Source organism: Monodelphis domestica, chromosome 6 (assembly GCF_027887165.1).
Source record: "Monodelphis domestica isolate mMonDom1 chromosome 6, mMonDom1.pri, whole genome shotgun sequence".
Classification (NCBI taxonomy): Eukaryota; Metazoa; Chordata; class Mammalia; order Didelphimorphia; family Didelphidae; genus Monodelphis; species Monodelphis domestica.
Genome location: NC_077232.1, coordinates 79,001,483 through 79,113,419, shown reverse-complemented (window position 1 = coordinate 79,113,419; position 111,937 = coordinate 79,001,483). Strand labels below are relative to the sequence as shown.

At 39.0% G+C, this 111,937-nt stretch overlaps 1 protein-coding gene across 9 annotated transcripts; it reads left to right on the top strand.

Moving 5' to 3' along the window:
* The first annotated feature begins 2,252 nt into the window (after window positions 1-2,252).
* On the top strand, window positions 2,253-83,222 carry LETM1 (leucine zipper and EF-hand containing transmembrane protein 1). 9 transcript variants are annotated; one of them, XM_056802302.1, is made up of 15 exons: window positions 2,253-2,447; window positions 3,495-3,600; window positions 31,493-31,550; window positions 39,258-39,711; window positions 48,729-48,872; window positions 49,345-49,482; window positions 52,498-52,701; window positions 57,277-57,396; window positions 60,827-60,958; window positions 61,597-61,785; window positions 65,570-65,713; window positions 70,148-70,282; window positions 72,483-72,673; window positions 75,032-75,170; window positions 78,442-83,222. In XM_056802302.1, the coding sequence occupies exons 1-15, from the start codon at window positions 2,265-2,267 to the stop codon at window positions 78,589-78,591; spliced, it is 2,487 nt and encodes an 828-aa protein (XP_056658280.1). In that variant the 5' UTR covers window positions 2,253-2,264; the 3' UTR covers window positions 78,592-83,222. The 9 variants fall into 9 exon arrangements, with proteins under 9 accessions (XP_056658280.1, XP_056658279.1, XP_007496919.2 ...); XM_056802301.1 differs by having other exon boundaries at window positions 75,014-75,170; XM_007496857.2 differs by having other exon boundaries at window positions 2,283-2,876; window positions 75,014-75,170.
* Window positions 83,223-111,937: the final 28,715 nt, after the last annotated feature.

The window sequence follows — 111,937 nt, the reverse complement described above, 5'->3', positions numbered from 1 at the left end:
CCAATTGATGGGCATCCCCTTATTTTCCAGGTTTTGCCACCACAAAGAGCACAGCTATGAATATTCTTGTACAAGTATTTTTCCTTATTATCTCTTTGGGGTACAAACCCAGCAGTGGTATGGCTGGATCAAAGGGCAGGCAGTCTTTCAAAGCTCTTTGTGCATAATTCATAGGCCCCATATTAAGAAATCCTTTTTTAAAGGGGAATTGGTATAATGAAGTACATCAGTCTCCATTTCATATCTTTTACCTCTTTGGTGAATCAACATTATTGAGTATTAATAATAATCAACATTAATATAATTTGTGATGATTTGGGCAATCACAATGGTTTTTATTTGGCTGTTCTCAGGAAAATATGGATAGAAATTAATGAAAAGACTCATATAGGACTTCTCCATAGATCTCATCAGGTCCCTTTCCTTGGTGGTCTGTCCTCTAAAACTCTGTGGAAACTGGTGTCCATTTTGTCTTTTGGGAGTCCTGTATAGTAGCTAACCTGGCTTCCAGTGGTCCATGAACTCTTTATGTCTAAATGGGACAGAAACTTTAGTGAATGCCTTAGTCTTTGTTGGGGCTGAAGGATCCTTACTGATCAGAGTTCTGAAGTCTTTCAATGTTATTTTATTTTATAATGTTATTGTATAAATTATTGTACAATTTGCTATTCTATTATTATTGTATAAATTACTCTCCTGGTTCTGCTCACTTCACTCTGAATCCAGTTATATGTCTTCTCAGATTTCTCTGAAACTATCCTTTTGGTCATTTCTCCTGTTGTAATATTATTCCATTACATTCATATACCATAATTTGTTCAGCCATTCCTCAATTGATTGTCATCCTCTTAGCTTCCAGTTCTTAACAAAAATTACTGTTATCAACATTTATGTATTTCTGGGTCCTTTTCTTTCTTTGAATTCTTTGGGTTATAGGCTTAGTAATGGTCTTGTTGGGTCAAAGAGTATACACAATTTAGTGATTTTTCCCCCCAAATTGCTTTTTGGAATTGCTAGACTGATTCATAGCTCCACCAATGGTGCTTAGTGTAAACTGCCACATTGATTTAAATACCTGCCATTTTCCTTTATTGTCATTTTTGTCAATCTGATGTATATGAAGTAGAAACTCAGTCAGGGTCTCTTGTGAAGCACAGTTAACATGGGAATGGAGGAGCAGGTTTGAAGAAGGTACAAAAGCACTTTATTATATCCCAATTTTTATCGTTCTCTAGTTGTTCCAGAGGCAGCTAAGTGGAAGAGTGGATAGTTTACTGGGTCTGGAATCAGGAGGACTTGTCTTCCTCTTTCCAAATCTGGTCTCAGACACTTAGTATGACCCTGGGCAAGTCACTTAACCTGGTTTGTCTCAGTTTCTTCATCTGCAAAATGAAGTAGAGAAAGAATTGGCAAACCATTCCAGTGTCTTTACCAAGAAAACCCCAAATAGGGTCAAGAAGAATCTAGAGATTCAGGGGTCCCTGACAACAGTTTCCAAAGATCTATTAGGTGAAAGAGGGATTAGACTTGTTACTCTTGTTAACATGGAATCTAGGAACTCCAAACTTGTGGCCTAGTGGGATTTGGTGAACCCCAAGTTTCAGGACTTGCTTACAGGTTGGAGACCCCAAAGTTTGTACTTGTGCCCTATTCCCATGGGGGAATCTACCCTGAAGGGAATCTCAGGCTAGCAGTTTCAGACTGAGTGGGGGACCCTCAGGGGAATGACAATCCACTTCAGGTGGGAGCTAAGCCCAAGCAGAAGTCAAGTGACTCTTTGGTGCAGTAGGTAGCACATTGCATCAGTCTTGCAAGCTGAAGGTGGAAGGAGGGTGTGATATACTGAGAAAGGCTTCTATTTGTAATAGGGGTTGTGTTTTTCTTGCTTTCTCAATGTGTATTTGTGGTTGTGAAGGGAAGGAAGAAGAGGGGAAAGTGAAGGTGAGAAGGAAGACTTTTGTTTGAAAATAAAATAATTTAAAAGCCACTATGATTTGGTTATGCTGTAGCTTGCTGTAAGGCAATGAGCACTGTATTTGCAAGTCAGACTACCTGGCTTTGAATCTTGGCTCTGACAATTAGGAGCTGTGTGATCATGGGCAAGTTGCTTCATTTCTCTGAGGCTGTTTCCTCATCATTCATATGAGGATGAGAAGAGTGGGACCGGCATGATGGGAACGAAGAGGAAAGAACTCGCTTTCCCATAATCCACAGGGCTCGAGGTACAGATGTTGATTGGTGGGCGGGGCTGGAACCACTTTCCCATGATGTCTTGGGCCCAAGGTTGCCGGGAGGCCCGCCCTTTGGGGTGGGGGCGAGGAGATGTCGGGGTGCGGGGCTACAGCCAGGGTGGGACTGCTGCAGGGAGGATGCTGATCTGGCCCACGGCTGCCCAGACTAGGGGATGGAGACAGCAGGGGGAGCTGTCCGATGGATCAGATGGCAAAGTAGGCTTCTTCCACAGAGCAAAATTCCACCCCCGTTGCTGAGACTTTAAAGCATGGTCAAGTTAATTTATGTGGGGCTGGGAGCGTGGTGCCTGCGGGGGAGGAGAACGGTCCCATACTTTTCACTCCTGATGTGTAGGCGAGTCCCTCTTCCGCTTCTAAAAAATAGGTGTGGTGAACAGATGGGGACCATGAGCCCGTTACCTTCTGGGAGGCCAGTGCGGATAACCCCCAAGGAAGGGAGAGAGAGGATCGGGAAAAACTATCTAGCCAATGAAGGTGGCTCCTGAACAACGCCTGGAGAGTTCTAGGAAGCGGGGGGGGGGGGGGGGGGGGGGAAGGAGTGCTTTCCTGGCATGGAGCAGAGCTTCTGCAAAGGCGGGACGGAATGGAACCTCCAGTGGACTACTCGGCAGTCCCTCTGGAAAGGTAGGCTGGGATGGGGCGATGGTGGCTGGGATCATCCTTCCAAGTCAGAGGCAGCCGAGCCCACTCCAAGGGGGCTCATCTAGAGCCTGGATTAGAATCTTAGCTTCTGCTTCTACTGGCCTCAGTTCCCTCATCTACAAAATGGGGATAAGAATGCTTATAAGCTCTACCTCAAAGGGCTGAATGAAGTGCTTTGGCCACCTTGTTATTACTGTTGTGTGCATCCTCACTCCCAAGGCAGTGCTGAGTGGGAGACGATGTGGTGAGGGGTGACAGCGATTTAGGGTGACCTTGGGCTCGCTGCCTCTGTTTCCTCATCTGTAATAGCGGATTCACATCAATTATTTCAGAGTTTTTTTTTTTTTTAAAAGAAAGTGCCTTGTAGACTTGACATCAGCAAAGCTCTATCTCCAGAGGGTCCTGTCAAGCTGGGTGGCCTTCCAGGGTGTAGGCAACAGAATGCCTTTTTTTTTTGTCAGCTGTCCAAAGGCCTAACCTTGCTAACTGCAGAGAGATTGGTTATCCAGAGATTATTTTCTTGGCCTCAGAAGCCTAAAAAAAACTAAGGGATGAAGGGGCTGTACTTAGAATATTTAATGATGAAACTTATCTTTTCAGGTACTTAAAAAGCAGCAGCATGGTATCATGGAGAGGGCACGGGATCTATGGTCAGAAGGCATGAATTCAGACCTTGGCTCTGAGCTCCCAGGCTGTATGACCACAGGTAGTTTCCTTTACCTCTCTGGGCTACTGTTTCTTCCTCTGTAAAATGAGAGTTGGGCTAGATCTTGTCCTTCTCAACTCGTGTCCTTTGATTCTAAGAATTTGGCTCAGCATCATGTTAGGCATTGGAAGGGGTAGGAGAAATATTTATATGACATTTACAATGTGCCAGACATCGTGCTAAGCACTTTACAGTTATCTCATTGGAGCCTGTTGAAAGTAGATTTTGGGGAGAACTGACTCTCATTTTATGTTCTATTTGCTGTTAGTATATGAATGTACTGAATGTCTCCTTCAATGCCTCTAGTCACTTCATAATTACAAAAGGACTTTGAAAAATTCTAGGAACTCATCTTTATCTTCCCTTTATTCTTTATACTTTCCTTTACTCTAATTAAGGCATATAATAGGAGCTTAACAAATGTTAAGTAACTGTTAAAGATGCTGTTTTCTTTGTTTTAATGGCTGTGCTCTATGCCTTTAGAACAATTTAGGCATCCTTATTCTTTTGTTACAAATATATCTTTTCCTACCTAAGTACCCTAGCTTTTTTTTTTAATCCCCAATTGCTTTGTAATCCTGCCTATGTAGCCTAACCTCATCTTCCCCAAATTCTGGGTCATGAAACCCAGCAGAAGTGACTATAGTCATCCTATGATATCTGCAGGGCTTCACATAAGTGGTTTTGGTTATTCACAGTTTGGCTATCCATAATTAATTTTTGGAGGTGTGTGGCATACTATGGAAAATCACAGAAGATGTAGATGTATGTAAATTAAAAAAAAGTAGTATGTAACAAATGCTTAAATATTAAAATATATTTAATCATTTACTATCATAAGAATACATACATATAAAGTTAAATTTTGTTAAAAGTTTTAGTGTACTAAAGAACTATGGGCTGTGCCCTCTGGCTCTGCCATCCTCACTCAGTCATGTGATTTCCCCAGCAATGATGGTTCTATCTTGCCATTTTCACAGAAGGAAATATGTGAAGTAGTTATTGTAATTATACGGCATGGAAGAGAATTCTCTCCGGCAGAAATTGCAACTTTGGTATGGGTGCAGTGTGTGCTGTTTTACTTGTGTTAAATAGGATTAGGATGATTAAACACAGGTTTGGGGAGAGGTCTAGTTATTCACAGGTTTTTCCATCTGAGAGGGGTCCTGCATCGCTAACTGCCATGAACACTGAGGGGACTGTGTGTACACACATTCACCTATAGAGCATGCTTATCACTTACCTGATAGTGTGCGTTACACACTCCTTTTTTATTTTTGAACCCATACCTTCCATCTTAGAATCAATACTGGGTGTTGGTTTCAAGGCAAAAGAGGGGTAAGGGCTAGACTATGAGGGTGAAGTGACTTGCCCAGAGTCACCCAGCTGGGAAGTATCTGAGGTCACATTTGAACCCAGGACCTTCTGTCTCTAGGCCTGGCTCTCAATCCACTGAGCTACCCAGCTGCCCCCTCACACATTCTTGAGCGCATAAATCGACTATGATGTTCCTCTCTGTCTGTATCCTATACTAATTTATTCATGATGTGGTTAAAGTACAAGATCCTGAAAATTTGACAACAATTCTGGTGCCCCTGAAGGGACTCCTCTTTAAGAACTTCTAAAATGTGGAGAAAAGGTGATTTCACCAACTTGGTAACTTCTAGAGAAGTGGAACTGGGAGAGCCAATCAAGTTCAGGTCCAGCGCCTTTGTGCTTTCAATTGGGAAAACTACAGGAAAAGGTTAGTGATTTATGGTTCCATATTGTCTCGTCTCATCTCTTGTGCATAAGCAAGTTTGGGGTTTCTTTTTCTTGGTGAATACTTGGACAGGTCTAGAATTCTGCCAGACTTGGGGCTTCACCTCATTTTCTGCAGGCAAATAAAAAGGAGACTTGTCTGATGATTGGCAGAGGGTCATCCATTTGTGGTTATTGGCTTGACCATCCTTCCTGTATGTTTTCTGTTTGTTTTTGAAGCTGACATAAAGCTTGCATAGTTTGCAGGATTCCTTTTGATGAGATAAAGCTGACTTTATCTCATCACACTTGAGTAGCAGCCTTCATTACAGAATCCTCTACATCCCCTAGCCAAATAATGATTCTGACATCCAAAAAATGATGAACTCTTGTCTCTAGCAGAGTGTTTTTCTGGTTAAAGGTTGTCTTTCATATTCAAACGGGTATGCTCCCTTGGGTCCAAGTAAACTTCTTATCTTTGGAAGTCTCCTAATTGGGGAGATCTTATCTGACAGAATTTTTGTCCCAGGTAAGTCCTATTGTGGGAGGAGGGAGGGAAAGGGGTGACTTTGAAAGGGCATGTAAATGAATGTTTTGTGAATTCCACTGGGAGGCTAGAAATAATTAAAGAGCTACTGAGCCCCTCTCCCAATGCACAAGCAAGCCAAAGTGGCAGATTATTTAAACTTGCTTATAATCTGGAAGTGATTTATATGAATTGTCTGATTTACTTTATTTATGTAAGAATCTCCAGAATGTGAATATTTTCTTGATTTGTTATTTTTATATCAAGATGTGTTTAAATTTAAAACAATGGAAAATAAAAACATGAAGGAATGAATGCTTTTGGAAAGGTCTTGTATATATTTAATAAGGATTGAAAAATGTTTTTATTTATTGTAATTTATTTTTGCAATATGAAATCTAATGATATCTAGCTCTAAACTGTAAACAGTGAAACTTGCTCTGTGAGATGGAATATTGCAGACTGTAATATGATTTGTTCCAAGTTCTGAGATCAGGTATAATTACTTGACCATTCAAGGGAAATGCCAAGAGCTACTCAGAGACTGACTTCAGGAAAACCCTACTGGTAAGGCATAATGAGAAAGTTGATTAGATGGTCTTTCAAAGGTAATGGCAGGATTCTTTTAGCTCAGTTTCCCTACTGGGCTATTTCCTTTCTGAATAAGAAAGCTTCTCACATGGCTGCTTTAGAACCTTACTGGGAAACTATGTGGAACTCTGTCTGGCTATTCCAGAAAAGGTATCTATATCTTATACTTGTATTCAGAGCTAAAGGAATTTTCTCATGGTGTGTCAATCTGTACAGTTTAAATTGGATATTCTTCAATCACGTCCCTCATCTAGCAAATTTCTTTGATCATGGAAAGAAAACTTTAAAGGCCTAATAAGTGAATCTAATTCCTTCAATGAGGTACCAAAATGAGATGCAAATATACAAGACTTAATTGCTTTGTTTAGTTAGCTACATATTTATTAAGATTATATGTACATATCATATTTCCCTGGATGATATGAAAATTAAAAAAAAATCCTCAAAAGGGAGGATATAAAATGTGAAAATTTTAATTTTGGTGGATGGGTAAATTTCAACTTGAGAAAAATATGGTTAGACTGTCCATGCGTCTACAATTGTTCCCCATCAAGTAAAAATATACTTGCATTCTTGACAATTGTCATTGCAATAGGAACCTTAAAAATTATGTTATCAGTGCCACTGAAAACAATAACAAAAAGCCAAATAAAGAAAAAATGCTAAATTAGATATTTTAAATTTGATCCTGTAGGTAATAGATGGGAAATGGTAGAGCAAAGTATGGCAATTCTTTCCAGTCCATTTGAATATCCAGATATTTAGCTATACAAATGCCTAAATATGTGGGCTTTGAATATGGTTTAAATTGTCTATAAAGTCTCAAAGTTGGATCAAGGCTCTGTGCATGAAATTGCTTTAGTTATTTATAACTTTTTTTTTTCAGTTTGATAATATCAAAATGGATAAGGGCTTATTTTACAATTTCAGGTCCTCAAAGTTTAAAAAATTTGGGGATGTGTCCTCTGGATTACAGATAGCATCATCTCTGCAATATATAAGATTCAGGCAAAGACAGCAAGAACAAATCATATATGAAAACTGAAACGTCCAATTTCCAGATATATTATAGGTAGCTTAATTTGATGCCTTCCTCTAACCCTTATGTTCTTAAGGTTAATTCCGTAAGATTACTGTTGGCTTATACCACATGGTGGCCAAATGTAACTATGTTTTGCAAAACCTGACTAGATTATACTCTAATCAGGTTTAAGCAATTATTACCCAGGAAACCTCTACAACTAGTTTGGAACCTGGAAAGTTGAGCTACTGGAAATCTGCAGGAACAAGGTGGAAAGCCCATTCCAGGTATTGTTGATTACTGACACCCAGTTAAAGACATTGATATGCTGATTCAGGGATTCATACCTATGAGCACAAGTCCACCAATCTGTGGACATGGTTTAGGAGGGATCCCTTTGACACAAAATTTCGGAGGGAAAACTGTTTCCCAGAAGCAGATAACTTCATGCAGGAGATTAGAAGTTTTGTTCGGACTCTTCTTGAGTTGTCAAATTTATTGTGGTCTGAACATTTAATTATTTTGCAGTACTGTGAATCTTTGGATGGCACGGTGACTTAAAAAAAAGCAGAGCCAAAGGGAGAATTATTGAAAGTGAACTTTGGGGATTCTAACTCACTCCACTTTGTGCTTTATTTGCTGTTTCATGTATAAATGTCCTGAATGTCTCCTTCTGTAACTCCCTTCCCCTAATCACTGACAAAAGAAAACTTAAAGGAGCTCACCCTCTTCTCTTTAGTCCATCTAAGGCACCTAGTAGAGCCTTAACAAATGTTAAGTAACTGACAGAGAAAGAAGATACTGGTTTCTTGGGTTGGTGTAATGGCTTTGCTACTGGCCTCTGGAATAGTTTAAGCATCCTCATTCTTTTGTTAAAAATTCCCTTTCTCAGATCTAAGTACCCTAGCTCGCTTATCCAAAACTGCTTTGGAATCCTGCCCAACATCTGCTGTCTTAGGCAAACTCTGGGTCATTATGGATATGTGTATAGATAACATACACATATCACCTGTGGAACATGTCCATCTGCTGATGGTGGATGTCATGCCTTTGGGTGGATAAATCACTGTCTGTATCCTGTGCTGATTAATTTGTACAGTTGCCAAAGGCACAAGGATCCTGAAAATTCTGGCCATGTGCTTTACAATGTAATGGAATATAAGTGCTATTGTTATTCCCATTTTATAGAGAAATTGAGGCAAACCGAAGTTAAATGACCTCCCCAGGATTACAGAACTAGAAAGTATCTTAAGTTGGGATCTGAACTCGGGAACTTTCGGACTTCAGGCTGGACATTCTACCCACCTTACCACCCAGCTGTTCTTGCTGGGATATGTCTATTTTTATGGTCCATAGGCAGCTAGAAAAAGCAATGTGCTGTAGTAGAAATCGCCTGTGATGTGGAATGTGGGGATCTCACTTCTAGCATCATTATTTTTATTAGTGTGATTTTAAACATGTCCCCTATTCTCTTGGAGTCTGTTTTCTTATTTGTGAAATGGGGGCAATTACACTTTCTCTCCTTCCTAGGGTTGTTATATAATAAGTCATGGTTATCTATTATTATTATTATTATGGCAAATTTCCCCAGCTCTAAGAATACTATTCTGCCCCCCTCTCCCAACAAACAAATCCCTTAGGTTCTGACTTAGTTTCAATTGTAAGAATGGTAAGGGCTAGGCAATTGGGATTAAGTGACTTGCCCAGGGTCACTCAGCTAGTAAGTATCTGAGGCCAAATTTGAACCCAGGTCCTCCTGACTTTAGGCCTGGCAACTCTATCCACTGTGCTGCCTAGCTGCCCCAATAATATTCTTCCCAATTGACAAACCAATTTTCCAAATAAGTACCTCCCCACTGGTTTCACTGGTTTATTGGTTTTGTTTGTCCCAAGAGGCAGGTGCTTCATATTTCTATTGCTCCTCCTTTCCTTTATGCTAGTATCACTTGTACAGAATAGAGTCCAAATTCCTCAGCCTGACCCTCAAATCCACTGCTCTGCAATCTCGAGTCCATCTCTTTTTCCTGAGTTAGCACCAACTAGCCCTGCGTGGGTCTCCTCAGGTCTCTTAGACACACTTGAACATCTGCTTCTAGAGCTTTGCTCAGATATTCTCCCACTCCTTAGGCTGCCCCATCATTCAAGACTGGGCTCTCCCTGGGCTGCCCCCTCCCACTCCTTGAGCCTACACGGATGTCTTTCTCTTATGAACGAAAGAAGCTCAGAGCTGGAAGTGACATCAGGGGATACCTTTTCCAGCCCACACTTTTGACTCCTCTCAAAACATTACCTATTGGTAACAGCTCTCATTCTTATGACATTTCTCCTTCTATCAAGTTGTAATTGGCTTCCTCATGGTTCCCACTTCAGTCCTCGGGGGCAAACAGGACCAATTTGAGATTTGATCCTTCCTCCACTTAAAAAAATGGGGGGCAGATAGCTGGTGTGGTGGATAGATAAAGTCCCTGGCCTGGAGTCAGGAGGATCTGAGTTCAAGATACTTAATAGCTGTGTGACCAATCACTTAACCCCTAATTTGTCTCAGTTCCTCATTTGGAAAATGGGGATACACCAGAAAAAAGTAATTTTGTCATGAAGTCATGGAGAGTCGGATACAATTGAACAACCATATGGACAATGATTTCTTCCCAAAGTCTTCTTCACTAGACTAATTCCAGTTCTTTCAGAGATCCTTCTCTGACTTTTCTTGTGCTCATTTTTGTCTCTTCCTCATGAATGTGCTCTGCCATATGTCCTTCCTGAAATGTGGAACCTAGAAGAGAACTCAAAGTCAGATGTGTTTTGATTAGGGCAAAGGACAGCCAGACTGTCTTATCACTTTTCTCATTCTAAGCTCTTAATCCAGTCTGAATTGATTTGGCTATTTGGGTCAATTTAAACTCAAGTTGAGCTTAGAGTCTATTAAAACTCTCAAGATTTTTACATTTTATTTTTTTAAACCCATAATTCTGTATTGGAATCAATACTGTGAATTGGTTTTACGGCAGAAGAACAGTAAGGGCTAGACAGTGGGGGTTAAGTGACTTGCCCAGAGGCATACAGCTAAGAAGTGTCTGAAGCCACATTTGAACCTAAGGCCTCTTGACTCCAGGTCTGGCACTCTATCCACTGTGCTACCCCTGTGGATCTTTTTTGATGTAGGTTGTATAAATTCCCTATCATCCATCTCCCCATTTGGCTCTGAGCTTGGATAATTAGGTGTTCATCATTAGTTAAATTTTATGATATATCCCCTACTAGAGAGAAAGCTATTTTAGAGTAAAGACCATGCTTGATACTTTGTGTATTTCCCTGTGGTCCATTTAAATCTGTTACTACATAGTTAGTGCAGGGCCCCTGGTTTATTAGCCCTAGGAGGGAAGGTACATTGTAGATGCTTTGTGTAAGGCAGTTGAAAGCCTGGAAGCTTGCTGCAGGCCCCATATTTATAGTGAATCCAAGAATTGGGAATAGAGGGCTGAGCTTTGGTCAATGTCTGGTAGTGATTTTACCTGGCTTTTTGTCATAGTTATTCTTGATTTTGCCAAGTATTAGCACAGTGCCTGGCATATGGTAGGTGCTGAATAAATGCTGGTTAACTGATTGCTTTTCCCTCTTCAAATCATTTGTATGAAAGACCTAGAAGATCCTAGAGTAAGGGAAAACTGAAATGACTCAGACCCACATAGTTCTTGGGGGAGATAGTTTTTTTTTTGGGGGGGGGAAGGGGGAAGCATGACATCTCCATTAGGAGTTACATGAAAATTACAAGGAATCTGTAACCCTGGATTAGGGAGAGGTATAGAAATCAGGCTACACCTAGCTCATGAGCTATGAATAGTTATGGACTTGGAACAGAGAATCAAAGGCCATTGAATGCCTTTGGGCTCTAGTTATCTGGCAGACTGTACCTGGATTCTAGACGTTGACCTGGGGAGCAAAGAATTTCTTCAGGGAGAAAAAGGCCACACCCCGCTCCAGCTGGGAACTGGCAGCCTTTTTGCTACAGTGATACTCAATGTGGAAGGGCCTGCCTTCCTTACTAAAAGATCTCAGGCTTATGGGCTTTGAGCCATAAGTGAGGAGAAAAGCAGAAGCTCTACAACCAGTCAGTTAATAAACATTTATTAAGCACTTTCTATGAACCAGGCACTGTGCTCCACATGCTCAGCAGTCATCAGAGGACCAGCAGGGACTATATGCTGTGCACTGAAAGCTGGGGCTGCCTGACACTCAGGATGGCTAGAAGCAGCAGCATCTAATTGGAGAAGGTTAGAGGCTTTGCAATTGCCTCTCCAGTCATGTCCCTTGGCCACATCCACTCTTCAGAAAGCAGTGTCTAGGAATAATGACAACAGTCAGCATCCAGAAAGTGATTTAAAGTTTATACCTGTTTCATATTCACAATCTATGAGTTGGTCCACAAGTATTTATTAGGCAGCAGACACTGGCCAGGCACAGGAGTCTAACCAGGGACATGAAAACAATTGTTCAAACAAGATAGAAGCAGTATAAAGAAGGCATATTTCCACCTTGTGGATAAGGAAACTGAAGCTGTTTGCTCCAGGGTTACTTACTAGGCCATATTCCATTGCTTTTTTTCCCCCTATAACACTATTTGTGTGATCTTAGGCTTTACTGATTTTTTATGAGCCTCAGTTTCCTCACATGAAAATGGAGGGACTGGAAGAACTTTAAAGATCCTTCCAGCTCTAAGTCTGATCCTACTTGAATAAATGCCTTTACTTTGAACTAAAATGAATTCCTGATTTAAAAAAAAAATCTTACCTTGTCTTAGTTTCAGTTCTAAGACAGAAGAGCAGAAAGGGCTAGGCAATTAAGGCTGTGACTTGCTCAGGGTCACACCGCTAGGAAGTGTCTTAAGTCATATTTGAATTCAGGTCCTCCTCACTCCAGGCCATAAGTGTTATTCACTTGCTACTTAGCTGCCCCATTCCCCCAATTTTTAAAAGAAAGCCCAAGGGTTATGGCTTTTAATGGAGCATAGCTTTCCTCATCTGTAAAATGCATTGGGGGAGAAAATGGCAAACCACTCCAGTATCTTTTTCAAGAAAACCCTCCAATAAGATCACGAAGAGTAGGACAGGACGGAAAAACGGCTGGACAAGCTTTTCTGAGAGGCCTCATAGTTCTAGGGGAGGGTGCCCTCTGTGATCAATTTCCTTACCTGCAACTTGGCCTGTTGCAGGGAACTGGGTTCCAGCCCCTCCATGTGCGCACACTAGCAGGAGAAATTATCACCACCCCCAACAACGAAAAAGATGTTGCACACCATAAATCATAATGCTAGGTTAGGGTCTACCTGAATAAGAGGCAGCCCCTTAGCTAGAACGCCTTTGCAGGGAACCTCATTTTGCTGGAAACCCTGTCCCTACTTGGCTCAGGAAGCGCCCCACCTAAACTACAGGCCCCAGAGTTCATTGCGGCAATCCCGCGGGAACCTCTCCGCCCCTTCAACAGACCGTGGGGCTTGGCTCGTGGTCTGCCGGGACTTGTAGTCTTCCCCTCCCGCTGGCCTGCTTCCCGCCTCACCTGGCACGAAGATGGGGAGGGGGGGAAGGGCAGAGAGAAGGGGAGACTAGGGCCCGTAGCGAGACCAATCGGGTCCAATGGGAGAGGCTGGGCGGGGTGAGGGGGCGGGGATGCGGCTAGCTCCCCTCCCCTCCCCGCTTCGCCCCGCCCCGCCCTGCGCCCTACGTTAATCGCTACCGGGACTTGGCGATTGCCGGCGCCGGGGCCTCGAGCTGTGAGTCCATTGCCAACTGCCCGGAACCAACGGCTAACGTCCTACCGGGGCTGCCGCCGCCGCCGCCGGCCTGCGTGCGTGCGTGCGTGCGGGGTGCGGGCCGCGAGCCTGCGAGGCCGGACTGGGCCGGGCCGGGCCGCCACCGAGTAGCCGGGAGGAGCTAGGGAGCCCGCGACGGAGCGGAGCGAGTCAGCGCCGGGCACATGGCGTCCATCTTACTGAGGAGCTGCTGCAGGCGCGGGGCCGTCCGCCTCGCCCGGCCCCACGCCGTCCCCCCCGCCGCCGCTGCTGTCACATGGAGGGGTAAGCGCCCGCCGGTCGGCCTGAGTCAGCCGCGGGCCCCCACGGGAGGTGACCTGGGATTGCGGACGGCTCTCGGGATGCGGGCTGAGGGTAGGGTGACCTTTGTCGCTGTGGGCCTGCCCTGCCCAGAAAACCACCTCACCCCACCCTCCTCCCCACGTCCTCAACTGCCCTGGTCTGCCCTGCCCCGCCTCGCAGACCTCTTTCCATCCTTCCCTTCCCTGCTCTGCGTGATGCTTCTGTCCTCACCCTGTGCCCTCCCCCTCTGTGCCCCTTTCTCTCTCTCTTATGATTTCTGACTTCCCTCCATCTGCCCCCCAGGGCCCTCCCCTTCTGCCCCCTCCCTCGGTGTTCCCTCTGTGTTCCCTCATTTTCCTCTCTGCTTTCTCTCCCCTTCTGCCATCCCCCTGCTCTCCCTCCTCTCTGTACTCTCCTGCCCTCCCTTTTCTGCCATTTGCCCTCCCCCTCCTTCTGCTCTCTGCCCGCCCTCCCCTTTTGCCCTACCTCTCCCCTCTGCCCTCCCTCTCTAACTCCACTGCCAGTCTCTGCTCCCTTGTTTACTCCTTTTCTCTTCTCTCTCATATATGACTTCTTAGGAGAAAACTCACCTTGCCTCCTGGAGAGTCTACAGAGGTAGCCCCTCTCTGGGATTTCTGCTGCTCCCCTTGGAGAAGCTCTGCATTCTGGAAGGATCACCTCCTTCCCCGTTTCCTCTCTGGGACACTTTGTTCTCCCCTTTTTGCACCATTCCCGGGGGCTACCATGAATCCTTGGATGGATGCTTGGCAGTCCCTTCCAGAGCATAACCATTAACCACAGCTGGTCCTCTTCAACCACCAGTTCTTGGGGTGCCACATGTTGTGCCAGTTGTTGGTTGTCTTTGGCAGTTATATTCTCAGTCCTGTTGCTCTTCTGATTACTTTTCCTCACTCTTCCCCTGCCCCTCCATCTCCATTTAAACTTTTTTTGTCCCAAACTTCTGGATTCTTTTCCTTTCCCCTCAGTTCTATCCTCAGTTGGAGGCATTTTCACATTTTTTCCTTTTGCTTCACTGCTGAAGTCAGAGTGGTGGTGTTCAAATTTTAAGCTATCTTTTACTTATTGACTTCCATATTGAATGCTTCCTGAGGTTTTTGGAAATAGGTTGTGTTGATTATGAGATTTTTTCTCCCTAGACATTACTTCTTGATGCTGTCTCAAAAGAACTAGGAGCCTCAATGTAGAGTTAGAAGGGGATTTAGGCTTCATCCCATCTAACCCCCTCATTTTACAGGAGGAGAAACCTAGCCACTGAGATTAAATTATTTCCCAAGGTCATCAAGTTAAAGTGGCAAAGTCCAGATGGATTCTTTCCACTTTGTAAAAGATAAGTCTTGATACATACACTAAAAAACAAATCTTTACCTTCTGTTTTAGAATTGAAACTAAGTATCAGTTCCAAAGTAGAAGAGCTGTAAGGGCTAGGCCAGTGATGGTGAACCTTTTGAAGACAGAGTGCCGTCCCCCTCCCTTATTCTGACTGCTGGGTATACAGGGAGGGGAGAAAGTACTCCCAGTGGGCTGCTGGGCAGAGGGGTAGGGGATGTGAAAAATTGTTTCAGGCATGGTGGAGAGGGGAAGGGGAGCAGCTCTGTCCAAGTCCCTCTGCCTTTTTAGTAAGGAATGCTGGGTGGCTGTGTGCCCACAGAGAGCATGCTGCATGCCATCTTTGGCATCTGTGCCATAGGTTCGTCATCCCTGGGTTAGGCGATGGGGGTTAAGTAACCAGTCCCAGGACATAGCTAGGAAGTATCTGAAGTCACATTTGAATGCAAGACCTACTGTCTTCAGGCCTGACCCTCTATCCACTGTGCCACCTAGCTACCTAAAGAAAGTAGCAAGAACAAATCTGTATATAATAAAGCTTCCCCAGAAGTTTCTCAGAATGCTTTATCTTGCTGTTGCCTTTCCTCCATTATGTTTTACTTGGCATCATATTTGTGAAAATGCATCCCCCCTATTAATTAGATTGTAAGCTCTAAAATTGCAAAGGTCTGTCATTTTTCATCTTTTTTTTTTCATCTTTCAGAGCTCAGTAACTTTTGTTGTTTCCTGGACAGATTTAATGGTGAAAGGAAAAAGGAATTGCAGAGTGAGCTCATTTTATAACCGTTACAGCTTGATAACTAAATTTGTAGCATCCCAAGCATATTCACATCTATGAAATATAGATGACTGTATGATTACTGTGTCTCCAAGCATAAGGTTATACCAATGAGGCTTGTGAATGTAACCTTGAACTGGCCATGTGGCCCTTGGCTAAGACAAACTCATTAGCATGCTCGGAGTCAATTCCCCGGGAAAGTGGGAAAGCGCGGTTTGCAATGTACACGCCCAAAGGTGTTCCCTCTACCTTGCCACCCAATCTTAATTGTCTATACTTTGTGATGTGGTTACTACGTCCTTGGGAGTACCGCCCAAGCAGGACATGAATAAATTCAGAGGCAATCCCATGAACTTCCTCTTGGCCTTTCTCCCTTCCATGGAGCTCCACTGGGCTCCTCAATGACTATGTCTCTCTCTTCTTGACCTTCTCCTTCCCCGAGGCTGGAACCATCTCGGCCTGCATTCTCTATCTTAATCTCCTCAAACACCTTGTATTCCATTATCCTCATTTTCCGCCTTAAGGAAAATCATAGGGGTTGCCTGCCCTATCCAATCACTGATTTGTCCCTGTCTTTCATTTCCACCCTGGTTCTCGGTTCCTACCTCTCCTCGGGTCCCATCACAAAGGTGAGCCCCTTCCCTTGTGGGACCCTGCTGGTCAGGGAAGTCCATTAAGGAAAACCCCACAAAATTCATAAAAGAAATGCTGACCATAACCAAAGCAAAACACAAATATCATATTAGTAGGACACAGCAACTTTTTATGATCTGAATGTGAAAAATATAACAAAAATAATTAAAAAGATATTAAATATGTAGATATTAATTGCATATTTAGTAAGTTAGAATTGATATTCAAAAAGAATTAAATGCAGTACTTAGTAACTTAACCTTATATATATTATGTTCTCTATAAATTGAATTTCTCATAATACCAGCTGTAGTCTCATGAGAAGAAAGACTGAAATATTGCCTTCCCAGGATTATTGTGAGGTTCAAATGAAGTAAGGTGCTATGTAAAAGTCAACTTCTCTTGTGTTTCAGAAGTTAATATTGTTATTGGGCTCACTGGCTTCCTTGGTGAAAGTATGTAGTTGTTACTTTATTACTAATTATTATTACTTGTTGATTATGGAAAGAATACCAGACTTGCTTTTTAGAAGGCTTGGGTTTTGAGACCTAGTCACTTTAGTTGTTTGGTAGAAAGAGCCCTGGATTTGGAATCAGAAGACATGGCTTTACTTTTAGCTCTGCCACTTCAGAGAATCATTGTATTTGGGTTTTTAGTGCTCTGTGACCTCAGCAAAGTCATTTGACTTCTTAGACCATCATCTTCTCTGTCAGTACAAAACAGGCATGCAATACTTGTACTCTCCCCAGTAAAAAGTTATAGGAGAGAAGAATTTGGTAAATTTAAAGTGTTAGGGAAATGTGGTTTATTTTTATACTTCAGGATAGTTTTTTTTGTTTGTTGTTGTTGCATTCAGTTTGATATAAGTTTGTTAAAATTGGCCCAGATCTTTTGCTTGGCTTTCACATCATTCTGCTCCCTGTGTCGGTTCAGTCCAAGGCAGATCACAGAACCCTGGGCAGTTTTACAACTAGTGTCAGTGGCAGAGTGGGAACCCAGACCCAAGTCTCTGGCCACTGGGCCAGGCTGCTTCTGTTTGAGTGAATATGTGGTTGGAATAGTAACTCTTTCTGATTCCCAAGACCCAGAATCAACATGCCTCCATGCCACCTTTCCCCTGGATTAATTTACCTATTTAGTATAAACAGTGAATACTAGGAGATAAAACCTGGCCATACCCATGTAGCCTTGTGGCAGAGACTAGCAGCTATATCTACATGTTTATAGTGTGGCCCCTTTGTAAATGCTGGTGTTGGAGTAAGACAAGTTTTTTACAAGGCTTTTACTATATGACAACATATTGAGGCAAATTATTGGCTTATGGGCATGTCAGAGTCTGTAATGATGAATCATGCTGTAGCTGGATTTGTACATCGATGGTGTGCAGATCTTGCACTCAAAGCTGCCTCTTGTACACACTCCCTCAGGTCCTAGAGTTAGTTGGGTTTGTGCTGGCAGTGCCAAGGCAAGTGTGGGCTAGACCTAGGCCTGGGACTGGGCTGGCAGAGCTGCAGCAGCTGATTTGGATCATCAGATCCAAATGACAGGCTTTGTAGTCTGAGCATCAACCTGGCTGAGGGTGGACAGAATCTTCACCTCAGTGCCTGCAGAGTTATTGATTTTTTTTTATCACAGTGATTTTATAAGAACATCCACTAAGGCATAGAATGGTTTTTCTATAGTTTGGGGAGGGAGTAACCACACTGACAAAATCACAGGCCCTCGAAGTATTAAAAACTTTTCTCTATGAGCTTAGGCGTCAACAAAAAAGTGAACACAATTTTTCATCAGTACAAGATGAGGCCGGTTAGTTGACAGAATGCTTTTATTCTGCATTCCCTTCTGGGTTACGATCAGTGTATACCTAGTTCTGTTTCTATGGATTGTACTTTCTGAGACTTTTTCTGTCTCTCTAGCTATTTCATTTATTTATTTGTTTGTTTGTTTATTTATTTGTAGCAAAAAATAAATCCTTACTTTCTGCCTTAGAATCAAAACTAAGTGTTGTTCCAAGGCAGAACAATGGTAAGGGCTAGGGTTAAATCACTTGTCCAGGGTCTCCCAGCTAGGAAGTATCTGAGACTAGATTTGAACCCAGGATTTCTTGCCTCCAGGCCTGGCACCCAGTCCACTGAGCCACCTAGCTGCCCCCATAGTTATTTTTTAATAACACTGTAGTACTCCATAATGATAATATGCCATAGATGGACATATGCTATTAACAATTTTATTTTTTTACCATTACAAATAGACCAGCTACAGATATTTTCATACAGGTAGGGTTTTTTCCTTTTTTAAAATGATATTTTAGCACACAATTCTAACAAGAATCGTTGAATTGAGAGTTCTGAAGGTTGAAGGCACTTCTTATGTATATTTATATTTATATGTATATATAGGTGTGTATATTGCCCTGGTGAGGCAATCTGATAAATCTGAACCATCAAATACAAGGCTATTCTCATCTCATACAAGTACATGTACTTGCTATCTCCTCCCCTCCTCCCTCCCCCAGAGCAGGAAATGTATATCGGAACTCCATAATAATACCTGGCACTTGGTGATTGTTCCTTGATCAACCACTGCAAGGGCAGAGGGATTTAATGAAAGACTTTTCCTGCTTGCTATAGATTTCTTACATTTGCAATTAAACTAATAATCACAATACTTGACCTTTATGTAACACTTAAAGGTTGGCATATATATAATCTCATTTGAATCTCAACCCTATGAAGAAGGTACCTCTGGGAGCATTATTGTTTTCGATGAGGAAATTATAGTTTGCCTATGGTCACCTAAGCCAGTGTCAGGTAGGATTTGAACCCAAGGACTCCAAGCCCAGTCAGTGTTCTTTACACTGTCCCATGCTGGTGCTTTAACTTTTGACATAGTCCATTTTTTGGTTTAAGCATTAATAGCATTATATGGAGAATTATATTTAAAGTGGAAATTATACCTATAGGATTGTGTAAATATTCACATGGGTGAAGAACTCTTTCACAACTTAGATTTTTTTTTTTAATTTTAAACATTATTTTATTTGGTCATTTCCATACATTATTCACTGGAAACAAAGATCATTTTCTTTTCCTCCCCTCCCCCCTCCCACCACCTTTCCCTCTCCCATAGCCGACGCATGATTCCACTAGTTATCACATGTGTTCTTGACTCGAACCCATTTCCCTGTTGTTGGAATTTGCATTATAGTGTTCATTTAGAGTCTCTCCTCAGTCATATCCCCTTTAACCCTGTAGTCAAGCAGTTGCTTTTCATCGGTGTTTTTACTTCCACAGTTTATCCTCTGCTTGTGGATAGTATTTTTTAGATCCCTGCAGATTGTTCAGGGACACTGCATTGCCACTAATGGAGAAGTCCATCACCTTCGATTGTACCACAATGTATCAGACTCTGTGTATAATGTTTTTTTGGTTCTGCTCCTTTCGCTCTGCATCACTTCCTGGAGGTTGTTCCAGTCTCCATGGAATTCCTCCACTTTATTATTCCTTTTAGCACAATAGTATTCCATCACCAACATATACCACAATTTGTTTAGCCATTCCCCAATTGAAGGGCATCCCCTCGTTTTCCAATTTTTGGCCACCACAAAGAGTGCAACTATGAATATTCTTGTACAAGTCCACAACTTAGATTTTTAAAAGACATACATAAGAAGCAGTAGAGGATGAATCAGAAGTATGTCTGGACCTTTAAGATTAGTGTCAGGAATATAAAATTTCTTGCCTTCTCAAGGAAGAGATAACAGAGAGAGAAGGAAGGAGAAAAATTTGAATTCGAATTAAAAAAATTAAAACAAATTTACACGTAGTTGGAAAAAAACTAAAATAAAAAAGAATAGTGTCAGGAATGCTGAAGTTTAGAATGAGCTGAGGTTGGTGAATAAAGGAATAATAAAAGTTTTTAAAAGATAGGAAAAATAAATAAGAGTTTTTTGAAAAACCATCTTAGGGAAAGAAAGAAATTCTCCACTTTTAAAGAGGAAGCTAACAGAATTCACAAACCATAGGCCAGTAAGCTTGATGTTGATTCTTGGCAAAATTCTCAAATTTATTCTTAAGGAGTTGGTTAATGAACATTTCAAAGGAATAGGTGATGACTGAGCCTTTTGACACTATTAATAAACTGTTAGGTGCAAGAATGCTCTAGATGTTTTTTCTTGTACAGCTTGTGACTTAGGAACTGGTTGAATGGTCAGACTCAAAGAAGAATTATCATGCCATCTTGGAAGTAAGTCCTTAGTTGAGAGCCTTAGACATTTGTGTTTGGACTTGTGCTTTTAACATTTTTATTAACAATTTTCATAAAGGCAAAAGTGGCATGGCTATCAAATTTGTAGATGACACAAAACTAGGACAGATAGTCGATATTACTATTTGGGCAAAGGCAGGATTCAAAAAGCTCTTGACAAGTTGTAAGTGAGCCAAATCTATTAAGATGAAATGTAATGGTCATTAGTGTGAAATTTTGCCTCTGGTTTTGAAAAATTAGCCTAATAAGTACAGAGTGTGGGAGATGAGGCTAAGGGGCAGTTTATCTGGAAAAGGTGTGGTGAGTTAAATAGTGTAAAAAACTACAAGGATTTTAGGTACTGAGACATAGCATGTAGATAAGATCCCAGCTTGATAGCTAGAAGGGGGCTCAAAGGTCATATCTTCAACTACCTTATTTTATAGATAAGGGCCTGAAATGACTTGTCCAGGGTCACACAGGGAGGAAACCTCAGAGTTTCATTTGAACCCAGCCCCTCAGACTACAGTTAGTTGTTCTACTACCTTTGACATTTGATTTACCTCTGGATTCTACCTTTTAGAAAAAAAAAATATTGATGGACCAGATATTGCAGTGAAGATTCTGCAATCAGGATGCAGAAAGGGCCTGAGGTCATTCCATGAGGTTCAGTTTAAAGAACTGTGACAGATGTTCAATCTAGAAAAGAGTAAACCCAAGGAGGACTTGATAGTAGTTAGCACTCTTTAGGCATTGGATGGGCTGGAAGTAGATTTCTTTTGCTGATTCCAAAGGTGAAACTAAGAGCAAAAGGTAGAAGTTGCAAAGAGACAATTTTAGGTTTATTGTTAGGGAATACTTCTAAAGGCCTTTAATCCGAGGAATTCTTGTCCCTATATAAATTAAACTAGATAATTATGGAGGCCCCTCCCAACCTGGAAACTGGAATTCTATTTCAGGGAAGATTTATTTTATTAGAATGTTTCTTAAAATCACATTTATTTTATGCTCTAAAGCACTTTTTTTCACACAAGCCTTTTGAGAACTAGTAGGTCTAGCCTACTCTCTCTAGTTGAGAGATGTGAGGTTGAGAAGCTAAGGACATGCCTCCCAGATCATATAACTACTGAGTATTGAAGTTGGGGCTCTAATCCAAGCCTTTTGACTTATAGAATCCTAGAGGTAGAACTACCCTAAAGAGACCTCAGCCCCAGTAGTCCAGTGCCTTCCTTGTACAGATGAGGAAACTGAGACCTTGAGTCACATCATTTGATGTATAAGAAGACTCAACAAAACATTCAATATAATGTTGATATCACTCTCTTGGTGCTCAGAAGAAAAAGGAACTTAGGGAATCCATGAGCCTTTATTGAGCAGGAAGGAATGAAAGGCATCTAGGCAAGGAAGCTACATTTGAATTCCACATCTAAAAAGAATTCTAAAGTGTTATCAGAGTAAGTGCAGGGTAATGTAGCTTATTCAGGAGAGGAAAGGAGTATTTACAGTGAAGTGGGCAGAGCTCTACTTTACAGCAGGATGATGACACCTGGCCTGCCCATAGGGTATGATAACCCTTTGGCCCCCTTCCCCAGGATTTGGCTATGGTGTCCCTTTTTCTGGGACTTGCTTTTTCCTCTCCAAACTCCTTTTTGGCTAAACTAGTCTATTTTCTCTTGGCACTGAAGTCGTCCAATTGTCTTCTACCTTTGTGAGTTAACTTGGCATTGCGCTTCCTTCCCCTCGAATTGTTTTTGCCCCAGTTGAAAAAAAAATCCTACTTATACTTTTTGGGATATATGTCTCTATGGGGAATGTTGGGAAAGTTTGGTCAAAACAGAACCATAGAAGGAGAGAATCATGTTTTCTGTCAAGAGAGTAAAACACATGGCAATGGAGTTTTACTGTCTCATGGACAGGGGCTTACTATAGAACTATTTTAGCTACTGGTGCCCTGTGGGAGCACCATTAAATGAAATGATTTAGAGTTGGAAGAGAGCTGGAATCATTCATCTTGAATTAAGATCCTCTTTAGTGCCAGCCCTTTGCTAGGCACTAGGGAGACATGTACAAACAATGAAACAATCCCTGCTGGAAATTTTAGGTCATCTAGTTCTGTCCCATTATTTTTCAGAGAAAGAAATTAAAGCCCAGGACTAAGAATTGACTTAGTCCCACAGAGGTAAGATTTGAACCAAGGTCCTATATTGCTAAGTCCTGAGATCTTCACAGAATATACTGGGAAATAGGGTACAGAACTAATTTATTCAAATTCTTTGATGGGAAAAAGCTTTTTCATGACTTTGTAGTGATGATGGTGTTTATTTATTGCATGCAGTGTGCCATAAATAACACATGAGTTGTATTTTTCTGTGACCTGAGTTTCCCTGACTTCACAGCCCACAATTGACAGTGTCAGGCTATCAGCAATCCAAGAAAATTCTGACTCAGACTGTCAGTAATGGGTACAGACAAGCCAACTCCCATTCCTTTAGAATAGATTTGTTGATTTTATGAGAAGGTACAGTCTAGACTAGTTATTTCATTTCAATATAGAGAGCTCTTCCCTATAGCTGATGCACATTGGCAATTGATATCTATAATTTATAGTCTTAGAGGTAAGGAAAGCTTAAGTGTCTTGTCTGTGGTCCTAGAGCTAATATATATTAGAGGTGGAACTTGAATTTAGGACAGGTTGACTAAGACATTGCCTTTCAGGTGTAGTGACACTATGAATCAATGTTTCCCTCTGTCTGTTATTCATTCTTGTGGTACATCTCTTGCTACTACTAAATAGGGTTAACAGTTTTATAAAACTGCTGTTATTTTGTTTCCTATTGTGAAGAAAGAATCAAATTCTCTTTGTCTATCAATCAGCAACTTAATCAATCAAAAATTTAAGTACCCCTACTTAGTACCTTACCAGTCACCAAGTATGAGAGTTCACAAGTCATTTACTACAATGGGTGACAACTCCAGAGGCCACTGAGTGCTAGGCAAATTGAAAGACTGTGATTGGTTCCTGTAAAGAGGGGGAGTGACAGGAAGTGAGGTGGAGAAAACTGCTTTAAAAAGGCCAGTTCTGGTGAGATTCTTGGCAGTCTTAGACTTGTGTGCACTGAAGGGTCTCCTTGGGGTATTCTTTAGTTTCCTGGCTCTTGGGATTTTGACTTCCTATTAGGATTTTGGATTAGCATTTGGGTTCTGGAGACAATTAGGATTAAACTCAGGGTATTGGTAGCTAGGCAGTACTTTCTGTCTCTTTATCTACATTTTTTCACTTTCACTCTTTCCACCTCTTTGTAAATAAAGCTTCTAGAAGTCATTTTGACTTAAGCTGTAATATTTTTAAATCAATGACCACAATATTACTTTAGAACTTTTGTATTAGCATAAAAACCTAAATTTAAATTCTTACACTATATCATAGTTACATATAAATAATATCATTTTCCATAAAATAACCCATATGAGATCTGGTTCTCTTTTTTCTCTTACTGGATATAATGTCTTTAAAACTCTTTTTGGATCTTTTATATTTAGGTATTTTTGAGGACTCACTGTATATACTCCTCTATGCTCAGGGATATATTGACATATTAGTACTGAATCCCACTGAATTCCTAGATGTTTGGACACTTAATTTCTGTTGAAATAGTTTTCACAGATTGTTTATCAATGAGCATTTATTTAGTGTTTGCTGTATATGAGGTGGTGTGCTCCGTGCTAGAAATACAAAGAAAGGCATAAACAAACAAAAAATGACCAGGTTCTGCCCTCTAGGATCTCACAGTCTAATAGGGAGACAACATGCAAATAGCTATTTATAGATATGATGAATACAGGGTAAAGTGGAGAAAATCAACAGATTAAGGAGAACTGGGAAAGGCTTCTTCTAGAGGGTGAGATGCTGAGACTAGAAGGAAGTCGAGGTGGAATTAAGAAGGAGAGCATGCATAGCTGACAACCAGTGAAAGCATACCAAGTTGGAAGATGGATTGTCTTTTGTGAGGAAGAGTAAGGAAGCCAGGGATTTTGGATTATAGGATATGTCAAAGAGGAGGGCAGTGAAAAAGAACCTGAAAGGGAAGAAGGGACCAGGTTAAAAACTAAATAATTACTTAATCAGTAAATATTTAGTAAGTACCTATATGCCAGGTACTGGGAATACAAAAAAAGAGGCAAAGAAAAGTCCCTGCTCTCAAAGACCTTACAGTCTAATAAGAGAAATAATGTGCAAAAATATATACAAAGCAAGCTATATACAGGATAAACAGGAAATAATTCAGAGAGAAGACACTAGAATGAAGAGGGGTTGGGGAAGGCTTTCTGTAGAAGGTAGAGTTTTAACTGGGACTTAAAAAAAGCTAAAGAAGTCATTAGTCAGAGCTAAGAAGGGGGGCATTCTAGGCTTGAGACACCAGAGAAAAACATCATTTTCTATATGGGGAGCCACTGGAGTTGATTAAAAAGGAGAGTGGTATAGTCAGAACTTCACTTTGGGAAGATCAGTTTGACAGTTGAGAAAGGACACATGCTTTCATTTTGATCATGTGGCACCAATGATCTCTGTTGTATTTGATTGCCTTTTAATGTTGTCTTTGCTAAATTCAGACAACATATTTTCCTTTTTTAAAAATTAACAAATAACAGGAGTATTTCAGTATCTAATGGACAGAAAGAGAGTTGTACATGAAATTGTGAACTTCTCTTGTATAGTAGGTTAAGTACACATTGACAAGAAGATGACTTGAACTTCCACTTAGGACCAGAGAATCTGGATTTTATTTTCTGTATCACCTTCTAGTCCTAGCCTTGCAACAACTGTCAGTGTCTTGCACTGTATTGGGAGCCTTAGTGGGGAAAAATGGGAGAGACATTCAGGGCTCCACAAAGAACCCAAAGAAACTTCTCAAGGGGAACTTCTTGAGCACCCCATGAATGGGAAAAAGGAGCAACAAGGAGCTCTAGATTATTTCTTGACACATTCTCTAAACTTGAGCCCAACTCTTATCTAGTAAATAACTTTTATAAAACAAAGTTAATCAAACCTCAATGATGAATTGATGTGTACTAATACTTAGAGTAGTATGTACACAGATGGGGACTTTATGCTCCTAATAAATTATATCTATCTCTAGCTCTTAGAGAGAGAGACCAAACTCTGGGGACCTACCTCATCAGTGTGAGCATGAGAATCCCCAGAATCTAGATGTGCTGCATTTTATATATATATATATATATATATATATATATACACATATATATATATATGTAGTTATTTACATATTGTTTCCTGCATTATAATAGAAATTTCTTGCCTTTTATATCTGTTAGTATGGTGTAGGGGGTTTTCTGGGAGGACTAGCACCTGTGGTGTGAAGGCTTGCTGAGCCTTTTCAGGCTGCTTATCCATCTTTGGTGTCCACCTTTCACCCAACTCTCTCACCTGTGGCTTTAAGAATCTGTAGCATGGGCCGTGGCAGGCTAAACCTGTTAAAGATAACCCAACAGACCTCAAACCTGTTAGTGAATTAGTGAGTGCCTAAGCATGAGAAGACTTCCCCTGGTGGAAAAGGGAAGTGCGAATAATTTGTTCTAACAACATAAAGACGGCTGAAGCAGGCGCCGCCATGGAGTGCTTAGAGCTTGGACAGACATCCCTGGCTATCAGCTGTCACCCTGACTTTTATCTCACCACCAGACTTTGATGACTTTGGAATAGGGAGTGAGGCTGACGACTTTTGCAGCTTTGTTTCACTTAAATCCAGTGTAAGACATCAATATAATGCCATTGTATCCCTTAGTGTTTAGCACAGTACCTGTTAGGATTAAAAATCTTTATAGATTGTATATTAATGTATAATTATTAATTAGATAGTGAAAGTTGAAGAAAGGCAGTTTGTCACATGGCTGCACCTAGCTGATCTGCGTTTGCTGCTTACCTTGTGTTCACTAGCCAAGAGGGACGGTGCCAGTATGTGCTGCTTCCTAGCCAAAGCCAGCAGAACTGCCCCTCCAGACAAGTCTTCAAACCAAGAGTCAAGAGCCAAGACCTCTGCTGCTTCCTCAAGCCCTAATTTATAACCCTGGTGAGGTTACTCCTTTTGGATCTCTCTGGTTGGACAGACTTGACCTCAGTCCTGGGCAGAGGCCAATCTTCTTGAAGCCACAGGGTACCAGAAGCCAGCATATTCCTATATGCCAGGGAACCTTGAGGCCTCTGGTGCCCTTCCATATAGCATGCATGTATGCCTAATCAAAGGGTGGGGCTGAGACCTAACAAAATGGGTTTTTAAAACTTTCCTTTCTAAAAGGAAGAAAGGGGTGTAATTTATATTAAATTCATATATCTTGTCTATAGTAATGCTTAATTATTGTTTATTGATGACTGAGGATTATTTTCATTTTCATTTCTCTCATAAGTGATATGTAAATATTTTCTAAGTTATTTGTTGATCATTTTTTCTTTTGAAAACAAATTTGTATTCTTTTCTCACTTGTCTCTTGAAAGATAGCTCTTATGAAACATCTTTTATAAGTATCTAATACCTAGAATTTCTGGGGAGTTGCCACAAATTTATAAGACCTGACATCATTTCTCAATACCTAACTGGTCATAGGATATGTGCAACCTACAGAAATAGAAATGCAAAACAACCACATAAAAATACTTCAAATCACTAATAAAAGAAATGCAAATTAAAACATCTTTGAGGTAATGCTTCATTTCCATAAAATGAAGTAGGATTTTTTTTATTGGACCAATTGCTTTTATCAGGATAGGGAACTCCATCTGCCAATGCAGATCTGCAGTTTATAGCCTTGGAGAGTTTGCCTGGGACACTGAGGGGTTAAGTAACTTACCTGGGCTAACACAGCCAATGTGTGGCAGGAGCAGGCCTGGGAATCCAGGTTTCCCTGAGTCTGGGACCAGCTCTATCCATTCTGCCACCCTACTTCTGTCAGTATGAAAAAAATCTATGTGTAGGAAGGTCAGACACAGGAAGAAGCAGAACTGAAAAAATGATATACAGGGACAGATGGGCAAAGAAAGATGCTGCTGGAGAAAATGTAAGTCAAGTATAGCGGCCAGTGTTGACTCAGATGAGCGATATAGTCCAGAAACCTGTCCTTCCTGTGAGGAAAGAAGAGCCTGTATTTAGGTCCCAATTGCTGAATAAGAATTTCGTGCTTAACTGGCTACTTCTTTGTTTTGAGGGAAGGAACCACATAGTAAAGGATGTTTATAGGGAAGTGACTATCTCAAAACATGATGTATCAATTTAAAATCCAGGGCGAAGATACAAAGAAAGGTAAAAATGGTCCCTGCCCCTAAGGAACTTGCATTCTAGTGGAGACAACATAAATTGTGACTATGCACATACAAACTACTATAGCATGTGAGTTCTGACTCTGGAGCCAGCAGGCTACATCTGCCCCTCAAAACTCCAGTCGGGGTAGCACTCAGGTTGAGAGTGTCTGTTCTCTATTGCCATTGCTCCCATGTCCATTACTATTGTTAGGGGTCATCTCTGTATGCTTCTTTCTCAGGTGCACCATGAATATAGTATAGAAGTTCTTTATACCATTGAAATGACCGTTTTAGATGACTGAGAAGGAAGCATCCTTGGGTAAAAGCTTGATATAAAATGGCTTAGCTGAATTTTTCATCTTATATACTTGGGCCAGTCTGCTGGAAATGTCTTAATTTGTTTAATCTTTTTGAAGGGTGAGATGATTTCATCAGTGCAGGAGACTCCCTCTTGTGAGGGTGAAAAGGGGGTTACTTATAAAAAGGTTGGACTGGATTATTAAGAGTGTGGTCGCCAGGAATTTAATTAATTCCAAAGAGATTTATTTACAATTTATTTACAAATTGTAGAAAGAGTGAAGTAAGAAATCAGAGAGAGGATAAGATAAGAAATCTAGCTTAAATACTAAGTAATTTATCTCCAGCTCCCTGGTTCAACCCAGGCAGGGGAGTTTAGTCCTCAACTGGATAGTCCTCCGCCCTTGTAGCCCAGGACATGGGGAAGTCTCTTCAGAAAAATCCAGCAGCTAAGAGTCAGCTTTTCACTCACCATGTGTCAGTCTCAGGTCCAGTCAGCAGATTCTTCTGCCCCTCTTCACCAGTCTCAACTCGAAAGCATGAAGAATTGAATTTCTTCAGAAAGTCGTCATTCCCTTTTAAAGACATTTTCTCTTGCATCACTTCCAGTGTCTTCCCCTCTATTGCACATGTGGGTCACAGACCTCTCACTCAGTGATTAAGTGGGATGTTTACACTTTTGGTGATTAGATCTAAATGGGCAGATCTTCATACTCAGTTTTAAGTTGGTGTGCTAAAAATAGTCAGGGGTTACAATTTAATCTTCACTATCAGGGGAGAGTTAATTAATTTCCTTGTTATAATCAGGGGAGAGTTAAATTTAATCTTCATACTCTATTGGTTAAGATTGCCAACCTTCTGCAATTTATAGTCTTAGTTGCCTTAATCTCCCAGAGATAGTGACATGCTTGTGTATGGTCACTTAACTTTTAGATATGTCAAAGGTAGGATGTTGTTATAAAGCCAGCCTACTTTAAGCCATGCTGCCTCTCTAATGATATTTATTGGATTGAATTAATAATGGTTAGTGAAAGTTATAACATTTTAGTGCTTTATTATCTTTTCTGATCTTCATAATAGCCCTTTGAGGTAGGTATTAACATTTATTTTTTAAAATTTTATTATTACATTTACAGATGAGGAAAAAGCTTCAGAGAGCTTCAGTAATTAGCTGGTAGTCATATAGCTGAATTCAGGTCTCTCTTGACTTCAAATCCTGTGATTTTCCTTTTCAGCAGGCTGCTTCTTCAAGTCTCCTGCCTAATGGGAGGAATGTCATTTTGGTTCTCAGTTGCCTAACTGAGAAGGCTCTACTGTGGGCCAAGCCCCTGAAGATGTTAATAATATACCTGAACTCATTTCTTAATGATTAACAAACTCCTATTGTAGTGATTCAGAACCCCAGATTATCATTCATTATTCAAATACCTTCTCCAACTTCTCTCTGGTCACTACCTTCTTTGCATAGCCCTTTACTCAACCTATTCATGCCCACTCTAAATTCCTGCCTACCCTTTTTATTTTGCTCTCTGGAATGCCTTCTTCATGGAGTCGGGAGCTTTTATTTTAAATCTCTTACTTTCTCCCTCCTGTCAACTTCTGACTCTCACTGAGACCCTGGTTTCTTCCTGAATATGGAAGGGACCTTAAAAATCTTCTAGGTCTGCCCTCTCATTTTACTTTATTTAATTAATTTATTTTTTGGGCCCTTACCTTCTGTCTTAGAATCAGTACTTTGTATTGGTTCCAAGGCAGAAGAGTGGTAATGGGCTAGGCCATGAGAGTTAAGTAACTTGTATAGGGTCACACAGCTGGGAAATGTCTGAGGCCACATTCTTGAACCTAGGACCTTCTGTCTCTAGGCCTTGCTCTCAATCCACTGAGCCACCCAGGTGTCCTCTGCCTCCTCATTTTATGAAAGGAGACTGAGGTTCAGTGGTTAAGTTATTTGCCTATAGGCATAAATAAATAGGGCATAAATGTTAGGAATGAAATTTGAACTTGTTTCTTTGACTTCAAGTCAGACATATTTTATATTTGTTTATAAAGGAGAGGGGAAGTATCAGAATAATGAAAAAAATCAGATGGTTTTGTTCACAGAACCAAGTAATTAAGAGACTGGTAATAACCAGCAACTCATAGACCTGCTTCCTAATCATTGTAAAATTTTTGAGAATTATTTGTGGTATCCTTGAAGAAAATATGAAATGATAACAGACAGGTTTTTAGAAGCAATTTTTTACAGTGGATCACATGTTTCTCTTCAGAACTGATTGAAGGGCATAGGGGATATGAGAGCCATTTGTGCTTATTGTCTGTTATGACAAGCATTAAAATAAAATACAAACCTAAATATTCTTTTCTAATAAGAAGTCTTAAATGTACATATCTTAAGATTATATAAGGTTCCTTGATCACTGCAAACAGAGATAACTAATTATTGTCAATTGAGGCAAATGAGGGAAGTGTGTACTTGTTAGAGCGCTCAGTATTGCCATGGGAAATGTTCTGCTCAAGGTCCAAATGGAAGAGGGCTTCCTTATATAAAATGGTGAGGTCATCAGATACTCTCATTTACAGATAACATCATTCTGTTTGCATCAAAGCCTAGAATAAAAATGAGGTTTGCTGAAAAAGAGGCTGGCTGTTTTAATAATCCATGTAGGAAAAAATCAATTAGGTGATGAATAAAATAGGAATTGTTATTGCCCACAGTCTAGTTGGAGTGGCAAATCATGTATATTTTGAAAAAGTGCTATAAATGGACATTAAGATGGGCAGATCTTAAATTTAACAGAAAAAAGAGAACAGGCTAGCTTGCATTTGGAAAAATCACATAGGGTGTTTAACAATCTTAAAAGGCTCCCTGACATAATAGCACGTTTTTTAAAAAAATTATTTGGAAACTGACAATACAATTATTCACATTTATTTTGAAAACCACACAAATAGATGTATATACACATAGGAAATAGCACGTTTTTAATGAATGTTTTCCTAATGATACTTTATAGTTGTAAATATTGGAAGAATATAGATTTTTTAAGGGTCAAAGTTAGAGGTGACCCAAAAGTCGGTGTAGAAATACATGGTGGACTCTTGTGTAAGTAGACTGTGCAATAAGTGGTATAAGAGAAATCAGTCAGGAAATGTGTGATTAAATTAAACTATACAGAATGAGTTTTATTTAGCTTACATAGTAATTGATTTATAATAGTTCACTAAATATTTCTTTTTAAAAATTCAAATAACTTTACTGAAGTGTAAATTTGGAATGGTTGGGATGTAATTTTTTTCTTTGTTTTTGGTTTTAGGTAGTCTGGGAGATCGTGCTTGTCTTAGTTGTACATCTCTGAGGTTGATAAACCATACGTAAGTAACAGTTAAACATGACATCAAATTTTTTCTCTAATTCTTTATAAGTTCCTGACAGTTTAAGGACAGTATGTGCCCGTCTTAAATATTATGAGAGATTTGGGGAAACATTCCTCTGGAAAAAAAAAAAGAATATCAAACCATCCTTCTTTTTTCTTATCTATTCTTTATCTTTTTTTCTTGAATATCTGGAGATGTCACTACATGTTATCTTATACTATTGTACTTGTACTTGTAATATTGAGAATATTATCAGATATTTATTTTGTCTTTCTCATTTTGATGTATGTAAATTGGTAATCACGGTTAGTGTATTTGTGACCAAATGAACAAGGTCAAACTTGTGGCCATTTCTGATAGATAATTTTCTAGGAGGATGATTAAATAATAGTGGCATGGTGACAAAATAATTTCTTTTTTTTTTTTAAACCCTTACCTTCCGTCTTGGAGTCAATACTGTGTATTGGCTCCAAGGCAGAAGAGTGGTAAGGGCTAGGCAATGGGGGTCAAGTGACTTGCCCAGGGTCACACAGCTGGGAAGTGTCTGAGGCCAGATTTGAACCTAGGACCTCCCTTCTCTAGGCCTGACTCTCAATCCACTGAGCTACCCAGCTGCCCCCCAAAATAATTTCTTTACCCAAACAGAGAGTATTTATTTTAAAAAAACCTCAAAAAATTTTCTTATTTATTTTCAGCATTTAAAAAAACATTTTTTGAGTTCCAAATTCTCTGTCTCTCCTCCTCTTCCCCCTACCCTACCCATTGAGAAATCAAACAATATAACATCAGTCATATATGTGAAATCATGCAAAACATTTCCATATTGGCCATATCATAAAAAAAAGAGCAAAAGAAAAAAAGAAAAGAAAATGAGAAAAATATACTTCAATTTATACTCAGAGCTCATAAGTTCTCTTCCTGGAGGTAAATAGCATGTTTCCATCATGTGTCCTTTAGAATTGTCTTAGGTCACTATATTAATCAGAGAAGCCAAATCTTTCACAGTTGAACATCATTTCAACATTGCTGTTACTGTGTACAATAATCTTCCAGTTATTTTCACTTTGCTTTGTATCCGCTCATATTATTCTTATATATTTCCTGAAATCACCCCCCTGGTCATTTCTTTAGCACAATAGTAGCCTTCACAATCATATGCCAAAAATTGTTCATCCCTTCTTTAGCTGAAGAACATCCCTTCAGTTTCCAGTTTTTGCCACCACAAAAAAAGCTGCTAAAGATATTTTTGTTTATATAGATCATTTTCTTTTTTCTTTTATTTCTTTGGGGTAAAGATCTAATATTGGTATTGCTGGGCCAAAGAGTATTCACAGTTTAAAAACCCTTTGGGTATAGTTCCAGATTGTTCTCCAAATATTGGACCAGTTCACAAATCCACCAACAGTTTGTTAATATACCTATTTTCCCTTGTTCCCTCCAACATTTGTCAGTTCTGGTAGATGTGAGGTGGTGTCTCAGAACTGTTTTAATTTACGTTTCTCTAATTAATAGTGATTTAGATCATTTCTTCAAATGACTACAGATAGCTTTGATTTCTTTTTATGAAAAATACCTTTGTTCATTTCCTTTGATCTTATATCAGTTGGAGAATGACTCTTATTTTTTATAGTTTGATTCAGATTCCAATACTTTTGAGAAAGGAAGCCTTTTTTGGAGAAATTTGCTGTAAAATTTTTTGATAATTACTTCATTGTCTATGATACCTTTTAGCAAAATATTGTTTCCCTGTTGATCTCTTTTCAGTCAGGGCTGTTTTTGCTTTGTCTGAGGTCTGCCCCATCCTCTTCAAGTTATCTGGAACATTATAGATACTACTCCAGTGCTTTATTTTAGCTCTGTGTGTGTCTTTCTCTGCCAAATATGTTTCTCATACACAATATATTGTTGAATTCTGCTGTCTGCTTCCATTCTGTGTGTTAGCTCAGTGTGTTTGTAATCATAGTCTCACTAACTTCAGAAGTCCCTTCCATCCCATTTTATTCTTTATTCTTTCTCTCTTTTTATCCTGTTCTTCCTCAGAAGTCTCTCTTGCGTCCAACTACTGCCTCCCCCAAACAATCCTTCCTTTAATCAATCCCTCTCTTTCATATTTTTTATCCTCTTCCCCTTCTGTCTCCCTGTTGGGTAAAATGGATTTCTATTTCCAACTGAGTGGATATATATGGTTTTTCCCTCTTTGAATCAGTTTTGAGGAAACAAAGTTCCAATGAAGTGAACCAGTTCTGAGAGTGAACTTCAAACATTGCCCACCACTCCCTAATTTTCCCATTTTATTATAAGAACTTTCCCTTGTACATCTTTTTTTTTTGTGAGAAAAATTTTCCCATTCTCTTTCCCTTTCCCCTTTTTCCAGTACAGCCTTTTTTTTCGTGCCTAAATCCTTTTTTGGAGATTATCCCAAAGTAATTGATATACTCATAGTTTCTTTCAATACAGACTATTTCTAACTGCCCTGTTAAGGATAAAATTCTTAGGCGTTACATATATCATCATATAGAAATGTAAACAGTTGAAAAACTCCATTGAGTTCCTTATGATTTTTCTTTCATGTGTAGCTTTTTTTTTTTTTGAGTCTTGTATTTGAAAATCATATTTCCTGTTCAGCTCTGGACTTTTCATTGGGAATGCTTAGAAGCCCTCTATTTCATTAAAAGTTAATTGTTTTCTTCTGTTAGATAATTTTTGAGTTGTGACTTAAAATCTAGATTTAATTGGTTGCCAGGGGAGTTCCAAATTAAATACCCAAGTCAGTCTGGAATTTTATGGTAATTTAATTAATATAGAGGGAAGAAATTTAAGGAGGGAAGAGGATTTAGGATTTCTCCTGCCTGGTCTATGCCAGGGGGAGTTTAAAATCCCCCCTCTAGGTCTCTGAAGAAGATTAGAGGCTTCCAAGAGGATAAAGTTAGAAAGTAAAGGAGGAAACTCAGCCAGAAACTCACCACCGAAACAGACAAATGCTTGTAGCCACGCTAAGATGCTGGAAGGCTCAGCACGCTGTTCTCAGCTAACTCTCCACCGCCAATAAGGGAAAGAGCCAATAAGTATTTTTGGAGACAGCAAGGGAGTAAATATATAGCCCTTTCACCCTTGTGTCTCCTCTTCTAAATTTTCACATCTACCAATCACATTAAAGGCTTTTTTTTCTCCAGGACTGCCCATACTTTTAGTTCTCACCTTCTTTGATTTGATTATATCTTGAGTTACTTAACACTTCTTTGTTAAGTTCACCTTTTATTAGTTACTTGACCTTTTTGTAATTAATTTAACCTTTATAGTTACTTAACACCTTTTTGTATTAAGGTCTAAAATGACTTAGCTTTAAGTTCTAGCTTCACTATAAGGTGAGAACTAAGTACTTTCATTGTTCAATTAGGAGATTACAACTTTTATCTTCCCCTAAAGTAAGGTTTAAGTAGGGTGGAGTAATTTAAAGTTTACACTTCCAAAGGATTAATTTCAGTTTCTCTGGATAGGTTTTTTTTCCCCCCTAGATCATTTGTCTTCCAAAATATCATATTCTAAGACCTAAGCTCCTTTAACATGAAAATTGCTAAATCTTATCTGAGCCTGACTGCTTTGGCTCCATGATATTTAAATTGTTTCTTTATGGCTGCTTGCAATATTTTCTCCTTGACCTGGGAGCTCTAGAATTTGGCTATGATATTCGTGGAAATTTTTATTGTGGGATCTCATTCAGGAAGTGATTGGTGATTCCTTCAGTTTCTATTTTTTACCCTCTTATTCAAGAATAGCAAGGTATTTTCCTTAAAAGTTTCTTGTAATATGATGTCTAGACTTTTTTTGATTGTGGCTTTCTAGAAGTCCAGTAATTCTTGAATCTCTCTCCTGATTCTGTTTTCTAGGTCAGTTGTGTGTTTCCAATGAGACTGGTAATTTTGTTTTCTCATTACCTATTCTAATCCCTTCAATTTTTTTCCTACTCTTATTGCTATAATTAGCTTTTCTAGTACAATATTAAAATAGTGATGGTGATAATAGATATCATTGCTTCACTCCTCATCTCATTGGGAAGGGTTTTAATTTTTCCCATTAAAGATAATGCTTGCCAGTAGTTTTAGATAGATGCCATATATCACTTTAAGGAAAGCTCCATTCCAGTATTTTCTAACATTTTTATATGGAATTGATGTTTTGTCAAAACCTTTTCTGCATCAATTGAAATAATTGTATGGTTTCTATTGGTTTTGTTATTGATATGGGCAGTTATGCTGATGGTTTTTCTAATATTGAACCTTCCCTGTTTTCCTGGTGATCATGGTGTGGGATCCTTGTGATTTAATGCTGTAGTCTCCTTGCTGATTCTTTTTTCATAATTCTCTTGCATCATTCATTTCTTTTCCTAGTTTTTCTTCTTGTCTCTCTTTAACTGATTTCTAAAATCCTTTTTGAGCTTATCCCAGAGTTCTTTTTGGGCTGAATACCATTTCAACCTTTCCTTTAAGACTACACATGTAACTGTTTTGACATTATTGTCCCATTTTGTATTTGTGTTTTGATCTTCCCTGTCACATAACTTTCTTGGATAAGTTCATTATTTTTTGTTTGTTTGCTTTTGCTCATTTTTCTAGTTTATTTCATGGCTTTTACTTTTATGCTAAAGTTGGGCTCTGCTCTTGGGGTGGGGGGGAGTGCAGGCACATGGAATTTGGCTACCTGGGGGACTATACCTAGAGTCATGTGGGCCTGGTTGCCTATATGGTGGATGGGGTGGGGGTGGGGTGTGCCTGATTACAAACTGTGCCTTGCTGCTATCTTATCTGGATGCTGCCTGTGCTGGATTGTATTCCCCTCTTACCGGTGAATCTTAAAATTTCTCAGATTCTAACCTTAGAAGATTTGGTTAGGTTATTCCCCATTTAAACAATGTAGGTACTAGGTCAGGAATGTATTGAGAACTTAACCTTACTCCACCCATATTTTGGCATACCTTAAGGGGAAGATAAAGTTGTAAAACTCCTTACTGAACAATGAAAAAAGTCCCCAACCCATATTTATAGTGAGGCCAAGCCCTTAAGCTAGGTCTATTTTTAGATCTAATACAAAAGGGTGCTAAGTACCTATGAAGGTCAAATTAATCACTAAAAGGTCAGGCAACTTGCAAGGGACAACCTAAGCAAAGAGGTGTGAAATACTCAGAAGTTTTAGTCTACCCAGAGAAGGTGATAACAAGATGTGAATTAAGAATGGTCAGTCCTTTGAAAAAGCATCTACTGTGATTGGTAGACCTGAAAACTTAGGGGAGGTGACATAGGAGAAAATTCTCTTTAAAAGGAGTTGTCTTCAGGGGGAGTTCGGATCAGTTGAGCTCAGGAGCTGAACTGGAGGGTCTCTCTGAAAACTAGAGTTTTGCTTGGGACAATCTTGTGGTGAGTGATTAAAGACTGACTTAGTTTTCTCTCTTAAAGAGAAAGGCCTAGGCCATTGGCCTAGGCCCTAGCCTTCCTATTATTTCCTCTTACTCTGTCTCTTTCCCTTTCCTTAATTCCTTCATTTGTATTAATTAAATCTCCATAAAACCCAGCTGACTTGGGTATTTCATATTTGGGAATTTTTCCCATGGCGACCACTTTATTTTTTAATATAAATTCAAGACACTAAAATTATCTTTACAGTTTTGGCAATTCAAAGTCTTGAAACCATATTTTCGCGGTCACAGTTTATGGCAACCACTCTTTTGTCTGTAACAGTTTATGGCAACCACTCTTTTAACTGTAACATACCCTAGTGAGTTAGATCTTTTCTGCCAGATTTCTAAGTTGTCTTGGACTGGAATATTCTTACACTCCATCCTTTTGTTGGTTATGCTGTTCCAGAATTCATTTTGAGGCTTTAAAAAAATAATAGTTGTTTAGAGGTTAATTTGGAAGAGCTCAAGGAAATCATTTCTACCTTATTCCACTATCTTGGCTCTGCCTCTTGGTGGTGTCTACTAGTATTCTAGAAATAAGATTTATGAGGAAATGAGTGTCTGGAGTCAAATCTTAAATACTAACCTATTCAATCACAAATGTTACTTCTGTAGGATGTCTTGTGCCCCCCCCCCCCCTCACCCCCCATTTATCTTATTCTGGATGAGAAGGGTTTGATGCAGTCAGCATGTCATTTATAAACTGAAATATCTAGAGGATTTCCTACAGGAAATTTCTCTTCAGTTTGGATTTTGCACCAGATCTTTTCCATCACAATGGTGAACAGAAACACATTCTTAAGAAAGAGACCTTTATGGCAATATTTTTTGTACAAACTGAACTTCAAAAAATATTCAACAAACACCATGGACTTTTTATATTCTACATTTTTGAGTCATATGTGTGATGTTAAAGGTGTGATCTATCATGGAAAGCCAAGCCACTTGTCTGAGCCTTCTTGTTCCCTTCTCGTGCATTCATCCAGTGTGCCCTGCTATTTATAATTATTCTCACAAAAATATTGTGAATGGGAAAGTAGGTTGATGGGCTGGTAGTTATTGATAGTTTTTCAATTGCCTTTATGATTTGAGCCCCTTTTTCACTAGTAAAAGGTCTTGAGATCTTTTTTTTCAGTTGCCATCTGTATCTTTGACCTTTTGAAAATCTTGAATGTTTCTCAGTGTCCTCAATTGCTTCTCTAATAAATGAGTCATTTCCTATTAAAATAAAAATGTTTAAGTTTTTTTGTAATACAATTTGGTGTTTTCTTTTTTTTTCTTTAAGAAAGTATTAATGATGTAAAGGTGTGAGGCTACATGGGAGGGGAGAGGGGGTTGAACTTTTATTCCTTGCTTCTGTACATAATTTAACAATTTTTTTTTTCTTTTTGGTGACCTTATCTGTTACCACCTTTGTTTGCATTGATATCAAATATCAGAGTACTAATAAATTCATTTGGAATAATTAAGGGGTTGTGGTGAGGTCTGGTAGGTAAGGTATTTCAATGTATTTATCTGTACAGGTAGAAATGCTTGGAAGACATTAAACCTCATTAGCGGTTTAAAAAAAAAAAACTCAACCAAGAATTTTACCTTTTTAGATTCTCCCCATTCCTTTTTTGAGGAATCAGGTTATGGGATATTTTTGGAGGCTAAATGGTTCTTGAGAATCACACTCTCCAGAGCCTACCTGTTGGTTAAAAAGATAGGTTTGGTTTCTACTTTGGGGGATGTCATGGGATAAGAGGGGGAAGAGAAAAACCTCTTATTTGGATGTAGATCAGTTCCACAATCCTACCTTCACTGGTACCATGTCTTAACCAATTGAGATAGCCAACCCAAACCACTTATGCCTTTCTTTTTGTTTTTATTTTTGTTTATATTTTTCTTTTTGTTCAAACTCTGTAGGAGCCAGTTATTCAAATATTTAGAAATATATTACCTTGCAAGCTAGAAATTATAAAATTTCCCTTTAATATTATCATATAAATTAATAGTAAAAGAAAAGTGGTTTGTATCTTGACTCAAGAAGGGAAATAGTTTCAGGAAATAGTTTACAGTGAGTGACTGAAGACATTTTAACAAAGAAGCCTTTCACATATTGGTATGTTCACTGAATTTAATGTATTTGTCTAGAGCCAGTTTATACTTGTGTTTTCTGACAAATTATGGTGTACTATTTCAATTCATCTTGCTATATCTGTGAGTTAAATTCTTTGATTGCTTATTGTTTTCTCTTTTTTTTCCTAAAGGAATTTTAAATTTGGTTGTTCCACTCATGTCCACTCTGTTTACATGTCCTTCAAAAGTGATCACTTAAATTGTTGGACTAAAAGACCTGAACAAATATATATGGTAGTGAGATCTCCTGAATCATGGACGCCTCTTTCCAGTTTTCACTCTCTTCAGTCTCCACACATTTCTGTGCGGTGCTTGCACTCTTCTTGCCCTGTTCGTGATGACTCGGTAGTGGAAAAATCCCTTAAATCTATTAAAGATAAAAATAAGAAGCTTGAAGAAGGTGGGCCTGTCTACAGCCCCACTGTAGAGGTGGCTGTGAAGAAATCAATTGTTCAGAAGATTGTGGATGAGCTTAAGCATTATTATCATGGCTTCCGATTGTTATGGATTGATACAAAGATTGCTGCACGGACACTTTGGCGAATTCTCCATGGTGGCACTTTATCTCGGAGGGAGCGGAGACAGGTAACAGGGAGTGAATATCTGTGATTACCTGTGTTTGATTTTGTTTGATTTTGTGTTGCTTTAAACATTCTTGAATTTGAACACTAGAAACTAGAGAAGTTGTTTTTGTATAAGATTGTATAAAGTATATTCATGCCTCATGAGGACTAGTTGATGATTATTCTTGTATGGAAAAAGGATTCTCCATTTCCCTAATCTTTTTAAATATAAAGATTGAAATTTCAAAAGTTAATTCAAGGTAACCTACAAGCCAGTGGCCTCTAGATGATTGGGCTAGATAGTAGAAGACTTACCTCCATTTTTTCTTGCTGAGCATCTTGGAACTAAATGCTTCACTACTCTTTTCTTTACTTAAAGAAGGGAATAAGAATGCCTTCTCTTGGCCTTTTGCATAGGAATATTTAAGGAGATTCAGTAAATACATTTTGTTAAGTTCTTTGTGCTCTTGCAATTGTACAAAATATATGTAAGATTATAAGTAACCAGTTTGCAAGCAAAATTTGACATTTAATGCCCCCAAATATGCATTTTAAACTAATATATTAATCATTGTATTAAGATGTTTAATATTCTAGACAAATGCATTAATAGAATACACTTTATATTATTTTTACCAAGCTGTATCTGACAAAGTATATTGGATTTTTATCAGCAATTTTCATCTGAATAAATTTATAAAAGAAAAAAGAAATGTAAGTCCTCTTGTCCAGGAAAGCTTTTTAGGCTGTTCCTTTATCTGAAAATGAATGTAAGAGCAAGAGTGTTGGAAGGACAGATGAACTTTGTGCTGCCCCAAAACAGTAGAATTGAGACTTTGGTGGAGAAGAGAAAGGATATACAGATGACAACTTTTCTACATGTGAGTCTTAGACTCCTCTAGTCTAAGAGTATTTGTTAATTTGTTCAATTACTTGAAATCTAAAGAAGCAGTATTTTAATTTGGGTATTTGGAATTAAAAAGGGAAGCTTTATGAATTCCAAATCCTTTATACAAGTGTGCATACAAGAACAACCTTTGAAAAGAAAATGGTAGGATGCTTTGTTCAGATTTCATGTTTTAACACATTTAATGACTGTGGCTAGTTTTAATTTGTTTTACATTTTTATTATGTCTTGTTAAAAAAGAGTAGGATTTTTTATTGTGATTGATAAGAATGTGATTTGTAGTTCTGCTTTTCAAATTTTAGTAGATTTTTTTTATTTGTATGATATATTTTTCAAACAGTCTTTATGGAGGGAAATGCAAAATGTAATCCAAATGAATACTGCTAGGGTAGTAAATAAGCTCAGTTTTGAATGATTTAATTTTAAGGGCTTTTTAAGGTATAATTCACATCATGGAATATATTTGAATGTGTCAGCATTATACTGCTAGGCTTTTATTTTTGTCAATATATGTTTTTTTACACTTATGTTTTGAACCAGGTAGTAATTGATTTGTGGGCTAATTTCAGCATCAAGACTGGAAACTATACTTGTATTTCATAATTACTAATGACTAATGTGAAAGACTTACTATCTTAGTAGATAACCTGCTTTATTGAAGAATTTGAAATTGAGTTTCTCATTGTTAGTTGTTTAAATGTAAACTTCAAGAAAGTCTAGTATATAAATATACTGCCTGATAATTTTTAATGTTATTACTTTTTTTAAAAGTAGTGGCATGCTGTTTTTCCTGAAGTGTTTCAGTTGGAAACTTTTAAACAGCAAAGATCAAGGAGTTAGTATCCTTATGACAATTCAGAATAGCAGCAGGAAACTCTGACACAATGAACCCTTAGAATTTAAGAACCCAGGGAATCAGACAGATTGACAGCAAATTTGGTGAAATGTCTCCAAGGGTTCCTTTTTTTTTTTTTAGGATCAATGAAGCAGCTAATTAGTCTTAGCATATATAGTATTTCAGTTCATGTTGGAAATGTCTGAATAAATGAGTTTCATTTTTTACATTTCTGTACATATATAGTTAATGGCATTGGTTTTGGGGATGGTGGGGAGCAGAGCCTACTGCCTAGAGTTTTTCCTCTCAGTTTAAGATTGTATATTCATTGTAATTTGGGGTTAGATACATGATCAGAGATCTCTTTTGAAGGAAAAAATATGTCCAGAAAAGAATAACATTAAAATAATTGAGGTTGTGCATTGCAGACCATATGGTGTTTCTTGTCTTTTTTCAGGGAATAACTTGTCAGCCAGCCTTTTCTCTCTCTCCATTCTCTGAGGCATGCTACTGCTAATGATGGTCCTGTTCCTGGCAGAAGTGAAAGTGGGGAAAATGCCATTAATGTAGGTTAGACACTTAATAGCAAATGATTGATTGATAGTTCAAAAAAGAACTATAGAGTATTCCTTTTACAAGTCTCAGGATTAAAAGTATTTTGTTACCTTTATAAGAAATTTTGTTTTCTAAATGTGGAGTCTCAGAAACAGCTTTAGCAAAGATGACATTGTCCAAAATCTGATTTTATTTCAATATTTTTACTTTTCAGAAGGCCACAGATAATTGACAGTATATATGGGAAACTTTAGAATTAAATAGCTAGATTGATATTTAATAACAGTTGAATGTCTTATAGCCATTTATAAATGTTTCCCTCACAGCCCTGAGGGACAGCAGTGCAAGTTATTTTCTTACAAATGAAGAAATTGTGACTCAAAAGAAGTGAAGTGACTTGCCCACAGCCACTTCCTTGAGTAAGTGCCAAAGCTAGATATGGAGCCCAGGGCTCTTATTCTACCTCTGCCTCCTAGTGTAGCATCATGTACACCTTGTAGCTCAAAGAGAATCATAAATTACCAAAATGCTGCTGTGGGAAAGGTCCCACTTTGAAGTCATCTTGGGAAGCTCTGTTGTTGTGTTCTTCTTTGCCTGAATAGGAGGAGAAGGTGACTTAGAGAATAAGAAGATAAAGTCCAGGGGAGTATATGCTTCCTGGGATCATTATCTGTTATTCTCTTTTTGAGCAGGAAGTGAATGCAACAGGTATAAGACCCATTTCCCATCAATTGTTGGATGCTGACAGCTTGAAATATAGCTATCTCTACTAGAAAAGAAATTAAATGCCATCAAATGGTCTGGCTTATAATATAATGATGTGGATACCATAAAGGGGGACAAAAGGATTTGAAAAAGTGTCAATAATTAGAATAATTATAGAAAAAAATTGTCTTTCAGTGTGTTATTGGGGTACAGTATAGAATTTCTGGCAGGTTTTATGAAACTGGAAAGACTTCAAGTAGATAAGGTGATAGATTGTACTTCTGGCATCTGAAGGTCAGCCTGGCTTAGTTGGACAAGCTCATTATTAAATGCAATGCTATAGGGCTGTGTTGGTGAACCTTTGGCATGGGTGCCATTTGTCACATGACCTGCCCCTCTGCTCAGCAGCCCAATGGAAGTGCATTCTCCTCCTGTATCTGGGATAAGGTGGGGGGGGGGGGCAGGGAGGAGGTGGAGTGGGAGGCGGCTCACATGTGGTGTGAGGGTTACAGTTTGGGCATTTGGTCTCTAAAAGATTCACCATCACCACTATAGGGTAAAGGATGCTTTCAACCACGGTATCTCATGAAAACTATTGGCATCTGTGGAGGGAATATCCACTCCAATGAATAGATCCTTGAAGAGCCAAAAGAAGAGAAAAATCACATTTTAAAAATTATAATAGGATAAAGTAGATGTGATGAGAAATTGAGGTTCATTTCCCATAGGAAATGCTGCCAGATAAGATCATGGATATAAATTGCTTGGCTAAACTGAAAGCACTTATAAATGATAGTTATTGTTGCCTAGAATGTCAGTATGACCATTATTAAAAAAGATGTGGTAAAAATTGTATTCATATTGAGAGTCACAATGAGGTAGACATTATTTTGCAGTTACATATACATGGAATAGAGATTTTTCTGAAAGATGTTCTTGAAATTTCTGTTTTATAGGCTTCCCTTTCTTCATTCACTTCCTTATAAATTAGGAGAAATATACCTGTGTTAGGTATGCTTGTTCTAGAGAATAATAAAAACCACATGGAGTATGACAAGAAAATTTTTTTGATGAATGAAACAAAATCAATTAATAGTTCTCACAGTATCACAAAATAATATTGAAACTAGTCCTGACAGTGGTAGTCAGTATGGAAAGTATCATTGTAGAGAGAAGTAAGTGAGACATAATGAGTTCCTGAATTAGCTTTGTTTCTGTGTTGTTTCAGGCAGTCAGTACTTCCAATTTTACATGAAGATAACTTCTCTATGATCCCTTTTGTCTCTGAAACTGCCCTTGCTGTGTCTGTGTCTGGTAGTCACTCAAGGCAGGTGGGCACTATAAGCATAGGGGAGAGCGGCCTTGTTTAGCTTACTGACTCCCAGAAATCTCAATGATAATTTTATACATTTTTCTCAAGATAAAATATTTCCAGTTGTACTGGAAATTTCAGTTGTCTTATTCTAAATTCTGTGGCCTCTGTCCTCAGATTTTACCTGTTAAGGAAAGTCTCATTCTTTGGCTTTAACTGTTTCATCAAAGACTTAAGTTAGATTGGCTAGGGAGGAGAGTTAGGAATGATAGATGTAAGATTCTCGTCATCCTGAGTGATTTGCCTGAATTTTGGGCAGATATTTCAGATTTGTTTATGATGATTTTTGTAGGAGAAATTTCTGCATATTGGCTTGCTTAATTTTTTTTTTTTATATAAACCCTTACCTTCCGTCTTGGAGTCAATACCGTGTATTGGCTCCAAGGCAGAAGAGTGGTAAGGGCTAGGCAATGGGGATCAAGTGACTTGCCCAGGGTCACACAGCTAGGAAGTGGCTGAGGCCGGATTTGAACCTAGGACCTCCTGTCTCTAGGCCTGGTTCTCAATCCACTGAACTACCCAGCTGCCCCCTGGCTTGCTTAATTTTAAGGGATAATTAAATAGCAGTCTCCTTGACCTGGTGATTTTTGAGTGATATTCAAGAAATACCCATTATGTGCCTGATAAACATTGTTTAGGCACTAAGACATACAAAAGTGAAACAGGCCCTGACTGTTAACTTATGTTACTTTGGGTGCCTCTCTATGAGATGCGTCTCATTTTTAGCTCTTTTGAAAATGACAACTTGGATTTGTAAGACTTTGTTGGTTGCATAGAGCTAAAGATTCTGTCTTTATTTTCTTGCCATGTAGCTTTTGTCTTGGGATCTAGTTTTGGAATAAATATCTCCATAGATAAAATTTAAATGTGGATTGACATATATTCATACATATTAAATTTTTTTTGCCTTTTGAAATTTGTTTAACTTAAAATGCAACTAAGTGTAGTTTTAGTTATCAACAAACATCACAGATTACCTTATCATTCAAAAGAAAATATGATCAAACTGATTTTTCTCCAGTGATACAAACTATTACATTGTCAGCAATAAAATAATTTTATTAAAATATATTTTCCATAATATTCAGGTTTAAAAGCTAAGATTATTTTCTATCTAGAAATTAATTACATAGTTAAATTGCTGTCATCTGACAATTCTTGCTGCAAAAGTGTATGGTCTCCTTTTCGTTTTGAGGTCCTTTCAATTTCCATTCTTAAACCTTCAGGTTTCTGGAACGGCTCTGGCCTACATGCCATGGCAACGGGGATATGGGTAGGGGCAGAAAAGAGGCCTGGGATTTGGACTTTGACAACAAACAGCTCTTTAAGACTAGCAACAAAGGGATTTGACAGAGCAGAACTGAAGATCATACCTGATGCACTGTGCTGGGGATTTTGCTGTATGGAAAAAAAAGCCTTTTCTGTGTGATGGTGATAAAGAAATGCTGGAATCTTGTGAGATGATAGAATAGAAAAGCTAAGGAAAAAAGGGACAAATAAATGGGTGTGGTCAGGGCTTCTGCAAAAGACAAGCAGTAGATGCTGTGATGTTGGAAGAGGAGGAAGATCTCATTTAGGTAAAAAGAGGTGCTTGTTGAGGTGAAATAGCTACCTGTGCTGCCCTTCCATATAAGGCCTGTGACTGCTAAGGAGAACATGAGACATTTCACTTTGTGGCTGGAGGTGAGACTAGGAATCATCCATTCATCCATGCTGTGCCTTTGTGAGCCGCAGAAGACACTGATGCGCCTGACAAGTAATATAGGGAGCAGCATTCACTGGGTGCAGTAACGTCCAAGTATGATGGCAATCCCAGATGCCACAAAAAGGGTCTGGAGACTAACTACTCTGGTTGGGAAGATGGCAGAGACCCATTTCACCCAACAGAAACCTCTTTCTGTGGTCATCCATTCTTTGTTTCTTCCCTTTAATTCCAGAGGATATGATGCTCTGTGTTTTTTTTTTTTAATGATGGTCTCTTCCCTTTGGCCTATCAGACATTCAGGTTCTATCAGACATATTCAAGTTTCCCCAGTCCTGCTCTCCACCCCCACCCCCCCCCTCCTCCTTCAGTGTTTCTCTTAGCTCTGTTCCTAGTTTAAGGGATTACCCTACCTCTCTTCTTTCACCCCCATATTTCTAAAGTGTAGTCTACTTTCTGTTTATACTTTACCTACCAGTTCTTCAGCTTCTGGAAAGGTAGGTTGGGGGCAGGTGACAGAGTGCTTCAAAAGCTAACCAAAAGAGCTTATTTTAAGTTCTAGAGTCAGGAGAGTTTATTGAATGCAAGAGTGACATGGTCAGAGCTTCTGTTTATGACGTTTACTTTTTTTAAATGAACAGCAACCACTTTTGTTGAAGTTTCAAAATTGAGATCCAGAATAGTCAAACTGCTTCATAGGTCCATCAGCAATGCATCATTGTGTCTGTCTTCCTGAAGTTTCTCTAGTTCCCACCCTCCCTCCCTCCCTTTCTTCCCTTTCCTCCTCCCTCCTCCCCAGTAATATTATATTTTTTTCCCCAATTATATATACAGTTTTTGGCATTTGTTTGCTAACGTTTTGAATCCCACATTCTCTCCCTTCCTTTCTTCCCTGAGATGATAAATAGTTTTACATTGGTGCTATTATACAAAACATTTCCATATTTGTCATGTTGTGGCAGAAGACACATTAAAAAAAATCCTGAAGAGAATAAAGGGAAGACCGGTCTGCTTTGATTTGCATTCAGACTCCATCAGTTCTTTCTCTTGAGGTAGATAGTATTTTTCATCCTAAGTCATTTGATAATGTCTTTGGTCCTTGTATCATTGAGAATAGCCAGTCATTCACAGTTATTCATCTTTCAGTATTGTTGTTGTGTTCAATTGTTCTGGTTCTGTTCATGTGCCAGTTCATATTCCAGGTTTTTCTGAAGTTCTCTGTCTCATCATTTCTTTTAGAGCACAGGAGTATTCCATACAATCATATGCCACAACTTGTTAAGTCATTCCCCAGTTGATGGACATCTCCTCAGTTTCCAGTTCTTTGCCCTCACAAGAACTGCTGTAAATATTTTTGTACAATAAGCCCTTTCCCCTTTTAAAATCTCTATGGGATATAGATAGACCAAGCAGTGGTAGTAGTATTGCTGACCTTTGGGCATAGTTACAAATTACTCTCCAGAATGGTCGGATCACTTCACAACTCTACCAACAGTGCTTTAATGTCCCAGTTTTCCCACATCCTCTCTGACATTTGTCATTTTCCTTTTCATATACAACTGTATTGGCCAATCTACTAGGTATGAGGTGGTACCTCAGAGTTGTTTTAATTTGCATTTCTCTACTCAATAGTGATTTGCAACATTTTTTTATATGACTGAAAGATTTCTTTATCTGAAAACTGCCTGTTTGTCCTTTGACCAACTATCAAAAGGGGAATGACTTGTATCCTTATTCATCACGTATTTGAAAATTGAGGCCTTTGTCAGATACTTGTTATGAATTTTCCCTTTAGCTTTATTTTCCTCCTAGTCATGGTTGTATTAATTTTGTTTGTGCAAAGGCTTTTAAATTTAATGTAGTCTAGATTATCCATTTTATATCTTGTAGTGCTTTCTATTGCTTTATCCATAGATCTGTTATTTTATGACATGTTCTCCTTATGATACTTTTCTTTATGTTTATGTATCTTTTAAAAAAATGAATATTTTCTTTAATTATATATAGAAACAATTTTGCATAATTATTTTCTGAAATTTCTCAAATCAGATTTTTTTTCACTCTCCCCCTTTCAGAAGCAGTAAATAGTCTGATATATATTATATCAGAACTTTTATACAATACATATTTCCATTTTCCCCATGCAATGAGAGAAGACTCATATCACACATACAACAAAAAACTATAAAGGAAATAATGTGAAGGATGGTGTGCTTTGATCTGAAGTCAGATTCCAACAGTTTTTTTCTTTGGCTGTGGATAGTGTTAAAAAAAATTGTTTAAAAAATTTTTTTAAATTTTATTGCGACTTCTTTGTAGTTATCTTTGAACCTTGTTTTGCTGATAATAGTTTAGTCCTTCACAATTGATCATCATACAATACTTTTGTTATTGTATACAGTGTTCTCTTATTTCTGCTCACTTCATTTTGCATCAGTTCATTGAAGTCTTTCTATGTTTTTCTGAATTCATCCTGTTCATTATTACTTAATGTCATCATGTACCCATTTTGGCCATATCTTAGTGTGAGATATTGGTCTGTGCCTAATTTTGCTATATTGTTTTCTAGTTTTTCAGTCTTTTAAAAACAATCAAATAATGAATTCTTTAAAATTTTTTTCTATTTTTTTATTTTTAACCCTTTCTGTCTTAATAACAATTCTAAGATAGAAGTGTAAGGACTAGGCAATGGGGGTTAAATGATTTTCTGAGAGTCACACAGCTAGGAAATATTCGAGGGCAGATTTGAACTCAGCACCTCCTGTCTCCAGGCCTGACACTCAGGCCACTCGGCCACCTAGCTGCCCCTAAGACTTGGTACTTCTTTATATTTCCTATTCCTGTTTTAGACAACTCTTCCTTATAATGTATTGTAGTTGCCACTGATTCTCATGTAGGAAAAAAGTCTCCCTTTGTAAAAATAATTCTTTCTAGTTGTCCATTAATATTTTTCTCTTCCCCAGTTTCTTCGGATATGTGCTGATCTCTTTCGTCTGGTCCCTTTCCTGGTCTTTATTGTGGTCCCATTCATGGAGTTCCTGCTTCCAATTGCTGTTAAGCTCTTCCCAAATATGCTACCATCAACATTTGAAACACAGTCCATAAAGGTAACAGTAAAACATAGTCAAATGAGCTGGCTTATAAATGATTTTTAAATTGTTTAAAATAGCCTTGCAGTTCACAATCATATTTCAGATGTTGACCATAGTTGTCAATTTGAAAACTTTGGGTTATTTTTATATTGCAGTGCTATTCTATTTTAAATAAAATAAAACGTGTGTGTGTGTGTGTGTGTGTGTGTGTGTGTGTGTGTGTGTGTGTGTGATTTGTATTCCAAAATAAAATAAAGGGGAGCCATTTTGTTTCTTTGGAGCCAGTCAGCCATAATGAAATAGTCCATTTCTGCTAATGAAATGGTAGCTTCATTGTTTCCGCACATTCATAATGGACATTCTCCAGTGAGGAGACATGGATGTGATGGTTACTCTTGAGGAGGATAAACAGGGCAATGATCAGAATTAATACATATTTCCTGGATGGGACTTTGTGAGCAAAAGCTTCCTTTTTTTTTTTTCCTAGGAGGAGAAATTGAAGAAAGAATTGAGAGTAAAACTTGAAGTGGCTAAATTTCTTCAAGACACAATTGAGGAAATGGCGTTAAAAAACAAAGCTGCCAAAGGAAGTGCTACAGAAGACTTTTCAAAATTTTTTCAAAAGGTGACTGATGGTTTTTCAGGTGTCTGACTTTATGCATTTCAAGCTATTTAGTTAAGGAATTTAAAATAGTTCTGAATTTTTGTAGTGTTATCCAAAAATTTTCTTTTTAAAATTGTTTTGGACATTCATTGGAAGGAATGTTTTGTGATGAAATTTATTCATGTCTCTAAAACTTAAGCCTTGATGAAATAGCATTAGACAGAGAAGCAAATGACTTGTGTTGTTGTCTTAGTTTTGCTATAGTATAGTCTTAAAGCTACAGACAAGTCATTTCTCCTTTTGGTGAGTTTTTAGTTTCCTCATTTGTAAATTAGAGGTAATAATCCCAACTGTTTGGGATTTATGTTTATGCAAAAACACAATTTGCTAATGGGTTAAAAAATTATGAAGTTACTACAGTTTTCTCAGCCAAATATTTTTAGTCAATTTAATTCGGCACTAGGTTAAGCTCTAATCTACAGGAATGCCTTGTACAATCAGGGATAAACTTCCCCATTTGTAAGAAGAGAAGAATGTCTACTCAGTCTAGTGCATGAACTTCTGAGGCCCCACAGCACAGTGGAAAAGAGACTTACCTGAGAATGAGTAGAAAAGCTAGAGCCATCCCTTTTGGCTCCTAGGCCAGGATGCCTCCCCACATGTGCTTTTTTATCCACCCCTCCAAAGCCCAAACAAAGAATATTTGTTTTCTTGCCTTCTTGACTCAAGTGCAATGATAACAAAAGCCAAGCAAGAAGAGGCTTTGATTAGAATTAGTGCAGGGATAGAGCTGTAATGTACTTTTTATTAGTCTCTTTGAGAGGTAGAATAACTACATTTTGATCTGAGATGATATTCCTTTTCAAATATGCAACTAAGAGTTTAAGTACGTTTTTTAGAGATAAAAATGGGAGAAATTTTTAGAGTGGGAAGAGATTGTCTTTTCCAAGGAAAGAGAAGACCAGAGAAGAGACTTGCTCAATTAGAGACATGCTCTCAGAGCCAGAATTAGAACCAGGGGTTTCGATGTCCTCCCTCGTGCTCTTTGCAGCAAATTCCACACAGTGAAGAACTGGGACAGTCACGTATCCAGAACAGACACCACTAAGTCCATACACTAATGCTCTTGCATTTTGTTAGTGGGATTTATTCTACTTTTAGGTACAGTTCAGGTAAAGCTGGTTAAGTGGCTTGATTCTTCAAAGCAGATGGAAAGATGGTGAGGCTATTTTTTTGGTGGCACATTGACAGAGCCCAGACTGATGGGAGGACCTGTTAGGAAAGAGGCATGAAAAGGACAGGATGGTGCCACAAAAGTCAGCCATTTCCCATTGTAGCAAAGAACCCACCATGCTAGCTGTTAAATGGGACCAGCCTATTTCAGAGCTGACTAGAACTGGATTGTTCTATTACAAGTCACATTTTCTATAGAAACCCAGGAGAGGTGAAATTACTTATCTAAGGTCAGAAAATTAGCTATTAATAAAGCTCGAGCAAGAATCCCGATCACCTTTGTTTCCCCACTTATGTGGAAGGTACAATGCTAGGGGCTAGAGGCCAAGGACAGAGGGACCCTGCCCTGCCCTCCAAGGGTGCAGGCTGAAATGGGAGAGAGTACGGGTACAAGTCACGTGAGAAAGGAGTAAATGCCAATAACTAGGGCAATCATGAAATGCTTCTCTTAGGTTTTAACTGACTTGAAGCAAGCTGGGGATTCCAGGGAATAAGGAAAGGGAATACATGGTAGGCCTGGGGAGTGGGGCAGCCTGGGCTAAGGAATGGATCTGGGAGCTGGTATTCTGAGAATGGGAAATGGGAAGTGGGGTGGAACTGGACTGTCACGTGGGAAGAGGAGTGACAGAGCTGCCGAGATGGGTCTTGGGCAAGGAAGTGACTTTTGGACACTTAAGACTTGGCCTGTGCTTTTGGACACTCTCAAGCACATTGTAGTAACAGTATTGATTCTGAGATGGAAGGTAAGATTAAAAAAAAAAGAATCAACACTATGCATTCTAAGGTTCTGAGCAGTAACAACTAGGCAATGGGGATTAAGTGACTTGCCCTGGGTCACACAGCTAGAAAGTGTCTGAGTTCAGATTTGAACCCAGGACCCCTGAGCCACCCAGCAGCCCCTTCTGGAAGATATTGATGCAGAACCCACCTGGCCTTGGAATTTCCTTGTCCCCAGACTCATTTGTGCAGCATTAGCAATTGTCAAATTTAAAATTCCCTCTATTAAGTTTCATTTTGATAGGCCTTTGGTTTCATGCAAAAGAACAAGTTATCTGTAATCACTGTCTGAAGACTTTAACTTCATTTTAGTATATGAAATTTTAGCTTTTTGATAGTAAAAAAAATTATTTCTAGACAAAAAAAATATTACTTGTATTTTACATTATCAGCCTTGATTCTCAAGCCTTTCTCCCATCCATGATCCTCCTCATAATCTCAGAATAAATTCACACTCATTGATAAATTGCTAGCTTTGCTCTAGAAATGTTAACCTGGAGAAATGTTTCTGGATGCCAAATAAGTTTCTTATCATTCATAAAAAAGAAAAAGTCTTTAAAAGATAGGTGTCATATATTTAGAGAGTTTGAACTTCTAAGAGTTAATTCTCTTTACACATTTGAAGTGTAGTTTTAGGGAAGAAGGATTTATCTCTGTTATTTTGGTCCCAGAAGATAGCAATAGGAGAAATGGATAGAGGCTACAGAGGGACAAATTTTGTCCAATATGAGAAAGAAATAACAGTTAGGTCATTTTAAAATGGAATAGGTTTGGGGGAGGGATGTGGTAAAAGCAGTGCCCATTTAGTGCCAGATTAGACAAGATGCCTTAAGGCCTTTCTAGCTCCAAGGTGCTAGAAAGTCTGGGAAGTCTGTGATGGAACCCTAGTGTAGGTTCCTGGGATTTTGCTCCATGGGGCTGCAGATCCTACATGTGAAGGGAAGATGGGGTTCCTGGCCGTGCTCTGAGTCTCATTGATTTGTGTGAGGCCCAGAGGAGAGCTTTTGTCTCCTGTTTGCTTTCCAGATACGAGAGACTGGGGAGAGGCCCACCAATGAGGAGATCCTGCGCTTCTCCAAACTGTTTGAGGATGAGCTGACTCTGGACAACCTGACCAGGCCGCAACTGGTGGCTCTCTGCAAACTGTTGGAGCTACAGTCAATCGGGACAAACAACTTTTTACGCTTTCAGTTAATCATGAGGCTGAGGTCAATGAAAGCAGATGACAAGGTTGGTAGGCATGAGAGCTGAGTGAGCTGATAGAAAAACTGGCAGTGGCACTGCCTATTATTTTTTTGCAAGGGCCTTTTTGGTAGCAGAGTTTTTACTTAGAATTCTAGCACTTTCCTGCCGATTTGTAAAAGGGAATAGAAGCTCTGGGAGTTGGTAAATTTTTTTCCTTTTGAAGGAAGAAAGTTTAAACTGAAATATATAGGGTGTTAAAAAAGTTTTAGTGCAGATTTAAGCTTTAATAACTTCAAAAGTAATAAATGTTAGAGAATTGCTAAGAAAATATTTTTAAAATTATTCAAATTGATTTTACATTTAGCTCTGTGAATTTTGAAAAACAAATTTTTTATTTTAAGAAGATGGTGCACTTTTAAATTTCACATTTCATGTTTGAGTCTCTTAGACTAGTGGATTTGTAGAAGTTCACTTGCTCGGCCACCTCAGTCACCCAGTATATTTCTGTTAGACTTTTTCTCCTTAGGTTCTATCAGAATTGACATGTCTGCTTGGATGACCATAGGGTCAAAATCAAAATAAAAAACAAATGCAGTTTTTCCAGGCCTGGAGCAGCAGCTCCTGAAGGTTTTTATAAATTTAGAAATTTGAGCAGAGTCACGTACAGCACCAGATGGTCGTGATTTTGAGTTTTAGTAAGACGTTACCAATGTTTTTTAAAAAAATTTAAATCATTAATTTTGAAAATGTTTTTGTAAGTTTGTGGCATTTATGCTTCTGAAGTTATTGAAGTTTAAGATTACACTATGACTTTTGAGACCCCCTGTATTTTGGTTTTAGGATCTACCAAGAGATCTTTTCTTTAATTTTTCATGTCTCAGTCTGAGTATTAAATCTAATCCATCTAGAAATGAGATTGAGCTTTGATTGAGCTGCTCCTCTATCACTCAGATTATTGCATAAGGTTTAGGATTGCAGTAGCCAGCCAGTCCCCTACTAGCCAGAGGCAGGAGACATTGGCATAGCTTTTTGCAGAGCTGCTGTGGCATCTGCTTGTTAACTAATGACAAACCTTGGCACACCCAAACACTAGCCATTCTTTGTCTCCTGCAGTGCAGACATCATTGTTTCTTGAGTGTGGGTGGAATATCATGAGTTTTCTAAATCTTAAAATCTTTGTTTTGGAAATAGGGAACCCAAAAGGGAGTCATGAAGAAAGCTTTTTTTTTCCTTATGACCAGTGAAGAAAATTACCAGTTTTTCCTCTTGTTTCCATACTGATATTTTTCTCTAGCAGAAATTCTTAACTTGGGAGCAGTCAACTTGTTTTCTTAATGTCTTGATAGCTGTATTTTTAAAAAATGGGTTTCCTTTGTAATCTTCTGAATCTTATTTTGTGCATTTATGAACAATACTCTGAGAAGGAGTCCCTACCCTTCCCTGGAGTGGCCTGGGCCTTGGTTCTGAGCCTGGACTCTGCTCCTGGCTTTAGTCCTATGATTTGGACATGTCCTTTCTCCTCTCATAGTCTTGCATTCATTTTCAAATGAGAGGATTGGACTAGGTGATATATAAGGGTCCTTACAGCCCAGAGCTCATGACGCTTTCTCAAAATGCCAGCTAGGCTTATCAGATATCCTGTACGTTTCACATAAACTTTCTTCCTTGAAATTCAGAAAACTCAGATCCCTAGAGCTTCAATTCTAAGTAAAAATCACTTCATAATTTCTCAACAATTAATTCAGTTGTCATAGTACTGGAAGACTTATTTATTCTACTAGGTTTTTTTTTTAATAACTCTTACCTTCTGTCTTAGGATCAATATTAAGTATTGATTCCAAGGCAGAAGCATGGTAAGGCTAGACACTTAAGTTAAGTGACTTCCTCAGGATCACACAGCTAGGAAGTGTCTGAGGCTAGATTTAAATTATTTTTTTCCTCCTTTATTTTATTTCAGTGACACATTTACACATAAATTTTCCCAAGATTCCATGATTCATGTTGTTTTCCTCCTCTCTTCCTCCCCCTCCCAGAGCTGACAAGCAAGTCCACTGTATTATACATGTATTTATCACTCAAAACTTGTTTCCATATTTTTCATTTTTTGTGAGAGTAATCTTATAAGACAAAAACCCCAGCTGAGGCCAGATTTAAACCTAGGACCTCCTGTCTTTAGGCCTAGCTCTATCCCCTGAGCCACCTAGCTGCCCCTCCACTAATTCTAAAGCTTTCCCTTACGCGCCTGTTCCACTTAGAGTATAAAAACTCTGCATGTTTACAGCTATCGGTGGAGAAATAGGGTGCTGGACTTAGGATCAGGGAGACACCTTTAGATCCAGCGTCTGGGAGGTGCATCCATTGTGGTCGACAGTGGGCAAGTCATTCAACCTTTCTCAGATTCCAGTTCTTCATTTGTAAAACTGGGATAAAAATACTTGGATTTTTTACCTGTTTACAGGGTTCTTTTCAGGATCAGTTGAGATAAATGTAAACTGTTATTCATAGTGAAATGCCCTCTATAAATGTTTGTTATTCCAGTTGTGCCATTCTGGAGACTTAGTCTAGATCAGTGGTATCAAACAGATTAAAATTTAATTGGAAAATACTTACAAAATAAGTATCAATTTAATAGAATATAGATAATATGAACATATGCTTTTCTAGGCCAGTATGTGGCCCACAGAGTTCTCATGTATCATTTAGGGGCCCCAGTTTCTGTTTGAATTTCACATTAAAGGTCTAGATTTCAGCAACTTTACTTACTATTTTTGTTTATTTACTATTTTGAGGGGAAAACCCTTCTACTGAAGTCTTCCTCCATACCTACCGTGGCTTAGAGGCAAGCTAGGATTCTTCCAGGGCTCTGCAAGCTCTAGCCGTTTCTACCAAGATGAAAAGGCTTTGAGGATGGACTGTGTCCACATGTTCGAGGGTACGCACACATACATATACCCACACATGATTTTAAAAATTTTCATGGGTGTTTGTTTATTTAAATAATCTTTTTTTTTAACACTAGATATAGTAATATTATGACATGATAGCAGCCCCTAGTGGCTGTTATCTAAAAAAAAAGAAATGGAAAAGCTGGAACTCTTTATTCTAATAGGCTCTATATAAAATAGAAAATTACATGTACTTCCTGCCCAGTGGGCTTCTAGTACAGCTCAGATTTGCTTACATCTATCTAGTGTTTTACAGTGTGTTCTATATATATATGCATTTTTAAACCCTTACCTTCCATTTTAGAATCAATATTCTGTATTGGTTCCGAGACAGAAGAGTGGTAAGGGCTAGGCAATGGGGGTCAACTGTCTTAACCAGAGTCACATATCACATAGCTAGGAAGTTTCTGAGGTCAGATTTGAACCCAGGACCTCCGGTCTCTGGGTCTGACTCAATCCACTTAGCCACCCAGCTGTCCACGGTGTGTTCTTTTTAAAACAGCTCTGTGATAATCCATGATTGAAGAAGAAAGTAAGCCGCCTGAGAAGTGACCTGCCCATAGACACCCTAGTAGTAAATGGCAGATTTGCAATATAAACTCAGCTCTTAACAAGCTTTACTTGCCATACTATGGAAACTGATTGGAGAGTAAAAACCAAGTCCATAGATGGGCAGCACAGACACAGGGAGCTTCTGGGCTCTTGACTTCCCAGCTTGGTGTACACTTTAAGAAATGATCACCTTGGCTCCTGTTACACTTCTTCATGCTCCTCACTTCTGTTTGTCTGTATTTTATTTAACTAGACTAATAGACCACCCAAATCTACCAGCAGGAAATGTCAGCGATTCTCCACAAACAGGTTCTTTTGAAAATTAGTCAAAAGATAGTTGAAAGGAAATAAAAAGTAGAATATTTTAGTCCCACTTCTGGAATTTTAAACCTTCCAGATGCTCTTTTAGGACTGTACATTGCTCCCATATTCATTTTTCAAGGTCTTTACTTGTTCTCTTAATTCATTGGCCCATCTTGCTCATAGCATTTAATGCCTCCTCCCAGCTTTTTTTTTTTTTTAAATCCTTAATTTCTGCAAGGGATAGGCAAATGAGGTTATATGACTTGCTTAGGGTCATGGAGCTAGGAAATACCTGAGGCCAGATTTGAACCCAGGTCCTCTGGGTTCTGCTCTCCACTATGCTGCCCAGCTACCCTTCCCCTTAGCCTTTTAAGTCTCTTGGGCTTCTGTAGAAGAGTGCAATGTCCTTATCCTCCCTTTCTGGTACCAGCTGGCTTAACTCTTCCCTTTTGTTTATCCTTTACTTCTCCCCTGTCACTGATTTACTCTCAAAGGGTTGGCCTGGGCTCTGTGTGCTCTGGTTTTTTCCCCTTTGTAGATCTTATTTCCTTGTTTTCCCTTTTCTCCACCTTTCTCTGAGGTTCTTGTTGCTTTCACTCAAACAAAAAAAAAATGGTAACCCCCAAATTGGGATGTGTTTGCCCTAGAACCATGTTTTGTTGCTGCCTCTCAAAAGATTAGACAGATTTGGATTTGAGACAAATAGCTTGTAATCTGGAGTTTACTAATCAGTTGGGTTAATCATAGCTAGAAAAATCTCATTAGTTATTTCTGAAAAACCCACGTTTTTGAGTTTGTTAAGCTCTATTTTATTTTATAGCTCATTTCTGAGGAAGGAGTTGATAGTCTGAATGTTAAGGAACTGCAGGCTGCTTGTCGGGCCCGAGGTATGAGAGCTTTGGGAGTCACAGAAGAACGTCTTAGGGAACAACTTAAACAGGTGAGTGACAAACCTTATTGTGTGTGCGCAGCATGAGGAGTTTATGAATTTTATGTGGATTGAATTGGGGGTGTACTAGATAATATGCGGGCTATTTTTGAGAGTCACAAAGTGACTAAGAAACCAATCGAGAGTACCTTTCGGCTTGATAACTAATCCCAACCTTGTGACTTCTGGCAAACTCATCAGTTGTGGATGTAGGGTGCAGCATGGATTGGGATAATTACTTAGTGTTAGAGCTGCTCCTTTGAAGTGGACAGTTTTGGATGCATTTTCATTGACTATTTTGGCATTTCTCAAATTGTTTTCAGAACTTATAGACTCAGTGGTCCTCCAGAGTCTAAGGACATAGTGCCTCAGAGATAAGGTGGGGGAGAATAAAGGGAAATTCAGATTGTAAAAGAAGAGTCTTTATGCTGAAGAAATTCCCTTAGAGTTATATATATTTTAAAGGGAATGATATTGCTCTTATTCTTTTGATTGTCATCATGTGACTTATTCAAGATTCCTTGTAACAGTTTCAGAAATTCTAGTCTATTGTTTGGGCCAGAAGAAAGAGAAATGAATATAGTCAGTACATAATTCCTGAAACTTAAAGCCTCACTATCTGATGGCATTGCTAATTAGTAAATTGAATTTGATTTCATGTGAGGCCTTCTGGATGAGTACTGTTCAAGCAGAAGCAATCTTTATATCCATAGATATTGTAACTAGTTGCTAAGTAATCAAGAATTGATCTTATTTTTCTAGGAAAGGAATGAGGTAATCTTTTGATTTAGTCAGGCTAGGAATTTGATCCCCATTCTGTCTGTGCAGAAACAGAGATTGGGACATTTTTCCATGGGCTCCCTTGCCAGGTGGTGGTGTGTGTGGTTCTCTTACATGTCGGTTTTTCTTTGAGTGATTCTGTGCCCTGAGTCCTGTGATGCGGGCACATCGCCACCCTCAGATCCTGAGCCCCCCTGGCTTATGGTGTTCTCCATCTCTTTCCCAGACTATCTGCCTGCTGTGCAGAAGACTTGTCATGTGCCATGGATAGTTTTTCATTACGTGACTTAATTTTTCCACTCATATGTTTAGGATTTCTTATGCCATTTTTTGCATGCCAACTATTGTTCACAATATTGTGTAGCTAGCTTTCTTCCACCCCATGTCTCTCCTTTGCCTTTTGCACGACCTATAATTTATATTCTTATATGGAGATGATAGGATTTCATTATTTATAGCATCCCCACCAGAATATTGATGGATTTAAAGTGCAGCAGCATATTTCAAAATTCAACCTAGTCTGCTATTACTGTCCCAGGCAAAACTCAGTTTCTTCCTCTCCCCTCTAAGGACTTTGCCTCATACTTTATTGAGAAATGGAGGTTGTGTGCTTTGACCTCCTTCCCCTTTTCTCTGTCTCTTCATCTCAGAATCCATTGACATCCCACCCTGATTCTTTCTCCTTTTATCCCAGGCTTTGCTTTGCTGATGAGATGGCCCTTCTCCTTGCTTAAACTAGCCTATCTACATGTGTAGTTTCTCATCATTTTCCATCTTCTCTATCAGATTGATTCCTCAGTCATTACATCGTGTCTTTTCTTGTATGTTCCTTTTCTACTGCTTTCAGACATTCCCAAAGCTCCTTCATCTTTTTTAATAAACAAACAAAAAACAACAACCACCAAAAAACCCTTACCTTCTGTCTTAGAATCAATACTGTGCATTGGTTTCAAGACAGGAGAGTGGTAAGGGCTATGCAATGGGGGTTAAATGATTTGTCCAGGGTCACACAGCTAGGAAGTATCTGAGGTCAGATTTGAACCCAGGACCTCCCGTTTCTGGGCCTGGCTCTCCATCCACTGAGCCACCCAGCTGCCCCCTGAAAACTGTTTTTATATGTAATTGGGGGATAATAAAATAAAATTTAATAAAAAATCTTCCCTAGATCATTCTATCTCCTCAAACTACCATCTCTGAGATCTTGAAAATTGGTTCCTCTGTGCTTTCAATATCATGATCTCTCCTCCATAGTTTTTATTCTTTTTATGTATGCCTTTAATTTGGTATTCCCATTTTTCGTGACTTCATCTATCGCAACTTTATGTACCATTAAGAATCTACTCATCTGGATATATTATTTTTGCCTAGTCCCATGATCTCATCAGTATAGGGAGTTCCCTGATGGGTAAACACCATCTGTCAGTACAGATCTGCCCCTGCTCTGTATAACTGCAGTCAGAGAGAGTTGCTTAGGGCATCAGTGTGCCACAGTATGGCCAATGTGTGTAAGAGGTGGATGTCTTGACTTCCAGGCTGTCCTGTCCCCTGTGAGCCACTCTGCCTCTTCTGGATGACTGCAAGCCAGACACTGAGGAGTAGTTGTATCAGGCAATACCATTTTAGTAGTAATAATGTAAAAACAAAGGCAAATATAGGACCTGGACTCGGGCTTTTTGATTTCAAATCTAATGCTCTTTCCCTCTCGCCTCTCATGGGGCTTCTGAGTTCCAGGCTGCTGCCCTTTGGGCTACATGCCTCTCATTGGCAGCTCTCAGCCGAGGAGCAGAAATCCTGAACCCACTCCAGTTCAGGCTCTTTATTGTCACAGCCTTCCTTTTTTGACCTGTTCTAATAAACTTTCAGGGCTTCAGAGAAATGTTTAATAGCCTCTAAAAGTCTGGGGAATCTTCCCTTTTCAAGGAAAGTGGTTCCTGTTCCTATACTGGTCAGATTTCATTCAGAATATCATGTCTATTTTTGGACTGATTGATAAGTTATAATTTTGTTTAGAAAAGAGTGATAAGGATAGCAGAAGGAGAGAGAACTTGAACCTGCCCTAAAACTTTCTGTTGAAGGACGTCTGTGGCAGGAGGCCGTTGTTACCCTCCTCAAGTGTTTGATGCGTTTAGAGATGGAAGGGCCCTTAGAGATTATATAGTCCAAACTCCCTCATTTTATAGACGAGGAAAAATGACCTAGAGCAGTGATGGTGAACCTTTCAAGTGCCCAGACTGTACCCTCACACTGCATGTGAGCCCCTTTATCCCAGACAGGGGAGGGAGGAAGCACTCCCATTGGGCTGCTGAGCAGAGGGGCGGTGATGTGAGTAATGTTCTCAGGCACACATGGAGAGGGGGAGGGGAGCAGCCCTCACCTGCACACATGCCATAGGGTCACCAACACTCGCCTAGAGAGATTTAAGTGATTTGCCTTATTAGATAGTAGTTAATGGATTTGAAACCCAGATTCCTTTATTCCAGAATCCAGCACCCTGTCCAGTATGCCACACTGCCAATTTAAAGTAGTATCTAAGGTGAAAATGAGAGTTATTCCGTCTGATCTTGAATCTGATAGAACCACACCATACTGTGAATGTGAATTATCATTGGGAGTAAATTCAAAACAAAACATATTTCCAAAAATCTAAAATTTTGAATTGCAGTGGTTAGACCTACATCTGAACCAAGAGATCCCTACTTCGTTACTTCTTTTATCCAGAGCTATGTATCTTCCTGATACTCTGTCACCAGAGGATCAGCTGAAAACCACTTTACAGACCCTTCCCGAGAGTGTGGTAAGTACGACATCCCTAATGCAGCTTTTCTTTTGATAGAGAATATATTTTAATCTTAGTCTTTTTTCCCTGAATCTATAAATTTCCATAAATCATTGCATCATTATGATAATAAATAGCCACCCCAGTACAAATAAAGGCTTGTTTCTCACCAGCCCCCTGCCATTGGCAGTAGCAGTAGCAGAACTTTGATTCTGGGAAGGCCACTAGCCCAAAGGAAGCAATAAAGTCTGAACCAAGCCCTGGTCCAGACCTCCTAGAAGGAAATGGTTAATAATGTTTCTAGGTAGAATGTGTTAAATGGGTGGTACTAGCAGGGAAGAGCCATCTCCTTGTTAATAAGAATCAGATACAGAATATAATTTTTCCTTGTTGATTCTTATACAAATTGGGCAACATTGCCAAATACTCTTAAAGAATCTTCCCCCATGCAGTCTGTAAATACAGAAGGACCTGACATAAAATCAGATCCTCTAGGATATTGCCTTGTATGTTTTTGACTCTTTAGAAAATTTCCAGTTTTAGACTTTGACATTTTCTTTGCATAGCCGCAGGAAGGAAGAAAATGTAGGATTGTTTAAAAATTGGCATATGGTGTTTTGAGGGAAAATTGATTTCTTATGTTATTCCTTTTACAGGCCAAAGAAGTTCAAGTCAAAGCTGCTGAGGTTGAAGGTGATAAAGTGGACAATAAAGCAAAGCTGGAAGCTACTCTAATGGAAGAAGCTGCCATTAGACAAGAAATTAAAGAGAAGAAAGAGCAAGAAAGGTTGACTGAAGCTGCTGAGAAGGCCAAAGAAGTTGTCCAGGTGGAAACAGCTGTAAAGGTGCTTTTTGTATTTGCATATACAATGGTAGAGGCTCAGTGGATAGATAGAAAGCCTGGTTTAGAGATGGAATTGGGTTTAAATCTGACATTAAGGTCCTTGACATGTTTCCATTTACTTAATCTAGTGATTCCTTTGAAAGATAATGATTCATATGTATTTGGATAATATGAATAGAGATAATGGCATTTTGGGGCAAACTGAAAATAAAATTTCAACAACATTTAAAAGTTCTATTATCTTCCTTTTCAACCTCTCAGGTCTCTCCCAAAAATTGTTTTCAAAGGTACTTTGTTTTTACTTTATCTGAATTTTTGTCCCTCATTATGACCATTAGACCCTTTTACCATTCTTTGCTCTTTTTTTCATTGTCTTTACTCTAGCTTCATTTGTCTCCATCTGATCCCACAGATTTTAATGATTCATTGGCTCTACCCCCCCCCACTAGACTACTTCAACCTCTCTACCTTCAATTGTTTCCATCCCCTAATCCTCATCCCTACATTGTTCTTATCATCTGATTCCTCCATTTCTAATTAGGAGCTGCTGAGCATCACTAGAGAATTTTAGGAACTAGAACTTTGTCATCTTTTGCATATTCTCCACTACAAATTGGCAGTGCATAACCTTAATTTAGTCCTGTGTCTATGTAGTAATTTATATAGCAATATAGTAATTTAACAGATCTTTTACTGTTCTCTCATTTCCCAGAGCAGCTCTACTATACCTTTTTCTCATTCCTGAATCCAGCGTTAGCCCACTTCTCACTAGTCCCAGTAGTTGGCATACAAGGGTCAGATAGTAAATATTTTAAGCTTTATGGACTAAGAAACAAAATCAAGGATAATGGATAGATATTTGTTTGACAAGAGAGAAAACAAAATGTCCCTCAACTTTTTATTGAGGAATTAAAAATATAATAATACTAATTGAATATAATTTTATCATAATAGAAGTTTGCTAATGAGAAGAATAGAATTCTTTTTGAGGGGATAACATTTTGTGTAATTGGGTTTCAAAGTTAGTATTCCCTATCATCAAAATTGATTGTAAATGTTTATCTTTTAATGCTGATCTGTAATGAGGTTTTAGATATTTCATCTTTGGAAATCTTCACAAAGATAAGTACTGCTAAATACTGATATTAGTTCATGAACATATGATTTTAATTGAACATATTCATAGCCTGGAAGGCATTTGTAGAATTCTCTTAGGTTCTTTTGTTGTTTACCTTTTAGCATGTTATTACATTACAGATTACTCATTTTCATTTGAAGGTTAGGTGGAAACTCCTCAATTGCAAGGTTAAATGGATTTTGAAATATCAAAATTATTTTTACACTTGCATCAAAGTCCAAAGGACACTGCTGGAACTGTAGTTTGAGCTCAGAAAATAAATCTGATGTAGATTTGTTTGAGAATGGAGCTCATTTTGTTTTGGTTTTTGACAGCATAAGAAGTGTATAAAGTAGTCTGACATTACTTGTGATTCAAACAGTGTTAGCTGCCTTTTAATTAACTTGATTACAGTATAAGTTTCACATATAAGCACTGTTTTGCCTTATTTTATTATTTAAACAATTAAAGCAATTTTAATAACAAATTTCCACATGGGTTTTCTGAAATTATTTCTGAAATAATCCAAATTTTCTCTCTCCTTTTTTCCCTTCTCCTAGAGCTGGCAAGCATTTAATCTGGTTTATATGTCTATTTGCCTTGTTATTTTAGATTGAATTAATTAAAAAACATTGTCTGCTGCAAAAGCTAATTTCCAAGCTAATTCAGTGTTCAGTATTAGTAGTTGAAGGCAGTTTTTTATTCAAAAAAATTTCAGTCTTAGTCCTAAGTCAAAAAATCATAGTAAAACTTTTATTATCCTTTCTCATTTTCTTGTTTTGACATGATAGTTTTGTACGAGTAATAAAAAAATTAAAATGTCACAGGGCTGTGGCCCTGTAAACACTGTCGACTTAGAGCTGCATCACTGTGATGTGTGTGCACTGAGTATAGGGGTGAAGTGATGAGGGCATCACATATGGCCTCTGTCCTAACTACTGAGTTCTGCCTTTGTAGCACAAAAGCATCTATAGACAAAAGGAAAGCAACTGTTTCAATAGAGCTTTATTTTAAGTGTAAATACTATTCTTTTGTTCATGTGCTGTTCAGTGACAGGCTTGTGGTCATAATTTATTGACTCTGGTCAAACCTTTTAACTTTGCTGAGAAGATGGAAATCACCTGATAGTAACATCCTCAGTTCCCCTTTTCATTCTTCAAATCTCAACACCATCATCTGTTTTCTTTTCCTTCCCTGCAGTCAGAAAGAAGCATTCTTCCATTATTAAACAAATATCCCTGGGCCCTTAATTCCATTCCTTATTCCTTTGGTGGAGCTGTAGTGTCTAGCACCTTCCATCTTACCATGCAGATGTTTCCAATCTAGAATTCCTTGACCTTTCTGTCTCAGACCGCTACTATTCTATCTTTACTACCTCTTACTGCCTAACTTCTGAAAAAATCTCTTACATGTCTAACTCCTCTGTTTCAATAACTTCTCTTCAACTTCTTACAATTTGACTTGTGTTTCTACTATTCTCTTGGAGCTCTCTTTGAAAAGATAACCAAATCCACTAGCCTTTTTTTCTTAGGCTTTCAGCAACATTTGTCATTGGTGGACCACCTTGCCTTCTAGATAACTTTCTTCTTTTTTTTAGCTTCTGAGACATCATATTTTTTAGATTCTTCTTAGATTTTTAACTACTTCCTCTGAGAACTCTCTTCAGTCTCTTCTTCTACTTCTCACCTCTTAATGTGGTTATTTCCCTGAATGTCTGTCCTCAATGTTCATCTTTTCTCTCTAAATATTTTCTCATAGTAATTTCATGCATTCTCATAATTTTCCTTCTACTTTACATAGATGACTCTTTGGTTTAGATCTCTAGTTCTGATATCGAGAGATCCAGTCTTAGATTCCCAACTTTCCATGATCACCTCACCTGGAGATTGTAAAATTTAAAAATTTAATCTCTAATAATAAAAGTATTATATTTTACAGAGGTTTATTGAAGATTATTAGAAATCAAGGAATAAAGAGGATACAACTTAAAAACCACATGCCCATGGCTGGTTAGCCATTTTAAAAATCCCTACTCACCACCATCACTGCTGGCTGCAAGCAGTCCAAGAAGAGGCGGGACTCTCCCTGTCCTCACATTATATCCTCTTGTCTATAGGAAGTACATAATGACAGGAAGTCAGTGGGCTCCCAGGAAATGTAGTTCTTTTATTTTAGGGTAACAGATTTTTAATTGTACAAGATCCCTGTATCATCTCAAATCCAGCATTTCCAAAACCGAGTTTGTAATCTTCCTACCTAACTTTCAGATCTGTTTTTGCTTTAAAGCTCTTATCATCTGTCTCACAATCAATACTGTGTATTGATTCCAAGGCAGAAGAGCAGAGCGGGCTAGGCAATTGGGGTTAAATGACTTGCCCAGGGTATCACTTAGCTGTGTGAGGCTAGATCTGAACCAGGACCTTGTATCTCTAGGCCTGGCTCTATTTACTGAGTCACCAAGTGCCCCCAGGGGTTCTTTTGTAAATTAAAGAATCAATCTCTAATTCATGTTTTGCAAATCCAAATATTTAAATCATGTTCATTCAAGGGGGAGAGGAGGGACTCTTAATAATATAATCTGTAGATGATAACTTTCATGGGCTATAACTGGAAATATACTGCCTGTTATTGTGGAATTATTTTTTAATTGTGTGTGGCCTCAATTCAGAAAGAAGCTGAGTTGGGTGTGGATCTGGAACCTCAGCAGGCAAGAACAGTCCCTGCACATGGAGATACACTGCTGGAGTCTACCAAGGCGCCATTGCCCTCAGAGACACTTATTGACACTGCCCCTGTCTTGGAAGGCCTGAAGGTAACTAATTGACCTAAGAAACTAGACTGGGTTTTCAAGGTTTCAGTATAGCAGGATCAATGAAGCCCTCTTGGTACATTCAGGATTTGAAAAGTTTTGTTTGACTCTATAGATAAACAGAATATGTCTGAGAAAACAAAATAAATTAATGTTTTTTCCTACTTTATTTTTATTTTTTAAAAATTTATTTATTTATTTAGAATATTTTTCTATGGTTACATGATTCATGATTTTTTCCACCCCTCTTCTCTCCCCTCTCCTAGAACTGACAAGCAATTCCACTGGGTTATACATGTATCATTGTTCAAAACCCATTTCCTTATTACTCATATTTGCAATAGAGTGAACTTTTAACACCAAAACCCTAATCATATCCCTATTGAACCATGTGATCGATCCTATGTTTTCCTTCTACATTTCTTCTCTCACAATTCTTTCTCTGGATGTTTTTTCCTACTTTATAAAGGCAAAATAAAGCAGGCTTGATGATAAATACCTTAAATTTTAATTCATAAAAATTTACACCATTTTGTCCACATTTATGTCTGTGTCTTAACATGAGATGAAGAAATTTAAAATGCAAGGAAGCTAGAGGAAGGTAGAAAGAAAATGAAGGGTTGTTTGTGGCAGTGAGAAGAAAGAATATAACTTCGGAAAACCTTTACACTCAATATCTCTTTTTCTAGAGTGTCAGTGTCCCCATTGGAAATGTATAGTTGTCTTATACCCTTGCAAACCCCATCCCCACTCCAACAAAATTCCACTCAAGAAGATTTAAATGTACTTGTCAACCCTGTATGTAAATAAAGCCATTAGGATTATTTTAAAACATCTAAGCTGGAAGACTAGGTTTATAAATAAGAACAAATACAAAAAAAAGTATCCAGAACCTATAAAACTAGTGTGAGGAAGGCTAAATAAAGCCCAAGATGACTTGAGTGTTGCAGAAAGTGTAAAGACACAAAATGGAATCCAAAAAAATGAAAGATGCAAAACAGAAGAGAGAAACAGGTTCCTTATTTTGGGGGGCAGGATTGACAGCTGCCAGGTTTAAAGCAGTACTCTGTGCTTTTTAAAATTGCCTCTTCTTCAGCATGGAAAGCAGTTTTCTAAGGGAAAATGTAGAACACTTAGTGTACAGAAACAGACCCAGCTTGGGACAACTTAGAGGGAGGAAGAAAGCACCAGTTTTACCAAGTAAGCCTACTCAATTTCCTTTAGGAGAAAATTTGGAACTCTTCAGCCTGGCCCTGCAGACTTTTCTGGCCTTATTTGACATGACTCCCAACCCAGCCTTTGTTATGACCAAACAAATGAAACTTTCTCCTTTAACTTATCTTTCCTTCTCAAAGACTCCATGCATTCTGCACACTCGCCTTCCTCTTCTGCCAGAACCCATTTTTGGCAAAGCTTTCTCTGATCTCAGTTGCCTGGCTTCTTGCCTCAGTTGGTTGATTGATTGCCTTATGTTATACATGCTATAATTCCTTTAGTGAGAGGTTCTGTTTTATATTTGTACTTGGACCTCTTGTGGCTAACAATTAATGTTTGAATTTGATCCTGGGCTGCTGAATAAACTTGAAGATATGTCTCATAATCTTAGGGAAATTGTGTAGAATGGGGAACGCAAGAGAGAGCTGGAGATGAACAATTAATTTCCTTGTAGAAAAAAAAAAGTGGGTTGTCCACATTGCAAGCTCATCAGTTTGATCTGAATCCTTAGGAGCATTCTAGAGGGGATTTTTAAACAGCATGTGCCAATCACTATATACAATTAATTTGTGTTCATTAAGAATAACATTGACTTTATTTCCCTTTTTGTGAAAAGTTTAGTTACAGAATTGAAAGATGAGAGGAACCCCACTGTTAATAAGTGATTCTTTTCAGCAAAGCCTTTGATGATATTCCATGCTATCTATGCATGTGAAATGGAACGTGCATTATCTTCTTGCTAGGCAGATGCCTAACTATTTTAGGAAGAAGAGTGTCAGACACTTGCCTAGTGTTAGGACTACAAATAAAAAGATAAAAAAGTCTGCCTCCAGGGAGCTTCCATTATCATTATTATCATTCCTATTTTACAGATAAGGAAACTGAGTGAGATTTAGTGACTTTCATCTCTTGGCTAATGTTTGAGGTTGAATTGGAACTCCAGTCTTAAAAAAAATTATCGTTATAAGACATACTTCCATTCTGATCATTTTTTTTAAACCCTTGCCTTCTGTCTTAGAATCAGTACTGTGTATTGGTTCCAAGGTAGAAGAGTGGTAAGGAATAGGTAATGAGGGTTAAGTGACTTGCTTAGGGTCATACAGCTGGTAAGTGTCCGAGGCAAGATTTGAACCCAGGACCTCCCATCTCTAGGCCTGGCTCTCAATCCACTGAGCTGCCCAGCTGTCCAAGAGCAAAGTCATACATAACCAAAACCCCAAAATAAAACCATAAATACACTGATGTGAAAGATGCCTCCAACAGTTCTTTGGAGGTGGAGAGCATTCACTGTCTTTCAGGATTGAACCAGATCATTATATTGCTGAGTTGCGAAATGTTTACAGACAATCATCTTTCAATATTGCTGTGACTGTGTACAGTGTTCTATCAATTGCGCTTATTTTGCTTTGCATCAGTTCTTGCAGATCTTCCAGCTTTTTCTGAAATCATCTTGCTTATCACTTCTTATAGCACAATCGTATTCCATTAGCAACATGGACCACAACTTGTTCAGCCATTCCCCAGTTGATGGGCATCCCCTCCATTTCCACTTCTTTGCCACCACACAAAGAGCTGCCATAAATACTGTACACGTAGGTCCTTTCCCCGTTTTTATGATCTCTCTGGGGTACAGACTGGTGGCATGCCTGGATCAAAGGGCAGGCACTGTGTTTTAGCCCTTTGGGCATAGTTCCAAATTGCTCTCCAGAATGGTTGGATCAGCTCTCAGATCACGACTCGGGTCTCGCTGCCTCCAAACCCAGGCCCAGCATCTGAAGTAACTGATAGGGGAGTAGTTCCACACCAGTGCGATGAGACAGAACAGTTCTTCCGCTTGGGAGTCAAACGCTCCTTGGTAGCCCTTGGGAGGGGAGAACACTGTTTGGGGCACAGGGTGGGAGTAATAGCCATTCCAAAGAGGGCTACTCTGGCCACGTTTGCCCCGCCTCCACCATTCATGAAGACTGGAAGCGGCCCCAGCTAGGACAGCTTCCCCTGTAGGGCACTCACTGGGTGTGGCATCAGCATCCCTAACAGCAGATAACCGGAAGGCAGGAGGGACCAGTGGAGTGACAGCTGGGTTTGGAGCCAGGGGATCTGGCTGCACAGCCCAGCTTTGCTGTTGAGTCATCCTGCCTTCTAGCACACCTTCCTTCATGTAGAGATGGAGATGACTGGACTCAGTGTCAGAACCCACCTCATAGGAATCGTTCTAGTAATAGTGGTAATGGTGATAGTAATGCTAATGGTGGTGATAATGGCAGTCCTGGTGGCAGTGGCGGTACCAGTAGCAGTAGACAACTTAAATGTATATATTGGCTGCTGTGTGCCAAGCAGTGGGCTAAGCACTTTACAATTATGATCTCATTTGATCATCACAACAATCTTGCGATATAGGTGCTATTATTGCCCCCATTTTCCAGATGAGGAGACTAAGACAAACACTGTGTAAATGACTTGCTCAGAGACACAGCTAGTAAGCGTTTGAGGCTGGATTTGAACTCAGGTCTAACTGAGTCAAGTTTAATGTAGTAGCTTTAAGAAGTGAGAGATTGAGGAAGACTTGAAAGATTTTCATTAAAAAAGAAAAAGTTAAACTAATGTCCTTCAGCTGTTTGGGAAACATTTTACTGTATCTTTAACTCCTAATTTATTAAGGTTTGGATACATTTTGATAGAAACATTTGATTTTGCTTAATAGCTGAACTTTTAAATGCTATGTACTTAAGTACAGTGTGTGGTGGGGCTTCAAGGACTTGGTTTCTCCATTATTTACTTATATAATAATTCTATATTTGCTTATATAATTATCTATATAATATATAATACATAATATATAATAAAAATAAATAATAATAATAATATATCAATCTATAAATTGCAGCACTGTGAACAGCATTTTTATAGGCTGTATGTTAAACACCAGGAGACTTTGCTCCTGTATTTTATTGCTACTTTTAGTTGAAACTTTCAAGCCTCATGAAATAACTGTTTCCTCTACACCAATTTAAAAACAGTTTCCCCTTTCTTAGTATTTTAGAGATAGTAGAAAGTGGTAACTAATTCAGATGTTACATATAGATGTTCTAAAAGCCCAATGTATACACACATATATATATAATAAGAACATATACTACTTAAAAAGTTAGGAGTCTGTGAAATTATCTAGGAACAAAGTTCAAATGTTCTTTTTTATTATTTGGGGCTCTTCTTTTTGCTCAGGGAGAAGAAATAACCAAGGAAGAAATTGACCTGCTTAGTGATGCTTGCACTAAACTGATGGAACAGAAGAAATCCTTAACCAAAGAGAAGGAGGAGCTCAAGTTGCTGAAAGTTAATGTTGAAGAATATAAAGAGGTACCAGGCACCAGAGGAAAGAGGATGGGGAGAATAGGAATCTTAGCTACAAGTGTTTTCCACTTGGGCCAGTGGTTCTCAACCTTTCTAATGCTGTGACCCCACAATACAGTTCCTCATGTTGCAGTGACCCCAAACCAAAAAACTATTTTGGTGGCTACTTCAAAACTGTAATTTTGCTAGTTATGATTCGGAATGTAAATACCTGATATGCATTCTGTATTCTCATTGCTACAAATTGAGAGGTTGAGAACTGCTGACTTGGGCTATTGTTAGTGCCTTACAGAACATACCTCTCTTCCTGGTGTATTTATTCTCATTATAGACAATGTTTTTTTATGTTTACTCTGACACTCAAAGGATATGCCTACCAGGGTCGTCCTTCAGGAGTCATTGACTTATTTGATTTTAGGCCTAGCATATTATACACTCAGGATCTCTCATCCTGGATAACTCACTTCCCCTTTCTTAGTCTATTTTCTCATCTGTAAAATGGGGACACAGATGCTTGGTTTCCTGCCCTCACAGCTTTGTTGCAAAGGAAAACTCTTCCTAAAACTTAAAACTGCAATAGAAATGAGGGATGGCTCAGCAATCCTGGGCTCCTGTAGTAGTGACTGGAAAAAAAAGAAGCTTAAGCCCCAGGAAAGATGGGGGTGCTGCTGGCTGGCTCTTAATGCCTTTCTGGGTGACAGAATTTTTGATTGCTCCCACAACGGACAGATAGAGGTTAGGTTCACTTTGGCATAGGAGAGGAAGAGATGGAGAACTGGACTCTTAGCCCTTTGGCACTGGTTGGAGGAGCTAAAACTATCTCTGCCTGCCAATTGCAGATTGACAGCTTAGGCAGCCTGTGATCCTGGCAGAGAGGAGAAGGGGAGTGACTCCCTTCTTACAGTCAGTTTCCATTTGTTGCAATGGTTCCATTGTTTGCAAATTACGAGATAGTCTATAGTGTGGGAATGATTTTTACTGGCCTCTCTTCAGCTCTGAGCTGTCATTCTTACTAAATCTCTCCATCTTTGCTCTGATTAATCAACTAGCATAGGAAAGAAGATACATAGAGTCATTTCTTCTCTGCCTAAATGAGTGGAGGAAATGGAAGTATTTTATAGAGAAAATGAAGATAGATTTTCAAGAGCTGTCTTTAGGAGTGACAATGAGAGCAACTTTTCTATTAAATTGGTTTATGTTTATTCCTGGAATTAAGATTGAGATCAAAGGAAAATTATGGTTCTAGTTATTCTTAAATATATACAATAAAAATCTCTACATTATATTTCATAAACCAAATTAATATTTTCATAGAAGATGAAATAACAAATCAACTTTAATAATTTATTTCTACTGACATTCTGGCATCATCTTTTAACATGAAATGAAACTTAAATTATCAGTTGTACATATTCTGTTGTGTTGTTTAATTGCTAAGTTACTACAGAATATGACTAACAGGCCACAAACACAGAACAGAAGTAAAGGACATTCATTTTTTTAGTATATAATAAGAGTGAACTTCATTTCCTAAATACAGGAAGAAGGCAGATAAATATTTTTGTTGTTACTTTAAGAAGAGATGTTTGTTTTTATGTCATGCAAAAGAATTGAAGTTTGACCTCATATTTTGTATTGGACTACAGTGGGGGAAGATGTCTCAGATCTGCTAATATTAGTTTTTTTTTAATAAAGATTATAAAAAATTATAGGGTTGGTTTGGTACAGAGCAAGTCTAAATTTTTTGTTTTTGAATATGATCCATTTTACTGTTTGGATTAATGAGCTTGAATCCAGGCAGTCACTCATGCTCCTAAAATTTGGCTTTGGGGAGGAAGAATGACTTAGATGTTAACAATAAATAGATGTCCAAAATAAGTCCTTGCCACTGAATAGAATTTCTGAGAGAGACAGATAGACAGACAGACAGATAGACACACACACACACACACACTCACACACACACACACACACACTCTCACACACACACACACACAAATACAGAGAGAGAATGTGTGTATAATGAGAGTGTGCAATCTATTTGATGGAGAACCAGTGGAAACTCTTTAAGTACACACCCTATCATTTTATATCTTTTCAGTGCTAGTTTTCTTGAATTTCATTATTTTCCTTTGAGGTTAAGCTGTATTTTAACTGTAAACATATCTCATGAAGATTTGCTGTTTCCTTTTAAAATCTTCATCAGGATTTGCAAGAGATCAAAAAGGAACTTTCCAAGACTGGCCAAGAACAGAGTGTAGAAGAATCTAAAGCAAGCAAGAGATTGTCCAAAAGGGTGAACCAGATGATTGGACAGATAGGAAAAATACTTAATGAATTAGAGACGGATCAAAAGCAAACAGCAGGAAAAATAGACAGTAATGTCTATACTACTGGGTAAGTAGTGATAAACTAATTTGGATTTAATTTTTTATGGTGATATGCCTTTTTACAATAGTGTGATTTTTAGATATTAGGGAGAAATTTTTAAAATTATTTATTTACTTTAGCAATCTTATACTTTGGTAATTTCTTTTTAAAATAAATTGTTCCAAGTACCTCCTCTCCCCTATGTAGTTTTAATCTTGAGACAATTTATTATAATTCTTGACTTTAGTGACATAACTGCAAATCAGTAAATGTAGAGGAGGAAGATCCACTATTTATCTAGGCCCTGAACTTTTCCTGGAACTGTAAATATTGCTTAGATACAGAACTTGGTGACTAGACATTAATTATCTCTGTCTTATCACATAAAAATGCTAATATAGAAACATATTCACAGTGACCAAAAATAAGAACTCAAGGAACAAATTCTATATCATCTAGAATCTAATCAAATACTGTAAAAATGCTTTTTGTTTTTTCCGTGTAATGAGTTTGTAAGGAAGTTTTGATATAATGAGAAAGATGACACAAGATCAAGGGGAGGAGCAAGGATTTGATGGATGAGATACCACTTCACCTGATTTGGTATTTATGTTGAAATTCTTTTTTCTCATTAATTTTAAGTTTGTTCTAGACCTTTGTTCAAATAACTCTGAATAGAAAATATCTCACAGCTTATCTCAGTAATGAATTATTAAAACAGTATAGACATTAGAACCTTGCATACCTTTTTTTTTTTAAACTCTTATCTTCCATCTTAGAATCAATACTATGTATTGGTTCCAAGGCAGAAGAGCGGTAAGGTCTAGGCAAGGGGGTTAAGTGACTTGTCCAGGGTCACACAGCTAGGAAGTGTCTTGAGACCAGATTTGGACTCAGGACCTCTCATCTCTAGGCCTGGCTCTATCTGCTGAGCCACCCATCTGTCCTTGACCTTGCATATTCTTCACAGAGTTCCACGTAAACAAAGTCTGTGGTTCTATCAGTCATATATAAGCTAGAATACCTTTCAGCTCTCACTGGCTACACTCTCTGTATGATAGAGTGTGGCTATTTATTCAGTTGTTATAATCACTTTGCTCTTCTGAAAGTCAACGTTTCTTTTAGACTTGGCTTTTCCTAGGTCCTCTTCAAGTGGCCCTGGGGCAGGAATCCTATGAACTGTGTTTTAATGAAACTTTAGTATACTAATGGATAAAGAAAATACCTGATCAGATTCCTAGTCTTCTGACTGGGTGCTGTATTTCAGTGTAGTACTTACTTTACCTCTGAGGAAAAAAAAAACAAAAAATGCTCCAGAGCTTGTACTTGGCCAATTTTTTTTTAAAGTTCCAATTTTTATATCTGGTCTTTGTTCCTTATTTTTGGAGAAGAAATTGAAAAAGGCAGGATAGAGATTTAAGGTTATGGGAGAGAGCAAAAGGAGACTTGGGCAGGCTAGATGGTGAATTTGAGGTAAAGGAGAGCTGGGAGATGTGGTGGGACTTGGAGTCAGGTAGATTCAGAAATAAGAAGGAATAGGGGCCAGGTCTGGAGTCAAAGGAGTGAAAAAGAATCAGGGAAGTACAAGGTAAATTCATGGATTCAAACTCACTGAAGATGCTAATAGAAAGACTCAATTATCCAGTGATTTCTTAAATGTTTAGGATTTTGCTTGTTCAGGGATTCCAGAAATGAACTCCAGAGATGTATATTGCTGTAGGGAGAGACTGATACTGTATGGAGTTCATCTTATGTGGATCCTTTGGGATTCAGTTTTGAAGAGAAAGTTCAGACATTGTCCAGTCTGTTGAAGGAAATTTATTGGATCTGAAAATGGACACAGTAGAAACTGTAACTAATTCAGATGTTATATATAGATGTTCTAAAAGCCTGTTGTATCAGGCAGAAGGGTTGGGATAGATGACCCCTAAACAAGCCCCCTTTGAACACAATTTTCCATAATTCTCAAACATTTGTTCTTTTTTCAGCGTAGCACATTTCTGGTCAGGGTGGTCATTCATATTCATACACGTGAATGTTTTAGGAAGGAAAAATGACCCTAATTTCCTCCCTTAGAAGTTATAACATGTAGATAGTTCCTGTCACTTCTATTCCCTTAACATTTTCATTTCCCAAACCTCTTAAGCGGAGAAAATGTTGGGACCAAGAGACCATGTAGCAAGGGTGGGAATGTTAATATTATTGGATGGGACTTTGGAATCAGGAAACACCAGCAGAGCTATTTGAGTTCTCAGGGATCACTCATGAGGTCTGCAGTCTGTGGTAGGGGATGATGACATGCTGCTTCTATTCCTAGCATTTCTCTTTCTAGTTCTTCTGTTTAAAGTAACTGTTTGCCATATACAGATTGGGTTTCCCCTTTAGGGAAAATGTCATCACCATCGGTGAGCTTATAAATGTGATGAAACAACTTGAACAAATTCCTGAGAGCAAATTGGTGAAGTTAGCTATTGCCCTGGATGACAACAAGGACGGCAAGATTAACATAGATGATGTTGCCAAGGTAAGCAACAAGTGAGGTATCCTGGGGACAAAAAGAGGCCGAGCCATGTCGGATTTTCCCAGGGTTGAAAGAAAAGCAATTGCTTCCTCTTTTGCTGGCCAGAGTTTCATCTTTGCTTCTGCAGAGTGTGTATGGTGGGATACGCTCTGTCCTCACTCCCATCGATGGGATAATGGAGCCACCCTTAGAGTTTGCACTATTTCTGTGTGGCTCAGGCCCACATCCTAGACCGTAGTTAAAACCAGCAAGACTAGCCACTCAAACATACTTTAAAAGGTTTCATTGCCCAGTTTTCATTTGGAAAATGGGGGAACAGATTTTTGTTCCTAGTTTTTTTGTCCTTGATTACATGTTAATGTGTGCCTTATTGCTTTTTGTGCGCATTCTGTTGATGAGATCCTAGAAAGGGTTAATACTTTACATTTTTTTCTCATTATTTCTTTCAACACCTGAATATTTGCCTGCCTATCCCTTCTTTCCCTAGCTTTAAAAATCAAACAGAATAGTAGCACATTATGTGAAATGTATGTCCAGTTGTTTGATATTGTTCATTTACTTAACATATTTCTTGTTTTTCAGGTAGTTAAGAGAGATTTAATGACAATCCTATAGGTCACCAGTGCTTTTAAAGAGCCTTGAGTGTCTTTCTCGTTTAGTACTCTTTCTCAGTTGTATGTTTGTGGCTTAGCAATGTCAGTACCTTCTTGGGTGCTCTCAGCTCAGTGGGTTCCTCTTCATTGGGTGGAATAGGATCTTTCTTTACCCTGCCATTTTTGATAGTTATCTGTGCAAATAGTTATTTTATTTAAACCATTACCTTGCATCTTAGAATGAATACTTGAATATTCGAAGGCAGAAGAATGGTAAGGGCTAGGCAATGGAGGTCAAGTGACTTGCCCAGGGTCACACAGCTAGGAAATGTCTGAGGTCAGATTTGAATCCAGGTCCTCCTGTCTCTGGATCTGGCTCTCAATCCACTGAGCTACCCAGCTGCCCCCTATGCAGATAGTTTAAAGTGTGCAGCTTGTGTCAGGGAATTTTGGAATCATGGGAATTGAGAGAGTATAGACTAGGAGCAGAATCCCCATCATAGAGAGCTGCCTCGTGTGGGAGCAGTTTGCTCATATATTGGAAGTCACAACAAAGGGCAAAGATGAGGATAAATAAACACAATGCCTGGAGGTCTCTGCTTGAATCAAGTAGAGTCTTTCTGTTTGCAAATGCTTACAAATGTGAACTCTACATTTGTCTACACTTTAGACTGAGAGCTGGAAAGAGCCTTAGAGATAATGTATTCCAGTCCACCTCATTTTAGAAATAAGCAAACGGACTCAGAAGTGAATTGTCTTGCCAGGGGTTATCCAGGTGGGCAGTGGTCAAGCTGGGCTTTGACTTGGGTCTCGTGATTCCAAATTCGGGATTCTTTTTGCTCCTCAGGCTTCCCCCATAGGATGAACATTATGACCACGAAATGGAACTGAACTCGTGAATTAGATTTCAGCCACCACTTGTCTGACCAAATGATCTATTCTAACCCTATGATAATATTAAAGTGCCAGTGAGTGAATGAAAAGGCATCCGTTCACTTCCTGGGCCTCTGTTTTCTTTTTGTGATAGGAGTGTTGGGCTGGTGGCCTCCCACAACGCACCCTTCTGCCTCTGCATCAGTCATCTTAGCTAGGCACATCCCTGCTTTGTAAGGGAGGAGCTCTTTTTTTGTGGGCCAATCCAAAATTTTAATGAAGTTTATTTAGCAGTAGGGTCACTACTTAAGTGTTTTTGTGCTTCTCTAAATATTTTCTCCCACTGAGAACTAACTAGATGAGGGGAAAAAAAGAATCGGGGTAATAATACAAGTGAAGTTTGAAAATGAAATCGTAGGTATATGGCAAGATGCTCAGCCGTTCTTTTATTCCAGGGAAGCATAAGAACTTTCTGTACTGGAAGTTTGTAGAAGCTTTTGAAAAATGATTTAAGTACTTAACACATATACACATGGAAACTCTTCCTGTGGACAGATTGAATCGATAGAAATCTGTGGGCCAGGACTTTAAGTTGAGTAAATATTTACTAAGTACCTGCTGTGTACAAAGCTGCACTACAGTCTGGTGTGGAAAGGGGGACAAAAAGCTTAGATAACAGGTGATCGGTGCCTCTTGGAATGAGCTGTGCTCCAGGTGAGAGAGAGAAAACAGTATTAGACAGTATTCTGGGATCAGATTAGAGAGTGCAAAATAAGATGCTTTGTGGGATCTAAAGGGAAAATGAGCTGAACTTTAAACACGGAGTCAGAATTCACCTCGATATGAGCAGGGGCAAGCTTGATGTTCCAGACACAGGGAAGGAGCAGCATATGGCCTTCTAAAGCCCGTCCTGCAGACTGGAATCCCCTTCGTACTCCTGTGACTTTTGGCAAGTCACTTTACCACTCTGAGCCTCAGTTTTCTCATCTGGCAGATGGACATGATAATACAGGATGTTTGTTGTGAGGACCAAGTGAGAGGATGTGTGTTTAGTTCTTTTTACCAGGAAACAGCCTATCAGTCTGCCCCATTATAAGCACTAAGCCCAGCCCACCCATCCCTATTCCATCCTTGTAACATTGCCTTATAAGCCTGGCCGAACACTTGGTGGTAGAGGAAGAATCTAAGATGGAGAGGTAAGTGACTTGGCCGAGGTTAGGGAGCCCGTCAGCGCAGAGCCAGGATGGCAGACGAGATCCTGTGGTTCTGGGGCCCGGGCTCGCGAAGCCTCGCTGTGGCCGGAGCCGCGGGCCGCTTGGTCATCTCAGCCTGGACAGTGCCTCGCGGCCTTCGTAGGGAAGATCCCCACGGCAGGAAGGCTCAGCCCGCTTCCCCTCCCTGCTCTTGTTCCCTCTTCCTTACGCTTGCTTTGTTGGTCTCGCCTGGTCTGTCCTCGTGTGTGGATGGAGCTCTGTGGGAGGAGCTCTGGCTGGGGAGGTCGAGGGCCGTGGGCTGGGACGGCTAAGAGAAGCGTCACCTTGGTGGTCCTGCCACGGGTTTAGAATAATTCTGCCATCGCTTAAAAGCCGACAGGCTCCTAGGGGGAAGCTCCTTCAGAAGTCATGTGGCGCAGTCCCTCCTTTTCTAGATGGAAAAGTGGAGTAAGTAACAGTCAGGACTCGAACACAGGGCCCCCGACTCCAAAAGCTGCTTGTTTCCACACTTGAGTGAGTTTGGGAACAGGCAGTGGTGTGGCCATTGGAAGGGGCTCATTGCTTGACTGCCATGTTCTGTTTGGGTTCCTGCAGGTCATTGAACTGATTGACAAAGAAGACATCGACATCTCCACGGGTCAGGTCTCGGAGATCGTGGCCTTGCTGCATAAGGAGGAGAAGGTGGAAGAGAAGGAGAAGGCCAAAGAGAAGGCCGAGAAAGAGGCCGTGGAAGTGAAGATGTGAGCCTCGGGCCGGGCTGCCGCTGATGCGGCTTGGTGGAGAGGCCGCCTCGAGCCAGCGCTTGGGGATGCCTCCTGGAGCCTCCGGCGGTGGCCAGGAACGACGACTTTGCTTATGGCGATGCCACTGGCAAAACAGCTATTTTTCTGGAATAAAGCAGACGCTTCCATGATCAAATAAGTGATTTTCTATCATTCCATGAAGATGAGAGCACTCTGGACCCCCTCCCCCCTTCTCTGCCTGTGAATCATGCTTGACCCCCGTCCCTGTGGGGTCACCGTGCCGGTGGCCCGTCCCGAGAGCAGCGAGCGCAGCGAGGAGCCGCGGGCACTCCTGACATGACAGACCGCGAACTGCCCCGTGATGATGATTGTGCCCAAAGTGGGGAAGGCGGGCAAGGGTCCGCCCCTCTTCCCTATTTTGGCAAAAAATTTCAGGTGATTTTCTTTCTCCCCTTGGATCTAAAATGATACAGATAAGTTAGAATCACTCCTTGTTTCCCCTGGTGATCTTTTATGTGCTTGAAAGCAAAGCTAAATTGATTCAAGCTCTCTCCCTTCAGCTAGGGGGCCGCTGTGGCAATTCTTCATTGGGCCAGCTTTAAGGTTTGCATCTATTTTTGAAGCTGATTGACATGAGCAATCCCCTCTCCCCCTTGTTATTCTGTTCGGGTTGCCCTCGCAGCCTTTAAGTTGGGCTGGTGCATTTCTAGGGATATTGTCATGTTTATTTGAATGAAAACTTGATTTTTTAAAAAGAAGATTTCAATAACATGTATACCCCAGAAATAAGATGTAAATAAAATCTATCAGTATACATTTCCACAGACTTAAAACTGTAACTATTCAGAAAATTGTTTTATTTTCTCCCTTAATTAATGTATGGATAATAATGATATCTGGCCACTTAAAAAGTTTTTTTATACTTGCACATTGTGTGTCAGGGAATAATTTCTTTTCGGGGAACGAGGAGTGGTTTTCTTCCTAGGGATTAACTGGCTGATCTTTTCTCCCACACATCCTAGTCTTGCGTACCTGTTTTAAAAGTAGCTTGCGTCCATTACCCTTTGAAAAAAATCTAATGAAGTAGATTAAGTGTTAGCATCTGGATTTACTGTACCAAATCACTTTTCTCTAAAATATATAATATTTGAGTAAATAATTGCTTTTTGGGTTTTTGAACAAATAGGTTTTCTTACTTGTCCTCATTTTCAAGTTTTATCTTAATAGCCCAGGACATGTTTTAGTGCACTTTTAGTTGTACAATACTTTACATGGATTTGGGGTTATCCTTTTATTATTTTTAAACCCCCGATTCATACTTTATCAGTTACCATCCACTAAGCATTCCCTATATCAATAATACTTATGCTATGGAAAAAAATCTAAGCACTCCCCTTGGATTAGTATTTCCATTTTTAAACTCAAATTCAAATAGATTATTTCCTGGATAAGATTTAAATATTTAAAATGAATTATTAGAGGTGCCAGTGGTATAGAGATTTGATGATCACCACTTACATGATGGACCATAGTATTTTCTTTGATAATGTATACTATAGCAGCAAAGTCAGGTACTTAGTTTCTTGCCACTGGGTGTTTTTTTCTTTTGTTGAGGGTTTTTTAAAAATTATTTTTTGAATCATTTATCACAAATAGTGACATGTTAGATATCTTGAGAATGACTGAAGCTATAACTATTTGTAAATTTTGTGTATTCAGCAGTTATAAAAGATTATAGATTGTTCTTTGAAATACTTGTACTGTATTTTGAAACTGGGCATTTTCAAACTGCTGTTGGTAAGGGCGAGTTATAGCTGCCTTGATAAAGTTAGGTAGTCTGGTTGTTTGATTTGGCTATAGTTCATATAAACTTGCCGTCCAGTGCTGAAAGCAAAAGTAGTTGTAAAAATCTGTATTAAAACAAAACTGTAGAACAGTGGGGTTTTTTTTTTTGTGTGTTAAAATATAAGGTAGAAAACCAACTATTTTTTCCATATTTATACCACCCCCTAAAGCATCTTTTATTTAATAATAATAATAGCTGTGCCAAATTCTCAATTGGCCCATAATTATGGTATTTGGGTGGTGTGTATTTTGGGCAAAAATTTTAACTCGAAGGGGTGCCTTTCATATGTCATCTAAATATAGGAATATAAAAATATAGGAATAAAATAACTCATAGAACTGAATCGAGACAGTGAAGGGAGAAGAACTGGGAGAATGTGTTAGAAGTTGCTTTCACTGTTTTACTTAGTGGTTACATGGCAGCTTAAAAGCTGTAACAGGATTGTATGTTTTAGAAGGGACACATTGGGAAGTGAGTCATTGCATTCAAAGTTTTCCTTTTTCCTATCTGAAGTGACACCGTTGAATATTTATGAAACATTTTAGAGTAGTTATTTAAATCTGATTTTTAGTGGTAAAAGACTGGACTACCTTATGATTGCCAAACATATCATCATTTTCATCTTGGAGTTTTCATTTGTGAGAGCTAGTTCCTCGAATGGGACACAGTTCACAAGTGAGTGAGATCCACAGATGTTGGCTTGATAGATTACACATATCAGGATAAGGAATCCTGACTGATCCTCCATTGGGCCTTTGTGCTTGGAGAAGCGGCGAGCCAAACAAGAGCTTCCTGGGGCTGGGGCTTGGGATTCAGGTGACTTAAGAAAAGGCGGCAGAACTAAGAGAGATGAGCCTGGTGATCTGATTGGGAAGATTGCTCTCTCTGAGAGGTATGTCATTTCACACTTTTTGCTAGTCGTCGTCTTTGCACCCCGACTCTGAAAACCTAAAAAGACCCTCCTTTGACCAAGAGGAACACGGTAGGGAAGCAGAGCAGACTAGGTTCCTGTGAGAAACCCCTAAGGACACATTAGCAGTTGTCTACCAGAGCTCCTCATTTTACAGGTGAAGAAATAGAAAGCCCAGAACGGAGGGAGGCCCCCAGCCTGTTAGGAGAGAGCCAGGGCTCCGCTTTGTGCTAGCTCCCAGCCCTCATTGCCCTTTCCTCCTCCTCCTCCTCCTCCTCCTCCTCCTCCTCCTCCTCCTCCTCCTCCTTCCCCTCCCTTCCCCCCCTCCCCCTTCTGTTGTCGTCTCCTAGGATTTTATAATCTGACTCTTGGCTTCTTGTCTGCAACTGTGTGTCCCTTTGTTAGAGCATCAGTGGAGCCCGAGCCTTTGGGTTCTCCATCTCTGCCCTGGCGCTGTCAGCGTTGCTCCTTCGTTGCATGTGCCCTGGCTGTTGGACTCCAGTTTGTGACTCTCCTCCCTCGTCATGGGAGAGGCCGACAGATGGGCAGGGAACCGGCACTGATTAGACGGGCCTTTAGCCTGCTGTGAGTGCAATAGCAATGCATCTTTTTTTCCAAAGTTAAGATCTTGAGGTTTTTTATGTGTATACAAATTTCAGTTTTAGTAAATTTGTCATGGTTTGACACCAGTTCTGTTGGTTATTTTTATTTTGTCTCTGTGTGAGTTGTGTGTGTGTGTGTGTGTGTTGGGGGAGGGAGGGAGGGAACTATACTTAATCTTATTTATTGCTGCTTAAATAAATGATCAGGCACGATTCGGAGATATGGTGGATCCGAGAATATGAGGTTTTGGGGATGAGGTCATAAAGGAGAGAGTTACAATAGGAAAGTTGGGTTTTTATAAGTGTTACAAAGTAATAACCATGGCGTGCATTTTCACTGTCAGCATCTACTGTGTTTTCAGGAGTTCCTACAGGCTCTTCAGGCTTGCCCATAGCGGAACTCAATCTTTGAAGAAGAGCTCTAGTTAGTTTTTAAGCAGATGTCCCATCTCACCTTTCCTTTTCCCTAAATGCCCAACCTAATATATGTTTATAGGAATTTTTTAAATTGGCGTGGTTCCAAGTGCCATTTTGGACAGTCCAGCTTCAGATGCTGCTTTTGAGATATGAAAGTTGTCAGGCTAGATAGCAACTCCAAGTGAAAGGCTTCTTCACTTTAATCCAGTAAAAGGATCTATATCAATATGTCTGCCTTCATGGTTCACAGCTGGTGTGTGTGTGTGTGTGTGTGTGTGTGTGTGTGTGTATTTCGAAATGGAAATCAGTTGTCATTTAAGTACAGAAACAATTAAGTAAAATGGCCTTGAAGTTTGAGAATTTTTTTTGTTTTTTTGCTCTCTATGAGTTAATTGAATTAAGGACAGACTTACAGCCTTAAATACATTTCCAGTGCCTAGCACAGTACTCTGCATACAATAGGCGCTCAGTAAGTGTTTATCAAATTGAATTTCTTGGCTTTTGTCAGTGAGACAACCATTTTAGTTTAGTATGTACGAGTGACTTATTTCTCACAAGCATGACTAAAATCAAAGTAACCAGAGCCCTGGACTTTGGAGATTCCTCCCTCTCTTAAATCTAATTTACTTCTGAGTTCAGAGACCTTTGGATCCACCATTATCTTACTGATAGAAATGCACTGATAATGTAAACCATCTAATTTAAATGATTCAATGTCATACATTTTTACTGTGTATTTTAAAGAAATATCAATAGTTCAGTTTCTTTGTATGACTTTCAGAAGAAACACGCTCATGTTTTCTGGACACATTAAATTTGATGTAAGGAAAAGATATATAATAAAGGGATGTCAATTACTTTTTTATTATGTGTTTTTTTCTCCTCCCTTTTTTATTTGATAGCAGAAAGACAAAGCTGATGGTCAGTCGTGTCTCCTTTGGTAGAACCTCAATACCAAAGCTGTAGAGTATTAGTTTCAAAAAACTTAATATCTCTGTCATCCTGCGTGGTGCTTACCATGCCTGCTTGCCTCTGTTCCCCATTATTCGCGTTTCCTACCCACCCTAAATTTTTATGAATTTGGTGCAGATTTTCCAGTTGACCAGAGCAGCTGGGTAATTGGTTTTGACTGTGACTAACATGATGGAATGATCGTCTTCAAAGGAGATCCCTCAGAAGGATGTATGTTTATTCCAAGGATGTTGAAATATTAAGTGCAACATATCTGTGACTCCCCTGGGTGACTTGCCTTCACAGCCTGTGGCACATTATCTTTGTCCTTGAGGATGGATTTAACTTTGGGAAACGGAACAGAGTGTAAACTCTGACTCGGGCATTCAGACACTTTGTCTTCAACCTGCTGTCCAGCTTTTTCTCGTACCAATTGACCGGAGTGTCCTTCTCTGCTCTTATGTGGCCTTTTGTCCTTTACTTAGAGCAAACATTCCTGCTAGATTTCTTTTTGTATTTATCCACCTAGATCTTTGTGGCCTCAGTGTCGAACAGTGTTTTCTATACATTCAGCACTTCATTTATTGTTGGGCTTGAACAGTGAAGCCTCATTTCAGAGACAAATCAGAGACAAATAAGGGAGCTGTTACACTGTGAATTATTAAGCACCAGCTATGTGCCAGGTCCTGGGAGGCGCCAAGGATGGAAAATGGAAACCATCCCCAACCTTGAGGATCTGAACAGTTTATTGGGGGAGGTGATATACATAAGTAAGAATATTCAGAATCAATACAAAGTAACTTTGAGGCAGAGATTCTAGTCATTGGGAGGCTCAGATGAGGAATCTAAGAGAAGTGGTTTGTCCAGGGTCCCACGTGGCACAGTAGGGGTTTAATAGATATTTGAAGGAAGATTTGTATAAGCTGGGCAGAGTGAAGTGGGCTTATACCATGGCCCTAACAATGTAAATGGGAAGATCCTGAAAAGGAAAGCAGAACGGAATACTGGAAAAACCATTAGAGAAGAGAACAGTGAAGCATTTGCCTTCCCTCATGGGTGTGAAGCAGGAGAAGGTTAGGCTGTTTCCAAGCATCATGCAAGCTCTCAGACATGCTGTCACTGACATATTCTCCATAATAGTTTTCCTTTGTCTCAGCAAGGAGGGGCCGTTCTTAATAAGTGAGAGGGAAGGGACTGTGATATGAAGGCAAAAGCCTCCATAAATTGTACAAAAATAATAACATTTGTTGAATATCTCCCCCATCCTTTTGCAGCCTAACTCTAATGCTGTTTCCTTTAAGAACCTTCCTCCGAGAGAGTTGCTTGTTGGGAACTAAAATAGTGGAGTAAGAGATGCTTAGCTCACTCAAACCCTCCAAACACAAAAATAGGAAATACAGCACCTCCAAACAGTGGAAAACAGGAGAGACACATCTCAACTTGTGGGGAGGAAAGGGGAGAAAAGACCAGTGAGGATCTTATGGAGAGCACATCAGCCTAGAGAGCTTCCATGTGGCCTGAGGCAATACATTCAGTGAGTGGGGAATAATAGTACAGGAGACAAGAGGGAGATTGAAAATGTGGACTGGGATCCAGCTGGAAAAATCTGCGAAGTTACACAGAATATGCTAATTGGTCTACTTTCTGAAAGTGCACACTGAGAGACCTGAAAGACAAGTGGGGCTACCCTAAGCACCAGAGGAGGCTACACTGAAAGGTTGGAATAACACTCTTCACCCCAGGAGCAGAGCAAGACCTCAACAGATAGACAAGGTAATGAAGGGGGAAACTAATAACCAGAAAAATGAACAAAAGACAAAGAAAAAAACCTAATCTTAGAAAGTTATCATAGTGACAGGGAAGACCAAAATGTAAACTTGAAGAGGACAACAATGACAAAAGGGAAACGTGTGAAGCCTCAAAGTGAGAAAGGATGTCAGGCCCCAAAAGACCTCTTGGAAGAAAATAACTTTAAAAAATCAAATAATAAAAGTAATAATATATTCAACATCTTGAAACTAAAGTAAGTCAAATGGAAATGGAGGACAAAAAAAAACTGAACAAAACAACTCAAAAGACTAGAATTGCCCAGATGGAAAAGGAAACACAAAAGCTGAAGGAAAAAAAAAACTCCTTAAAAATTAAGAGTTTGGGAAATGGAAGCAAATGACTGCATAAAGCATTAGGAAGCAAGACAAAATCAAAGGAATGAAAAAAAATAGAAAATCTGAAATATCTCATTGGAAAAACAATTTACCTGGAAAATGGATCTGGGAGAGACAATCTGAGAATCTTTGGAATACCTGATAGCTATGATCAAAAGTAGAGCAAAGATACCATATTATAAGAAATCAGGGGAACTGCCCTGATATCCTCAAATGAGAGGGGGAAATAGAAATTGAAAGATTCTACCAGTCACCTCCTGAAAGAGACCCTAATGTAAAACATCCCAGGATTATAACAAAATTAAAGACTCCCAAGCCAAGAAAAAAGTATTGCAAGCATCAGAAGGAAACAATTCAATCCCAGTTAGGATTACACAAGACCTGGCAGCAAACATTAAGGTACCAGAATGCATGAAATATGATATTCTGAAAGGCAAGGAGCTAGACCTACAATCAAGAATTATATACCCAGTAAAACTGAGCACAATTTTCCAGTGGGGGGGAATATTTAATAAAATAGAAGACTTCTAAGTATTTCTGACCAAAATAGACCTGAAAAGAAAACTTGATGACCAAATTTGATATTCCAGAGAAGTAAAAAAAGTAAACAGAAAAGTAGAAACTTAAGAATTTCAATAAGGTTGAAATGAGTACATTCATATCTGGGAGGATGATAATTAAGATACTTTAGATAGATAGGATATTTGGGTCTCTTAAGGTATTTAAAGTACTTAAGATGATCACAATAAGGATAGTGAGAAGGAATATACATAGGAAGAAAGAAGAGAGTAAACAGAATAGAATGGGTTGGTACTCCCCCTGTTCATAAATATATATATATATATATATATATATGTATATATATATATATATATATGTATGTATGTATATATGTGTGTGTTTGTATGTTTATAAAGGGACAGGAAAGAGGAACACATGGGGAGAAGAGAAAAGGAAAGATAGGAGTAATTTATATCACATGAGGTAGCACCCAAGAGTCAGTACAGTGGAGAAGATGAGTGCGTGTGGTAGGCAATGCTTGAACTTTATTCTCCTCTGAATTAGTTCATAGTGGGAATAACCCCCTCACTCAGCTATAGAAACTTACTGTACCCTATAGGGAAGTAGGAGAGAAAGATAAATTGGAAATGGTGCAGGGGGATAGAAAAAAGGAGGCTAATGGGGTGGAGGGAGGCAGTGGCTGGAAGCAAAACATTTGTGAACAGGGAAAGGCAGAAAGGGAGAAAAGTAAATGGGGAAAATAAGATGGAGGGAAACAATTAAGAGACATAACCATGAATGTGAATGGGATGAACTTAACAATAAAATGGAAAAGGATAGCAGAGTGTATTAAAAACCCCAAACCCTACAATATGCTCTCTACAAGAAACACATTTAAAGCAGGGAGGCACAGAATAAAAATAAGAGACTAGAGCACAATCTATTCTGCTTTAGCCAAAATAAAAAATACAGGGATAGTAGTAGTCTTGATCTCAGATAAACCAAAAGTAAAAACTGACCTAATCAAAAGAGATAAGGATGGAAATGACCTCAGGATGAAAGGCATCATAGATGATGAAACAATGTCTGTCAAACATATGCACCAAATGTCACAACATCCAAATTTTTAAAGGAGAAATTACGAGTTACAGGAGGAGATAGTAAAATTTTACTCATGGAGGACCTCAATCTTTCCCTCTCAGAAGTAAATAAATCCAACTAAAAATTAGAAAATTTAAAGAGATAAATAAAATGTTATAAAAGTTACCTATGATAGATCTCTAGAGAAAACTGAATGGGAACAAAAAGGGATAAATCTTTTTTTTTCCTCAGCAGTGTGTAGCACCTTCATAAAAACTGGCCATATAATAAGGCACAAAAACCTCGCCACTAAATGCAGAAAAGCAGAAATATTAAATGCATACTTTTCAGACCATAATGCAATAAAAATTATTCAAAGAACAGCAGAAAGACTAAGAATTGGAAACTAAACAATCTCCTAAAGAATCAATGGGTCAGAGAACAAATCAGAAACAATAATTTCATTAAAGAGAACAACAAAGAGACAACATGCCAAAATTCATGGGATGCAGCCAAAGCTGTATTTAGGTGGAAATTTATATCTCTAAACACATCAGTAAAATAAATCAGAACAAACAAATCCCAGAAAAAGAATAAATTAAGAGTTCCCAATTAAACACCAAATTGGAAATCCTGAAAATCAAAGGAGAGATAAATAAAATGGAAGGAAGACCACTGACCTAATAAGTAAGGAGCTGGTTTTATGAAAAAATAAAATAGATAAACCACTGGTTAATTTGATTTAAAAAAGGAAAACCAAATTACCACTGTCAAGGGTGGAAAAGATGAAATCAAAATCAATGAAGAAATTAAAGCAATTATTGGGAATTATTTCACCCAACTATATGCCAATAAATCTAGCTGTCTAAATTAAATAGATGACTATTTACAAACATGTAAGCTGTCCAGATTAACAAAAGAGGAAATAGAACACAACCCCATTATAGAAAAAGAAATTTTTAAAAATAAAAAGTTCTCTAAGAAAGAGGCCCCAAGGCCAAATAAATTGATAAATGAATTCTGCCAACTCTTCAGGGAACAATTCTAGTACTATATAAATTATGTGGGAATATAGCAGAAGAAAGGATTCTTTCAAATTCATTTTATGACACAAATATGTACTGATACCTGAATTGGGAAGAGCTGAAACAGAAAGGAAAATACAGACCAATCTCCCTAATGAATATTGATGAGAATTTTTTTTTAAAAAACCCTTACCTTCTCTCTTAGAATCAATACTGGATATTGGTTCTAAGGCAGAAGAGTGGCAAGAGCTAGACATTGGGGATTAAGTGACTTGCCCAGGGTCACACAGCTAGGAAGTGTCTGAGGCCAGGTTTGAACCTAGGACTTTCCATCTCTGGGCCTGACTCTCAATCCACTGAGCCACCCAGCTTCCCCCTGATAAGCATATTTTAAATAAAACACTAACAAGGAAATTACAGCATTATATCACAAAGATCATATACTATTTCAGGTGGGTTCTTTTGGGAGTCAGGAATGCAGGGGTGGTTCAATATTAGGAAAACTATCAGCATAACTATCAATAACAAAATAAAACAATATGATTATTTCAACATGTGTTGAAAAAGCCTTTGCCATCATACAACACCCATTCCTATAAAATGTTAGAAAAATATGGAATAAAAGGAACTTTCCTTAAAGTGATAAAGGGCATCTATCTAAAATCATAAGCAAGCATTATCTGTAATGGGAATAAACTAGAATCCTTCGTAACAAGATCAGGAGTGAACAAGGATTCCCATTATTACCACTACTATTTAATATTATACTAAAAACACTAGCTATAGCAAAAAGAGTGGAAAAAAATTAAAGGAATTAGAATAGGCAAATGAGGAAACAAAACGTTTCAGATGATATGATGGTATCCATAAAGAACCCCATAGAAACAATCAAGAATTTTAGCAAAGTCTCAGGACACAAAAATAAACCTACATATATCTTTTCTGTTAATCGCCAACAAAGTTCAGCAGCGAGAGATTGAAAACTGGAGAGAATATAAAATACCTAGGAGTGTAATTTATGAAAACCAACCCAGCCACTATATGAATATAATTACAAAATACTTTTCACACAAATAGAGATGTAAACAATTACCAAAAATATTAATTGAAGAGGCCTAGCTATACTAGATCTCAAAACTATACTATAAAGCAATAATCAAAAACCATCTGGTATTGGCTAAGAAACAGAGTAGTGGATCAATGGAATAGGTTAGGAAATCAATACAGTAGTTAATGACTAGTTACCTAGTATTTGATAAACCCAAAGAATCCAAGCTACTGAGGAAAGAATCTACTATATGACAAAAACTGGGAAAACTGGAAAACAATATGGCAGAAAATAGGCATAGACCAACATCTCGCACAATACACCAAGATAAAATCAAAATGGATGTTTGATCTAAAAACAAATTCCATAAAGAAATTAGGGGAACATAGAAAAGTTCACCTTCAGACTTATGTTTAAGGGAAGAATTTATGACCAAATAAGCCATAGAGAACATTATAAAAAAAGAAATGGATGATTACATTAGATTTCAAAGTTTATCTACAAACAAAACCAATGTAACCAAGATTAGAAGGGAAACCACAAATTGGGGGGGGGGGAGGATTGTAGCAAGTGTCTGACAAAGGCCTCATTTCTCAAATATATAGAGAATGTAGTCAAATTTATAATAATGCATTCCCCAACTGAAAATGGTCAAAGGATATGAACAGGCAGTTCTCAGATGAAGAAATTAAAATGATCTATAGTCATGTAAAAAAAATGCTCCGAATTTTTATTAGAGAAATGCAAATTAAAACAATTCTGAAATATCACCTCACAACTATCAGAATGACTAACATGACCAAAAAGGAAAATGATAAATGTAGGAGGGGATGTGAGAAAATTGGGACACTAATGCACTGTTGATGTAACTCTGATTAAACCATTCTGGAGAGCAATATTGAACCATACTCAAAAGAGCCATAAAAACCATGCCTTCCCTTTGACCCAGCAACACCACTACTAGGTCTATACCCCCAAAGAGATCAGAAGTAAGAGAAAAAGACTTAGTTATACAAAAATATTTTTAGATCTTTTTATAGTGGCAAAGAATTGGAAAATGAGAGGATGTCCATCAATTGGGGAATGGCTGAACAAACTGTTGGTATCTGGTTGTCATGGAAAGCTATTGCTCTATAAGAAATGATGGAATAAGATGAGTTCAGAAAAACCTGGAAAGACCAGGTTTTGAATTGATTCAAAGTGAAATGAGCAGAGCTAGGAGAATAGTGTTTAGAGTAACAGAAATATTATACAATGATCAACTGTGAAGGACTAAACAAGGTTCCAAGATTACTCGAAAAACATGCCAACCACAGCCAAAGAAGGAACTGTTGGAATTGGATTGCAGATCAAAGCATGCCATTCTTCACTTTATTTCCTTCATGGGTTTTTTATTGTATATGTGATAAGTGTCTTTAGCCACAACATGGGGGATATGGAATTACATATTGCATGAAAGCACCGATCTAACCTACATCAGAGTATTTGACTCTGGAGGGGAGATGGGGAAGATCTGAATCAAAATGTCAGAAAACAATTATTAAAAATTGTTATTATGTGTAATTGAAAAATATGTAATTTAATCATAATAAAAAAAAGAAACAGAAGAAGCCTTCCCTGGGATAATCATGATTTCTAGTGAATTTGGCTAGCAGTGTGTTGGACAATCAGGCAAGGACTGTCATCTACACTGGGTACTTTTTGATAAATTGCCATTGATTTAATGCAGATAATTTTACAAAGAACTATGCACCTTTGAGCTCATTTGAGCCTTAGCACTGTAAAAGAGGCTGCTACAGGTTAGGATTATTTGCATTTCATAGATAAGGAGTCAGGTCAAGGGCTTGTGACTTCCTCCAGGTCTCATATATATGGAAACAGGATTTGAACCCAGCTCTCTCCTGACTTCCAGAACACTGCCCCCCACCTTGGGAGAACTTTAGTTTTCTATCTTCCCAAATTCAATCTGTCAACAAAAAAAGGGTCTGTCCAGACTTTGAGGTTTCCTATCTCTCATAATACAGGGCAGCTACTTGTTTTTCTTAAAAAAAAAAAAAAACACTTTTCCCCCGGGGCAGCTGGGTGGCTCAGTGGGTTGAGAGCCAGGCTCATAGATGGGAGATCCTGGGTTCAAATTTGGCCTCAGACACTTCCTAGCTGTGTGACCCTGGATAAGTCACTTGATCCCCTCCACCCCCATTGCCTAGCCCTTACCATTCTTCTGCCTTGAAACCAATACATAGTGTTGATTCTAAGACAGAAGGTAAGGGTTTAAAAAAAACAACAACTTTTCCCTGTATATTAGTTTCCAGGCAGGCATTGGAGGTTAAGTGACTTGCCCAGGGTCACCCAGCTAGAAAGTATTTGAGGCCAATTTTGAACCCAGGACCTTTCTGACTCTAGGCTTGGCTCTCAATCCACTGAACCACCATGTTTTACCAGATGTTTGGTAAGTGTGTTATTCTATTCAAATATTCTAGGAAGGGCGAGGAATGACCTTACACACAAATGGCAACAATATGACCATAGTGCAATGTAGTGGATGATAAATGTGTCAAAAAGATGCAAAGTGTCCCAGGAGGTTGAGAAAAGGTTTCATAAGAAAAGGGACCAAAATGTTGCCTGTCTTTGGCTCTCTGGTCTCTGGTGCCCCCATACATGTTTCTGCTTTCTCTGCCACTTTTCCTTGAGCCCCCAGTTCCTAATGTTTACTCTTCCTGTGAACAGTATTTGGTATCATTTATGCTTATGTATGAATGCCATTGGGGGTAATAACTCCCCTTTATATAGTGCTTTAGGATTCGTAAAATGATTTGTGGTGGAAGCAGTGCCAAGAACGTTGTCTTTTCTCTGCAGATGAGGAAAATGAGACTCAGATATGGAAAGTGAATTGTGTTCCATCCCAGGCACCTTGACTTCGATGTCCTGTGTTCCCTCTATTATACTGGACCGCTTCTGTTTCAACCTGATAGCTAGATCCCAGTGGTTTTTAACCCCAGAGAAAAGAATTCAGTCCTGGTCACAGAGGGGTCTTAAGGCAGGAAGCTCTTGCTGGGAACTTGGGCTACAATCATCTGACCCTGCTGTGGATGGAATTTATTTCAGAGCCAAGACTTGGGGTTCTCTGATCACTTCCTAGCCTGTCTTAGGCATTTGTTACCTTGGCCATTGGCTAATTCCCATGGTGGCTACTTGACTCTCCTTTGGTGCGTGGCCACAGATTGAACCCCAACTCTCAACCAAGTATCTCAATTTCAGGAAACAGTTAAGAGATGGTGGGTGGTTCAGTAGAACACATATCCATCATTCGAAGAGATAGCAAAGGAAATGGGGACTGAGCAAGTCCAACCCTTCAGTAATAGGAAAACTATCAGGAATGAATAACTTGGGATTTAAGGGATGATGTGTAGAGGATGGGATAAATCAGTGTTGGAGGCAGAGTGGAAAAATAGGCAGCATGCTAATGCATTGCTCGTGAAGACACAGATCCGTAAAACCACACCAGAAAGCAGTTTGGCATTTTGTAAATAAAGTGGCCACAGTGCCCAGAGATTCCACTGCCTGGTGTGCATCCCATTGAGGCCAGTGACAAGAAAGACTCCCTATACTGTACAACAAAAATATTTATAGCAACACCTTCTGTGGGACCAAAGAATTAGAAACAAAGTAGATGCCCATCGACTGGAGATTAGCTAAAAAATGTGGTGCATGAAATAACATAATATTGCTGGGCTGTCAGATTACAAAATGATGAATACAGAAGACAATGGGAAGACATGAATTGAGGTCAAGTGAAGTAAGCAGAATCGGGAAAACTATATACATAGTGATTAAAACCATATAAACAAAAAGCACAACCATTACAAAACAATAACAAATAAAAGCTACAAAATTATGTTTTCCCTTGAAGAGATAGATACAAGATCCTCCCTTTCTCCCTCCCTTCCTCCCTTTCTCCCTTCCTTCCTTCCTTCCTTCCTTCCTTCCTTCCTTCCTTCCTTCCTTCCTTCCTTCCTTCCTTCCTTCCTTCCTTCCTTCCTTCCTTCCTTCCTTCCTTCCTTCCTTCCTCCCTCCCTCCCTCCCTTCCTCCTTCCTTCCTTTCTTTCATTATTTCTTACTTTCTTCATATTAGATTAATGGTGAAAGGTTATGAATAGGCAATTTTAATTTATTTTATTTCAAATTTTATAAAACCAAATAAAATGCCTGTTCGTCATTTCTTATGCGTCAGTAGTATTCCATCACAATCATATCACAATTTATCTGTTTCTCAGTTGATGGACATCCCCTTAATTTCCAGTTCTTTGCCCATCTTAAAGAGAGCTGCTATAAATATTCTGGAACATATAGGTTCTTTTCCTTTTCCCCTGATTTGCTTGAGAAAGCAATGGCATTGCTGGGTCTAAGGGTATACACAGTTTTCTAACTCTCTGAGTTCATGGCTCTACCAATAGAAAATTAGTGTCCCCATTTCCCCACATCTCCTTCAACATGTTTCATTTTGCCCTTTTGTCATTTTAGCCAGGCTTTGGTTTTTTTTATCTGGAAATTGTCTATTCGTATATTTTTTCCTATTTGTCAGTTAGGGGATGGCTCATATTCTTGTAAATTTGACACAATTCTCTCTATATTTTAGATATGAGACTTCTATCTGAGAGGTTGTCTATAAGCCCCCCTCCCCCAGTTTTTTGCTTTCTTTCTAATCTTGACATTTGTTTTATTTGTGCAAAACCTTTCCAATTTAACATATTCAAAATTATCTATCTTACATTTCACAATGTTCTTTATCTTTTGTTGACTCATTAATTCCTCTCCTGTCTATAAATCTGATAGGTAATATGTTCCCTTGAACAGGAAATTTTTAAAGAAAGAAATCCCAGCTATTTACAGTAATTTAAATAATTAATTATTAGAGAAATGCAAATTAAAAGTAACTTTGAGATTCTACCTCATTCCTATCAAAGATGACAAAAGGGAAAATGATATATTGAAAGGATTATGGGAAAACAGGGACACGAGCAATGTTTGTCAGCTATTCCAAAAAGCAATTTGGGATTATGCTCAGAAAAATAATCAAATTACATATATTTTGACCCAGCTATAACACTACTAATCCTATAGCTTCACTACCAGTCCTCAAGAAATAAAAGAAAGTGGGAAAGTATGTACAAAAAGTGCTTGTAGCATTTCTTTTCATGGTAGCCCCAAATTGGAATTTCTATTGGGAAATGTTTAAACAAATTGTGGCATATGAACATAATAAAATATTGTTGTGCCAGAAGAAATGATGAAATTTGACTTATGGTAGGACATGCTGGAAAAATTAATTTTAAAAAATAGTTGCTACTTTTAAAAAATTGTTAAAAATTAGGTTACAAAATACTATTGTGCTATAATAAATGATGATCAGGATGATTTCAGAAAGAACTGTAAAGACCTATATAGACTGATGCAGAGCAAAATAAGCAGAACCAGGAGAACATTATACCCAGAACAACAATATTATGGAATGATCAAATGTGAAAGACTTAGCTACTATCTGCAATGCAATGATCCAAGACAATTCAGAAGGACTGATGACAGAGAATGCTAGCCACCTCCAGAGAAAGAACTGTGGGAGTCAGAATGCAGAAGAAAGCAGACGATTTTTCACTTGTTTATTTGGGGGGTTTGATTTTATATGATTATTCTCTTACAAAAATGAACAATCTGGAAGCATGTTTTACATGATAATCCATTTATAACCCAGATCTAATTGCTTGCCAGCTCTGGCAGGGGGAGGGAAAGGAGAGAAGGAGATAATTTGGATCATATAACTTTGGAAAATATATGTGGAAATTTATTTTTACATGCAATGGGTAAAATAAAATCTCTTTATGTTAAAAAAAAAAGATGATGCAAGGAGCATCTCAGTGGATTGAGAGCCAGGCCTGGAGATGGAAGATCCTGGGTTCAAATCTGTCTTTGGACACTTTCTAGCTGTGATCCTGGGCCAATCATTCAACCCCAATTTCTTATCCCTTCCTGCTCTTCTGCATGGCAACTGATATCTAGTAAGGATGAAAAAGGTAAGGATATAAAATAAAAAAAAAGATGGTATAGTACTTACATTGTAGAAAGTGGAGTCAGAATCACTCTGTTGCAAATATCAATAACATAGAAATGGGTTTTGAACAATGAAACATGTAAAACTCAGTGAAATTACTCATTGGCTCTGGGAGAGGGGAGGAAAAGAACATGAATCATGTAACCGTGGAAAAATATTCTAAATCAGCTAAATAAATAAATAAACAAACGAATGAGTGAATGAACAAATAAATGAACGAACAAATGAATGAATGAATAAATAAATAGAAAACCTGAGTTCAAATTGTGTAACACATTCCCTAGATGGGTGATCCTGGTTAGAAGTTTCCTTACCTTTAAAATGAGGATAAGAGCACCTACTTCCCAGAGTTGCTGTGAGGACTGAATAAGTTCATATCTGTAAAGCACTTTGCAGGCCTTAAAATGTATAAACATGTTAACTATTGCTATGCAAATAAAGGATGTACGAGATGATAAAAAAAGTGTTTATGCCCCCAAGATGGAAGATTTATGGAACGACAGTCAGTACCATATTGTTGGCAGAGCTGTAAATTAGTCCAACATTTTTATAAAGCAATTTAGAATTATACCAAAAAATTATTAATATGTCTATAAAGTTTTGACCCCCACATCCCACTGCTGGGCATGTACTTCAAGGAAGACAGTGACAAAAAGAAAGACTCCCTTCCTATACAACAAAACAATAGAACTTTTTTGCAGGTGCAAAGGATTGGAAAGGTAGTGGATGCCAGTTATTTGAAGAATGGCTCAACAAATTTTAATATGTGAATACTAGAGAACACTAATGTGCTATAAAAAGCATAACTATATTGAATACAGAGAAGCATGAGAAGACATGGATTGATGCAAAAAGGAAGTAAGTAGAATCAAGAAAACTGCACAATGACAACAAGCATCTAAATAGAAAAAACAACAACCCAAAAAGGAAACGGAATGGCTGGGAGATGATGCCTAAGCCTGGTTGAAAGAAGATAGGAGAGAGCACCTAAGGCATACGCACATGAGGAGTGATTGGTATGGAACTGCGTATAATGGTAGATTTTTGCAATATGTTTGATTAGTTTTGCTGAGCAATTTTCTCCCTTTTAAAAATTGTTCTGCTCTCTGAGTTAGGGATGGGGAAAGGACACATTGACAATATGGGGATATCTAAAAAGATCAATACAACTTTTTTTTTAAGAAAGTGATGTCACTAGTAATTAGAGGGTAGAACTAGACTAACAGTTGGCAGTTTGGGGGAGACAGATTTTGGATCATTTTAAGGGAGAATTTCTAACAAATCTTGACTCATAATGAAACAGGCTGTCTTAAGACAATGAGCTCCCCAAAACTGACAGTATCCAAGTTTAGGTTGGAGAGAGGATCAGGACATGGAGTAGGAATTTGAGACACAAGGGGGGGGGGCGCAGAACTGAGTCTGAATACCTTCTGGGTCCATGGATAAGGCAATAAAATGTAGAGCAAAGAAGGTTGTCTGTAAGGCGGAAAATAAGGCTCATTCAATTCCTCTTTGCCACTTTTAAACAGATTCTGGGTCTATTTCCTCAATTATAAAATGAAGGAGTTGGTCTAGACACTCTCTAAAGACCTTCCAGTTTTATTAATGTAGGTTTCTTCCTGTTTCCTCATCTTTAAAAGAGGGAAAATGTACAACTTCCCTTGCACAGTAGTTGTGACAACAGCACTTTGTAGACCTGAAAACACTCTGGAAATATGAGCTAATGTATTTGGAGGGTTCTTTGGTTCCGTGATACCTTTTGTAAATTTCTTAATTTCTTTTTATACTTAAAAAAACCCCTTATCTTCTGTCTTGGAATCAATACTGTGTATTGGTTCTAAAGCAGATCAACAATTAGGGCTAGGTAATTGGTGTTAAGTGACTTGGCCAGGGTCACACAGCTAGGAAGTATCTGAAGTCAAATCTGAACTCAGAACCTCCTGTCTCTAGGCCTGGTTCTCTAGCTACTTAGTCACATAGTTGCCCCTATACATTCTTTTAAAACCTTTATTTCTGTCTTTTTTTTTGGAAAGCTTTATAACTTTATTTTCTTCTTCTTGATGGGATTCCTTAATTATTAAGAGTTTTAAGAATATGTGTGTAAATGATTAGACTTCTTTTTCATAACATTAATAGACTTTTTCTTTTTTCCCCCCTTTTTCTTAATATCAGTTCTAAGAGAGAAAAGTGGCAAGGGCTAGACAACTGGGGATAAGGGACTTGCCCAGGATCACACAGCTTGGATGTGTCAGGTTACATTTGAACCTAGTTCTTTCCAACTCCAAGCCTGATGTTCTATCTACTAGAAAGATCTATCTAGGTGTCCCTGCACATTTCCATAGAGTTATTTATAGAGATGGAATTGATCTTATCAGGGCATTCAGGATTTCTAACCCATTATAGATCTCAGACCTAGACTGAGATCTTGAATTAGTTTATACTGGAGAAGAGATGGATTAGGAAAAGCCTGAGAGCTGTCTTATTTTTTTTTTTTTGAGAAAAGTTAGACTTGTTTTGTTTGACCATAGAAGGCATAAGTAAAAGCAGTGGGTGGACATCTTAGGCTTGATATCAGGAAGCACTATCCAGAGATATCCCAAAGAAGTCTCTCATGAGGTAGTGAGTTCCCTGACACCAGAGGTCTCCAAGTAAAGGTTGAATGGCCAGTTGACTATATTATAGAAGGGATGCTTTGGCAGAATCAAGTTGGATGGATTCTTTAGGGTCTAAGATTCTGTAACTTGACCATTGTTCCCACTGAGGACTTTTTTGTGGGGGGAGATAATCTGAACCCCCAATTCTTGAGGCAATTTGAACTACCCCTCATGGAATAAATCAGCCCACAGAAAGGGTCTCTGTAGAAGCTAGTATTCATCCAGGGGAGAAGGGACACTGGGGCAACTTTACTCCCAACCCCAAGTGCTCACTCCCAGGCTGAAACATCTAAAACAAATCTCCTGGTCTGTCAGTAAATATTACTTAAGTGCCTACTATGTGCCAAGGCTGTGCATATAAAAAAAGACAAAAGATAATTTCCTGCTCTTAAAGTGTTCAGTTTCTGTACAGAATCACAAATGGTAAAACTTAATCGGAACTTCTAAAAAGTTTCATAGGAGGGTGTATTTCTCACAGAATCACAGAGCTAGAAAGAAACTTTGGGGCTGGGAACCTCTTTGGCAGTCCTCCCTCATATAATGGTTTTGAATGCACAAAACAAAATGCATAGGATTATAAAGGAAACCAATTTTATTGAAATAAAGATACATATTTTTTTTCTCCCAAGTCCAAAGGACCATACACTCCCCCACCCTGAAATCTAACCACAGACTTCTAAAAGGTCTATGGCCATCAGGTTAAGAAGGACTGATCTTAACTCCTTCCTGACCAAGATTCTCTTCTTACAACATCCCTCAAAAGTGGTCACCTAGCTAGTAAAGACCTCCCACCAGGGAGGACCCCCTGAGGCAGCTCAGTCTACTTTTGGAAAGCACTAATTATTTCTAGTTCTGTCTTCTGGGACTGAAGAGAACAAGTCGAATTCTTTAGGTGCTTGAAGTTGCAATCATAATGCTAACTAAGTGTTCTCTTCTAATTCCTTCAATCAGTCTTAGAGCGTGGTGTCTAGTTCCCTCGTCATCTTGGTCTGGACCTAGTGTGTAATCAGGAGTTGGTGGCAAGGGATTTTGGGGAGGTGGCCTAGGATCCAGGAAAGGAGGCATCAAGAAGAGTGGGTGATGGTTTGGTTCTTTCAAACATAACTCCTAGTTTCCTCTCAGTGTATAATTGGAGATTTTGAACCTTTGACTTCATTCCCCAGAAGTCCTTGGTATTTCCCAAAATTCCCTATAATCTCTCCTGCATCTCCATGTTGGCAAGATCACATTACTGGTATTTAACTGGCAGTAACACATCCCAGACTCTCTTTTTTTACATGATGTAGCATCAGCAGTGATGGTGGTAAGGTGGGGAAAATTTGAAAATGGCTAACCAGCCTTGGGCACGTGGTTTTTATTTTGTATCCTCTTTATTTTTTATTCCTAATGATCTTTAACAAGTCTCTTAAAATATAATATTTTTATTATTAGAGATAATATTTTTAAATTTTACATCAGAATGACTTGAACATTTTTTACTGTGAATTGAACAATAATACGAACAAACAGCAGAGTAATAATCATTGACATTGTGAAGCATTTTCCTTACAATAATCAGGTTCAAATGTCTACAGGATTGGTTACCAGAAACCTGCATTCTAGCGTCAACCCTGTTTTTGAATCATTGTGTGACCTTGGGCCAACTCTCTTATCTCCCATTTGACTTAGATCTCTAAAGTCTCTCCTGGCTCTGACATTGGATGGCTAAAGTCCCTTTACTAGTGCCAGCTTTCTGTTCCTGGTGTGCTAAGGCTCCTTCCAGGCTTGACATTCTGTGTTCTAAGGACCTGTCTATCCCTGACATCTTATGTGCCAAGTTCCCTTTCATCCATAACAGTTTATATTTTCAATTCTGAGATTCTATATTCTTAGAATATTCATAGCTGTGCTCTTTGTGGTGGTGAAAAATTGGAAAATGAGGGGATTCCCTTCAATTGGGGAATGGCTGAACAAATTGTGGTATATGTTGGTGATGGAATACTATTGTGCTAAAAAGGAATAATGAACTGAAGGAATTCCATCTGAACTGGAACAACTTCCAGGAAGTGATGCAGAGCGAAAGGAGCAGAACCAGGAGAACATTGTACACAGAGACTGATACACTGTGGCACAATCAAATGTAATGGACTTCTCTACTAGCAGCAATGCAATGACCCTGAACAATCTGCAGGGATGTATGAGAAGGAATGCGATCCACATCCAGAGGAAGAACTGTGGGAGCAGAAACCTAGAAAACTCTATTACAAAAATGAATAATATGGAAATAGAATTTGGGGGATAATTTATGTATAACCCAGTGGAATTCCTTGACAACCCCAGGAGTGGGGAGAGAAAAGGGGAGGGAGACAACATGAATCATGTAACTGTGGGGGAAAAAATATTCTTATCTCTCTTCCCACTCGGACATTCTCTACTCTACTGACCCTTCCAGCTACGTCGTTCTATGTCCTCGGCTTCCTTATAACTCTCTTTTCTAAGGTCTCCTTGTGCTCTGGCCTTCAGTCTTACATGCTCTGAAGGTCTTCTCAATTTTGACATTCTATTCAGCCACTCAGAGCACTCAACACCAAATGCTCACCTGGACAGACTATTTCATCTGAAAACATCCTGTCCTGGTGTGCACAGGGTCGCTAGGTGGCGCTTCAGGACCATGAGAGTCAAGGACCCATTATTGAATGGGAAACAGGCGGCCAGCCGCTGTGCCAGTGAACACTCCCAGACGCCTCCATTGCTGTCTAAAGGAGGAGGAGGACAGGAAAGGTGAAGTGGCTAACCTAAGGAGATGACTGGTTTGTAGAGCAGCAAGGGATGAATGGAGCTGAACCTCTGCTCTCTGTGTCCTCCTCCTCCCACCGCCATCTTGGAATCCTAGATCCTTAGAGTTAGAAGGGACCTCTAGGGGCATCTTGACCAACCAGGAACTAGTCAAGAGTTTTCTCTGCCATATCCTAGACAAGGAGCCTTTCAGTCTTGGCTTGAAGAGTTCAGTGTCTTGGAAAGGTGGCTGCCCAATTTCCAAGACAACTCTCCTTATATGTACAACTTTCCCTTGCTACTCCTCGTTTTCCCTTTTAGGCCACGCAGAATAAACTGGAGTTATTCATTTGTGAATAGTAACAGGGAACAGTTAGAAGCAATCTCCCAAAATGGATTACAAGCAGCCTCAGTAGGGAAAGGATGAGTTCAAGTCCTATCTCTGATATATATAGTCTGAGAGACCCTGGGTGAGTCACTTTATCTTGGTGGTCCCAGGTAACTTTCTAGCATTATAAGAAAATAGATTGAAGAGAGATAATTTAAGAAGCATCAGACTACTTGAAAGCCATCCACAAAAATAATAGCCTAAAACATCAATAACATGGATGTACGTTCTGATCAAGGACATATGTAAAACTCAGTGGAATTATGCGTTGGCTATGGGAAGGGGTGGGGGAGGTGAGGGAAAGAATATGATTCTTGTAACCAAGGAATAATGTTCTAAATTGACTAATTAAATACAATTAAAAATAATAGCCTAGACATTATATTTCAAGAAATCATTAGCATCATGAGGTACCGAGAAGGTGCTAATCTGTATCGACAGAGTGACCTTACTGGGAGTTCTTTATATTGCTGAAATCATGGGTCTGGTCAAATGACGATGGCAATAGAATCTTGGGAATTAGGTAAGAGGATATTTGGATATTCTCCTCTCCCCCCGCCCCCTGCTTTTTTTTTTTTAAACCCTTACCTTCCGTCTTGGAGTCAATACTGGGTATTGGCTCCAAGGCAGAAGAGTGGTAAGGGCTAGGCAATAGGGGTCAAGTGACTTGCCCAGGGTCACACAGCTAGTCGCCCCCTGCTTTTTACTGGAATAGCCATAGGCTGGGTTAAAACAAATCACATTTCTCTAATGACTTTAAGATCTACAAAACGCTTTCCTTAAGATGATCCTCTAAGTACAAGTGTTATTATACTTGTTTTACAAGTAAGAGAGGGAAAACGACTTCACCACATAGCTACGAAGTGTTAGAGGGATATTTTGAAATTTGGGCTCCAAGTCTTTGCTAGGCAAAATACCATGGAATCTGATCATTTCACTTTAACAGAATAAATAGTAGGGTCACAACCCAACAGAACTGAAAAGAATTAGTTCACCTGCTTTATTTTACAAAGGGAGGAACTGAGGTCCACTTTATGCCTTCAGTCCGTGGTCGGTTAGACTGACTGATAGTCTAACCCTCAGTTGATGGAGGGGAAAAAGGATGAAATCAGAGACCATCATTAGGAGTCAGAAAAATATTAGAATTCAACAGTAGTCCTGGTCCTGTTGCCAACTTATGTGACTTTGGCAAAGTCACTTTTCCTCTGTGATCCTCAATTTCCATATCTGTAAAATGGAGATAACGATCTCTCCTTGCTCACTTTCCAAGTCTATTTGAGGCTACAATGAGAAAATGGATGAGAAAGTGTCTTGAAAGGTTTAGCTTAGAGTGGTAAGGGGAGAGAAGAAGGCAAGGAGAAAAGACAGATCTACAGGAATCACAAGAACTGCAGTTCCCCTTTCCTTCTTTCCCCCATCTCCCTTATTTTTACCCCCTTTGGTTCTTACCCACCCTTCCCAGAATCTTCATGTGCTTTGACAGCTCCCCCTTGACTAATGACACCCATCAGTCACTGCCAAAACATCCCAGGTACCAGACTTCCTTTGAATAGTGAACAGGCCAGAAGATATGGTACCTCCAAACCTAATTTCCCCATGGAGAGCAGTTGGGCTAGTCCATTTCCCCAAGACAAATTCCTTTCATCCTGGCACCCAATGTCCTTCCCAATCTGGGGCCATTCTAGCTTTCTAATCCAATACCATATTATTCTTTTCCTGTCAAATTAAAATCTCTCTAACCTATACCACTCTCCATACTTAGATCCTATCCTATCCTTTCCTAACTGTGAATTTTCCTAATTTCCTAATGAAATTTAGTAGGAAAGGCACTATATTTTTAAGGCGCTATATTTTGAGTCCAAGGACTTGCATTTGAATTCTACTTCTGCAGTTTACAACAGTGTGACCTTGTAAAAGTCATTTAACCCTTCAGCTTCAGTTTCATGTGTAAATTGAAAGTAGTTGAACGGGGTCTCTAAGGTCACTTTCAGCTCTAAATCAATGTTTCTGTGATCTTTTATCCATGTCAGCTCCCACTTACAGTCCCACAGAATCCCAGAGGTGTGGAAGGGACCTCAGAATCCATCTAATCCTTCCCTTGATCATCCAGCCCATATTGATCAACAACTCACTTTGGGAAGTGGAGTCAAGATGTTGAAGTGACAGTCAGCATTTTTGCCCATGGCTTCCATTTCACTTCCTCCATAACAACCTAGAAAATGTGCCAGAATGAATTCTGATTAGGAAGCCAAGAAAAAGTAATAATGAGTTGTTTTTCCAATCCTGGGTAGCTTATAGACTGACAGGCCTGCAGACATTGTGTGAGGAGGGGTGCCTAGGAGTATAGCTCAGTGGCACTGGCAGCAGTGATATGACAGAAAAATAGAGTATCAGGGCAAGATGCACTGAGGCAAAAGGAAATCTCAGGGGGATACCTGAACTAGCACTAAGGGCAGGAATGGGTGTCATCTATCAAGTGTGTCACTCGTTACCTAGTTCTAGGTTATAGATCTAGGGCTGAAAGGAATAGCTGCAACTGAGCATGGGACCCTTGTAGAGTACTGAGCATAAAACAATTCTAGAAATTAGTTTTGTGGCTCTGACCACAGAAACTGAGCAATGACTCAGAAGTGATGGGCCTTTAGCACACCACCTGAGTCTATAATGGAAAAATCAAAGCAGGAAACCCAGAACAAAGGGGAGCCAATAATTTAATTGCTCTGAAATTGCAGAATCTCCAGTGTGTCTAACAGTGACTAAATTCAGTGAGCCTACTGAAATTCAATTACATATAAGCCAACAGATCCTAACCTGGGTCAGGAACTTGTAGAACTCAGATCAGAAGGGCTTTGAACAGATATTTTGTCAGATCACATTGCTTTGGAAGCAGTGAAAACTTGTGGGTCCTAGACTAAGCTGCGGAAGCAGCATAAGGATTTAAAAAGGCCAAACATCCTTCCTAGAAGTGAGCAGAGTCCAACACTAACATAAAGTAGGTTAGAAGAAGAAGCAAATAAATAAACAACAAAAAAAGAACCTGGCTATAAAAACCTACTATAATGAAAAGAAAGCTGAAGACAGGAAAGCTGAAAGAAGAAGATAATGACTTGAAAACATGTGTAAGCAAGGCTTCCAAGAAAAATGCAGATTGGAAACAAGTTCAATAAGAATTCCTAGAAGAATTAAAATAAGAACTAAAGAAAGAAAATTTCTAAAAGAGGGTGAAAAAAGGCTCGCAAAACATAATATTTGAGAAATTGAGGAAAAATTGGAAAAGAAATAACTGTCCAATAAAATTATAGAAAGAGATTTTCTGTAAGTTGGCTAATGATGCCAAGAGACCTCAAGAAATAATAGAACAAAAAACTGAAGAATAGAAAAAAAAGAAATATCTGAAAGGAAAAACATCTGATCTAGAAAAGATATCATGGAGAGATAATTAAGAATCATGCTACTAGAGGAAAGTCATGAACAAAAAAAAATCAGACATCATATTTCAAGAAATTATAAAGGAAAACTGTCCAGATATCTTTGAATTAAAGTACAAAGTAAAAAATGAAAGAATCCACTCACAACCTCCTGAAAGAAATCCCAACATGAAAGATCCCAGGAATATTGTAGCCAAATCCAGAATTACTAGGTCAAGGAGAAAATAATCCAAATAGTGAGAAAGAGAGAATTCAAATGTTGTGGAGCTGTAGTCAGGATCATACAAGATTTAGTCACCACCACTATAATGGAATGGAGGAATTAGAATATGATATTCTAGAAAGCAAAGGATCTAGGATTATAACCAAGAATAAGTTATCCAGTAAAACTTAATTAGGGGAAGGGCATAGACATTTAATGAAAATAGAGAACTTTCAAATATTCCTGAGGAAAAGATCAGAGATAAAGAGAAGTCTTGATATTCAAACACAGAACTCAAGAAGCATAAAAAGAGAAAAATGAGACAAAATTGTAAGGGACTAAAAAAAGTTTAAACTGTTTACATTATTAGATGAAGAAATGATACATATAACTTCTCAAAACTTTGTCATCACCAAGGGTCTTAGAGGGAGTCTAATTGTGCAGAAAGTCTGGGTATGATTCTATTATTTTGGATGATGTGTAATGGAAGGGCCCTGCTTCCTAATTCATAATACTATACAGATATATACCTAAGTATGTAATATATTTATATTGATTTGGCCTCCCTAAGTTGTAGTCATAAAAAAGGGATTTCTTTCTTGGTGACTGAAAAGGAACCAGAGGCAGACAAAAGATTCCATGGGTAAATTCTTTCCTGCCTGGCTGATTTGAATGAGGAAGACATGCTATATAAGCTCCCAGATGAGGTCTCTGGATGTAGTTTCACAATAATTTGGAATTTAAGTGTATTTGTGCTGTTCTTCAATTCCCTGGGAACTATGAAGAACAAGTTACTCAGTATGCCGTGTAAATACCTAGTGTTCAAAGTCCCTCACGGTTTAGTCCCATCTGACCTCTCCAGTCTTATCCCTACCCTTACCCCCTACCCACACCCCAACACCATCCCACTTCTATCTTCTTGCTTCCTACCTTCCAAATTCATTTGCTCAAACCTAATTCATCCTTCAAGATCCATCTCCAATCCTACCCCTTCCAAGATTTCCTTCCACTTCACTTGCTCCTCCAGAACCTCCATTGTAAGGACGAGGCCAAGGTTAATCATGGGTTTATTCCTCTCATCTCTATTTTACAGATAATGGAAATGACTTTTGGGTACATAAGTGATCTATCCAAAGTCATATAGTAGGATTTGATTCTAGGGCTTCTGGCTCCAAAGCCATTCCTCTATCATTTCCTGCCCTTCCTCTCACTGCTTCTCAATGCAGAATCACCCTAATGTTGTGAAGCTGCTGGTTGACCCAGAGGGGCTAAAGGAATGATTGAAGATGTAACTTTTCTTTGGGGGTGGGTTCTGCTTCCCTGATTCTACCCCTGGACTCCATTCCCACTTCCACTGATTATCCAGAAACAATCTGATGGTAAATGACTCACCTGGCTACTTCCTGGAGCCCTGAAGTACTTCAAGAAACCACCTGCCCAATGCTAAGTACTTAATTCTGAGAGTCACAGCTTCCCAGAAGTCTAGTCTCATTCTCCAACCATCTGGCCAAGGACTGAGAGGGAGTAACCCAGCCTACTCTTTTCCTCTCCTGATTCACTCCTCTGCCCCAAGTAGGCATGAAAGTACATTCCAGAGAAACACGCCTGGCTGAGGGTTTTTCATTTGTGCTTGGGTGTAGACCCATAATGAGTGGGCAAATTGCGGAATTGTAAAGCTAGGGATTTCAGAACTTGGAAGGTCACTTAGAACATAGAACATAGAATGCTTGAAGGGTCCTTAATAAAAGGGATATAGAATATTAGAACTCAGGCTAACTTTAGACTTTAGAACCTAGAATATTAGAGCTGGGAGGAACCTTAGAACATTAGAGCTGAGAGTGATTTTAGAACATACAACAGAGATTATGAACCAAGAGGAGAACCATAGAATATAGAATGTAGAGTGTCAGAGTTGGGAGGATCATTAGGTCAGAGAAAATGGAAGGGACCTTAGAACACAGAAAGTAGAATTTCAGAGTTGGGTGAGAAATTAGATCATGGAACATGGAAGGGACCTTAGAACACAGAAAGTAGAATTTCAGAGTTGGGTGAGAAATTAGATCATGGAACATGGAAGGGACCTTAGAACACAGAAAGTAGAATTTCAGAGTTGGGTGAGAAATTAGATCATGGAACATGGAAGGGACCTTAGAACACAGAAAGTAGAATTTCAGAGTTGGGTGAGAAATTAGATCATGGAACATGGGACCTTAGAACACAGAAAGTAGAATGTCAGCTGGAAAAGATCTTGGAACATACAATATGGAACATGAGAGCTGAGAATGAGGCTAGAACATAGAATATGGACTGTCAGGCTGGGAGGAAAAGGTTTGAATGTCAGAACTGGGAAGGACCTTAGACCCGAGAATGTAGAGCACCAGAGTTGGTCTTTTGACTCTTATATTGCCTGCTCTGCCTTCTTTATTCCAATTTTGATGGGATAGCATAGAAATACGAAGTTTTTTTCCTCCAGTTGCTCATTTTGCTTTCCTATTCATGGAATTCAGCATGTGAGAGGCACATACTCTTGGCTGCTCTGGGCAGGCAGGGCGACCAGCTGTCTCTGAGCTTGCACAGTGGAACTGCTGGCCTGAATAAATCAATGTGAATTCCCAGGATTATCACGATTACAACCTGTTTATATCAAGTTACATCATGGCTGACAGCCTCAGCCTCCCCCACCTCCCTCCCAGCCCCCCCAGGGCCTGACCAGCTGTAGCAAGCGGAAGTCTTCTCCATCGCACATTCCTCACAAGGCTGGGGGGACGTGATGCTGGAGTACAAGGTACATGGGGGTTCTTCAAAGACCTCAAGAAGTCACAAGAAGCCTCCAGTGAACATTGCTTGGTCTAGAGGAGGCCAAACAAGGAGGTAAACAGGCCAGAGCTGCTGTAGCAAAGTCTTACCTCCCTGCCGCCATCCCACCCTTGTCACCAAGGCTTTCCTTATGTGTCTCTTATGTGCCTAGTTATGGTATAGAGGTGAGAGGAGGAACAGATCTGGCCCTGCCCTCCAAAGGCTTCCCTGTTGCTAGTGTTCTTCATCACACAATTGATCCAAATCCAAGATGGCGGAGGCATTGTCTGCAGTTTGTCTGAAAAAGTTCTGGGGCTTTTAGTGGACTACAAGCTCAATATGTGATATGGCAACTAAAAAATCACAGGTAATCTTGGGCTATTTCTATTTCCTCTGAACTTTCAGAGATGGCAGCCAGCTAATCTCACCCATACCCAAAAAGGACTCATCCCCACTATGACGTAGCCAACGTACCCAACCAATGACCATCCAGCTTCCCTTTGAGGACCTCCAAAGAAGAGAAATCCTAACCTTCTATTCTTTGATGGTTTCAGTTGTTTAGGAAGCTTTTCCTAAATTGCTATTTTTGTGATGCCTATTGGTTGTGATCAATGGGACCAAACAAAAATGTGTCAGTCCTTTTCTAATATTTAAAGATAGTTATTTTGTCTCACCTCCCCAGACTCCAGACTCTCTTCTCCAGGCTAAGTGTGCCTGGTTCCTCCCATCCATCACCATGTGTCATGAAGACCAGGCTGTTTATTGTCCTGGTCCCCCTTCCCTACATGCTCTCCAGATTATCAATGTCTTTCTGAGCTGGTGGTACCCAGAGCAGAACGTGGTATTCCAGATGTCGTCTCTGGCCACAGCTTAGAACAGAAGGATCCCCACTGCCTTACACCTAGAAGCTTTGCCTCTCTTGATTCAGCTTGAGCTTATATTGGCTCTTTTGGCCCCCACATCACACAAATGAAGCTCTCCAGGTTCTTTGGGAATAGTCTCTTTCATCATTTCTTACAGCACAATGGGATTCCATATCATTCATATGCTCTACTCTGTCCAGCCAGTTTCCAAGTGATGGGCAGATGGATGGGATTTAAATAGGGAGAGGAAGTGGGTGGGTAGTAAATAGGATGAGCAAAGGAGCAGAAGTGGGAATGGACACAGGGAGAGAGTAATGAGGTTACAGATGGGATGGTAGGTGGAGAGCTAGATCTAGAGTCAGGACAGACCTAAATTCATGCCCAGTCTCAGTTTCTTACTTAGCTTTGTGTCCTTAGACAACTTAACTTCTGTCTGCCTCAGTTTCCCTGTCTATAATGGGGAAATAATAATATTTACCTCTCAGGATCATTTTATATGTCTACTTTTATTAAATATATATTTGTATATATATGTGTAGTTTAAAATTCTTAACTCTGTCTTAGAATTGATTTAAGTATCAGTTCCAAGGTAGAAGAGCAGTAAGGACTAGATAATTGGGCTTAAGTGACTTGTCTAGTGACATGAAGCTAGGTAAGAAGCTGAGACTGAATCCAGGACTTTTCATCTCCAGGTCTGGCTCTCAATCCACTGAGCCACCTAGTTGCCCCCCATAATATCAATTAAAGATAGAAGAGGGGGCAGCTGGGCAGACCTAGACACGGGAGGTCCTAGGGTCAAATCTGGCCTTGGACACTGGACACTTCCTAACTAAGTGACCCTGGGCAAATCACTTAACCCCCACTGCCTAGCCCTTACTGCTCTTCTGCCTTAGAACCAATACATAATTTCTAAGATTCTAAGATAGAAGGTCAGGGTTTAAAAAAAGATAGAAGAGAGGCAAGCATCCCAGTTCCAGGACTGTCACTCTATCCTCTGAGCTTCCTAGCTGCCCCAGAAAAATATTTTATTAGAGAAAATGACCTTTGGAGCTTCCATTGCAGTAGAAGTCCCTTATTACCCCATGGGAAAATGAAGATTTAGAAGTTTCAGCTCTTTAAAAAGTCTGGCTAAGGTGTCAATCAGAGCCCCAATATTCACAGAGAAGAGTGAGCCTTGGGAACAAGCCCTTAAGCATCAGCCCTAACCCACTCAGATCCAACCACAATCCTCTTCATCGCTGGCCCATGAGCCCAGACTGAGTAAGAGGAGCAGGTGAACGAAAGCCAATTGATTCATACCAGGGCCATCCCGAGGAGAGGCTCTTGGTCCGCCCAAAAGGCCTGTGATGACGATGATGCTGACCTTCCCTCCCTCGAAGGCTCCCTGGGTAGCGTCCACAGCTCCACGGAGCTGCTGTTGCCATGATGGCTATGTTATTGTTATTTGCTGCCTCTGATGGGTCCTCAGCTGCTGGCTGTCATTCCAGGGCTGACATCTTTGGACCATTTTCCCTGCACATTCCTTTCTAGGGGCCCAGAAGATATCCGTGACCTGAGAGCAATTAGGGGAGAAGCTTCTTCTCTGTCATGTGGGTAAATGAGGTGGGACTTTACAGTTTCCAGAAACTTTTCGTGTGCATGTATCCCAATAAGAAAACGAAAATCTATACAAAATGAGTAGAGAGTACTTTTGGTTTCCCTTCCCTCCTCCTCCTTGGAATGGGGACTCCTGGAGGGCAAGAACTAGTTTTGCCAGTGTTGTAAGAGCACACTTATACAAAACCCAAATCCCAAAAATAAAACCATAAAGAATGCCACAATTTGTCCAGCCGTTCTCCAATTGATGAGCATCCCCTCAATTTCCAATTCTTTGCCATAACACAAAGAGCTGCTATAAATATTTTTGTACAAGTAGGTCCTTTCCTATTTTTCATTATCTCTTTGGGATACAGACCCAGGAGTAGTAGTTGTAAGAATTGAAATAATATTTCTACCCAGATATATATTTTATAAAGTTTATTAGAAAGGGTAGACAATCATTCCTCTAAGTAACCTGATTACGTGGTCCCTAGACTGCAAGTCTCTTCCTCCTTGCCTCTTCCCCTGCCTGCTCTGTTCCTGCTTCTTCTTTTTTCATTATCTTCTCGCTCCTCCTCCCCCCCCCCGCCCCCAAGTCCAAAGCCTTGACTTTTATTGATGTACAGCACGTACATGGACACAAAACCTGGTGCAACTGTGTTATGTCTGGAATGTTGATGGACAGGTCAAGCTACTCAGGTAGGGGAGGGGATGACACATAGTACAGGTTCAAAGGGTTTACATTCTTTTAAAGATCCTCCAAATTGCCCTCCAGAATGGTTGAATCAGTTCACAAGTCCACCAACAATGCATCAGTGTTCCACTTTTACCACATTCCCTCCAACATTTATCACTTTCCTTTCCTGTCACATTGGCCAATCTGATAGGTGTGAGGTGGCAGAAAGTAGGGGTTTAAAAAAATTAACAGTGGGATCAAACCTGTGAGTTGCACTGTTCACTGCTAGTGAGCAAGATAGACACAGAAAAAAAGACAGAGACAAAGAAAGAAAAGAGAATGAAACAATAGTCAGACAAAGAAAAGAAGGAAGAAATGAATATAAAGAAAGAAAAGAAAGAGAAAGAAGGGATGAAGAAAGAAAGAAATGAGAGAGAAAGAAAGAGAAAAAGGAAGGAGTTAAGGAAAAATAGGGAATAAAAAAGAGAAAGGAAAGGAGGAAGAAAGAAGAAGAGAAGAAAGAAAAGAGAAAGGGAGAAAGAAATGAAAGGAAGAATGAATGAATATTAATTTAGCAGCTTGTGGAGTTTGGAATGGAGAGAGAGGAGGTTGTATACAATCAGATTAGTTAGAAGACTTTTCCCAAAGTCTACGCAAGAGCTGATAAGTGTCTGATCTAGGACAGTGTCTGTGGTGGTGAAGGGAAGGGGCAGATTGAGGGTGGTGGTGGCAGAATCAATAGCACTTGGCAACTGATTGGATGTAAAGGGTGAAGGAAAGAAAAGCATCAAGGATGATCCCAAGCTTGTCAACCTGGGTGACTGGGAGGATGGTGGTGCCATTGAGAGAATCAGGGACGTTAGGAGGAGAGGCAGGTTTTAAGAGAGATGTTGAACTCTGCTCTGGACATTTTGAGTTTGAGATCTTTATGAGACATCAAGGAGATGTCCTATCGGTCACTGGTGATGTAGACAGAAGGAACTCAGGACAGAGACCAGATCTGGAAGCCATCTGTATTGAAATCATGGGAGCTGATGAGAGAGATCCTCAGAGGACATGGCAGAGAAAGAAGTGAAAGGGACCCAGGACTCTGGGGTTCCATCTACCCTCTGGATACAAGATACACAGATGACGATTCAACAGATGACACTGACTTATGGATCTTTGAGAAACTGGATAAGGATGGAAGGGACAGTGAAGTGGTGTGATGGATAGAGTGCTAGGCTCGGAGTCAGGAAGACTCATTTTCCCGAGTGCAAGTGTGACCTCAGAATCTAAATGTGTGATCCTGGCCAAGTCACTTAACCCTGTTTGCCTAAGTTTGCTCATCTCTAAAATGAACTGGAGAAGGAAATGG

Coding starts and splice junctions, on each gene's coding strand:
- LETM1 (XM_056802301.1), top strand. CDS start 2,265: ATGATGTCTTGGGCCCAAGGTTGCCGGGAGGCCCGCCCTTTGGGGTGG. Junction 39,712..48,728: donor CTCGGAGGGAGCGGAGACAG/GTAACAGGGAGT, acceptor TCTCTTCCCCAG/TTTCTTCGGATATGTGCTGA. Junction 48,873..49,344: donor TTGAAACACAGTCCATAAAG/GTAACAGTAAAA, acceptor TTTTTTTCCTAG/GAGGAGAAATTGAAGAAAGA.